Genomic DNA, 143,115 nt, shown 5'->3' with positions numbered 1-143,115 from the left:
TCCCTCTCCCACTCCCCCTGCCTGTGTTCCCTTTCTCTGTCTCTCTCTGTCAAATAAATAAATAAAATCTTTAAAAAAAAAAAAAGAGTATTGAAGAATAAAAAGAATGGTCCATGAGATGCCTGATGAGCCAACATTAAAGTCACCAGAATAAGAAGACAAGGAAGGTCCTGGGAGATTAGGGGCAGAGACTCCAAGAGGATCGGATGCTCACGACACAACCTGAAAAGTCTGCTGCATTATGAATTCACATAGCTGGAGGTTAAGAGAGTTGGCTCTGGAGCCAGAACACTCGGCACAAATTCTGCCCGTACCAAGTGAGTTGATACTGGACAAATTACTTAGCTGTTCCCATCTCAATTTCCTCGTCTGAAAAACTGAGAGACTCTGAGTTTCTGCCTCACCGACTGTCCTGAAGGTTAAATGAGAAAATGCCTATAAAGTGGTCAGCAGAGTGCCAGCCACTGGAGGATCGTTTGGGAAATTGGGGGCCATCACCCATTATCACTATGGTTACTGCTATATTTGAAAATTAGGAGCAAAGCAGTGACTGTATAAGGAACATTTCCAGTGCTGTGGTACAGAGGAACCCCCTCACAGGGCCTCAAAGCACAGAGAGAATGATGTTACCACTTCCACATGTGAATGGTGGGAATGTGAAAGGGAGCAGCCTTCTTCAGAACTGCTTGGCATTTTTCCAATAAAGCCAACCTGACCTGGAAACATACCAGAATCTATTCCTAACAGAAACCAGTGCTTATCTGCACGAAAACACATAACAAGAATATTCTCAGCAGCATTAAGTTGAAAACAACAGGAATGCCCGCCAAGAGGGGAATGGATAAATGAATGGCAGTTTTTCATACAATGAGATATTACGCTAGATTGAGAGTGAACGAACTCCAACTATATGCAACCACATGAAAAGAATCTCACAGACATAACGATGGTCAAAAGGAGACAAATACAGACCCAGCATATGGTAGGGTTCCATAGTCAAAACAAATTCATGCTGATGGTCTCAAGAGGGATTACCTAGCAGAAGGGGCTTCTGAAGGCATGAGACCCTGATGAGGTGCTGGAAATGTACAGTAGTCCCCTTTATCTGTGAGGGATTTGTTCCAAGACCCCCAGTGGGTCCCTGGAATTGTGGCTAGTACCAATCCTATATATACTCTGTTTTTTATATATACAAACCTATAGTAAAGTTTAATTTATAAATCTGGTACATAAGAGATTAACAGAAGTAACTAATAATAAAATAGAACAATTATAACAAACACTGTAATAAAAGTTACACAAACGTGGTCTCTCTCTCAAAGTATTTTATTATACAGCACTCACCCTTCTTGTGATGCTGTGAGATGATGAAATGCCTACACGATGAGATGAAGTGAGAATGACAGAGGCATGTGACATAGTATTAAGTTACTGGTGACCTTCTAATGATACATCAGAAGGACAATCATCTGCTTCTGGACCGTAACTGACCACGGGTAGCTAAAACCACGGAAAGCAAAACCACAGATAAGGGGGCACCATGGTATATATCAAATATTAACACAGGTGGTGGTTATATGGGCTTTTATGTACACAAAGATTCATCAAGCTGACCTCTTAAGATTTTGCACAACAGAGCATATGAGTTACAACTCATTCAGACAGTGCAAGAAGGGACACCTGGGTGGCTCAGTCAGTTAAGCTCTGCCTTTGACTCAGGTCATGATCTCAGGGTCCTGGGATTGAGTTCCGCATTGGGCTCCTTGCTCAGCTGGGAGCCTGCTTTGCCCTCTGCCTGCTGTTGCCCCTGCTTGTGCTCTCTCTGACAAATAAACTCTTTTTAAAAAATAAATTAATTAAAAAAGTGCAAGAAAATAATAGGAAATGGAAAAATGGAACATAAGATAGACATCTCTTGCAAGAATGAGACAACTTGGGGCGTGTGGGTGGCTCGGTTGGTTAAGTGTCTGCCTTCGGCTCGGGTCATGATCCTCGAGTCCCGGGACTGGGCCCTGCATTGGGCTCCCTGCTCAGTGGGGAGTCTGCTTCTCCCTTTCCCCCTGCTCGTGCTCTCTCTCTCTTTCTCTCTCTCAAAGAAACAAATAAAATCTTAAAAAACAAAAAACAAAAAACAATGAGACAACTTTTCCTAGAAAACGTTATAGAAAAGGTTATACAGGGAAAGCAGTTGATACCAGTGTGAAGACACTGGAGAGCCATGACTTTTTCATTTACTTTCCCCTAGTATGATGCAACGAAGCATATTTTTATGTTGAACAGAAAATGGGTAAAGTTACAGAAAAGGCAGAAAAGCAGTGAAGCAAGAAGCCAGTTCCCTGAAAAGGTGTGATCTGGCCTCTAGTTTGAGAATTTGCCATGGGGACAAGGGGACAAGGCCTCCTCTGGGGGGAGGTGAGAAGGGAGGCCACACATATGAGAGATTCAGATCAATCTGTAACAGTTGGTGATCAAGCAACACAAGCACACAGACGATTTTCGACATGAAAATATGCTAGGACAGCCGTGGCTGGGGGATGTGGTGAAGGTCTAGAACAAGCTCTCAGTGGCTGGGGGAGCCAGTATGGGAGACAGGGCAGATCAGAGGCACATAGGAGATGTGGGGAGACCAGCTATCACCCAGGCAAAAGTTGAAAACCTGGACTTAGGAGTGCAGGGGTCTCAGGGAGGAGGGGAGGTGATGAAGACATTCATGGGAAATGGACAGGATGTCTGAATGTAGGGGTTAGTAGAGATGGAGGTGTTGAGGAGTTATCTGAAGTTGCATCTGGCCTTCTAACACGCATGGGAGGTGGCAGGAGCAGGCAAAACCATGAGCTCCCTCTTAGGCATGTTGAGTGTCTTTTCCACTTTTCCACAGATGTGAGACGAGTGGCAAGGGTGAAGATCTGGAACACACTCCGAGGGGCCGAACAGACACACACTTGGGATGAAAGCCCAAGGGACCACCAGAGGGGAGAGCACGGGTAACTAAAACCACGGAAAGCAAAACCACAGATAAGGGGGCACCATGGTATATATCAAGTATTACAAGGCACTGGTCACCACACCTGACATCCCCAGGGCCTCAGCAACCCAGATTTGGGGAATAGAAGGCAAAATGTTACCTTGAAGGTTAAGCAAACAGGAGGGGTGCAAAGACATGGAGCAAGGGAGTGCTTCTGAGCGTCTGACTGGCACCCGGAGACTGGGTGGATGGAGAAGGTGAGGAAGGGTGGGATGCAGAGGATAGCTTGTTTCCTCGCAGTGCAGAAGGAAATGGGAGATACTATCATTATTCATTAGGACTAATATGATGATCTGAATATCACTAACAGCTTACTTTTGCTGAGCCATTCCCTCACTATGGGTCAGGGCCAGTGTGAGCCAGTTTCATGCACAAGCTGGTACATCCTCAAACAACCCAATGACCTGCGAACAGACTGAGTGTTGCAGACTACATTCACTGAACCATTTGTTCCTCTCCTTGGACACACAGCTCAGCCTCATTTCCCAGCCCCAGGTGCCTAAGTGTGGCCAGATGTCTTGTTAGTGGAATGTGAGGAGAAATAGTGTATGTGGAAGTGGGTATTACACCTTCCTTTCTCCTCCCATTTCCCCTCTGCCAGCTGGAAGATGCCAGGACAACGTGCAAGTCTCATGTTGATGATAGGAGTTACCTGGGTCCCCAAATAACTGCATGGTACACAGCTCCACACTGACCCACATGGTCCTTGGGTGAGAAAAGTACTTTTCATATGCTGAGCCACCAAGATTCTGGAATATGCCTGTTAGAGCAGTTAGATTTTACATTGGCTGAACTAAAGCACAGTGAGATATGCACCTTCCCCAGGGCCACAAGGCTGCTGTGAGTCCCAGCTAGTTTTTAAGCCCAAGCAGCTGGAACCGAGAGCCTGAACTTATTATCTAATAGGTCCCACACCTCCACAGGAGCGCTGGAGATTGTGATAGGGCTGGAGGGGGTGGGCAGAAGGACCACAGGTTAAAAGGCTCCATGGATCCTAAGCCTCTAGAGAGGCCACAGTAATAAAACTTCCACAAATTCCAGTGGCAGTAATCGCTGTGCTGTCTGCAAGATGCCATGACCCTGACCCAGCCAGCTGTTGGCACCTACCTGGGCAGGAGTCAGGGGAGACGCCTCTCTTCAATGTCTGTAACTCTGGGCTGTGATCCAATGGGTAGAACAGCTCTGGTTTGGGCAAAGGACAGCCTGTTCAAGGAGAAAGAAAAAGGATGTGGAAATTGTGGTGAGAAGAAAGAAACCTCTCAATCTAGACTGGGACTTCAGAATTTGGAGAAGGCCTCAGAATGAAGCTGCTCCCATCCATGCAAACAAAATGATATGACCTGGAAACCAATGCATAAAACATCATTATTGGGCCCCAAAGACTGTAGACATTAGGGTTGGCTCCAGAGACAGCACCAATTCCCTTTGATCTCCATCATGTAGAATCCCAACACTGTTCAGACCTATCTCCTGAATGTGCTTTCTAATTAATCCAGTCAGGGGCCTCTACCTCCCTGTGCATCAGCCATACCTGGTGAGCCTGATTGCCACCACAGACTAATTTACATAAAATCTCTGGGGTGAAGCCTAGGCATCAGATTTTAAACACTCCCCAGGTGATGGCACCCCACCTGGTAGGTTAAAAAACCCTGGCTTCCATCATTTCACAAATGGCATCCCTCAGTATCGATAGTCTGAGGAAAGCTCGCTACTCTGAGTAAAGAGAAAGATTTATTCCAGGCAGAAAGACTGGAAGACAAAAACAGGAATAGGACAACAAATAGGAAACAGTGACAAACATGGTAAATATTAATCCCACTATATCAACATCACTTGGAACATCAATGTTTTTCTAAATACTCCAATTATAAGACAGAGGTTGTCAGAGTGGATCAAAAAACAAGACCCGGGGTGCCTGGGTGGCAGTCAGTTAAGCGTCTGACTCTTGGTTTCAGCTCAGGTAGTGAGATTGAGCCCCGTGTCGGGTTCCACATGCTCAGTGCAGAGTCTGCTTGAAATTTTCTCTCCCTCTGCCCCTCCCACTCATGCTTTCCCTCTCTCTAAAATAAATAAATAGGGGCGCCTGGGTGGCTCAGTCGGTTAAGCATCTGCCTTTGGCTCAGGTCATGATCCCAGGGTCCTGGGATCGAGTCCTGCATCAGGCTCCCTGCTCAGCGGGGAGTCTGCTTCTCCCTCTCCCTCTGCCTGATGCTCTGCCTGCCTGTGTGCTCTGTCAAATAAATAAATAAAATCTTAAAAAAAAAAAACAAAAACAAACCCAACTATAGGTTGTCTATAAGAAACCCACTGTAAATATATAAATAAGACACATACATGTTGAAAATAAATGGAGAAAAATACACTAATATGTTAATAAAATATGTTAATATTAATCAAAAGAAAGCAAGCATACCTATGTTATTTCAGACAGAGGAAACTTCAAGGAAAGTTACCAGGGATAAAGAAGGCATTATGTAATGATAAACGGGTTAATTTGCAAAGAAGACATAAAAATCCTTAATCTATGTGTCTGGCAACACAATGTCAAAGTATATGAGGCAAAAACTGATAGAATGACAAGAAGAAATAGATGAATCCACTATCAAAGCTGGAAACCACACTACCCCTCTATCAGAAATGTACAGATCCAACAGGCAGAAAACTAGTAATGACATAGTTGAACTCAACAATACCATCAATTAATTGGATATAACAGACATCTACAGACTACTTCATCTAAAAACAGAATATATGTTCTTCTCAAACTCACATGGAACATTTACCATGATAGATTATATTCTGGGCCATAAAAACACACTTTAACAAATTTTAAAAAGAACAGAAATCACAAAATGTCTGCTCTCAGACAATAAAGTAATTAACTAGAAATTAATAACATAAAGATAATTGGAAAATCCCTAAATAGGTAAAGATTAAACAACACACTTTTATTTATTTATATTTTTATTTTTAAAGATTTTATTTATTTATTTGACAGAGAGAAACACAGTGAGAGAGGGAACATAAGCAGGGGGAGTGGGAGAGGGAGAAGCAGGCTTCCCGCTGAGCAGGGAGCCCGACGTGGGGCTCGATCCCAGGACCCTGGGATCATGACCTGAGCCGAAGGCAGACGCTTAACAACTGAGCCACCCAGGCGCCCCTGAACAATACACTTTTAAATAACACATTGGTCTAAGATGCAATCTCAGGAAAGTAAAAAATATTTTGAACTAAATGAAAACAAAAATACAGGGCACCTGGCTAGCTCAGGTGGAAGAGCATGTGACTCTTGATCTTGGGGTCACGAGTTCAAGCCCCACGCTGGGTGTATAGGTTACTAAAAACTAAAAAAATAAAAAAATAAACTTTCAACAAACTAACTAAAAAACCAAAAATACAACCTAGCGAAATTTATAGGATGAAACAAAGCATGCTTAGCAGGAAATTTATAACAGAATGCTTATTTTTTAAAAGAAAGATCTGAAGTTAATTATATAAATTTCCACCTTAGGCAACTAGAAGAATAAATTAAATGCAAAATAAACACTACAAAAGAAATAAGAATTAGAGCAGGAATCAATGAAATTGAAAACAGAATACAGAGAAAATCAACAAAACCAAAATCTGGTTCTCTAAAATGATCAATAAAATTGATAAGCTTCTAGCCAAGCTAAGAAGAAATGAGAAATGACACAAATTACTAATATCAGAAATAGAACAGAGGACATCACTACAGATCCCATGGACATTACAAGAATATTAACAGAATACTATTAACAATTTTATCTTCACAAATTTGATAACTGAGATGAAAGAACCAATTACTTGAAAGACACAATCTGCTAAAACTCACACAAGAAGAAACAGAAATCTCGGGGCGCCTGGGTGGCTCAGTCGTTAAGCGACTGCCTTCAGCTCAGGTCATGATCCCAGGGTCCTGGGATCAAGCCCCGCATCAGGCTTCCTGCTCCGCGGGAAGCCTGCTTCTTCCTCTCCCACTCCCCCTGCTTGTGCTCCCTCTCTCGCTGTGTCTCTCTCTGTAAAATAAATAAATAAAATCTTTAAAAAAAAAAAAAAAAGAAGAAGAAGAAGAAACAGAAATCTGAATAGGCCTATATCTATTAAGGAAATCGAATCAATAGTTAATAACCTTCCAAAAAAAATAAAGCACCAGGCCCAGATGGGTTAACTGGTGACTTCTACCAAACACTGAAGAAATTATACCAAGTCCCTTCATTCTCTTCCAGAGACAGAAACAGAGGGGTATTTCCTAACTCAATCTGTAAGTTTGAGTTAGGAAATCTGTAACTCTAATATCAAAACCAAACACATTACAGAAAAGTATACACAGTATCTCTCATGAATATAGATGTAAAAATATCCCCCACAAAATATTAACTAATCAAACCCAACAATGTATAAAAAGATTACATACCACAACCAAGTGGGATTTATCCCAGATATACAAACCTGGATAAAAATTTAAAAATCAATTAATATAATCCATCACATCAACAGGCTAAAGAAAAATCACACATTTATATTGATAGCTGCAGAAAAGCATTGATAAAATCCAACATCCATTCATTAAAAAAAAGAAAAAGAACTCTTAGCAAAATGGGAATAGAGGGAAATTTCCTCAGCTTGATAAAGAACATCTACAAAAATACCTACAGCTAACAACCTACTTTAAGGTGAGAAACTTAGAGCTTTCCCACTAAGATCAGGAACAAGGCAGGATGTCCTCGCTAACCATTTTTCAACATTATACTGAAAGCACCAGCTAATGTAATATGGCAAGAAAAAGGTATACAGACTAAGAAGGAAGAAATAAAATTCTTTATCTGTGGATGACATGGTCACCTATGTGGAAAATCCAACAGAATCAACAAAAGACCTCTGGAACTAATAAGCAATTATAGCAAGATTGCAGGATACAAGCTTAATGTACAAAATGCCTTTGTATATACCAGAACTTAACAAGTAGAATTTAAAATTAAAAACACATTACCATTTACATTAGTACTCCCCAAATGAAATACTTAGGTATAAATCTAACAAAATATATATAGGATCTGTATGAGGGAAGCTACACAACTTCAATAAACAAAATCAAAAAAACAAAATAAATGGAACGATATTTCATGTTCATGGATAGGAAGGCTCAATATTGTCAAGATGTCAGTTCTTCCCTATTTGATCTGTAGATTCAATGCAATACCAGTCAAAATCCCAGCAAGTCATTTTGTGGATACCAACAAACTGATTCTCAAGTTTATATGGAGAAACAAAAGATCCTGGTCTCCTAAGCATTACAGTAAAAAGGAAATAGCAAACACTCTTGTATGGGGCCAGCAACCTGAGTCCAAGAAGGCTAAAGCAGTGAGAGGGGGAGGGGGATGTGCGCAGGAGGATTCAATCCTCAAGAAACGGGGGTCAAGAGAAGAGGCAGACTTGGTGATGCTAGACACCATTTCATGAACCACTAAGAACAAAAAGCTGGGAACTGCACTCAGTAATTTGGTCAAATAGAGACACATGCATAAATAGAAAATATCATCTATTCTGGCCAACATTTCACAAAAGAAACCACCAAAAAATGCAGAGGAGAGCTTTTCACAATGAAGATGTGTCTTTTAAATTGAACAGATTGGGGCGCCTGGGTGGCTCAGTCATTAAGTGTCTGCCTTTGGCTCAGGTCATGATCCTAGGGTCCTGGGATCAAGCCCTGCATCGGGCTCCCTGCTCAGCGGGAAGCCTGCTTCTCCCTCTCCCACTCCCCCTGCTTGTGTTCCCTCTCTCGCTGTGTCTCTGTCAAATAAATATATAAAATCTTTAAAAAAAAATAAAAAAAAAATAAATCGAACAGATTAAGCTTTATGAGGGACTCGCTGCAGTGGCCCTATTTTTCTTATTTGCCAAGGATGGCATGCTGGAAGAATTAAACGAGTGAAGAGGAACAGTATCAGCATACAGAAAGAAGTAGAGACAATGACCATGGGGCTTCACACAGCAAGGACTGGGCGGCCACTTCCTGCTGCAAAATAGCTGTGGTAGAAAAAAATCATTGTGAAAAGACAGAGACACAAGCAGACCCACAGAGAGAAGCCAGGACAAAAGCTCCAAAAGCCAGGGATTGTGTTTTTCTAAGTTCCTGTATCAGTCCCTCAAGGGGCCCAGCTGGAATTCCTGCTTTTAGGTTTTGTGAGACACCCCCATTTCCTCCCAACACATCCTTCTCCTTTGGCTGTGACCAAAAGTAAACTATGTGGGGCACCTGGGTGGCTCAGTCTGCCTTCGGCTCAGGTCATGATCCCAGGGTCCTGGGATTGAGGCCCACATCAGGCTCCCTGCTCGGCCAGGAGCCTGCTTCTCCCTCTCCTGCTCCCCCTGCTTGTGTTCCCTCTCTGGCTATCTCTCTCTCTGTGTCAAATAAATAAATAAAATCTTAAAAAAAAAAAAAAATTAAACTATGTTTCTTACTTAACACTCCTTGAGACACGGGAGAGCAGGAAGGAAGAGGAGTCCAGAATATGACTGAAGGAGGGAGGAGGAAAGGAAGGCTATAGATGCCTTCTCAAGCAGCCAGGCCTGAAGCCAAAGAGCAGAGTGAAGGAAGTGACAGGTATCCCACACCGTAGAGTTAGGGAGGCCTTACCCAGAGAGACCAGGAGCCCACAGGTCTCCAGCATCACCTCCTGGTACAGGGTCCTCTGGGCTGGGTCCAGCTGCCCCCACTCCTCCTGGGTAAAAGTCACGGCCACATCATCGAAGGTCACAGGCATCTGAAAAGTCAAACAGAGGCAGTGTGTTGGTCTTGGGGCTATTGATGGGAATCAGAGCCCATTTCTCTCGATGGCAAGGGGGCAGAGTGTCTAAAAACCCCCTGAGGGCTGAGCTCTGTGCTGGACTCAAGGAGGCAGAGATGCTGTTTTGTCCTAATTACAGCAGCAACTCATAAGAGACAGAGCCTCCTATGTGGGAGCCAATGGAGAATGGTGTGAGGGCAGGACCTTCCCGTGCGGACTGTGAGGCACAGAATGGTAAGGGCTTCAAGATGCCCCAGAAATGGGAGAGAGTAACAGAGATAATGAAAACAGTACCAATAATAATTGCAGCAATAGCAGCCAAGACTCACTGATCTTCACTGCATGCCTGACTCATGCTGACCTCCGTCTTGCTAATGTGAATGAAAGTCCCCAGCTCTGAAGTCTAGAATCAACACTTGCCTGCCGTGTGAACTTGGGAGCCTCACTTCATTTCTCTCAGCCTCAATTTCTGGATCAATACAATAATTCTCACTCAGCAGTAATGGTTATGAGAATTAAAGAAAAAAATCTTTGTAAAAGAAACACTGGGGTGACTGGCCACAGCCTGTGAGGTCAGGATCATTATCACGTTTGTGTCAGTCAAGGCCCTGAGGTCCAGGGGACTCTAGTAGCTCACCCACAGTTTACATGTGGTACGAGCAGAAGCAGGATTTGAACTGAGGTCCCTCTGGTCTAGAGCCTAATGGCATAATCTTGACAGTCCATTAGCAAAGGAGTTAATGAAGATGTGAAGCATTTCAGATAAATTTCTCTGCCACACTCATTTCAGCCACCATTGAACATAATTCTGTGGACGTGGGCAGAGGAGTGAATTCATCATCGCCCACCTCACAGGACGATCACCTGAGGTGGTGGCACCTGCTTGGGAAGTGGCAGGGCCTGGATTGGGTCCCGTTGCCTTCTGTTCCTCAGAGACTACTAAGGAGAATCCACCATGAGTCAATGTTCCTTCTTCCTACCTGAGTCTTTCCCCCCATCCCCTTTGGCAACTCTGAGGGAATTCAAACCCCTCCACCTGAGTCTCACCAGCACATATCCCTGAGGAAAGAATACTTCAGGCCCAGAAAACAGAAGTTACTGAGGACAACGCAGGCTGTGGCCATGAGACCAGGCTGTGCCACAGTGTCTGTCATGGCTGAGAGTATGATGGAACACTCAGCAAATGACCACACAGTCTGGCCCTCCTAGGGTAGGTCTCAGCAGATGGGGATGGGGGACCATGGAAATCACACAGGTACTCTGGGGACTCCTTAAACAACCAATCTACCTTTTTTTGTCCACACACTTCCACTTGCTAAAATGCCATATCCCCCGGGCGCCTGGGTGGCTCAGTTGGTTAAGCGACTGCCTTCGGCTCAGGTCATGATCCTGGAGTCCCGGGATCGAGTCCCGCATCGGGCTCCCTGCTCGGCAGGGAGTCTGCTTCTCCCTCTCCCGCTCCCCCCTCTTGTGCTCTTTCTCTCTCTCAAATAAATAAATAAAATCTTTAAAAAATAAATAAATAAATAAAATAAAATGCCATATCCCCACCTCATGCCCAAGGCCTGTAAGGAAGCCTGCCTGGCTTACAAAGTTGACTCCGGGTGTCACCTCCAGGCATCCCTATCTGCTTTTTGTAGAGAAAGCAGTAAAAATACAGGCTGTGGTGGTCAACACATTGGTTGTTTCTGCTACTTAAGAGCTGCAGTGATTTCGGACACTAAATCTCCGAGCCTCAAGGTGTTCTTGTGCAAAACAGAGATAGTAACACAACCCAACTCAGAGGAGCTGAGGATTAAATGAGGTGATACGTTATGCCTGCCTGTCAGCCCACAGCAAGAACCAGTGAAAGCGAGCTATCACGGTCCTTTTGTTACTGTTTTCTCTTTGCTCCCACAACACCCTAGACAAATTCAACCACGAATACTTACTTAATTTCGCCAGATTCCCTACAGAGAAATGCCAGATGATGGGCAAGGAGGGATGGGGCCATTTTAGCCCGAGCTGCTAGGAAACACCTCTCCCAGTGAGCGACACCTGAGCAGAGGCCAGAGGATGTGAGAGAGAGGCCCTGCAAAGTCACAGGGCAGCATCCCAGGCGAAGGCCAGTGCAAGGACAAAGGCTGGGGGATGAAAGAGAACTTGGCATGGTCAGGCGGTGCATCCGGAACGAAGGCAAGGTCAGAGGAGGTCGGCGGGAGAACCGGGTAGGCACCTGCAAGTCATGGCAGCGGGCTGCTCTAAGTGACGCAAGCCCCCGCAAGTAAGCACTTGTCATCCTTTGTGCACTGACTGAACACCTGCCAGGGACCCGCCACAGACGCAGGGCTACGGACAAAGTGACCAGCCAGCGCCACCTGCTGTAAACAAACGACAAGGAGAAAAGGAAATCGAAGGGCGTCTGGCCCTCCAGGCTGCCTGGGAGCCCCTCCGCAGCAGAGCGGAAGCAAGGCTCGGAGCGTCGTCCACTCACCCGCACCGGGCCCATCCACGCCGCCGCCATCATCGGACCCTGTGCACAGAGCAGGACCCGGAGGGGCAGCGGCCGAGGGGCCTGCAGGATTCAGCCGACTGCCACCCTTTCGCTGCCCACAGCGGGGTGACCTCGGCTGACTGTCGCACTCCGAGCCTGAGTTTCCCCAGGGTGAAGTGCGCCCGAGGCCCAGGCGTCGCGTCAGGGCTGCGGGATAGCGAGCCGCGCGCCCGCGGGCGCTCACGTGACACCCCGCTACGGCGGACGAGGGACGCGTGTGAGGCTCGTAAAAAGATACGGAGGTGGGACCTACGGCCCACTCCACCTTCTCCGCTCGGGCCTCCGGAAGGTGGCCTGCCTGCCGCTCAAAGCCCCACTGCCCGGCCGGCGCAGGCGGATGACGCACGCCTCAAAGGGCCCGGAAGCCCCGCCCCCGCCGGCGCGGGCTGCAGGAAATGCCCTGTCTTGGGCAGCCATTGGCCCAGCGCCCGCGCAGACACGCGGAGCACAGCCTTCTGGGTAATGTGGTTTTTTCCTTACCGACACTCGGCCGTGGGGCACTTCCCAAGCGTGTCTTCTCCGGGAGAGTGCGCGAGGTCCAGGGAGCAGCTCAGACCCGCTTCTTCAGAGTGGGATCAAGGGGCGGGGGCGAGGCCGTCCCTCTCATGCCCGGGTAAGTCGAGGCTCAGGAGGCGGGACCCCCGCCCGGCGTCAGGGCACGTGCCAGGTCCCGTAGCCGGATTCTTGGCCCGGCTGGTGACTTCCCCCGTGCGCCTCACCTCCTGGCGATCTTCCTGGAGCGAAGGCGGATGCTCGAGCCGTAAGGCGGCCGCCGAGACCCGCGCGCGGGAAGCCCGCTGCGACGCGGCGCACGCGCACCGCGCGGCCCCTCCTGGGCCTCCTGGGGCCCAGCGCCACGTGCCGCGGGGCCTTGACGCGCGGAGTGGGCCCCGGGAGCCCGAGGAGCGCGGCGCGAGCCCCTGAGTGGGGAGGCGGCCCCTGAGGTGGGGAGGCCGCCCCTGAGCGAGGCTGGGGGAGGCCGGGACTCCAGTGTGGAGCGTGGGCGCTTCGACCTGTGTCTGAGCGCCGGCCGAGGGGTCGTGCCGGCTACGGGAATTCGGGAACTGTTAGCAGACGCTGCTCTCGCAAGTCAACGCAGAGTGAGACTAGGTGGAGAAAGGAATGGACAGGGGCGAACCCTGAGCCAGCCCGGCGCCGAGTAGTTGCAGACAAGAAACCAACAGTCCCGTTAGGAATGCTAACAACCCTTCAAGAATGTATTACACAATTTCTTAGAAGTCACCATCGGCTACTTCTGTGGGTTTGTTTGTTTTTTCTCTCTTAGGCCAAGGTGAGAAAATAAAATGCAGCTTCCAATGAATTGAGCATACATAGTTATTAAAAAAATGGAAACGGTGTGCATTTGACCCTTCTGTCCTGTCACAGTTACTAAACACATCACAAAGGACTAGGCCTCCCCTTTCTTTTCTCCCCATGTGTATAAAATGGGATTCACAACACGCATATTTCTTGTAAGTACTTGTATTTATTCAATTTTTTAAAAAACAAGAATTAATAGTGCTCTCATGTAAATGCGCAGAGGGAGATAAGAGAAATCTTCCTAAAGAATTCCAAGGAATACATAGATACTCTTACTTCAGGTGGTGGAGCTTGAGTCCCTTCATTTGGGTGGACTTAGTATGGAAAGAGAGAAACTGGTAGACATCACCCTTACCACCTGATCAAGGCTAGCGTCATTGGTAATGTCATGTTCACACCACGGACCACAAGTACAACAAAACTATTCTATGATGTCCTTCCCCAAAACACCCAACTTCACTCATAAAAAAGATCAGATAGATGCAAATTGAGGAACATTGTATAAAATACTGGATGAATCCTCATCAAAAGTGTTTGGATCATGAAAAACAAGATATGACAGAGCAATTGTCAGAGATGAGAGAAAACTAAACAGATAAAATGATTAAATGCAACTTGATGGCCTGGAATGGGATTCTGCAACACAAGGACGTTAGTGGGGGGGGGAAATGTAGTAAAAATCCAAATCGTTTGTAAGGTAAACCGTATTATATCAATGTTAATTTCTTAGATTTGACAAATGTAACATATATCTGTAAAATATTAACATGAGGTGAAACTGGGTGGAAGTTACATGGGAACTCTATATTTGCCACTTTACACTAAATCTAAAATTGTTTAAAAATTTAAAAAAATTTTAAAAAGAGCAAGGAGGGACTTCTAGCTTGACAAGATGAGTAGTTATGTGGACTCATTCCCTAGTGAAACTGGTGAAGAAAGTTTTAAAACAAGCAAGCAGGGACACCTGGGTGGCTCAGTCGTTAGGCGTCTGCCTTCGGCGTGGGTCATGATGCCAGGGTCCTGGGATCGAGCCCCGCATCGGGCTCCCTGCTCAGCGGGAGGCCTGCTTCTCCCTCTCCCACTCCCCCTGCTTGTGTTCCCTCTCTCACTGTGTCTCTCTCTGTCAAATAAATAAAATCTTTAAAAAAGAATAAAAAAAAAATAAAACAAGCAAAAACAAAACAAGATTTAATGTCTGTGGAAACGTTCCTAAGGATTTACAACAAATGAATATTTATTCAAGATGATCTATAATTCTGTAAAAACAATGAGTCTGTGGTATTTGAACTGAGACATTCATTCTCCTTCAATGTTCCCAATTCAGCGAGATAGAAAATCCACTATACAGTGGTGCTGATGAGAGCACAAGGATCCCTCACTCCCAACTCCCAGTGGGAGTTACCTTCCCAGGAGGTGCAGGTCTGCACTTCTCATCCTGCTCCCAGCTACTTGTTGCTAAGGTTAAATTCCTGGCCAGTATGGTCCCAGAGGTTTCTTCTTCCACCAAATCACCACTTCTGGGTTGGAGGCTCCACTTGGGCACCATGCTGCTGAGAATACTGGTACACTATCATTTTCACCCCAGCTGAAAGGAAGTATTTCCATACTAGGAGAGGGCAGCTGAAAAGACTTGAAGCTACTTTCCACCCACCCCACTGATCCTTCAGCTCCCAAAATGGGGGTGTCAGAGAGAAGTGGGCCATTGTCCCCACTCCCAGGTCAAGAGCACTGGCTCAGTAATTTTGCTTGGGGGAAGCAGAGAACGTGGGAAGACAAACTTGGGAGTACTTTGCTGGGGGCAGAACAAATAACAAACACCATAGGAACCCAAGAAGCTTGAATATTTTTGGTTCAGGCTGTGGAGCAATTTGCCCCAGAACTTTGTTAAAAGCAATATAATTCTGGAACTCTCCTCAAACCCCATGAGTGGTCTCTTTAGTTCTCTGTAGGTGGAAAAACTCACCAACTCCCAAATTCTCTCTGGCCAGGAACGTGTTAAATGGGTCACGACCCTGGAATTCTGTTACCTGCTTCATGTTCAGTGTCAATTGGTGGGGGGAATCACCCTCTAACAGGTGTCAGCTCCAGTCAGCTCTTCCATTCCTTGTAGAATCTTTCTTGTTCCTCATGGAACCAGGAGCACAAACATATCCTAATCCCAAACAGTGACTGTCACCCAGAGACTGTAGTTCCCCATGGAGTCACATGCTAGTTTTTGGGAGCAGAGACAGGGAACTAGTAGATCATCAACCAACAGTCCTAACAATGGGAGCATCTAGTAGCCTTATGGTAAAATCCACTCAACATTCACTCTACAAGTATTTCCTAGAGCAGCTGAGGGAAGGCAATTTGCAAAGTTCTGTGAAGGATATAGTGTTGAGTCATTCATACCTAGATTGTAGACAAGTGGTCCAAGGTGATGAGACTCCTCATGTCAACCATTCTCTCCTCATAGAGGTCTCTCCATATCTCTCAGTTTTAAAGTAGTCCTCCACCCCAATATCACTCTTCTATTTCTCTTTTGTCACTCATAATGATTTAAAAATATATTTATATTTATTTGATCAATATTTATTGAGTGCCAGTTTTTTGACAGGCACTGCACTAAACAATGGGGACATACATATACCAAAAAAGAATGCATTCCTGTTCTAGAGGATCTTTGATCCTAACAACCAATACTTTAAAAACAAGAACAATGAAAACCCTAAACAACATAAGTTGAAAGGAGGGAGTGCTATGGAGATAGGAAAAATTAGAGCAGATGAGAAACAGTGGGAGAGTAGAATGAAAGCAGTTTTGCAGTACTAAGTAACATGGCTGGGACAAGTCTAATGAGTCATACCAGATTAACCAATTCCTGGGTACATTTTATTTATTTATTTTCCCCTGGGTACATTTTAGAGCATACAGGAAACATTCCAACCTCCTGTTGATGGCCTACAAGGCATTACACAAGGTCTCCATTTATCTCTCCGATTCATCTTGTTCCACTTGAACACCTACAGATGCAGCTCTGGCCACACTAGCCTTCTTGCCCTTCTTCAGGCACCCAGTGCTCTCCCACTTGTTTCCTTTCCTAGGTGTTTTCTGTGTGAAACACTCTTCCCTTAGACAGCCACTGGGTGACTCATCTGAGCACAGATTTTGAGGAGGGGAAATGATTATCATGAAGAAAGTTTATTCTTACAGATCTCTAGACTCAGGATGCAGGGCACATGATGCAGGGCCATGTGAAGATCAGGATGGATTGGGAGGCAAAAGTGGAGGACAAAAAATGGCCCAGAACTTTTGTATTTAACACAGGAAAGGTGAGGCAGGGCATGGGAGACAGCTTAGGATTGGCTATTTTGAATACTATTGGCAGGCTTTAGGAGAGAGGCAGGCCCTATTTGTCTGGTACAAGGACCTGGGATGATCAGCACAGAATATTGTCTCCTGAAGTTGGAAGAGCCAGGAAGAAGGGGGTAGTTCGCATTAGGGTTTTCGGATTGTCTAATTTGCATCTGAAAGGCAAGTCCCCTATCAGTCGTTTCCTATCTCTGAGAACTGGTTATCCCCAGGAACTGGGAGCCTCCCTGCAGTGAGCAAGGCCCCAAGTTCAGAGCATCAAGAATACAGATAAGAGGGGCACCTGGGAGGCTCAGTCGTTAACCATCTGCCTTTGGCTCAGGTCATGATCCCGGGGTCCTGGGATCGAGCCCCCGCATCGGGCTCCCTGTTCAGTGGGAAGCCTGCTTCTCCCTGCCCGACTCCCTCTGCTTGTGCTCCTGCTCTTGCTATTTCTCGGTCAAATAAATAAATAAATAAATAAATAAATCTTAAAAAAAAGAATACGGATAAGAAAATACAGTTAATACACTGTGACATAGGTAGCTATGGCAGGGTTTTAAGTAGAGTGGTGATGCCACTTGATTCATGTCTCAAAAAGATTACTCTGGGTGCTAGATGGAAGTTAGATTATGGAAGGGGCATGAAAGGGGGAAGATCTGTTAGAAAGTTCTGACTGCATTCCAGATGGGTGAGGACGCTGACTTAAGGTAGTGACAGGGGAGGTGGTTTATCACAAAATACAAATAGTTGATCAGAAGGGACAAGTTATCGAATTAGTAGAGAAATACGGATATGAATATAACGGTTTCACAGTATGGATTATTGTTATTTTAACCTACCCATACCCCACACTGCCTCCTTCATATGGTAAGCAGATTTCTGACGATACTGAAGTGCACCTTCCCAGAAATGCTTTCCTACATAGAGATGCTCAGGCCGGTATCACTGTTCTGCTGTCACAGAGCCTAAGCCAAGGGCCAGCACGGTGGACTGTGCAGGAAAGTGCTCATTGAACAGGCTTTGGCTGCTCAACTGCTACGCATCCCAAAGGACTGGCCCCTGACCAGCTCCAGGAAGACAACCTGAGTCCTTGAACATCTGGCCTGGTAAGAGTGACTTTAGGCCTGTATCTGCAGGCCCCGCTGCATCAGTCTGACCAGGTAATTTATGCTAACAGTGTGACTCACAGAGAATGGTGGGTTTTGTATGCCTGAGGCTCTGAGCCACACCGTACGTTTGCCTTCTGCAATCCCACCGAGTATCTACGGTCAGTCACGAAGGTACTATATGCCTCAGGAAGAAACCCTGGACACCGAAGCTTGGGTGACTTTCCCTCATTGGCGACACTTGAACATATTGTCACACATCTTTGCCAAAAGAGTTAAGCAAGCCCCTGTGTGACTGCACTGGGAGGGAACACCTGGAAGCTTGGCTCAGTTTCCCCTGGACTTTTTACCGTGTGCCTTTTTCCTTTGGTGACCTTGACCTGTGTCCTTGAGCTGGCACAGACGGAGTATAACGGCAGTTATCTGAGTCGAGCGAATCCTCCTAGCAACCCATCAAGCAGGAAGGTGGTTTGGGGGAGCAAAGAACCATATGTATACACGGTTATGATCTAGATGGTGTGCTGGTAAAGGTTCCCTGAGGACGTGCCATTTGAGATGAGATGGGAGGGCTAAGCATGCACTAACTAGGCAGTGTGGGGAGGCAAGAGGCCATAGCAGGTGGGAAAGTGAAGGAAAGGGAAACAGCAAATGAAAAAAGAGACCAGAGTTGTGCATGAGAAAAGGAAGTAAATTAGGCACATCCCACACTAGGTAAGGCCCCATGGATGGGCCATGTTAAGGATTTGGTTTTTATCCCAATAGTGAAGGGAAGTCATGAAACATTTGAGGGAAAGGGGGTGGGGGTGAACCCACCATGACCAAATAGGAGCCATATCTCTGGCTTCAGTGTGGAGAATCGACTGGAGGATAAAAGCAGAAGCTGAGGTGTCAGATGATGTTTGGAGGGACCAGGGAGGGGGCAGTGGATTGCACAGCAGCAAGGTCCCACATGGGAAAACTTCACAATGACAACACCTGCTTGACACAGAAATAGAAGAATAAGCAGGGACTTAAAAAAAAAAAGTCATCCAGCAACTAAGAACAAGTCCAGGAAGTATAACCAGGCAGTCTGACTAGAGGGCCCATGCTCTTCCCCTCCCCTCCAAAACCCTCAGTTTGTTTCTCAGAGTCCATAGTCTGTCATGGTTCGTCTCCCCCTCTGATTTCCCCCCCTTCATTTTTCCCTTCCTACTATCTTCTTTTTTTTAACATACAATGTATTATTTGTTTCAGAGGTACAGGTCTGTGATTCATCAGTCTGACACAATTCACAGCACTCACCATAGCACATACCCTCCCCAATGTCTATCACCCAGCCACTCCATCCCTCCCACCCCACCCCCCACTCCAGCAACCCTCAGTTTGTTTCCTGCGATTAAGAATTCCTCATATCAGTGAGATCATGATACTTGTCTTTCTCTGATTGACTTATTTTGCTTAGCATAATACTCTCTATTTCCATCCACATCATTACAAAAGGCAAGATTTTCTGGGTTTTTTTTTTTGATGGCTGCATAATATTCCATTGGATATATATACCACATCTTCTTTATCCATTCTTCTGTTGATGGATATCTTGGCTCTTTCCATAGTTCGGCTATTATGGACATTGCTGCTATAATAATCAGGGTACACGTACCCCTTTGGATCCCTACATTTGTATCTTTGGGGTAAATACACAGTAGTGCAACTGCTGGGTCATAGGGTAGCTCTATTTTCAACTTTTTGAGGAACCTCCATACTGTTTTCCAGAGTGGCTGCACCAGCTTGCATGCCCACCAACACTGTAGGAGCGTTCCCCTTTTCTGCATCCTCACCAACATCTGTCATTTCCTGACTTGTTAATTTTAGCCATTCTGACTGGTGTGAGGTGGTATCTCATTGAGGTTTTGATTTGGATTTCCCTGATGCTGAGTGATGTTGAGCACTTTCTCATGTGTCTGTTGGCCATTTGGATGTCTTCTTTGGAAAAATGTCTGTTCATGTCTTCTGCCCATTTCTTGATTGGATTCTTTGTTCTTTGGGTGTTGAGTTTGATGAGTTCTTTATAGATTTTGGATACTAGCCCTTTATCTGATAGGTCATTTGCAATTATCTTCTCCCATTCTGTCAGTTGTCTTTTGGTTTTGTGGACTGTTTCCTTTGCTGTGCAAACGCTTTCTATCTTGATGAAGTCCCAATAGTTCATTTTTGCCCTTGCTTCCCTTGCCTTTGGCAGTGTTTCTAGGAAGAAGTTGCTGCGGCTGAGGTCGAAGAGGTTGCTGCCTGTGTTCTCCTCAAGGATTTTGATGGATTCCTGTCTCACATTTAGGTCTTTCATCCATTTTGAGTCTATTTTTATATGTGGTGTGAGGAAATGGTCCAGTTTCATTCTTCTGCATGTGGCTGTCCAATTTTCCCAACACCATTTGTTGAAGAGACTGTCTTTTTTCCATTGGACATTCTTTCCTGCTTTGTCGAAGATTAGCTGACCGTAGAGTTGAGGGTCCATTTCTGGGTTCTCTATTCTGTTCTATTGATCTATGTGTCTGTTTTTGTGCCAGTACCATGCTGTCTTGATGATTACAGCTTTGTAATAGAGCTGGAAGTCTGGAATTGTGATGCCACCCATGCTTTTTTCAAGCCCAGCTAGTATCTTTATATATAATCGTCATTCTGAATTCTAGTTCCGACATCTTACTAATGTCTGTATTGATTAGGTCCCTGGCAATTGGTACTGCCTCGTGTTTTCTTTGAGGTGAGTCTTTCCATTTTGTCATTTTGTCCAGAGGAGAATAGATGAATGAGAGAACAAAATGCTAACAGGGTAAACGACCCCAGAAAAATATACACTAAAGAAATCAGAAGAGACCTGAAACCGGGGGGAAATAAAGGGAAAGAAAAAAAAGAATATGATCAAATATGATCAGGCTGGTGAATAGATCATTGCCACACACCAGATTTTGGGCATATTTTGGTCTGTTAGAAGAAACTGCCTCCCAAAATTTTAAAGAAAGGAAAACATATATGTACAAAAATAACGGTAAATATGATGAAGGGATGGAATACGACTGTAAAGATGAAAATTATAAAAGATTCAATAAAAGGAATTGATAAGAAGTTGGTTGAAAAAGAAGAGAAATTAAAGAAAAGCGGGTGGGAGAGAATGTGATCAGGCAGGAGACTAGAACAAAGGCATACACTAGAGATTTAGGGTATATTTCGGTCTGTTAGAAGAAACTGTATCTCAAAATTTTAAAGACAGAATAACTTATATATACGCAAAAAATAAGGTTAACTACAATGAAGGGATAGAATATGACTCTAAAAATGAAAAATAAAAAAGATTTTTAAAAAAGGGATCGATAAGATGTTGGTTGAAAAAGCGAAAAAGAAAAATTAAAAAAAAAAAAAGAAAAATAAAAAAAAGAAAAATAAAAAAATTAACTTTGAAAGACTAAAGAATCATGGGGGAAAAAGCCATGAATTCTATGTGCTGTATTCCCCTAGTGCTGGAGTTCTGCCGTTCTCATTGATCAGTAACTTGGTCTCTTGGTCTTGGCTGGAAGGGGCCTGTTGCAGTGATGCTCAAATGTCTTTGCCCAAGGTGTAATTGCCCAGCCCTTGCCAGGGGCCGGGCTAGGTAATCAGTTCAGTTTTGCTCTCAGTATCTTTTGTTCCCTGTAAGTTTTCCATACAGCTTTGGAGGAGGAGAAAGAAAATGGCGGCCTCCCAATCTCCTCCCTGGAGGAGCTGAGAACTCGGGGTCCCACTCCTCAGTGAGCCCCCAGAGAAAAGCGGTCAATCACTCCTATCTCTCTGGTCTCTGGCCGTACACAGTGCTCACCCGGCCTGTGACCTAGTGTTTCTTTTCTTTTTTTTTTTTTTTAAAGATTTTATTTATTCATTTGAGACACAGAGATACAGAGAGAGAGAGAGAGCATGAGCAGGGAGAGAGGCAGAGGGAGAAGGAGAAGCAGGCTCCCCGCTGAGCCAGGAGCCCGATGCGGGGCTCGATCCCAGGACCCTGGAATCATGACCTGAGCCGAAGGCAGACGCTTAACCATCTGAGCCACCCAGGCGCCCCTGACCGAGTGTTTCTATCTCTGGCACACGACCCCGTTTGGAGTCTCCAAACCCAGCAGATTCCTGCAGTGCGCTTCCGCGCCGCTCCTGGGGGAGGAAGGGCAGTCTCCCCAGATCTGCCGCTTGCTGGGTCCCTGCTTCCAGAAAGTGGTCGCTTTTCTGTTCAGAGAGTTGCTGCTATTCTTTTCTTCGATCTCCTGTTGAGTTTGTAGGTGTTCAGAATGGTTTGATACCTATCTAGCTGAATTCCTGGGACCAGACGAAATTTAGGTCTCCTATTCCTCTGCCATCTTGCTCCTCCTCCTAGAGGGCCCATGCTCTTGACACTCCAGTGCTCTAAGGAAGGCAAAACCCAGTTGCCCATTTACAATTTAGCTCAGACCATTCACTTGTGACACGTGTAACCTACCTGTGAGCAAGCCGATTACAGGTCATTAACCCTCCAAACTCAAGGATGACATCACTGAGCATTTCAGAGGCCTCCCCGCATCGCACAACTGAGACAGGAAAGGCCATCTGTGGGCCAAGTGTGAGGAGAGAGGGAGCTGCGCATACTCCCAGAGGCCAGATTCCCACAGGCCTCCAGCATCAGGTCTCTGTAGAGAGCCCTCCCAGCTGGAGCCCAATGCTCCCACTCCCTCCCAGTCACTCCCTCTGACAGATCCATCAACCTGATGATGCCTGCAACACCACATTCTTTAATCCCAAATTATGCACATATAATGATGCAGAAATTATTATGACAACATATTTAATTTTCTCTTTTTGGAGCCAAAAGCTACATGTTTTAACAGTGGGAACAAAGAGTAAATGAGAACTCACTGACATATGTGCAAAGTAAATAACAGCATTGACCTGGCCATTTTATCTTTGTAGAAATAAAGGCAAAAGAAGGAATATTTGCAAATCAAATCACCTGAAGCCTTATCTATACAGAGGCAAGAGCCTGTCTCACCAGTCTCTGCACTTTGTCACTGGTAAATTAAACCCTACTTTGTAAGAATATCTACTGTGACTTGTTTTAGTTACAATGGTTTACATGTATATAATCCGTGACCTCAAAGCTAGGACTTTTTCACTGCAGCAAACTGTATTTGTTTAATGCTTGTAAAAGATACTTGAATTTACTCAACATTTTAGTACCATTCAAGTCACTGTGAAGAAACAGCTGACATCACAGGCCTGAGACTATTATCCTTTGAGATTCAAAGTTTGCCCTTGGCTAGAGTTTGGGACCTTATATTTCAGGAGATTTCCCATAATTCTCAGAAAAGACAAATGGCTCCGTGTGCCTATTGCTTGTGTCAACAATGTGGCTTATGCTGGTGATCTGCTATCCTTCTGGAGGTCTAGAATTTTGGTTATATTTTAGAGAAACCGTCCCCAATAATAACCCTGTGCATGGAGTTTCTTTCTAAGATTTTCTTTATTTTAGAGAGAGCACAAACTGGGTAAAGGGCAGAGGGAGAAGCAGACTCAAGTGGGGCAAGAGGCAGAGAGAGAGGGAGAAGCAGATTCCCCACTGAGTAGGCAGCCCAATGCGGGGCTCGATCCCGGGACTCCAGGATCATGACCTAAACTGAAAGCAGATGCTTACCTGACTGAGCAACCCAGGTGCCCCATGGCATGGAGTTTCTAATGTGCTTCCGTAGTAGACATTTCACAGATGCTGTCATAACTCATTGATGCAACTTAAGGACGCAGCACTCTTTAAGAACTTTAGTACTTCTGCCTTCTCCCTTGGCTGATTTTGCTTTGTATCCTTTTGCTATAATAAATAAATCACAGCTGTTGAGTATATGCTGAGTCCTTTGAGTCTTCCTAGTAAATCATTAAATCTGGGGTAGTCTTGAGGACTTTCAATACCAACATTCATTATGCAGTCAAATGTTCTACCACTGAGCTATACCCCCACACCTCCACCACCATTCATTATGACTTTTTAAGTCTTAGAGATCTGGCCATAAAAGCCGGTGTGGTTTCTCTCCGAAGTCAGCATATGCTATTTACTGTGCCAACTATATACACAGCTTTGTGTAACCACTCTGTGAGGGACCCAAACATTATAATAAAAATATACTGCTGTGTGTGGCCATTTACTAAGACACACACACATTAAGTGTCTACTAAGGAAAATAAAAAGCTAAAGACAACAGAAGGATACACTGGATGCAGGGATAATGAAAGAAAAATGGGCTGCAAGGTATCCAGCTCGGGCAACAAGACAGAACACAGTGGGATTCACTGAGATGTTTCTCAGGCACCTCAAACGTGATGTGTAAAACCAAATGCCTCCTGTAGCCCTCTTCTACCTCCCTACCATCTGAAACCCAGAGATTTTCTATAAATCCCTACAACATTGTAACAGATTATGCAGCTGTTAAAAAGTTAAGTTTGGTTTATCTCACTCAACCTGAAGGAATGGCCAAGGTGTAGAGTCAAATGAGAAAAGGGGATTATAGCTAAATGAGCATAATTTGATCCATTTTAATAAAAATGATGGTGACCAGGAAGACAGACTTATCCTATGAGAAGGAATATAGGAAAGGACACGGACATGAATCCTGCAGCTACCCTAACTGGCCTCAAATCCCTAATCTCATATTTCTTGGTTAAATGTACATCTCTTGGTAAATCCCTTAGCCTTTCTGTACCTCAGTTTTCTGATCTGTAAAAAACAGGGATAACATCACCTACCACAGGCATGTTGCAAAGGTTAAGAGTTGATGTGTGTAAAACATTCAAAACAATGACTGAAACATGGTAACATACCATGTCTGCTTGCTCTCATTATTACTGTGGGTGCATCCTCATGGTGATGGCCATGACCACATGACACATGCAGACAGGCTCAGTATGTATGAATACTGATAAGGTGTGGAAGGATGACCAGAGAGAAACATTCAACCTGGAGACAAGAATTTGGGGAACTCTGTACATCACTGAGCATAAAATACCTTGAGGGGGGGAATTAACTCACTCATGGAACACCTTGCAAGTGAGAAAGCAAGGGCAACATTCTGAGAAGCACCACTGTTTAACAGATGGAAGAAGACACAGATCCTCTGAAGGAGTAGGGCATGAACTCAGAGAAACCAGGAAAGGACCTTCAAGTCAAACAGGTAGGCAGCAGTAAAAAGGTCCAATAACAGACCTGGGGGGGGGGCGGTGGAGAAGGGTGGGAGGACGGTGGAGAAGGGTGGGAGGACAAGAGGGAACTTTGTGAGACTTGCCTGTCAGGTGACAGTGGTGGAGACCACCGTTTAGTTGTCAGTGGGGTGAAGGGTCATGAGGGGGTGGGGACAGACAGTGGACAGAACAGTTAAACAGGGTGTGTCTATGAGAGAAAAGAGAAGGGCACAGCTCACTGGGCATGTGGGGCATAAAGTGCCTGGGGGCGAGACTAGAGACTTGAACACAGGTATAGATTAAGAGGATAGAAGGGGATTAAGAGGGAGAAGTTGAAGACCAAGCAGTGGGGGGTATAAAAGAGGTCCTAGACAAATCAGAGATTGGGGATATGTGTCCAACCACAAAGAGGAAGAGTGATCCTTGAAGAGGAGGGACCTCTTTCTCCTTTGAGGCTACACAGGTATTTACTGTTTTTCAAAAGTTTGCTTATACCACTTTGCTTCTATAAAAGACCTACATTAGTACTTGTTTTCAGTAACCAAAAGATATCTGAGGATTTTCGCTTGTACCAAAATGTACCAGCGTTTGTTTCGTAGCAAGCTGTTACAGAGGCAGTCAACACCCCAAACAGCAAGACTGGAACCACCAAGCTCCTTCCTCAGGAACTACTCAGAATCTCAGCATTGAGCCACCATAGCTTTGAACTGTGTCTGTGAGCATCTGGGTTTTATCTTGATTTATTTTGTGCATCTGTTACCAAGATGTCCTAAAGTATCTAGAAAAGCCTGAGAGAGGTTATTTTTTGAGTCTGGGAATGCTAAAAAATTTTTTTCATATAAATGAATGGTAATTGCTTCTTTGCTTTATGCCATTTCAGCTTAGAAAAGGTTTCACAGAAATGCTCTACTTTCTAATAGCAAGGGGGGGGGGGTTATAGAGAGCTGGGGAATTTTACACAGAAACCTTTCCTGGAGAACAAAACTCTTGACATCCTGCATATCACACTCAGTTCTAATGTCTGTTCTTAGAAATATACAGGATACCAACACAGAAGACTGCAGGCTTTCCATTCCTCCATATAATCCAGGATTTCTATTCCAACATCAAGATAAACCACCAGAATATATGATTTTGGACTACACAGTATTGCCTGTTTTCTTAGAGTCCTTCTTTGGCACTACAAAGCAGGCAGCGAAATAGAAGATGTATAAAGGAAACAAATAGAAATTAAACAACTGAAAAATTCAAAAACCAAAATGAAAACTCACTGGGTGAGTTCAATAGATTAGATATGAGAGAGAAAAGATTCAGTGAGCTCAAAGAGAGATCAATGGAAATAAATCACTCTAAGCAACAAAGAGAAAACAGATTGGGGTACTGGGCGGGAGTGGGAGTCCAAGGACCCTCCGGGACAAGACTGGAAGATCTACCACTCACGTTATTGGAGTCCTGAAAGAGAGGAGAAACCATGGGGCTGAAAAAATAATTGAAGATATCTAAAAATCTTCCAAATTGGCAAAGGGCATACACCAACAAATTCAAAAAGCTAAGCAAACACCAAACAGGATAAACCCCCCAAATTTCATGCCAGGTTGTATCATAATCAAACTTTTGAACTCTATATACAATAAAAAAACCACACTGAAAACAGCCTGACAGAAAGATGAATTACAGATAGAAAAAAAGTGGATTAAATGGCAGACTTCTCATCTGAAACCAAGGAGAATAGAAGGAAATGACATGCTTTTCAAGTACTAAAGGAAAGAACTGCTGACCCCAAATAATATATCCCACAAAAAGATTCTACTAGAATGAAGGAGACTTACATTTTTAGATAAAGGAAAACAAAAACATCTGTTACTAGAAGACCTTCCCCATAAGAAAGACTACAGAGGATCCCTGACTTAGAATGGTTTTAGGATTTTTCTTGACCTTACGATACTGTGAAAGTGATATACATTCAGCAGAAACCGTACTTCAAAATCTGAATTTTGGTTTTTCCCTCAGACTAGCAATATGGAGTGTGGTACTCCCTTGTGAGGCCAGAGGCAGCACATCTCCCAGTCAGCCCCGCAATCACAAGGGTAAACTACTGATACTCTACAGTGTACTATGTTGCCAGCATTTTTGGATATTGCGTCTTGTGTTTTCCCATCCCATCATGTCTACAAAACACCCATCTGTGTCTCCTGCTTCTGGTGAAAAGAGAAAGTCAATTACTCTTGAGAAGAAACTCAAGATAATTACCTAGCATGAAGGTGGCAAGCTAGTAACGGCCATCACACGTGAGTTAGGACATTCTTAATCAACAATCAACCATATTAATGGTCAGTATTGGTTAAGTCCACTGTCATCATGAAGAAAAGAGATGGGCCAATTGACGACATGGAGAAATTACTTGTCACATAGAAGACCAAATACAGAAGCACATACTGCTTAGCCCACTGACAATCCAGGCTAAGGCAAGAAGTCTTTTCAATATACTAAAAGAGCATGCTGATGATCCTACACATACACAAATGTTTATAGAAAGTCGTAAATGATTCCAGTGCTTCATAAGGCACCATAATTTCCATAATGTGAAGGCTAGCAGTGAGGCAGGAAGTGCCAATACCGAAGGTGCTGAAGCTTTTAAGGAGGAGCTGCATAGGATAATTGTGGATGAGAAATATTTGCCAGAACAAATATTTAATGACAATAAAAGAAGCTTGTTCTGGAAGTGTATGCTGGTGCATTCATACATTTGTCGAGTCCAAGACAGTGCCAGGAGTCAAGGCACTGAAAGACATATAATGCTGATTTGGGGTGGAAATGTTGCAGAGTTCAAATGAGAGCCTTTTCTACTCTACCACTCAGAGAACCCTACAGTATTCAAGAATGTGAGCAAGTATATGCTTCCCATTTATTATCACCATAACAAGAAAACTTGGATGACATTAGCACTGTTTAAAGACTGGTTTTCCAACTGTTTTATTCCACAGGCAAGAGACTACTGTAGGCAAGACAATGTTCTATTCAAGATTCTTCTGGGGGCGCCTGGGTGGCTCAGTCAGTTAAGCGTCTGCCTTAGGCTCAGGTCATGATCCCAGGGTCCTGGGATCGAGCCCCACATCAGACTCTTTGCTTGGCGGGGAGACTGCTTCTCCCTCTGCCTGCCACTACCCCGCTTGTGCTCTGTGTCAAATAAATAAATAAAATCTTAAAAAAAAAAACACTTCTTATCTAATGCTTCAGGGCATCCACAGCATTTCACGGACATGCATCCTGATGTAAAGGTTGTACATTTGCCAGCAAACACAACTACACTCATTCAATCAATGGACGAAGGTGCAACAGCTATGTTCAAAGCATACTATTTATGCCATTTGTGTAGGCTGCTGAAGTGACTGAATCTAGCCAAATGCTCGACGTTTTAGGAAGATTTTTACATTCTAAATGCTCTTCAGAATATCACTATACAATGAGAAGTCAGGTAGCAATGCATGATGGAAGATGTATGTGAACACATTCAGAGGCTTTAACAAAGATTCTGCTGTTGATGAATGTTAAGTAAAAAGAAAGATATTAGTGCTTGGGAAACAGCCAGAATTGGACATTAATGAGGAGGATGTTCCTGACCTTGTTGGCATTGAGGCTGAAAAGCTTTCTATTGAGGAGCTAATCAAACTGGAAGGACAAAGAAATAAAGAAACTGACGCAGAAGAAGTTACACATGAAGCACCAAGAAAGGTCACAGGAAACAGAGGACTCTGCTACTCTATCCGTAATGGCATTTGGATGTCAGAAGAAATGGATGTCAGTCACAAGACATTCACAAGAGCTCATGGGCAGATACAGGATGCTCTTGCTTGCTACAGAAAAATATGGAATGAAAAGAAGAAACAAACTGCACAGTCAAAACTTGGTATCTTCCTAAAGAACCTAAACCATCAACAAGTGTTGCTGCCCTGGTGCCTTCTACCAGCTATTCTTCAGCCTCATCGTAAGAAAGAGAAATTGATGACCTGTCAACTGTAGCATCCCCATTACCCAGCAATTAATTTTAGTTCACCACCTCAAACATTCTTTAGGCCCAGCTATGTATGTTAATGATAAGTACACATACAATCATAGTTTTCCCCTTTAAGTATAATATTCAATAAATTACATGAGCTATTCAAGACTTTACGATAAAATAGGTTTTGTGTTAGATGACTCTGCCCAACAGTAAACTAATGTAAGTGTTCTGAGTATGTTTCACATAGGCTAGGTTAAACTATGGTCAGTAGGTTACTGCACTAAATGCATTTCTGACTACGGTATTTTCAACTTTCAATGGGTTTATCGACATGTAACTCCATCATAAGTGAAGGAAGATCTGTATAGGAGTTTGCAAAAAAGAAAGGAAATGTTAACAGAAAAAAATCTTGAGATTTCAAGAAGAAAGAACAATGGAATGGATAAAAGTAGAGGTAAACAGACTACACTTCTCATGGGTTTTGTAAAAATTGTTTGATAGTTGAAGCAAAAATCATCATCCAATATGATGCTCAGTGTATAAAGAAGAAATACTTAACACAATTATATTAAAGAGTGGGGAATGTAAAGGGACCCAATGAAAGTAAGGTTTCTACATATCAAAGTGCTAAGGTGTTGATACCATAGGCCATGATAAATTATATGTGTATAAAACAATACCTAAAATAACTACTAAAATACAAAGAGATAAACTAAAAAATATCATAGATCAAATGGAATTCTAAAAATTAAAGTAACCCACAGGAAGGCAAAACACAAAATAAAAAACAAAAAACCCCCAAAACAACAGAGGAAAAATAAAACAGGGAACAAAGAAAAACCAAATCATAAACTGGCAAACTTAAGCCCTAACGTATCAGTAATTATTTTAAACTTAAATGGTCTAAATATAGCAATTTAAAAAAGAAATCAGCAAAATGGATAAAAACAAAGCATGACCTGAATATGTGCTATTCCTGGGGACTGCCTTCAAATGTAATGATATACATAAGGTTGAAAATAAAATTATGGAACAATATAAACCAAAAACCGCAAAATATTACCCAAGAAATGCAATAGTGACTATATTAATATCAGTTAAAGTATACCCCAAAGAAAATTTACAGGGGCAAAAAGGGACATTACATAATGATAAGAAAAGTCAACACACCAAGGTGATAGAGCAATCCTAAATGTGTATGCACCTACAACAGAGCTTTGAAATAGTCAAAGCAAAAACTGATAGAACTTAAAAGGAGAAACAGACAATTCCAAATTATACTGCAGGACTTCAAAATCCCTCTCTCAGCTATTGAGAGCAATACTAAACAGAAAATCAGCAAGGATAAAGAAAATCTGAGTAACATCATCTACCAACAGGATCATGGGGACATTTATACAAACTCCATCCAATGACAGTAGAATACACATTCTTTTCAAGCAACCTTATAAACATTCATCAAGATAGACCATATTTTGGGTCACAAAGCAAACCTCAACAAATTTAAACAACCAGATCAAACATAAAACAAGTTAGAAGTCATTAACAAAAAGCATGAAATACTCTCAACACTAGGAAATTAAACAATATACTTCTAAATAATTTATGAATTAGAGAGGAAGTCTTGAATAAAGAAATTTTTAGAACCAAATGAAATGTAATTAAAATGTACTACAACTTGTGAGGAAAGTGCTGTGAGGAAAATTTATAGAACGTAATGCTTACATTAGAAAAGCAAAAAATCTCAAATCAATAATCTAAACATCCATCATAAGAAATTACAGAGGAAAATACCACCAAAGCAGATGGAAGAACAGATATAATAAAGGTCAATACAGATATCAGTGAAATTAGGAACAAAACGGTAACAGAGAAAAAACAGTGGCATAAAGTGCTGCTTCTTTAAAAAGATACAAAAAAATGATCAATATCTAAGAAGATTAACAAAGATAAAAAGAGAGTTGACACATTTCCAATATCAGGAATCTAAGAGGAGATATAAGTACAGATTCTTCCATCATAAACAATGTAATAAAGGAATACTTGAAACAAGTAAGAAAATTTAGATGAAATGGAACAATTCCTAAAAAAGGACAACTATGAAAATTCATCCAATATGAAATAGATATTCTGAACAGTTCTATACATATTAAATAAAATAAATACATAATTAAAAAGCATCTGAAGAAAAAACTCCAGGCATAAATGGTTCACTGGCTACCAAACATTAAAAATAAAACCAATTCTATATACTATTTTCCACATAATAAAAGCATATTCCCAATATATATTGGGAGGCCACTATCACCTAGACACCAAAACCAATGACAGTACGAAACAAACAAAAGGCAAAAAACAAACAAAAACGACTGAAAGAAAGAAAACTATGTATCATTACCACTCATGAAATTAGAGGAAAACTTCCTCAACAACATACTAGGATACTGAATACTGTAATTTAATATATAAAAATAATTATACTCTAAACCAAGTAGGGCTTATTTCAAGAAAACAAAGCTGATTCCACATTCAAAACTCAAATCAATGTAATACATCATATCAACAAGCTAAGAAAAAAACAAGATTATATCAACTGGTAGAGAAAAAGTATGTGATAAAATTCAACACCCATTCATAACAACAACAACAACAACAACAAAACCACAGCAAATCAGGAATATGGGAAACTTTCTAAACTTGATAAGAAACTTCTATAAAGAAAACCTCATACTAACATCATACTTGATGAAAAACTGAATGTTCTCCCCCTAATATCAGAAACCAGACAAGTAGTTACTAATACTGTTCAACATCATATTGGAAATCCTAGCTAGTACAGCAGACAAGAAAATAGTAGGTATACAGATGGTAAGGAAGAAATAAAACTGTCTCTTTTGTAGATGATATTTCTATGTTTTCTAACCCCAAGCATTCTATCAAACAAATAAATGCCTACAGTTCAGCAAGGTTGCAGGATACAAAAATGACATCCAAATTTTAATTACATTTCTGCACACTATCAAAACTTGTGTGGAAACTGAAAGTTTAAAAATCAATGCCATTTATAATAAAAGAAAAAAAAAAACACCTAGATATAAACCTTATAAAAATCATGCAGGACCTATTATTGAAATTTACAAAACAGTGATGAAGTAAAACAAGCAATACTTAAATAAACATAGAGACATACTGTGTTCATAAATTGAAGACTCAACATGGTAAAGATGCCAATTCTCAACAAATTGATCTGACAATTTAACTCAATTTCTACTGAAATTCAATAGTTTTTCATTAAAATAGACAAGCTTCTCCAAAACTTTATGTGGAAATTCAAAGTAATGACTGTTAAACCAGTTTTAAATAAAAAGAATAAAGAGAGAGAAATTATCTTACACAACTAGAAGATTTACCATCTAATTACAGCAATCAAGTAAACCAATAGTACAGGACCAAGAAAAAGTCTAAGTATCAGCTCCTTAAAACCACATGAAGGTTCGTTTTTTTCAAAAAAAATCAAAGCCTTAAACAGTTTTAACTGGTGCAATAAAATGTGCCCATTCATATGTGTATTCTTATCTCCTCAAATATAAAGGTGTTTGATGGCTCCAGCCTTTATATTTCTCACAAAAATTAAGCTCCTTAAGAACAGAGACAATGTTTTAGAACAAAGAAGATGTTCATGAAGTTTCCAAACCTGCCCTCAATTAACTCTCTTGATACTGGACAGTAATGAATATATATACAAGACACATAAAAGTCTAGGTCCTTTACCTCTAAAACAAAACCCTTCTCCTGCCAAGTAAACTAGGGAATTCAACACAAAGTGCCAAAGGCTTGGCAAGGAAGTCTGGAAGAAAATGTGTTTGTGTTTGCAGTTCATTTTCTCTTCTAAGTCTCTCCTTTCTTTAGAAAAAAAAAAAAAAAAAAAAATTTCCTGAGGTAATACTGCAGTGTAAATTAAGGAAAGAGATGTAGCTGGAGATTTTCCTATGTGCATATAACCACTGGGTCTCCCCTGGATGAATTCTCAGATGTAGAATAAGGCTCTAGACTGGGTAAATTTCCAGTCTGACTCCTTAGATGACAAATGATACCCTGCAACAAAAGGGTTTCTCATAGGGAAGGAAACTGAGGGGTTTCTCTTTGGTATGAATGATCAGATTCTGAGTAAGATGTTTCCTCAGTGGTTACATTCAAGAAGTCTTTCCCCAATAGGAGCTCTTGGAGGTTGACTGAGGACTGCCCACTCGGGAAGGGTCTTCCCACTTCTGTTACACTGACAGAGTTTCTCCCAGTATGAATCCTCTGATGCTGAGTGAGGGATGAGCTGCGACTGAAGGCTTTTCCACACTCACTGCACTCATAAGGCTTCTCTCCAGTGTGGATGATAGAGTGTCGAATGAGGTTTGTGCTCCAACAGAAGGTTTTCCCACACTCGACGCATTCATAGGGCTTCTCTCCACTGTGAATCCGTTGGTGCCTTGTGAGCCCTGAACGGCGGTTGAAGGCCTTCCCACACTCCATGCACTCATACGGCTTCTCTCCAGTGTGGATGCTGAAGTGTCGAATGAGGTCTGCACGATTGCTAAAGGCTTTCCCACATTCTTTGCACTCAAAAGGTTTTTCTCCAGTGTGGGCCCTTTTATGCAAGATGAAAGTAGAGCAGTGGGTGAAGGCCTTTCCACACTCGCTACACACATAGGGTTTCTCCCCAGTGTGAATCCTCTGGTGCCTCTTGAGGTATGACCTGTGGTTGAAGGCCTTCCCACACTCTAGGCACTCAAAGGGCTTCTCCCCAGTGTGGATGACGTAGTGGTGAATGAGGGCTGCACTCTCACAGAAGGCTTTCCCACACTCACTGCACTCGTAGGGCTTCTCCCCAGTGTGAGTCTGCTGGTGCCACATGAGGTATGACCTGTGTTTAAATACCTTGCCACACTCAAAGCATTCATAGGGATTCTCGCCACTGTGGATGATGTAGTGACGAATGAAACCTGGCCTATCTCGGAAGGCTTTTCCACATTCTTTGCACACAAAGGGTTTTTCTCCAGTGTGGCTTCTGTTATGCAAGACAAAAGTGGAGCGATGGGTGAAGGCCTTTCCACATTCATTGCACTTATAAGGCTTCTCTCCACTGTGAATCCGCTGGTGCTGTGTAAGGTGTGACTTACGGTTGAAGGCCTTCCCACACTCCATACACTTATAGGGCTTCTCCCCTGTGTGAACCATGTGGTGTTGAAGGAGATAAGTGCTTTTACTAAATGTTTTCCCACACTCGGTACATTCATAGGGCTTCACTCCAGAGTGAATCCTCTCATGTCGAGCAAGGAGGCGTTTCTTGTTAAAAACTTTCCCACATTCATTGCATTTAAAGATATTTTCTTCTTCCTGAATCACAGAATCTTTACCTGACCCACATGAATCATGGTCATGGACAGCACTTCCCAAAGGGACTGGCTCCTCTACAATCCCTGAACACACATTATCAGCTGTCCCTATGTTGCCATGTTCAGAGCTTGATTTCCCAGGGAGTTTCTCCTTCTGGGGATCTATCTCTGGTATCAGGTGTCCTTCTTGCATTTCCAATGACCCATCCTGATCCTTAGTTCGGCCCACCTGGGAGATCCCTGGAACTCCTTGTGTTAGTCGTTCCCGGAAGGAGACTCCCTCAGACAGGGCTGGCTCACTAGCAGTAGATTCTGTGATCTTGGGTTTTCCTTTGTCACCTGAAAGAAATCCAATACACAAAAAGGTCTGTTGGTAATGCCAACATAGAAAAAAATGAGCATTTCAGTGAAATGAAGAGAAAAAAATGAAGATGAAAATAGTGTCTCTGTGTCTTGCTACCTCTGAATTCCTGGACAACAATGTCTTTTATTTCCAAGAGTCCTAGGACTACTGACACCATGAAAGGGAGACCTGGGGGAGTGGTTGGGTTAGAAGACAAAGTGCAGGAGAGGAGACACAGTCAATTCCAGACTGGATATTTATGCAAATAGGTAACTCATTTGGGACCCTGATAGTTCATGCTTAAAAGATGACTGAGGGCAATGCATGACTACATGTAATTAGAGGGCTGGTGCTTTGAGCTGTAAGATAGCAACTAGGCCTCTGGACAGAGTCATGTAGGAAATGACTCAATCAACTGTGCTTATGTAATGACAGTAAATAAAACTCTGAACCCTCAAGCTAGGTGAAATTCCTGGGTTGCCAATACTTCGTACATGTACTGCTATACATCAATGCCAGAAGTGTAACAAGTCCCTGAGGATACGGTAGGGCACGTAAGGAACCCTTCCAAAAACTGTTCCAAAAAACACCTGATGCAGACATATTGGACATGACTTTACAACAACCATGTTAAAGAAGCTCACGGAGCTAAAGTAAGATGTGCAGAAAGTCAAGAAAACTATGTATAAACAAAATGGAAATATCAACAAAAAGCTAGAAACCTAAAAAGAAACCAAAAAGAAAAGTATAACTGAAATGAAAAATTCACTGCAAGGATTCAAAGGAAGATTTCAGTAGGATGAAGAAAGAATCAGCATACTTAAATACAGAAAATGAAAATTATATCCATGGGGGAGGGGGGAGATTTAAGAAAAGTGAACATACCCTAATGGACCTGTGATACACCAGTAGAAGAACCAATATACTCATTGTGGGATTTATCAGAAAGAGAAAGGGTAAAAGAAAATATTTTAACAAGTGGCTGAAAATGTCCCAAATTTGATGGAGACATCAATAATAAATATCCAAAAAGATCAGTGTACTCCAAAAAAGATGAACTAAAATAGATTCACACCAATAAAACTTACAATCAAACTTTTGAAACCCAAAGATAAACAGAGTATCTTGATAGCAAGCTTGAGGCAACCTGTCACAAAAAGAAATTCTCAATAAGATTACGAGCAGAGTTCTCATCAGAAACTTGGGGAGGCCAGAAAACAGTGGGTCAATATATTCGAGGGTAAAAGAAAAAAACTGTCAACCAAGAATCCTATATCTGGCAAAAGTGTCCTTTAAGAGGAATAAATTAAGACAGCTCCATATGTAAAACCCTAAGAAGTCTGTTATCACTAGACCTGCCTTGCAAGAAATTCTCAAGGAAATCCTGCAGGGTGAAATGAAAGGACACTAGACAGTAATTCAAAGCCATACAAAAAAATAAAAAATCTCAATAAAAATAAACACATGAACAATTATAAAAATATTATTTTAACAATGGCTTGTAACTCTACTTTTTGTTTTTTTACATGATTTAGGAGACTAATTAAAAAAAAAAAACTATACTAATCTAAAAGCTAATGTTACTGTAACTTCAGGTTATAACTCCACAGGTAGTTTCTACATAATTCAAAAGACTAATGCATTTAAAAGAGTCATTAGTTTTGGGCGCCTGGATGGCTCAGTTGGTTAAACAACTGCCTTTGGCTCAGGTCATGATCCCAGAGTCCTGGGATTGAGTCCCACATCAGGCTCCCAGCTCAGCGGGGAGGCTGCTTCTCCCTCTGACCCTCTCCCCTCTCATGCGGTTTCTCTCTCTCTCTCACAAATAAATAAATAAATAAATAAAATCTTAAAAAAAAAAAAAAGAGTCATTAGTTTTAAGTCTGAGGGCACACAATAGATAAAAACATACTTTTGTGACATGAACTAAAGGAGTTGAGAACGGAGGTGTAAAGGAGAATTTTTTTGTTATTGAGGGCAGGCTAGTACAAAGTAAGATTAATGCTACAAGTTTAAGATGCTAAATACAATCCCCATGGTAACCACCAAAAAATAGCTATAGAATAACACAAAAATAGACTCAAAATGGTTGAAGGACCTCAATGTGAGACAGGAGTCCATCAAAATCCTTGAGGAGAACACAGGCAGCAACCTCCTTGACCTCAGCCGAAGCAACTTCTTCCTAGAAACACTGCCAAAGGCAAGAGAAGCAAGGGCAAAAATGAACTATTGGGACTTCATCAAGATAGAAAGCGTTTGCACAGCAAAGGAAACAGTCCACAAAACCAAAAGACAACTGACAGAATGGGAGAAGATAATTGCAAATGACCTATCAGATAAAGGGCTAGTATCCAAAATCTATAAAGAACTCATCAAACTCAACACCCAAAGAACAAAGAATCCAATCAAGAAATGGGCAGAAGACATGAACAGACATTTTTCCAAAGAAGACATCCAAATGGCCAACAGACACATGAAAAAGTGCTCAATATCGCTCGGCATCAGGGAAATCCAAATCAAAACCTCAACGAGATACCACCTCACACCAGTCAGAATGGCTAAAATTAACAAGTCAGGAAATGACAGATGTTGGCAGGGATGCGGAGAAAGGGGAACCCTCCTACACTGTTGGTGGGAATGCAAGCTGGTGCAGCCACTCTGGAAAACTGTATGGAGGTTCCTCAAAAAGTTGAAAATAGAGCTACCATATGATCCAGCAATTGCACTACTGGGTATTTACCCCAAAGATACAAAAGTAGGGATCCGAAGGGGTACGTGCACCCCGATGTTTATAGCAGCAATGTCCACAATAGCCAAACTGTGGAAAGAGCCAAGATGTCCATCGACAGATGAATGGATAAAGGAATGAAATCTTGCCATTTGCAACGACATGGATGGAACTGGAGGGTATTATGTTGAGTGAAATAAGTCAAACAGAGAAAGACATGTATCAGATGATCTCACTGATATGAGGAATTCTTAACTGCAGGAAACAAACTGAGGGTTGCTGGAGTGGGGGGTGGGGTGGGAGGGATGGGGTAACTGGGTGATAGACACTGGGGAGGGTATGTGCTCTGGTAAGCGCTGTGAATTGTGCAAGACTGTTGAATCTCAGATCTGTACCTCTGAAACAAATAATGCAATATATGTTAAGAAAAAAAAAAAGAAGAAAAAGAAGGTAGCGGGAGGGGAAGAATGAAGCGGGGGAAATCGGAGGGGTAGACGAACCATGAGAGACGATGGACTCTGAAAAACAAACAGGGTTCTAGAGGGGAGGGGGGTGGGAGGATGGGTTAGCCTGGTGGTGGGTATTGAGGAGGGCACATTCTGCATGGAGCACTGGGTGTTATGCACAAACAATGAATCATGGAACACTTCATCTAAAACTAATGATGTAATGTATGGGGATTAACATAAGAATAAAAAAATAGCTATAGAATATACACAAAAGGAAATGAGAAAGGAATTTAAACATTTCATTACAAAAAGTCAACTAAAGGGCACCAGGGTGGCTCAGTCGGTTAAACATTTGCCTTCAGCTCAGGTCATGATCCCAGGGTCCTGGGATTGAGCCCCAAGTTGGGCTCCCTGCTCAGCAGGGAGTCTCCTTCTCCCTCTGCCCCTTCCCTCTCTCATGCTCTCTCTCAAATAAATAAATAAAATGTTTAAAAGTAAGTGATCTAAAACACAAGAGAAGACAGTAATGTATGAAATGAGAAACAAAAAATCTGTAATGCATATAGAAAGCAAATATCAAAATGATAAGAAGTCTCTCCCTATCAATAACTACATTAAATATCAACGGATTAAACTCTCAAATTAAAAAAACAGAGACTGGCAGAACCCATAAATCACATCATCCAACCATATGCATCTATGAGACTTACTTTAGATCCAAAGACACAAACAGATTAAAAGTGAAAGAAATGAAAAAGATATTCCATGCAAATACTAACCAAAAGAGGCCAGGGGTGGGTATATTAATGTCAAACAAAATAGACTTTAAACCAGAAAAGATTACAAAAGACAAGAACATTATATTTTAATAAAACGTGTAATACAGCAAGAAGCTATAACAATTGTAAACATGTACTTAATGACAGACCACCAAAATACATGAAGCAAAAAGCAGCACAATGTAGGAAGAGAGAGACAATCCTATGGTAATAGATGAAAACTCCCAATACCCCATTCTCAATAATGGATAGCACAACCAGACAAAATATAAGTAAGGAAACAGAGGACTTAACATAATAAACCAACTTGACATTAACAGACATATACAGAATATTCTACCCAACAATAGCATATACATTCTTCTCAAGTGTACATGGAACATTTTCCAGGATAGATCATGTTAGGCCACAAATTAAGTTTCAACGTATTTAAAAAGATACCATATAAAGTATGACTCACTTCTAGTGATAATGAAAACTTAAGCTATTAAAACTTACAAGATGCAATGAAAGCAGCATTAACAGGGAAATTTATAGCTATAAATGCTTATGTTAAATAACAAGAGATCTCAAATCAACAAACTAATGACAACTTAAGGACATAGGAAAAGAACACACTAAAACCATAGTGAGGGGAAGGAGGGAAATAGTAAAGATTAAAAAGAAATGATATAGAGAAGTGGAAAATAGAAAAAGAATGAATGAAACAAAAAGTTGGTTCTTTGAAAAGACTAACAAAATTGGCCAACCTTTAGCTAGATGAACTAAGGAAAAAGGAGACTCAAATGACTAAATCAAACATGGAAGTGGGGACATTACTACCAATTCTGCAGAAATAAAAATAAGATTATAAGAGAGTACTACAAACAACTGTACACCAACAAATTGGGTAACCTAGATAAAATGGACAACTTCCTAGAAACACAAAAGCCATGAAGACTAAATCAGGAAGAAATATAAAATCTGAATAGATCTCTACCTAGTAAGGAGATTGAATTAGAAGTAAAAATATCTCCCAAAAAAGAAAAACCTTGGCCCTGATAGCTACACTTATGAATTCTACCAAAGGTTTTAAAAGAAGAATACCAATCCTCAAACTCTTCCAAAATACTGAAGAGGAGGAAACACTCCTTAAATCATTAAGGCCATTACTACCCTGATAACAAAGCCAAAGACACTAAAAAAACTATAGACTAATGTACCTTATGAACACTGATGTAAAAAATCCTCAACAAAATATCAGCAAATTCTGCAGCATATTAAAAGGATCATACACCATGACCAAGTGAGGTTTACTGCTGTAATGCAAGGGTCATTTGACATACAAAAACTGATAAATGTAATACACCACATTACTAGAATGAAGGGAAAGGCCCACACAATTATCTCAATTGACACTGAAAAAGCCTTTGAAAACTCAACATCCTTTCATGATAAAAACACTCAATGAACTAGGAATAGAAGGAAACTTTCTCAATACAAAAAAAGCCGCATATGGACAACTCAGCAAACATGATATTCAATGGTAAAAGACTGAAAGCTTTTCCTCTAAGATTGAGAACAAGGCAAGAATGTGTGCTATCACCACTTCTATTCAACATAACACTGGAAATTCTAGGCAGAATAATTAGGCAAGAAAGAGAAATAAAAGGCACTGAAATTGGAAAGGAAAACATAATTTTATCTTTGCAGATAATATCATCTTATATGTAGAAAAATATAAAGATGCCATACAAAGTAACTGTTAGAATAATTGAGTTCAACAAAATAGCAGGATACGGGGCGCCTGGCTGGCTAAGTGTCTGCCTTCAGTTCAGGTCATGATCCCAGGATCCTGCTTCTCCCTCTCCCACTCTCCCTGCTTGTGTTCCCTCTCTCGCTGTCTCTCTGTCAAATAAATAAATAAAAAATCTTAAAAAAAAAAATCTGAAAATGAAATTACAAAAACAGGTCCATTCATAACAGCATCAAAAAGAATGAAGTACTTAGGAGTTAAACCTAAAAAACAAGGTAAAAGATGAAGACAACGAAAACTATAAAACATTGCTAAAAGAAATTAAAGATGTAAATAAATGGAAACACATACCATGGTCATGGATTAGAACTCTTAATATTGTTAAGATATTGATACTACCTAAAGTGTTCTACAGATTCAGTGCACTCCCTATCAAAATCCCAAAGACATTTTTTGGAGAAATATAAAAAACCATGGTAACATCCATATGGTATCAGAACGGACCCTGAATAACCAAAACATCTTACTACAAAACTACAGTAATCAAAAAACAAAACAAAACTACAGAAATCAAAATAGTGGGCACTGGCATAAAGACAAGACATATAGACCAAGGTAATATAATCGAGAACCCAGCAATGACCTCTAACATATATCATCAAATCATTTTTGACAAGGGTGCTGAGACCATTCAACGGAGAAAAAGACAGTGTTTACAACAAATGGTGTTGGGAAAACTAGGTATTTACATGACAAAGAATAAAACTGAACCCTTATCTATCTAACATCATATGGAAAAATGAACTCAAATAGGATCAAAGACTCAAATTTAAGACCTAAAATACAAGATTCTTAGAAAACACGGAGCGGAGCGCCTGGGTGGCTCAGACGTTAAGCATCTACCTTCGGCTCAGGTCATGATCCCAGGGTCCTGGGATCGAGCCCCGCACTGGGCTTCCTGCTCAGCGGGAGGCCTGCTTCTCCCTCTCCCAATCCCCCTGCTTGTGTTCCCTCTCTCGCTGTGTCTCTCTCTGTCAAATAAATGAATAAAATCTTTAAAAAAAAAAAAAAGAAAAGAAAACACAGAGCAAAACCTCTATGGCACTGGATTTGGCAATGACTTCTTAGATATGACACCAAAGCCATCAGCAACAAAAGAAAAAATAAATTAGAGTCATAAAAATGAAAAAACTATGCATCAACATACTATCAACAGAACAAGGCAATAACCCCAAGAATGGGAGAACATATTTGCAAATCATGTATCTGACAAGGGATTAATATCCAGAATATATAGAGAACTAAAACTCAACAACAAAAAATCACAATACAGAAATGGGCAAAAGACTTGAATAGACATTTCACCAAAGATGACATACAAATCGTCAATAAGCACAAGGTGTTCAACATCACTAATGATTAGCAAAATGCAAATCAAAACTACAATGAGGTATCCTCTCACATCCATTAGGATGGCTATCAAAAGATCAGAAAATAACAAATACTGGAGGATGTAGAACAGTGGGAACTCTTGTGCACTGTTGGTGGGAATGTAAAATGATATAGTCTCTGTTGAAACAGTATGGCAGCTCCTCAAAAAATTAAAAATGGAATTAAGAGATGATCGAGTAATTTCATTCATTTCTTGTTATATTCCCAAAAGAACTGAAATCAGGTTCTCAAAGATGTTTGTACACCCATGTTCACAGCAATATTATTCCCAATAGGTAAAACATGGAAGCAACCCAAGTGTCCATTGAGGGATGAATGGATAGCAAAGTGGGATATGTGGAATATTAACGATCCTTAAAAAGGAAGGAAATTTTCGGGCGCCTGGGTGGCTCAGTTGGTTAAGCGACTGCCTTCGGCTCAGGTCATGATCCTGGAGTCCCGGGATCGAGTCCCGCATCGGGCTCCCTGCTCGGCAGGGAGTCTGCTTCGTCCTCTGACCCTATCCCCTCTCATGTGTTCTCTCTCTCTCAAATAAATAAATAAAATCTTTAAAAAAAAAAAAAAAAAGGAAGGAAATTTTGACACATGCTACCACATGGATAAACCTTGAGGACACTATGCTAAGTGAAACAAGCCAGTCATAAAGACACACACACAAATACTGCATCATTCCACTAATATGAAGTACTTAGAATAGTCAAAATCATAGACACAGAAAGTAAAATTGCGGTTGCCAGGGCCTGGGGCAGAGAGATGGGGGGGTTACTGTGTAACAGGTAGAGAGTTTCAATCTTACACAATGAAGAGCTTTGGAGATGGATGGTGATGATAGGTGCATGGCATTATGAATGTATTTAATATCACTCAACTGTACACTTAAAAATGGATAAAAGGTTAAGTTTTATGCTATGAATATTTTAACACACACAAAAAATAACAGAAGGAATATACAAAGAATCCCTGCAAATCAAAAAGAAAATGCAAACCAGTTAAGAGAAAAACAGGTATTTATCATGAAATGACATTTCAAAGGAGAAAATACAGGCTGACCAATAATCATATGATCAGGTGCTAAAGCTCCTCAACAATGAAGGAAAAGCAAATCAAGACCACGTAAGATACAGTTTTGTGTTCATTTGATTGTCAACGATTGAGGAGCCTTAGAGTATCAAGTATTGGGCAAAGTATAGGTCGAAGGAACCTCCACGCTTTCCTGGGGAAAATGTAAATTGGTACATGTCCTTCAACACAATGGCAATTATCCAGTAAACTTGGAAGCTTGCATAGCCTATAAACCAACAATTTCACTCCAAGAAACACCAAAGACACCGTGACCATGTGCAAGATGACTGATACAGGACTGCTCCTGGCAGCACCACGTATCAGTCAAAACGTGTGAATAACTGAATGTACACAGAGTGGATGAATACGATGTGAGACAGGAATTTATTGATTTTCTTCAACTGAAGGAATTTGAGCCTATTTTTATGTTGAGTAGAGAAAGGAAGACGTTATATTACACAACAGAATATGAATGAAGACAACATTTTCCTGAAAAGGTGTGCTCTAGACTCTGGTTCAGGAACTGGCTAGGGCCAGGGGCAAGACCTCTCTCGCTAGGTCTTGGAAGGGGAAGCTGCAGACACCGGAGCCTGAGAGAGTGCGGTAGGGTCGAGGATCAAGCGATGGAGGAGGCGGACTTTACTTTCAACGCAAAGACCCGCTGACACCTCAGGGGTCATATGCTGAGACATCCACAGCTGGGGAAGTGGTAACCACCCGAACAAAGTCTGAGCTCCTGGGGTAGCTCATGCAGGATACAGAGCTGACTAGAGGCACCAGCAGATGCAGAGGCCGGTTAGGAGACTAGTAGCGTCCCCCAGAGAAAAGATGATGGGAGCGTGCACGGAGCGTGGGGATGGGTCTGAGGAAGGTGGTGCAAGTGATGGGATTCAGGAGATGTACAAGATGTGCAATGCACAGGACTGGGGCATGGCCGGATGTGGGGACTGAGGACCTTTAGCACCTGACTATATGATTATTGGTCAGTCTGTATTTTCTCCTTTGAAATGTCATTTCATGATAAATATCTATTTTTCTCTTAACTGGTTTGCATTTTCTTTTTGATTTGCAGGGATTCTTTGTATATTCCTTCTGTTATTTTTTTTGTGTGTGTTATGAAGTGTGGAGGTGTGAGGAGGTGTGGAGGTGTTAGGAGGTTAGGAGGTGTGAGGAATTCTCTGAGGCTGTACTCAGTCTCTAACCTGCTTGGGTGGCAGGACCATTCACTGTAACTTGGGAGGTGGAAGGAGTGAGCAACATTCTGGGTCTCTTGCCAGGCATGCTGACTTCGGGTCAAAGGGCTCCATGGCTTCCAAACCCCCAGAGAAGCCAGAACAAGAAGCTTCCCCAGGGAACCGGGGCCAGTGGTCTCCTCCTGGTCTTGAGCCTGCAGGGTCTCCCACCTGCCCACATCTTGGCTCCTACCTGGATAGGTGATTTGAGACAGGTCTCTCTTCACTGTCCATAGCTCTTGCCCGTGCTCCAGCTGGTAGATCAGCTCAGGTCTAGGAACAGGACACCCTGTTCACAGAAAAAGAAAGAAGACACTAGGATTTTTGTGAAAAAAATAAAATCCTTCAATCTAGTCTGTAAACAGGATCTTGGAATAAAACTGCTCCCATCCACACAAAATACTAACATGCAAACCCAGAAACGAAAGGCATGCCATACTGCCAGGGAGTTATTTTCCTCACAGTAAGTAAAAAAAAAATATATACAGTCATAAATACCATAATATAAATACAAACTGTAATCATAAATAACCATAATCATAAGGGACTGTGTCAAGCAACTTAAATGCATTGTATCATTTCAAAACTGAAATAAATTACAACTTACACACTTAAAATACTGACTTATTCATTCAAAAGAAGATATTTGTCTTCACTGATCTAGCTCTTTTTCTAGATCCTAAGCACAATTTTGTATTGTTCTTCCTATAGGCCATAGACAAAATGAGGATTCTATCTTAGGATTTCCTCACAGCACCTTCAGCAAGTACATACTGCAATCAGCACCATTTTGTAGAGGAAGAAACCAAGGCTCGGGCAGATAATGTGATCTGCCAAAGAGCAAAGAACTGGTGAATTGCTGAGCCAAAATGGAAACCCAGGTCTAGCTCTCTATGCTGTTTTACCACAAAGCTACACATCATTGTTCCAGAGGTGCTGAGCCCACCATCCATAAGGATGATGAAGATCATGATGAGAGAAACAACAGTGGTGGCAGCGAAATTCTCAGCAGCTAGACTGCACATAACCTGGTCACACCACGCATTGTTCTGAATCCTGTTCATAAGTTACCCATTTATCCTTGCTACAGTCCCAGGAAGTATATACTAAAGTATATATTACCCCAATTTACCAGTGAGCACACCCAGGCAGACAGGTTCGGTAACTTGCCTGTAGCCACAATTTTAAGGAGCAGAGCTAGGACTGAACATCAAGGATCTGGCTCTGGACCTTTGTCTCCTAAACACGACACTAAGGAGGAAACAGCAAACACCCTTGTGTGTGGACAGCAGCCCCAGACCAAGTGGATGGTGGTGGTGAGGTAGGGACATGAGCATGAAGATTCATCCTCAGAGGACAGGGGCCTGGGGAGGGACAGACTTAGGGACTCCAGACTTCAGCATTTCGTAACTACTAAGAAATAATAAAATTGAGAATCCTACACAGTGATATGGTCCCAGACAGACATTTACAGAAACATCAAATACTGTACACTGTCAACAACATTAAACATAAAAAGGATTTTTACTGCAAGGAAAAAAACAAACCAGAGAACAGCTTCATAAAACGAAGTATGTTCTGGGGCGCCCGCGTGGCTAAGCGTTAAGCATCTGCCTTCGGCTCAGGTCACGATCTCAGGGTCCTGGGATCGAGTCCCGAATGGGGCTCCCTGCTCGGCGGGAAGCCTGCTTCTCCCTCTCCCACTCCCCCTGCTTGTTCCCTCTCTTGCTCTCTCTCTGTCAAATAAATAAAATCTTTAAAAAAAATGAAGTATGTTCCATACTGAGTAAATTAAGCTGTATGGGGGACTCACTACAGTGGCTGAGACTTCCTGATTTCCTGAGCACTGGGAGGCCATGGGATTATATGCGCGGAGCAGGAAAAGTGCCTGGGGCAGTGCTCCAAGGACCTGAGCAGGCTGTGACTATTATTAATCACTTTTCCTAAAAGTGACCCACTTTTATTTTTCCTAGATTCCTTCACCAAGGGAATCTGTTATCACTTTAGTAAGTGGAAACCGGAATCACTGGCCTTGATGGCAGGTCACCCAGAAGACACAGCAGTGAAATCAAAATGATCTTAATTCCCAGTGAGTTCCTGCTGCCTACTCAGGGCTGCATGCTCACTCTGTTGAAAGGGGAAATTAGCAACAATTAGGGGGTGAGGTGTTAAGATTCAGCGCTAAACCCAGATATTTCCTCAGCAACAATCAGGAGACAAGAAAGAGCAGAAATAATGCAGTGATGATGTCAGGTGTCCCTTCATGCCAGCTGATGAAGTGTCCATGCGCCCTCTAAAACAGGGTTTCTCAACCACCATACAACTGACATTTAGGTCAAGATAATTCTTTTTAATATATACATATTTTTTAAGATTTGGTTTATTTATTTGACAGAGACAGACACAGCAAGAGAGGGAACACAAGTAGGGGGAGTAGGAGAGGGAGAAGCAGGCTTCCCGCCAAGCAGGGAGCCCGATGGGGGGGCTTGAACCCACGACCCTGGGATCATGACCGGAGCCGAAGGCAGACGCTTAACGACTGAGCCACCTAGGCGCCCCTAGGTCAAGATAATTCTTTGTTGGGAAGACAGGGAGGAAACTGTCCTGGGCATTGTAAGGATGTGTTGGCAGCATTCCAGGTCTCCACACACTAGGTGCCTGTCCCACCTCCATCCCACCTGTGACAACCAAAAATCTCTCCAGACGCTGACCAGTGTCTCCGGGGACGACACCATCGCTGGATGAGAACCACTGGCATAGAGAGTTATAACCAGGATGATGAGACAAGTGAGGGGGTGGGGGAGGGGCCCCCATGAGATCTGCAGGTCAGGACACAGCTGGCGAGGTAGTGATTATGCACAGAAGGGGTGACCGTGTGAGAGGCTGAAATGCCCAAGAACACTCCCCAGGCAGACGCAACAGCAAGCAGAGGCCCGAGGCAGGGCTGCGCGTGGGGAACTCACTAGAAGCCCTGCACAGCCAGAGCACAGTGAGCTCAGGGAAAGCACTGACGGTGACGGATGAGGTCAGCAGGAAAAGAGAGTAGACTTTTTATTTTGAAACACTTTGTTATGAAATCTTTAATCTAGCCAACTTTTCTAATTTTGCTTTTTCTCTTCTCACTGACAGACATAATTCCAGTTCTCTAAGAACAGGCATGTCTCATCCTAAGCTCTGGATTTATAGCCCTCCTTTCCCTCAAATTGAATGGCATCGTGGTCGTTCTCCTCAAGCAGAGAAACATCTAAGCTGGTGTTTCTCAACCGTGGCACTCTGGACGCTGCAGGCGGGATAGTCCTTCATTGAGGACGGCGGTCTTGTCCATCGAAGGATGTTTACGGCATCTTTGGACTCCAACCACTAGATGCCAGGACCACCTACACCCAAGGCCAGACAACCCAAAGTGGCTGCAAACACTGCCAAATGTCTCCTGGGGGTACAAATCCCAACTGCTGAGAAGTATTACTCTAACCCCTCTCTTGTACTGGCAGAGGATGTTGGCCCTTGAAACAAGTGATAATCTCGGAGGCACACAGACACAAAGGAGCCCCATAACCGAGATCATGCCGTTTGGGACAATACCTGTTGGCACTGAAGGCAAAGGCCTCCCGGGGGCCTGCCTGCCTCACTCTCTTCTTGGAGAACATCCCATCACTCACAGCCCTGCTGAGGACACTTGAGCCAATCAGGCTCACGCAGTCAGCTCCCTCTCTGGAATGTGAAATAAGAACCTCGGATGGAGGCCAGTCTGCGCTGGGCACTGGGTGAGAGGTCCAGAGAAGTACTGGCTCGGGTGGCCATTCCTGCCCCAAGGACACCCACACAGCCCAGCAGCACACAGAGAAAGAGGAACAACATAAACACGCAAAGACGCGGAGACCAGGAATCGGGGGGCCAGAGAGAGCAGGGCCAGGTGGCCAGTCCTGTCACAAGCTGATGAGGCAGAAAAAAACCTTTCTGCATACAGTGACATGAGCAGAGAGAGCCAGAGAGAGAAGCCGGGACAAGAGACCAGAAGCCAGGGTATAATCGTGGTGGTTGCCAGTTCCTCTATCAGTCCCTCACAGGACCCAGCTGGAAACCCTCCCTCTGGGTCTGCAGAACAGCCGCCTTTCCTTCCATTACTTTCCAGGAGCCAGAGAGGAACTGTTTCTTGCCCAGACAGACACAGGAGAGCAGGCCCAAAGAGATGAGTCTAGAAAATGACTGAAGCTGCAGGCGGGCGGGGGGGGGGGGGGGGGGGGTTCCAGAGGCCTTCTTGACCAGCCAGGCCTGGAGCCAGAGGGTGCTCTGACAAGAAGGTGGCAGGTCCCCCCATGGTGGAGTGCGGAGGACTCACCCAGAGACACCAGAAGGCCACAGTTTTCCAGCATCACCTCCTGGTACAGGCTCCTCTGGGCCAGGTCCAGCTGCCCCCACTCCTCCTGGGTAAAAGTCACGGCCACATCATCGAAGGTCACAGATATCTGGAAAGTCAAACAGAGGTAGCAGCGTTGGCCTTGCGGCTGTTGGATATGATCAGAGCTCATCCCTACATCCCTGGTAAAGATGCAGAGTGACCACGGCTCGAATCACCAAGCACCTCCTGAGGGCCAAGCTCTGTGCTAGGCTCAAGGGGCAGGTGGGCAATGCTTCGGATGCGCTACGGTAGCGTAAGGGAGAAGCTCCCTCCGTGGGAGCCACCGCAAGGTCACACAGGACGATGGAAATGACGCGAGGACTGGGAGACGCAGACAGCAAGGGCTCTAGGACGTCGGAGGAATGAGTGAGTATGATAATACCAGCATCAGTAATAACAGCAGTACCTGAGCCTCACTGGTCCTGCTAGCTGCCTGCCCCATGCTGAGGGCTTCACATCCTGGTGAGAGGGACTGTAAGGCCCCAGTTCTTAAGTCATCTTAAGTTTCCACTAATGTTGTCTTTTGACTTAAAAAAACACTTCATACGGAGTTTGCCTTGTTAACGTTACTCCCTTCACCATATTCTATGGTTTCCTCAATGTGAAATGTCCAACACATGCAGGACCAAACCCACTAATTAAATATAAGTAACTCAGCTACTCCACTCTCCGACAGACAGCCCCACTACTGCAGATCTGTCATTTAAATGCTCCAAGTCACTGGCTCATGGTTTTTCATGTGCACTTGCAGTGCCCACATCTCTGTGCTTTCTAGCTTTGTCCCCTCTATCAGGGCTCTCAAGTTAGTATTTCAATTAAACACCTGGAAATTCCTAATAAACCAACTGGTTCATACATAGGAACCCTGCAACATTACTCAGTTCTGGTGCTGGATAAACTCACATCACCAGGCACATTTTGGGCAGATAGATAACCACAGAAAAGTCAACTAGGGCCTCCACATTGGCCACCAGGTGATAGATGTCTAAATTATGAAAACTCTCTGACATGTACTCACCTAGCATCCTATATGATTGGTTAGGGGTGCAGATATAGGTTTTTTCTGATAGGTCTTATGTTGCAAATGGGGGGGAAATTAGGGAGGATCAGTTATTAAGCAAATCCTGGCTATTTGGGGCCGACGCTTAGAGAAGTCACTGTTGAGCTCCCTGGACTGTCACCAGCGCTAGTAATCTGGCTTCCGGCCAAACGGGACAGAGCGGACTGGTTTCCCGGGTTGCTAACCGCAGATACGGGATTAGTTTCCTGGGCAGGTGGCTGCAAGTTTCGGGGCAGAGTTCTACTTTCAAATACGGTCTGCCCATTGTCAGATCATCTGTACACTCAGTCTCTCTCTGTAGAATCTGCTCTAAGACTGGAGATCAAGCAAGCGACAAGCCTTCTCCACGCGTCTTACACAAACACACCTCAAAGAGAAACCGAGCACCTCTCTCGACGTCCAGCCTGCCCAGGAGCCCTCTCCGCAGCAGAGAGGCATCGTCCACTCACCTGCGCAGGGTCCATCCACGCCGCCGCCATCATGGGACCCTGTGCTCAGAGCGGGGCCTGGAGAGGCGGCGACACAGGCGAGTCCCGCGGGCTCGGCCGACGCCACCCCTCCCCTGCTCCGGGGGGGGTGACCTCGCCTGACTTTCGCACTCCCCGGTCACCGGGCGGCTCACGGCTCCTTCAAGGGCGCGGCGGTGAGCGGGGAGCCTTCTTCCAGCTCTTTTTTCCAAGAGCTTCACTGGAGGCGGGTCACAGAACAGCGGCCCCCTCCCCGCAGCTGGCGTGGACGGAACCGTCGCACACGAGTGACGCCCTCCACCGGGAGACCGGAAGCCCCGCCCCCACCTGAGAGGACGCCCGTGCACAGCCTTCTGGGCAATGTAGTTTTTGCTCTACAAACGAGCCGCACAGGAACGTGTTCCGGAGCGGGTCTTCCTCGTCCTAAAAGACTTATCAGGCCCAGAGCTCGCTGTCAGACCCGCCTCTTCACAGCGAACACAACGCGAGGTGGACCGAGGAGAAAGGGCGAGGCCGTCCCTCTCATGCCCCGGTAAGTCGAGGCTCAGGAGGCGGGACCCCCGCCCGGCGTCAGGGCACGTGCCAGGTCCCGTAGCCGGATTCTTGGCCCGGCTGGTGACTTCCCCCGTGCGCCTCACCTCCTGGCGATCTTCCTGGAGCGAAGGCGGATGCTCGAGCCGTAAGGCGGCCGCCGAGACCCGCGCGCGGGAAGCCCGCTGCGACGCGGCGCACGCGCACCGCGCGGCCCCTCCTGGGCCTCCTGGGGCCCAGCGCCACGTGCCGCGGGGCCTTGACGCGCGGAGTGGGCCCCGGGAGCCCGAGGAGCGCGGCGCGAGCCCCTGAGTGGGGAGGCGGCCCCTGAGGTGGGGAGGCCGCCCCTGAGCGAGGCTGGGGGAGGCCGGGACTCCAGTGTGGAGCGTGGGCGCTTCGACCTGTGTCTGAGCGCCGGCCGAGGGGTCGTGCCGGCTACGGGAATTCGGGAACTGTTAGCAGACGCTGCTCTCGCAAGTCAACGCAGAGTGAGACTAGGTGGAGAAAGGAATGGACAGGGGCGAACCCTGAGCCAGCCCGGCGCCGAGTAGTTGCAGACAAGAAACCAACAAAGTCGTGTGAGGAATGCTAACATTCCTTTCAGAATTATATTAGGCAAAATCTTACAAGTCACCGTCAGTGACTTACTTTGTTTTCTTCTCATGACTATGAAAGTGAGAGAATAAAATCTCACTTCTAATGAATTGAGAATACATACGGTTATGGAAATGGAAACAGTATGCAGGAAACGCCAAGAGATTTATTTGATGGAATATTACTCAGCCACGAGGAAGAATGAAATTTTGCCCTTTGTAACGACATGGATGGAGCTGGAGTGTATTATCCTAAGCAAAGTAAGTCGGAGAAAGACAAATACCGTATGATTTCACTCAGATGTGGAATTTAAGAACCAAAACAAACGATCATGGGGGGGAGAAAAAGAGGAAAACTAAGAAACACTATTCACTATAGAGAACAAACTGATGGCTGCCAGAGGAGAGGTGGATGGGGGGATGGGTTCAGTAGGTGATGGGGATTAAGGAGTGCACTTTCGATGAGCATTGGGTTATGTATGGAAGTGTTGAATCGCTATACTGTACACCTGAAACAAATATTACACTGTATGTTAGCTGGAATTTGAATAAAAACTAAAAAAAATTTAATTTTAAAAAGTGGAGAAAAGCATAGTGACTGAATCAAGGATTAAGATGCAGTTAATTTCCTAGAAGAAGATGCTTTTTATGAAAGGAGGTTGTGGAGAAATGTGGCTTAATTAGCACACAAGGGACAGTGTGATCCACCATTGAGCATAGTAATTGGACCAAATTGGAAAAGACATTCTTCTTTTCATATGGGGTTGACACGGTTAAATTAAATGGTTTGAGGGTAGGATGTACGTCAGATATCAAAGTTAAGATTTTTATATTCTGTGTCATGGGCGGCACAATGTCCGGAATCAATGGTGAGGAAAACCATGTAGCTATTGGGGACTTTGAAATCCCTATTGTAAAGCATGTCTGAGAGTTTTCATAATTTAGACATATATCATCTAATAGTCAATGTGGAAGCCCTAGTTGTCTTCTCTCTGCTTACCTACCTCCCCCAAAATGTGCCGGGTGATGTGAGTTTATCCAGCACCCAACTAAGTAATATTGCAGGGTTCCTATGTACAAACCAGTTAGTTTTTAGGAATTTCCAGGTGTTTAATTGAAATATTGATTCGAGAGCACTGATAGGACAAAGCTAGAAAGCACAGAAATATGGGCCCTGGAGGTGCAGATGAAAAACCATGAGCCAATGTCCTGGAGCATTTAAATGATAAATCTGCAATAATGGCGCTGTCCATCGGGAGAGTGGAGTAGCTGAGTTACTTATATTTAATTAGTGGATCTGGTCACATGCAGAGATGTGTCTTGCATGTGCTGAAAATTTCACATTGTGGAAGCCATGTAGAATATGGTGGAGTAACATTAACTCCATATAAAGTATTTTTAAGTTCGGAGACAGTGGTGAAGACAATGCCTGTGATGAGCAGAAAACAGGTTTAAGCTCCCAACTGTGTCTAGATGTTTATTCTGGTGCAGTCAGCTTGTCATGGATGGAGGGAGTAGCTGACACATGCAGCTGTAACAGGATACGGGGAAAAGTTGCAGGAGAGTTCCCTAAATTGCTAAAAGTGGAGGATGTGATTTCAGAAGATGTGATGTTACATTTATTATTAGGGATGACTTATTTGATGCAATCAGAATATGACACACCACGGAGGTGCTAGTGAATTCATTTGAGAATTGAGTGGCATTGATGTGCAGTGAAACATTTTGTCTCAGAGACATGCTGGATGTCAGTATAAAGAGGGTGGACCTCTGGGTTGATCAGAGTCCTGGTTTGCAAATGGCATACTCCTGAAAACGTGGGGAATAGTAAATTGAGTCTAGAAGAAATGTGATAGGTGGTAGGTTGTACACCACCAGGGTGGTCGTCTGCACAAAGTAGTAACTAGTTTTCAAGGTGAGTAGAGTCACCATCCTTGGGGACCAGGAGGGACATCATCTTGGGACACTCTCATAGGAAAGAGTTTCTACAAGAAATAAAGATTCTACCCAGTCACATAACTACATAGTCAAATAACTACAAAGAACCGGTACAAAATGATTCAGCTTTTATTAATTAGCATCTTGCATCTTAGAAGAAACAAAAGACAGGTAAGATGGTAGAGCCAGGGGAGCTCCCTGGACAAAAACAATAAAACAGGTGCAGACAGGGCTCAAGAAGCCATCTGAAAAGACGGAGGCAACACCCTCTGAGAGTGGGCCCGGACCCAGGGGTGCTCCAGGATCTGGGCCAAGGGCAGCCGCTCCGAAGGCTGGTATCTGAGAAGCTTGGAGATCAAGTCCTGGGCCCCCAAAGGTAATGATGGGGGAAACCTTACATCTACCTGATGAGGCCAGAGAAGAAAAAAAGAGAACATGGTTAATTTCTGTGCTGCGTGCTTTCTCCATTCCTTAAGACCCTTCAAAGCACTGTTCTGGATCTTTCTGGACAACCTTTGTGTGCACCCCAGGCTCTGCAGGCCTGGCTCCCTAGTGAGTGCCCAGAGTGTAGCCATCCTACCTTGAGGATGCGTCTGTAGGTCTCATTATGGGAAGGGCTCTCAAAGGGTGGATTTCCCACCAGCAGCTCATAGCACAGGACTCCAATGCACCACAGATCGACCTTCTCATTGTATGTTCTCCTTTCAATCATTTCTGGGGGCAAGTAGTCCAGAGTCCCACACATTGTCTTTCTCCTAGAGGACAGCAGGGAAGAGAGCACTATGCAGAAGCCGAGAACAAGGGTAACCCTCCTTTTCTATATTCCAGTGAGATGGGAGACCCTAAGAAGTCCGAGCAGTCCCCTCCTGAGCATGGGAGTTTGGAAACACTAAGTTTTAATAAGGATCAAGGTTTAGGGAAGGCAAATACTGGAACCCACAAATTCCATATTTTGGAATTATTCATAAAGCTATGTGGCTCATGATCGAGGCTGTTTTCAGAATATTTTGGGCATCAACAGAGATTTTGAAGAAACTGATGGTGCATCAAGAGGGACCAAGTAAAATTCCTGGAGTTATGGAGCAATGATTCTTACTTACATGGAAACTTACTGAGAAAGTTACATGTTAACAGAGATCAAAAGATAAAAGATAAGGTTGAGCCACGTTCTTTCAATCTACAAATGCACATTAAATATATGCATATGAAAAAGGCAGTACTCAAATACAAAACCAAGTTTGTATCTGGGTCTTACACATGGAATGAATTAAATTGGATCATTCCTAAGTGGCACCCAGGGCCCATGCCCCCACCACCACTTTACTTACCTCAGAGATGGGGTGTGCACAGACCAGCCAAAATCTGCAATCTTCACCTCACCCCTGAATCCCAGCAGTAGGTTCTCTGGTTTAATATCCCTGTGAATCACCTTCTTCTCGTGGCAATAGATCAGAGCATCTGCCAATTCCTCCATTATCTGAGTGAGCAAAGAAAAAGCCATCAGGAAACGAAGCACGCCACAATTTCATATGAGATAAAATACTCATGCATTTTGTAGTTGTAGTGGAATCTTTTTATTTCCTTTTATTTCCTGTTTACCGACCCTGTTACTTCCTTAATGGCACCACAATTTTTGGTGGGGGAGGGATTCCTCTCCCCATTTTATGTGGTCTTATAGGATGGATGATAAAGTGGACAGAACCTCCGTTTTGCCTTAGAACAGCAAGTAGCTGGACACAGGACCTATGCTGAGCTAAACAGATGATCTCCCACAGGATTTGACGCCTGAAGAAATGATACAAAAGCAGGAGGAAAATTGCAAGATCACTCATTCTGACAGCAAGCTGACCCAGCGCTTCCGCTGGGATAATTGTTGCTCTGATTCCCCATCTGGAGCCCTCTAGAAATCTCTTGCTTCCTATAAGCCAGTTCCACTCACTTATTCAGTGAACTCCTTCACAGGCCTTCAACATGCTTCTCTGCATAAGGTAGTGGAGTTAGATTGTCTTGCTTACACTAATTATTAATATTCTGGGGTAATTAGGGTATCAAACTGTGAAGTTATGGGCTGTATGTGTCATTATATAAAAGGTATAGGATTCAGAAACAAAAAGAACCTGGACAATAATGACAGCCACAAGCAGTGACCCCCCCCCCACCAGTCCACAATAAACGCATGGGCCTCAGAGCCCCCAGGCCCCGCCTCACCGTGGCTGTGTGCTGTTCATCTAATGTGCGGCTCTTTTGCAGCTCCTTGTAGAGCTCACCCCTTGGAGCATATTCCAGAATCAGGTACACGCGGCGTGCGTCATGGAAATAGTTGTAGAGACGTAGGATATTGGGGTGTCTGTAGAAGAGACGGAGGAAGGGTCAGACTCCTAAGACCCAACTCCGGATGCTGTCACAAGTGCCTGGTCACACAAAGGGCAAATTGTGACGGGACCAGAGTAACAGCAGCCTGATACCGGAGTGTGTGAGAGAACGGGAGCAGGCGTCAGGGTTTTGGTGTCTGAAACAGGGACGATTACGTGGTGCAAGTGGAATGAACTGCAGAAAAAAATCTTCAAGGTGGCCTATCTGAGGGTAGTTCGGGGGGCATGCTGGGCTCAGACGCCAGAGACGGAAGAGAAAGCAGAAGAGTAAGAAGCCAGTGCCGGGTTCTCCAGGCTGTCCTTACTGTAGATGCGCCTGGATTTCAATTTCCCTGCGCAGCTGGTGCTCCAGTCCTTCCTTCTCTATCTGGGACTTGAAGAGGACTTTCAGGGCCACGATGAAATGGCTTTCCTTGAGCCGCGCCAGGTACACATTCCCAAATTTTCCCTTGCCCAGAGGACGCCCGATCTCAAAGTCCTCAATTGTGAGGCGCCGCCTGCGAGGAAAGGAACAAAAGAGCCTCCGTTTGGGAGGCGGGAGGAGGGCAATCGGACTGTGAGTGCGCACCTTCCCCTCACTTAACCCCACCCCTGCCCCTTGCCCTGCTAGGGGCACAGCCAGGCTGTCCGGTCATCGGCGCTCAGCCCGCGAGCCGACACGGAGCACGTGCCGCTTGCTCCTCCCTTCTCTCCCCGCCCCCTTCCCACTCGCCGAGACGGCGCCGGAGACACTCACGCGGGCGGGATGCTGAGCTCCACGTGGCCTGCTGCGGCGACCTGAGACAGACGGAGGTCGGCGCTTCCCCCTGTGCGCCCTCCACCCCCAACAGCGGACACCGGCCCTTCGCAACCTCTTCTCCGGCCCCGGCTCCTCTCGCCTTCAGCGGCGGGCCCAACACCGCCCGACTTCATCACAGCGTTTGGGTGGCCCCCGACAAGCGACGATGGCGACGGGACGGCCCTCCTGGGCCCTTTGGAAATGTCCCGGAAGAGGCGTGAGGTAGGAGATGCTGAGGGTGACGCTCCTCGGGAGCCCCCCGGCCCTCGCCGCCTCGGGAAAGCGCCTGCACTGACGCCCCCGGGACGTTCCCGCGCCGCTCACAGCCTCGGACGCACGGAGACCCAGGCGACCCCGGCACGCCTGCGCCGGGGCCTTCATCCTATCGCCGCCCTCATTGGCTGAGCCAGCAGTTCCTGATCGACTCCCATTGGTTGGAACTTCTGAGCGGGCAGGCAGCGTGCCCAATAGAAGAGGCAGAAATGGGAGCTTCCGCGCACGCTTAGCCAATGAGGTTGCAGGGCGCGGGCACCTGCGGGTCGCTGGGGCGGGGCGGACGCCCGGAGCCGGGGCTTCGGGGAGGAAGGGAACCTCGGGAGGGGCCGGACGAGCGGAGGGCGGCCGAGGGGGCCCGATGCGAACGGGTCTCGCGGAATGAGTGCCTGCAGAAATCCAGGAGCGCGCGACTCCGTTCCTGAGCTGGCGTGGCGCACGTGGGAGTGAACAGGCGCCCGCCGCGGGAAGCCGCCGGGGTGCCCCTGCGAGGTCGGAAGCCGCGTGCGCGCGGCCGTGTCCCGTTTGGGCCGCTCCCCGCTCCCCGCGGTTTCTGCCTCGTCGCCGAACGTCCCGCAGCTCCCGCCCTCCCCACTCCACCCCGCAGCCCCGGGGCCGCCCCCAGCCTGGAACTGCAGGCGCGTCCGGCGCGATGGCGCCTCCGTGTATTTGTTGGACCGGCGGAGAAATGGGTTCATTTGGAAATAACAGAGAACTACAGCGAGGGACAAGGAAGCTACAGCAAAAACCACAGGCTCGTCCTCAAACATAGGAGAGGAACACTCTTATGGAGAAGGAAATTTGGGAGCAGTTGTGAAGCAAAGGCCATGGGAGAAAAGCAACAGGTGAGTCAAGGAGTTTCCCATCGGCTGAGTTTCAGGGGTGGGTAGCCTGCTGCTTGTAGGGAAGGCTACGTACATCTTTTCCCCTTGGGGCCCATCACTGATGATTCTCTCCTGTTGAGGATTCGTCTGCTGGGGTCTGTGATTGACATCCCTAGGCAGCATGTGGGAGCTTAGCCCCACCGCCGGCCTCCTGACTCCATTCTAGTGAAATTCCCTTTTATTTTCACAGACCCTTTCATCAGTTTGCATTTGGGGTCTCAAATAGTAAAATCAATCCACATGTCTATTTGGCAGATACGAAAGTTTCAAAAAGTTTTAAATGGAATTCTTTTACACAGGTAACAATATAAATTGTTGGAGAAACGGAATTTAAAAAGAAAAAAATCTTATCCCAACCCAGAAAACCTCTCCACAAAGATAGAGAAAAAAGTCTTTTTACCAAATAAAGCTTAAACCAGAATTTGGTGCCGTATCACAGATAATCGCTAAGAGATGGCAAAGTCAGAAAGATACCCTTTCATATAGCCAAGCAGATACTGGCTTTCTCAGTGTCTCCCATTACTTTTTTTTTTTTTAAACGGAGGTAGCCTCTTTTTTTTAAGATTTTATTTATTTGACAGAGACAGGGCGAGAGAAGGAACACAAGCACGAGGAGTGGGAGAGGGAGAAGCAGGCTTCCCGCCGAGCAGGGAGCCAGACATGAGGCTGGATCCCAGGACCCTGGGAGCATGACCTGAGCCGAAGGCAGAGGCTTAACGACTGAGCCACCCAGGCGCCCCTCCCATTACATATTTTCAACATGGACAATAATTAGTCCTCAAGTAAGAAAACATGACAGCACCACTTGTTATGCAATTTATCCTAAATTTACCTAGTAATTGGGCTGCCTACCTGCTGCTACATTGGCTTTCTATAAGGGAAAACAAACTTATTACCTGAGGGTAGAAGGTAGTGTTAACCTTAAAAATAAAAGTTATTTTACCAGCAAAAATGGGTTTATTTGGAAATAGCATAGAATTGCAATTAGAGACATGCAAGCTATGGTAAAACCATAGGCAAATTCAACAAAGAGGAAAGTTATTTTATGGAGGAGGAGAAAGTTGGGACGGTTGTTTTGAGCAGAATCCTTTGGAGAAGAGCAACAGTTCAAGGTGATGACAGTTTCTCATTGGCAGAGTCGCAGGGATGGTTGATCTTGTGGGAAATGCAGCGTCCATATTTCCCTGATGGGGCCTATAATTGACAGTTCTTCCTGAGATTGACTTGGAGTGGTGCTGTGTGAGAGGTCTCCCTTCTTGCCTCCCAGCTCTGTTTTATTTTTATTTATTTAATTTAAAAAAATTTTATTTATTTATATGACAGAGGGAGAGAGACAGTGAGAGAGGGAACACAAGCAGGGGGAGTGGGAGAGGGAGAAGCAGGCTTCCCACCGAGCAGGTCCTGGGGTCATGACCTGAGCCGAAGGCAGATGCTTAATGACTGAGCCACCCAGGCGCCCCATCCAGCTCTGTTTTAAATGAGGTTTCCCTTAATTTTCAGTTTTGCGACTTGGAGCAAGGTGCCCCCAAATTAGGCCTCTACTTTACCACAGAAATTGGGAGATAGGGATGCTATCTCCCTTGATGTTTGCATTTCAGAGATAGCTCCTAGGTCTTTTGAGAAAGACATTCCTGGGGTGGGAGAGCACGGGGTGCCTGAGAAAAAGCAAGAAGGCTAGTGTGTCTAGAGCTACAACTGCTGGGGACTGCAGGGGTTCAAGTGGGACGAGAGGAGTTGGATAAATGGAGACATTGTATAGAACCTTGTCAGCCTTTGTAAGGAGGTTGTAATATGCTCCAGAACGTGTTCTAAAATGTACCGGTTATTTGTTTAATCAGATATCGTAAGGCAGCAGACCTGGAAGTGATTGTCATGAAGGAAGTTTATGCTCACAGATCCCCACAAATAAGAGTCAGGGAATGCTACCGATGGGAGATTCTGCATTGTATGAATGGAAATCTTGGTTCTTGGATTCCCCGTGAAAGATTTACGTGGGGATCCACTCTCAGATAGACAGCTAGAAGGAAGGTAGCACGCACAAAGCAGTTATTAAGGACAGTACACTGTCAAGGTGGGAGAGCAGGCAGGCCCAGAGGTGACAACTGCCCTGAGGCTACAGAGATCCATGGAGGGGGTGGACTCTAATGGTGGCTACTTCCAATCATTTGGGGGGACTCCTCCTACTGGTTGGGAGGGGATTTTTGACCTTACTGGTTTGTACCAGAACCCTCTTGGCAACCTTCCCCCATGGGGGAAGAGACAAAACCGCAGTGAAAATTTACTGTAAGGATGCAGAGATGGAAGAGGAGAGCACAGGTTCTGCACCTGTGGCTCTTGGTCTGTCAGCCCTGGGGTGTTGGAAGCCAGTCAGTATGTGTGACCCCAGGCTTCTAATGTGTAACCTATTTATCACCACCCTTATCTCCAGCTCAAGTCTAACTGTCTTATTCTATCAGGCATACCATACAAGGCAGTATGGGGAGGCAGCAGCTATGATGGAGAAAACATGGCCCAGCACATTTATTGTGTATTTTGCAGGAAAGGCAAGGCAAGACAGGTAAACAGTTTAGGATTGACTTGTTTGAATACAATGTAGGGACTTTGGAGCAAACGGATCACTCCCTGTCTGGTACCTGGCCCTGGAGTTTTAGGGTAGAGGAATGCTGCCTCCTGGAGTTTAGGACCAGAGAGAGGTGGTTAGTTTGCATATGAAAAGTGAGGTCCTGAAAGAGTTGTCAACCTAGTCCAGGGAGGGGCAGTGTCTCCCCAGTCAGCAAGGCCCTAGATGCCAGACCACAGAAAACTAAAAATATATAGTTAGTACACTGTGAAATAGACAACTATCCTGGAGGGTTTTGAGCTGAATGGTAATGTAATCTGATTCGTGAATTAAAAGATCAGTCTGGGTATTGCGTGGAAATTGAACTATAGGAGGGGCAAGAAAAGGGAAGATCTGTTAGGCTGTTTTCCAGATGGGTGAGGATGAGGATTTAAATTAAGGTAGTGACAGGGGAGGTGGTTTATCACAAAGTACAAACAGTTGATCAGAAGGGACAAGTTATCGAATTAGTAGAGAAATACGGATATGAATATAACGGTTTCACAGTATGGATTGTTGTTATTTTAACCTACCCATACCCCACACTGCCTCCTTCATATGGTAAGCAGATTTCTGACGATACTGAAGTGCACCTTCCCAGAAATGCTTTCCTACATAGAGATGCTCAGGCAGGTATCACTGTTCTGCTGTCACAGAGCCTAAGCCAAGGGCCAGCACGGTGGACTGTGCAGGAAAGTGCTCATTGAACAGGCTTTGGCTGCTCAACTGCTACGCATCCCAAAGGACTGGCCCCTGACCAGCTCCAGGAAGACAACCTGAGTCCTTGAACATCTGGCCTGGTAAGAGTGACTTTAGGCCTGTATCTGCAGGCCCCGCTGCATCAGTCTGACCAGGTAATTTATACTAACAGTGTGACTCACAGAGAATGGTGGGTTTTGTATGCCTGAGGCTCTGAGCCACACCGTACGTTTGCCTTCTGCGATCCCACCGAGTATCTACGGTCAGTCACGAAGGTACTACATGCCTCAGGAAGAAACCCTGGACACCGAAGCTTGGGTGACTTTCCCTCATTGGCGACACTTGAACATATTGTCACACATCTTTGCCAAAAGAGTTAAGCAAGCCCCTGTGTGACTGCACTGGGAGGGAACACCTGGAAGCTTGGCTCAGTTTCCCCTGGACTTTTTACCGTGTGCCTTTTCCCTTTGGTGACCTTGACCTGTGTCCTTGAGCTGGCACAGACGGAGTATAACGGCAGTTATCTGAGTCGAGCAAATCCTCCTAGCAACCCATCAAGCAGGAAGGTGGTTTTGGGGAGCAAAGAACCGTATGTATACACGGTTATGATCTAGATGGTGTGCTGGTAAAGGTTCCCTGAGGACGTGCCATTTGAGATGAGATGGGAGGGCTAAGCATGCACTAACTAGGCAGTGTGGGGAGGCAAGAGGCCATAGCAGGTGGGAAAGTGAAGGAAAGGGAAACAGCAAATGAAAAAAGAGACCAGAGTTGTGCATGAGAAAAGGAAGTAAATTAGGCACATCCCACACCAGGTAAGGCCCCATGGATGGGCCATGTTAAGGATTTGGTTTTTATCCCAATAGTGAAGGGAAGTCATGAAACATTTGAGGGAAAGGGGGTGGGGGTGAACCCACCATGACCAAATAGGAGCCATATCTCTGGCTTCAGTGTGGAGAATCGACTGGAGGATAAAAGCAGAAGCTGAGGTGTCAGATGATGTTTGGAGGGACCAGGGAGGGGGCAGTGGATTGCACAGCAGCAAGGTCCCACATGGGAAAACTTCACAATGACAACAGCTGCTTGACACAGAAATAGAAGAATAAGCAGGGACTTAAAAAAAAAAAAGTCATCCAGCAACTAAGAACAAGTCCAGGAAGTATAACCAGGCAGTCTGACTAGAGGGCCCATGCTCTTGACACTCCAGTGCTCTAAGGAAGGCAAAACCCAGTTGCCCATTTACAGTTTAGCTCAGACCATTCACTTGTGACACGTGTAACCTACCTGTGAGCAAGCCGATTACAGGTCGTTAACCCTCCAAACTCAAGGATGACATCACTGAGCATTTCAGAGTCCTCCCCGCATCGCACAACTGAGACAGGAAAGGCCATCTGTGGGCCAAGTGTGAGAAGAGAGGGAGCTGCGCATACTCCCAGAGACCAGATTCCCACAGGCCTCCAGCATCAGGTCTCTGTAGAGAGCCCTCCCAGCTGGAGCCCAATGCTCCCACTCCCTCCCAGTCACTCCCTCTGACAGATCCGTCAACCTGATGAAGCCTACAACACACTAATCCCAAGTTAGGTGCACTGAATGATGCACATATTTGGTTTTCTGTTTGTTAAAGCCAGAGGCTAAGAGTATGAACGGTAGGAACAAAGAGATGAGAAATTGCTGACGTGTAGTATAGAAAACACATCAATCTGGCCTTGACACTTTATAGACAAAGGTATTAACAGGGATATTTGCAAGTCAGACCACTTGAAGTCATACACACATGCGCGTAACACACATACATCTATCCGGTGTATATGTACGTATGTGTGTATATAGAGTCCTAAGTGACATGTACACACACACAATCAGTATTTGGAAGAAGTCCTTTCTCACCAGACTTCCCTGTACCTTGTCATTACTAAATTAAATCCTGGCTAATTTCTAAGTTCTACTGTGGCTTAGGGGTTTTTGGGTTAGTGGTTATGCTCATAGAAGCCTCCAAAGTTATGACTCTTAATTGTTGCTGTAGGAGCTGTATTTGCTTTATGTTACAGGAATTTAATCAGCCTTTTAGTACCATTTCAGTCTGTCTAAGGAAATAACAGCAGGCTGGAGAACTCCTATCTTTTGAACTTGCAAGGTTTGCCCTTGGCTGGGGTTTGAGACCTTAGAGGTCAGCAGGTTTTGCCCACACCTGGACATGAGTGTCTCAGTGTGCCCAAGTTTCTGGTATAAACAGCGGGGCTTACATTGAACGCCTACTATCCTTCTGGAAACCTAGAACTTGGTGCGTGCTAGGAGAGTCCCACCCCCCTCCAAAAAACGCCGGGTACCGAGAGTTTCTAGGGAGCTTCCCTAGTAGACTTTTTCAATCATTGTCGTAACTCCTTGATGGAGCTCAAATTAAGCACGTCCTGCTTGACTTCCCTGACACAGGACTCTCCAAGCTTGTCTCTGATGTCTGGCCTTCTTCAGTCCTTGTACCTCCTCCCTTGGCTGAGTTCGCTTTCTATCCTTTTGCTATAATAAATCATAGCCAGTGAGTATGACAAAATGTGGAGTCCTGTGAGTCTTCCTAGTAAATCACTGAAACTGGGGATGATCTTGATGATTCCTGACATAATCATTCATTGTGACTTCTAAACTTTTACCGATCTGGCCCTACAAGCCTGTGCGGATTCTCTTCGAGGTCAACATGTCATATACTGTGCCAACCATGTAAACAGCTTTGTGTGAACACTCTGTGAGGGACCCAAACATTACAATAAAAAACACCCTGCTGTGAGTGGCCATTCACTAAGACACACATATACTGAGTCTCTAAGGGGAGAAAAAGTTAAAATGAACATAATGGGACAATGGCTGGAAGTGGATGATGAAAAATGGCTGCAAAGTGTCTGCCCTGGGCAACAAGGCAGAAGACAGCGACATTCGCTGAGATTTTGGGCACCTCAAACACAACGCCAAAATCCAAATGCATGCCTTAGCCCATCTCTACCTCCCAGCCACCTCACCCCTTGTCTGTACTTTCTGCAGTTGCAACAGATTATGCAGCCGTTAGAGTGAGCTTGGTTTATCCCAACCTAAAGGGATGGTCAAGATTTATTGTCAAATGAGAAATGTAACTTGCAGACAAATGATGGTGATTTGTTCTGAAGGGCCCCACAGACCTGCCCTATGGAAGGCAGTAAAGTGGTAAGGGCATGGATTCCGCAGCCTGCCTTCCTGACCTCCAATCCCAAATCCCCATACTTCCTAATCAATTATGAAACCTTGGACAGATGCTTTGTGCCTTATTTTTCTGATCTGTAAAACAGAGATAACATTACCTACCACATAGAGTTATCAAAAAGATGAGTTGATGTGTGTAAAACATTCAAAACAATGACTGAAACATGGTAACATACCACGTCTGCTTGCTCTCATTATTACTGTGGGTGCATCCTCATGGTGATGGCCATGACCACATGACACATGCAGACAGGCTCAGTATGTATGAATACTGATAAGATGTGGAAGGATGATGAGAGAGAAACATTCAACCTGGAGACAAGAATTTGGGGAACTCTGTACATCACTGAGCATAAAATACCTTAAGGGGGGAATTAACTCACTCATGGAACACCTCACAAGTGAGAAAGGAAGGGCAACAGACATTCTGAGAAGCACCGTTTAATAGATGGAAGAAGACACACATCCTCTGAAGGAGCAGGGCATGAACTCACAGAAACCAGGAAAGGACCTTCAAGTCAAAGAGGTGGGCAGCAGTAAATAGGTCCAATAACAGATTGTGTGTGTCGAGGAGGGGCAGTGCAGAAGGTGGGAGGACAAGAGGGAACTTTGGGAGACTTGCTTAAGTCAGGTGACAGTGGTGGAGACCACTGTTTAGTTGTCAGTGGGGTGAAGGGACATGAGGGGGTGGGGACAGACAGTGGACAAAACAGTTACACAGGGTATGTCTATGACAAAAGAGAAGGGCACAGCTCACTGGGCATGTGGGGCAGAAAGTGCCTGGGGGTGAGACTACAGACTTGAACACTTGTATAGATTAAGAGGATAGAAGGGGATTAAGAGGGAGAAGTTAAAGACCAAGCAGGGAGGGTATACAGGAAAGAGGTCCTAGACAAATTGGGGGTTGGGGGTATGTGTCCAGCCACAGAAGAGTAATCCTTGAAGAGAAGTGACCCCTTCTCTGGGGCTATAACAAGGCTTAGAGAGCTGGGGAACTTTACACACAAATCTCCCCTGAAGACTAGAACCCTGAATAATCTGCAGATCACCTTCAGTTTTAAGACCCATTTTTAGAAATATTTGTGGACAAAAGAACTTCCATTTCTCCAGATACTTTAGGATTTCTATTCCAGCATCAAGATAAACCACCAGAGAATCCTGACTTTGGACTACATAGTTTTGCCTGTTTTATAAGAGTCCTTCTTTGGTATTACAACCTAGGCAAGGAAATAGAAAATGTGAAAAAGAAACAGGGAGAAATTAAAAAAAAAAGAAGCCAAAATGAAAACTCAGTGAATAAGCTCAGCAGGAGAGGAAATGAGAGAAAAGAGAATCAGTGATCACAAAGAAAGATCAATGGAGGGGTGCATGGGTGGCCCAGGTCATGATTCTGGGGTCCTGGGATCAAGGCCCACTTTGCAATGGGGAGCCTGCCTCTCCCTCTCCTGCTCCCCCTGCTTGTGCTCTCATAAATAAATAAAATCTTAAAAAAAAAAAAAATCAATGGAAATTGATCAATCTGAGTAACAGAGAGAAAACAGACTGGATAAACAAAAAATCCGAGAACTCATTTAATTCGAGTCCCTGAAAGAAAAGAAAGAGTAGGGCTGAAAAGCTATTTGAAGACATAATTATTGAAAATCCCCCAAATGTGGCAAAGGACCTGTATCTTCAGATTTAAACAGGTGAACAAACTTAAACAGGAGAACTCCAAAAATTCGATGCCAGGACACATCGTAATCAAACTGATGAATTCTATAGACAAAAACACTTTAAAAGCACTTGACAGAAAGGATGCAGCACAGGCAGGGGAACAATGGTTGAATGGCAGTAGGTTTTTCATCTGAAACCACGGAGAAGACAGGGAAGTAACATGTTCTTCTTGTACTAAAAGAACTGTAAACCCCAAGTCTTTTCTCCCACAAAAACATCTGTCAGGAATGAAAGGGACATAGAAAATCTTTTAGATGAAGGAAAACAAAGTCCTTTGTCAACAGCAGACCCACCCCAGAAGAAAGGCTACAGTAAATTTGCCAAACAGAAGGGAAGTGTTAACAGAAGGCCTAGGACTTCAAGAAGGGAGAAAGGGAGGAGGGAGGCGAGCAGGGAGAAAGAACAATGCAATGGGTAACAGAGGTAAACAGCATACTTTTTGTGCGTTTTGTAAAAAATGTTTTCACAGCCCAGGCACAAATTATAACATCCAAATCGGTGCTCAGTGTATAAAGAGAAAATACTTAGAATAATTATATTTAAAACGGAAAATGTAAAGGAACCTAATGGAATTAAGGTTTCTATACATCAAAGTGCTAAAATGCTGATAATACTAGACTGTGATAACTTATGTATGTATAATACCTAGATACAGAAATTAAGACAACATGCAAAAATATTATAGATATACTAAATGGAATTCTAAGAAATGTTGAAGTAACCCACAGGAGGGAAAAACAACAAAAAAACAACACAAAACAGAAAAGCAAAATAACAAAAACAACCAGAAAACAAGATGAACGATATAAAGGGAACACAAACAAAAAACAAATTAAAAAACGGTACACTTAAGCCCTAACATACCAATAATTATTTTCAATCTAAGTGATGTAAATCTACCACTAAAAAGTTAAGACCCAACTATATGCTGTTACAAGAAACTTACTTCAAATGTAATGATACAGATAAAGTTGAAAATAAAATTATGGAAAAATATAAACCATGCAAACATTAATCAAAATGTGCAGTAGGGGGGGCGCCTGGGTGGCTCAGTCGGTTATTAAGTGTCTGCCTTCAGCTCAGGTCATGATCCCAGAGTCCAAGATCGAGTCCCACGTCAGGCTCCTTGTTCAGCAGGGAGTCTGCTTCTCCCTCTGCCCTTCACCCGGCTTGTGCTTTCTCTCAAATAAATAAAATCTTAAAAAAAAAAAAATGCAGTAGGGACTATATTAATATCACTCAAAGTATGCTTCAAAGGCAAGAAAATGAACAGGGACAAAAAGGGACAGGGACATCACATAATGAAAGGGTCAACACACCAAGATAACATACCAATACTAAATGGGAACGCACCAAACAACAGAACTTTAAAATACCTGAAGCAGAAAATGATAATCTATTTTTTTTTAAGATTTTATTTATTTATTTGAGAGAGCAAGAGAGCACACAAATAGAGTGGCAGGCACAGGGAAGAGGGAGAGGGACAAGCAGGCTCCCTGCTGAGCAGAGAGCCCAATGTGGGGCTCCATCCCAGGACCCTGGGATCACGACCTGAGCTGAAGGCAGATGCTTAACCAACTGAGCCACCAAGGCACCCCAGAAAACGACAGAATTTAAAAGATGAACAGACTGTTATACTTCAGGACAGTTCTACATCAGGACTTCATCATCTCTCTCTCTCTGGAATTGACAGAAATACTAAACAGAAAGTCAGTAAGGATATAGAAAATTTGAATACTACTACCAACCAAGAGGACTGTGCGGACATTTATAGAAACTCCACCCAATGACAGCAGAACAACATTCTTTTCAGGAGGCCTTTTAGAACATCCAATAAAATAGACCGTATCTTGGGTCATAAACACTTCAACAAATTTAAACAGACCAAACTAGAAATCAGTAACAAAAGATAACAAAAGTACTCCAAACACTAGAAAACTAAATCATAATCCATGAACCCATTAAAGTCTCTATAAAGAAATTGAGAAACATTAGAGCTGAATAAACTGTAATGAGAACTTACGGGATGAGGCTGTCACAGTGCTGTGAGAAAACTTTATAGTACTAAATGCTTACATTAGAAAAGAAAAAAGAGCAAAATACAACCAAAGTAGAAGATATAAAGATCAGAACGGAAATTAGTGAAATTATGAAGAGAAAAATCAGTGAAATAAAGTACTGATTTTCCAATATGATCAGAATTGATAAATGCCTAAGAAGATGGACAAAGATAGAAAGAGAGTGGACATATTTCCAAAATCAGGAATCAAATGAGATAGAAGTACAGATTCTGCTCCCATTAAAATAGTAATAAGGAAATAAACAAGTCTATAAACTAATTAGAAAATTTAGATGAAATGAACAATTCCTTGAAAAGGACAAACTTCAAACTATCCAATATATCCAACATCAAAATTATTCTGAATTCAAGAAATTAGAGGAAAACCTCAACAAAATACAATCAAATGGAATGTTTTAATATATATTATATATATATAAAAAATTCATGCTCTGCAACCAAATGGGATTTATTCCAAGGATGCCAGGCTGGTTCAATATTCAAAACTAGTCAATGTAATACATTATATCAACAGGCTATGGAAAAAAAATCAGATGATAACATCAACTGATGGAGGCAAAGCATTTGAAAAACTCTAACACTCATTCATAACAAAAAAAACCTCAGCAAATTAAGAATAGATGGAAAATTTCTAAACTTGATAAGAAAACTTAAAAAACAAAAAACCTTCAGCTAAAATCACACGATGAAAACCTGAACATTTTCCTCCTAATATGAGGAATCAGTCAAGGGCATCCTTTCTTACTACTATTCAACATCAAGTTGGAAGTCTAACTAGTGCAGTGAGATAAAGTAACAGATATACAGATGGGAAAGAAGAAAAAAAACTCTATATGCAGCAGACAGGTCTTTGCAGAAAAGCCTGAGATTTTACCCAAAGAAATGTCTACAAATAATGTGAGTTCACCATGGTTGCAGGATACCAAAATATCACTCCAAAAACAATTATCTTTCTGCATACTACTAAAGATCATATGGAAAAATGAAACTGTAAAAATCAATGCCATTTATGATCATTCCAAAAAAAAACCCCCAAAACCCTAGATACAACTCTTAACAAAAATGTACAGAACCTGTTAGGTTGAAAATTATAAAACAGTAGTGAAATATCAAGAATTACTTAAATAACTGACTTGGCATACCATGTATGGTGTTCATGATGCTGCTTTTCAACAAACAGATCTACAGATTTCAACCAATTCCTATAAAAATGCAAGCAAGATTTCTTTGCATCCTAAGATTTATATGAAATGTCAAAAGAATTAGGAAAGCTAAATCAATTTAAATAAGAATACAGAGGAATCACTTTACCCAATTTTGAGGTTTACCATATAGCTACAGAAATTAAGTAAATAGACCGGATCAAGAACAAGTCTGAAAAAGTCTGTTTGGTGTTTAAAACCAAATAAAGAACAGTTTTCTAAAAATGTAAGCTTTAGAGTCTTAACTGGTACAATAAAATGTGTTCTTACGTGTATATTTATCACTTTAATAACCTGTCCTCAACTGTCTAACCCTCCTGACATTGGACAGCAATGAATGTATATACATGACACATACAGGGTCAAGGCCCACTGCCTCTGAAACATCTCCCTGGCCCCAAGTAAACTAAGGAATCCATGACAAAGTGCTGTAAGCTGGACAGAGAAGTCTCAAAAGTTTTTCATTTCATTTGCTCTTCTACATCTCCAACTTCTTTTTATAAAAATTCCTGAGATAACATTGCAGTGTAAACTAAGGAGAAACATGTAGCTGCGTTCTACTTCATGCACAGTAAACGCTGCTCTCCCCCTCACAGATGAATTCTCAGATGCAGAATAAGGCTCTGGGCTCAGTCAATCTCTAAAATGTGTCTCTACGTGACTACTGATGGTCTGGGATGGAAGATTTTCTCACAGCGTAGATACTTGGGGGGTTTCTCTTTGGTGTGTCCGATCAGATGCCACGGTAGATGTTTTATCTGGCAAAAGGTTTTCTTCAGTGGTTACATTCAAGAAGTCTTTCCCCAAAAGGAGTTCTCGGAGGGTGACTGAGGACTGCCCACTCGTGAAGGGTCTTCCCACTTCTGTTACACTGACAGGGTTTCTCCCAGTATGAATCCTCTGATGCTGAGTGAGGGATGAGCTGCGACTGAAGGCTTTTCCACACTCACTACACTTATAGGGCTTCTCTCCAGTGTGGATAATAGCATGTCGAATGAGGTTTGTGCTCCAGCAAAAGGATTTCCCACACTCCATGCATTCATAGGGCTTCTCTCCACTGTGAATCCGCTGGTGCCTCGTGAGCCCTGACCGACGGTTGAAGGCCTTCCCACACTCTGAGCACTCAAAGGGCTTCTCCCCAGTGTGGATGCTGAAGTGTCGAATGAGGTCTTTCCTAGTGCTAAAGGCTTTCCCACATTCTTTGCACTCAAAAGGTTTTTCTCCAGTGTGGGCCCTTTTATGCAAGATGAAAGTAGAGCAGTGGGTGAAGGCCCGTCCACATTCAGTGCACACAAAAGGCTTCTCCCCAGTGTGAATTCTCTGGTGCCTCTTGAGGTATGACCTGTGGTTGAAGGCCTTCCCACACTCTAGGCACTCAAAGGGCTTCTCCCCAGTGTGGATGACGTAGTGGTGAATGAGGGCTGCACTCTCACAGAAGGCTTTCCCACACTCACTGCACTCGAAGGGCTTCTCCCCAGTGTGAGTCTGCTGGTGCCACACGAGGTATGACTTGTGTTTGAAGACCTTGCCACACTCGAAGCATTCATAGGGATTCTCGCCACTGTGGATGATGTGATGTCGAAGGAATCCTGGCCTGTGTCGAAAGACTTGCCCACATTCTTTGCACACAAAGGATTTCTCTCCAGTGTGCCTCCTCTTATGCAAGACGAAATTGGAGCGGTGCGTGAAGGCCTTCCCACATTCGTTGCACTTATAAGGCTTCTCTCCACTGTGAATCCGCTGGTGCTGTGTAAGGTATGACTTGCGGTTGAAGGCCTTCCCACACTCCATGCACTCGTAGGGCCTCTCCCCCGTGTGGATCATGTGGTGCTGGAGGAGGTGTGTGCTCTTAATAAAGGTTTTCCCACACTCGGTGCATTCATAGGGCTTCACTCCAGAGTGAATCTTTTCATGTCCAGCAAGAAGGTGCTTCTTGTTAAAAGTTTTCCCGCATTCGTTGCACTTAAAGGTATTTTCCTCTTCCTGAATCATGGGATCTTTACCTGATCCACACGAGTCATGGTCACGGGCAGCACCTCCTGAATGGATCAGCTCCTGTGCAACCTGCGAACATATACCATCAGCTGTCCCTAAACCATTATGTTCAGGGCTTGTTTTCTCAGAGAGCTTCTCCCTCTGAGGTTCCAACCCTGGTCTCAAGTGTCCTTCCTGCAGTTCTAATGGCCCACTCTGATCCTTGGTTTGGCCCAGCTGGAAATTCCCTGGGTCTCCCTGTCCTAGTTCCTGGAACAAGGCCCCCTCAGACAGGGCTGGTGCACAAGGGGAAAGTTCTGTAGTCTTGGGTTTTCCCTTGTCACCTGAAAGAAACCCAATACACAAAAAGACCTGTTAGTAATGACAACACAGAAAAAAACAATCAGCATTTCAGTGAAAAAAATGAAGATGAAAACAGTGCCTGTGTCTGTGAGGTTTTATTACCTCTGAATCTCAGGGCTGCATTTTCTTTTTTTTCCCCTGGGCCTTGGACTGTTGACACCTTGAAAGGGAGACCCAGGAGAAGTTATGTGAGGGGACGGAGGTCTGGAATGGAGACTCCACTACAGTTCCATACTAGATGCAGCTGGACAGACTAGTGAGAATGCTGTATGTTTGGTCCCCTCTAAGTGAGGACGTTGCTGTAAGAACACTAGCACTAGGAAAGGGCACCTAATGGAGCCCTGATAGAAGACAGAAAGCGCACAATGCAAAATTAACTTTCCCTAAAAGAAGTTTGGTCTTTGTCCCAGCTCCAAAGAAGTAACCTCTCAACACTATTTAGTTCCAGAGTGAAAGACCTGTCTTTGTCATTCATGGTGGGTGCCTAAGAATGCACCTGATACTTTATGACAACACATAACTTATCATGGGCCCCTAGTTTATACGAAAGAGATGACTCAGGGTAAGGTCTGGCCACATCAGAAAAACCCACCATATAATTAGAAAGCTGAGGCTTTGAGCCACGAGGTATCAGCTGGACCTCTGGAAAGGAAAAAAGGGCTAGAGATGGAGTCCCATGGGCAATGACTCAATCAATCATGCTTATGTAATGAAGGCTCAATAAAAATACTGAGGCTCTGGCCAATTTCCTGGGTTGGCAATATCATGCACCTACTGTCACACAGGATGCCAGGAGGTAACAAGTCACTGAAGACACGGGAGTTTTGTATTTGGAACACCTCTGGCCCCTCTTCTAAGTTGCACCTTTGTCTGTAACAAACATGATTGAAAGTATAGTATAACAGCTTTTAAGAAGTTTTTTGAGTCTTTCTATCAACTCATTGAACCTGAAGGTAGTTCTGGGAAATCTCTGAACTTCCAGTGGTTTCAGATGACTTGGGCAGGCTTGGCAGTCTTAGGAGTTCTGTGTTCTTAGCCTTGAGTTTGCATGGCTGACTGTGTGCAGAAAGAGATCCAAGGGAGTTTTCTAGTAAGAGGTGCCCATGATATGAGTCCTACTGGCATCACAGGAATTACCACAGAAAAAGTACAAAGGGCACAGTAGCCTTAGGAGACAGAATGTACAAAGGGGCCAAGAGCATGAAGATGGTACTGATGAGGATCCAGGGAAAGGTAGGAGAGAAGGAAACAGGATTCCCAAGGTTGTGACAGGGATGACAGTGAGGCCTGCCAGGACAAGGCTCATAAGGCAGGAGGTGAGCAGGACTGGGCTGGACATACTGAGCCTGGTTTGCCCGAGGAGCAGTCTGGTAAAAAGACTCGCAAGATACACATGATCTAGATGAGAAAATGATAATACTGTACTTGAAGACATTAATGGTCAAAAAATTTTCCATATAAATCAGTGGTAATTTAGGGGCGCCTGGGTGGCTCAGTTGGTTAAGCGACTGCCTTCGGCTCAGGTCATGATCCTGGAGTCCCTGGATCGAGTTCCGCATCGGGCTCCCTGTTCGGCGGGGAGTCTGCTTCTCCCTCTGACCCTCCTCCCTCTCATGCTCTCGGTTTCTCATTCTCTCTCTCTCAAATAAATAAAATCTTAATAAATCAATCAATCAATCAATCAATCAATCAATCAATCAGTGGTAATTTCTTCTACACTTTATGCCATTTTGGCTAATGAAAAGTTTCCCAGGAATGCTCTAATTCTGCATAGTGGGGAAGCCTGTATGTCCATCATTACTCAACAAAACCCGGGGGAGGAGGGACTTAATAATATAAAACTGACAATTCTACCCAAGTGAATAAAAAAATTCAGTACAATTCCCTATAAAATGGCAACTGGGTCATCAAGGAACTTCAGAGTCTGATGGTAGGACTTGTAGGGAAGATCAAACAGGCAAGAATAAGGAGAAGGATACCTACCGTCTCAGATAATAGTACTGTGATGGAATTACAGACTCTCAGACACTGTGGTACTGGCATAGAGAGAAGACAAACGGGCAACAGAAAAAGAATAGAGAGCTCAGGAAACACACACACACAAACACACGTAGCTCTGGTGGATGGCAGAGGAGGCAGAACAGCTCAGTGGTAAAAGGAGAGAAAACACAGTACACGGAGCTAGAAAAATTGGTGTCACCCTGGGAATGTAAAAACTATTCCTATCTCACACTACCTTCAAATCCTACCTCAGATCAAGGAGAGTTAAATGTCAAATACCAAGTTTAAACATTTTTAGGATAAAATAAACAAAAATATCTTTTTGATGTTGGGGGATAAAGATTTTAATACAAGACAAAATCATTAATTATATAAGAAAATTACAGGGAGCGCCTGGGTGGCTCAGTTGGTTGAGCAACTGCCTTCGGCTCAGGTCATGATCCTGGAGTCCCTGGATCTAGTCCCGCATCGGGCTCCCTGCTCAGCAGGGAGCCTGCTTCTCCCTCTGACCCTCCCCCCTCTCATGTGCTCTCTCTCTCTCTCATTCTGTCTCAAATAAATAAATAAAATCTTAAAAAAAAAAAAGAAAATTACACTAAAATAAGAACCTTTATTCAGTAAAATATACTTTAAATAAGTGAAAAAACAATATTGAAAAGTAGAAAATTATATCTGCAGCACCTATAATCGATGAAAGGTTAAGTGTAAGGAATGTACAAAGAATCCCTACAAATCAAAAGCAAACGAATTAACAGAAAAATAGGTATTTATCATGAAATGACATTTCAAAAGAGAAAATACAGGTTGACCAATAATCATATGATCAGGTGCTAAAGCTCCTCAGCAATGAAGGAAAAGCAAATCAAGACCACGTAAGATACAGTTTTGTGTTCATTTGATTGTCAACGATTGAGGAGCCTTAGAATATCAAGTATTGGGCAAAGGAGTATCAAGTATAGGTTGAAGGAACCTCCACGCTTTCCTGGGGAAAATGTAAATTGGTACATGTCCTTCAACACAATGGCAATTATCCAGTAAACTTGGAAGCTTGCATAGCCCATAAACCAACAATTTCACTCCAAGAAACACCAAAGACACCGTAACCATGTGCAAGATGATTGATACAGGACTGCTCCTGGCAGCACCATGTATGAGAGTCAAAACATGAATAACTGAATGCACACAGAGTGGATGAATACGATGTGAGACAGGAACTTTTTATTGATTTTCTTCAACTGTAAGAATTTGAGCCTATTTTTATGTTGAGTAGAGAAAGGATGACATTACATTACAAAACAAACAATATGAATGAAGACAACATTTTCCTGAAAAGGTGTGCTCTAGACTCTGGTTCAGGAACTGGCTAGGGCCAGGGGCAAGACCTCTCTCGCTAGGTCTTGGAAGGGGAAGCTGCAGACACCGGAGCCTGAGAGAGTGCGGTAGGGTCGAGGATCAAGCGATGGAGGAGGCGGACTTTACTTTCAACGCAAAGACCCGCTGACACCTCAGGGGTCATATGCTGAGACATCCACAGCTGGGGAAGTGGTAACCACCCGAACAAAGTCTGAGCTCCTGGGGTAGCTCATGCAGGATACAGAGCTGACTAGAGGCACCAGCAGATGCAGAGGCCGGTTAGGAGACTAGTAGCGTCCCCCAGAGAAAAGATGATAGGAGCGTGCACGGAGCGTGGGGACGGGTCTGAGGGAGGTAGTGCAAGTAATGGATTCAGGAGATGTACAAGATGTGCAATGCACAGGACTGGGGCATGGCCGGATATGGGGACTGAGGGAGGTGGAGGTGTGAGGAATTCTCTGAGGCTGTACCCAGTCTCTAACCTGCTTGGGTGGCAGGACCATTCACTGAAACTTGGGAGGTAAAAGGAGTGAGCAACATTCTGGGTCCCCTGCCAGGCACGCTGACTTCGGGTCAAAGGGCTCCGTGGCTTCCAAACCCCAGAGAGGCCAGACAAAAAGCTTCCCCAGGGAACCAGGGCCAGTGGTCTCCTACTGGTCTTGAGCCTGCAGGGTCTCCCACCTGCCCACATCTTGGCTCCTACCTGGATAGGCGCTTTGAGACAGGTCTCTCTTCACCATCCATAGCTCCTGCCCGTGCTCCAGCTGGTAGATCAGCTCAGGTCTAGGAACAGGACACCCTATTCACAGAGAAAGAAAGAAGACACTAGGGTTTCTGTGAAAAGAAAGAAAACCTCTCCATCTAGTCTGGGACTTCAGGATGTGGATATGACCTCAGAATGAAGCTACTCCCATCCACACTAATAAAATACTAACCTGTCACCTGGAAACAGGCACAAACACCACTGCTGGGATCTAAAGACTTTAGACAGTAGTGCTGGCCGTGTAGACAGCACCTATTCCCTTTGGCTTCCAGCACACAGAATCCCAGGGAATATGACCCCCTCCTTCCAGAAAGTGTTTCCTAATCAATCCAAGTGAGTCTCAACCGTGCGTGCATCAACACCTCCTGGGATGTCGGGTTCACATCCAATGGAAACGAAATCTCTGTAGGTGAGGCCTGGATATCCGTAGATTTTAAAACCTCTCCAGATGATTCCGGCATCAAAGGAAGGTTGAAAAACCAGTCTCTACCAACCTGCAAGTGGCATTCCTCAATCACCAATAGTTAGAGGTACGCAACTTTAGAAAGCTCTATTCCAGGATGGCTGAATGAGGGGATCTGCTGCTCCTGTTGTCTGGCGGCATCCCGGGACTTTTGTGAGGGAGCCTGCCTAAAAGACCTAGACCACAGAGAGGAAGTAAAGAAACACACAGCTGGGTTATCACCCACCCACCTGGGAGTCAGTCCCACCTCTGAGCTTCTTATTACGTGAGATAATAAATTTCCTTCAGGGTGAAGACTGATCTGCTCTGTCATATGTAGCCAAACACAGATGCAGGGTAAAAAGACACAGGACTCTATCGAGAAGTCAAGGGCAGAGGCACCAGGACCCACAGAAGGCTGCTCTGGCAGATCCTGAACAACACCCCAAGATTATCAGTTGTCACTAAGCAAATCCCGCTCGTATCTGCTACACGCTCAGCACAGGGCCCAGTAATGGGGCAGTGGAAAGGGGAGGAAGACTCCCCTTCAGCTCTATGGGGCTTTGGGAAGCTGAAAGCCCAAGAGAAAAAGGAGGGGGGTGCGCTTTAAAACTCATGTACCAAGCAAATACCAGGTCTAGAAAACATAACTCATTCCAAACTATTTATTGATTTAAAATAGTAACAAACCCCTAGATACAGAGGGAGAAAATAAAAGATAACTAAATAAGACACGGTATATAACTAAATCACAGTCTATAATTTGACCCAATTGGAAATGCAAAATTTATATACTAAAAACTTATATAGTAAGTCATATATAATAATTATGCACAGCATAACAAAATTTATGCTCCAAAAAAATTTTATCACCAAAACGTAACACGGCACTGATTGGTTTTTCTGACTCTACAATATAGGTCTGAGTTAACTTTAGAATTTGCTAAAATGCAGCAAATGACAAAACTTCATACATTTAATTAATACTAGGGCTCAAATCATAATGATACCTGGAAATCACACTAAATTTAAATATTACTCTGCCCAAACTTAAAAAGCAGCGAAATAGAGAGGAAAAATACGTATGTCTTACTTTAACTGTAGACTTGCCTATATTTCCCCTATTCATAGTATCCATTGTCCTAAAATGTCCCATTTTGGGCATGGATGCTCACAAATTAACTTGGTAAAATGGGACCCACAAACACCAGTTAAGAAAGTGAACATGGCCCAATGGAAGCTGGAAAAGGGCCTCCAGGGAGTAAAACTTCATATAACAGCTAATCAATAAAGGAATGACTGTCCTACTGCCTCTCCATTTGACAGTCCAGTTGTATCTGTTCTTAACCCTGGGAAAAATAAAGGGCTCCTCCTGGTGGGTTACTACAATCTTAATGCGGTGGTCCATCCATTAGGGTTCCTGCTAAGGACCGAGTGTGTCTGCCCCTAAATGTCATTACTTAGCCCAAATTCCCAATGTGATCACATCTGAAGATAGGGCCTGTAAGGAGGTAATTAAGGTTAAATGAGGTCGCGGGGATGTGGCCCCAATCTGGGAGGACCGGTGTCCTTAAAGAGGAGGATGAAGGGGCCTTTCCGAGCCAGAGGCAGGGCCACGTGAGGACACAGCACGAAGGCAGCAGCCAGGAAGAGCTCATCATCAGAAACCCGTCTGCCGGCACCTCAGGTCTGGGACTTCCAGCCTCCAAATGCCATGAAAATAAAGCTGTTGTTTAAGCCACACAGTCTGGCAGCCAGGGCTGATCCACACAATCCACACACCCAATATCCAATATAAATAAATTAATAACGTTATCGAATCAACAACCGGGCGACGATCTTGGGCTTACAGATCTGGTGGACCGTGTTCTGTTCAGGGCCTGTTTCAACGGCTTCTCTGCCAGCCTGCCTTTATTCTGAAGGTAAACACTTCTTCTTTCCCAGGCTGCCTATGAGGCTGGCTCCACAGCTCGGCTGCTGCAAACAGTCTCTGCACACAAGAGCTTAACTGCACCCACCTTTCTCCAGTAGCACAGGTATGACGGTACATTGACGACAGCCTCGTCCAAGGAAATTCATTCGACACATTCATATGGATACATAAATCCAGTCTTTTAGTCCCATTGTGGGGACAGTTTCAGCTAATACTACTACTTAGTATTATTTGGGGGCTGGTGACTGCATTCCTCATTTATAAATTTTATTTAATCTCACTACTGCTGTTAGTTACAAACCAGCCCAACAAAGGATTCCCTCCAACAAAGACTCTAAGATCTATTCAAAATACTGTTAACAGCACAAGCTCAGCACAGCTCCTGAGGACTCTGTAAGACAGAATGGAACCCCATCTGGGCCCTCTGGCCTAACTCCACTTGTAGGAGGTGGTAGCTTCTCCTGTCCTCAGTCGCATGCCAGATGCTACGGTGCCGGAGGAGGCCAGCCCTCCCCCAGACCCTCTGGCTACCTGGAAAGTCCCTTGAGATTAACAGAGTGAACAGTTATGGGAGTTTGTGGACGATTAGAAAGACACTGCTATCCATCATACACGATGGAGTTCAGTGGAATGTTGCTGCTTTCTATTCCTGAGCCAGAATGTTCTAAATGAAAAATGGGACCTAAGAAACATTACTTGGCCAAACTTCGGGGGGGGGGTATCTTAGCACCAAATGCCCCGATTAACAAATGGCCCCATCTCCACATTCATAATAAAGTGCTGGGCCATTGCCTAAAAATGGTCTGCTTTGCGGTAAAGAACTCTTCAGAACCTCTTGTCTCACAGACACTCCTAAGAGAAGTCAAATCACACATCTCTGCACATACAGCCACAACACAAAGCTCTGCCAGGACATTCCTTATTCCCTTCAGAGTTGCAGGCAATCCTGGTAATAGACACACATTTCACTTCTCAAATGACGCAATGCTACGTACGCTCTGGGAAGAGACATTCAACAGAGCTTTCATGGCCCAGACATGCCCCAAGTCGCTGGTTTAAGTAAAAGACATAATGGTCACTTGAAACTACTCCTTTTAAATTCCAGTGTGACAAATAAACCCCTAAATGGGTCTCTATCTTGCCTTAATAAAAGGCCTCTTGGCCTACTTACACCCCACACTAATACCACTGTTTCAACCAAGCATGGCAAAAACCCCATCAACCTGAGTGGGCACTCATTTGCAAAGGATACCCCAGTCACACACCCAGACAACATCGTCCCAGACCAGCACCTCAACAATGAAGACGACTCCACCCCCTGATGTTAAAACCTTCACCCCAGCAAATGTCCACAGATTGCCTCTCCTAAGACAGAAATTAGACACAGGACCTTTTTTGCTTTCTATTAGGAATTCTATTATGTTCCGGAGGTGACTTTTAAAAAACTTCTAAGGAGGAAGGGTAAGGGTAACGAATCCTGTGAATATAACACTGGAACACTTGGTTCCATCCCTTAACCTCTGTGGAGGCAAGAAGGGCTGGAGATTGAGTCCAGTCACCAACGGCCAGTGATTTCATCAATTATGGCTATGTAATGAAGCTTTCACAAAATCCCTAACTAAAGTCGTTCAGTGAGTTTCCAGGTTGGTTAACACAACGAGGTGCTAGAAGGGTGGCAAGCCTAGAGGGCATGGAAGCTCAGTGTCCTTTCCTACGTACCTTGTTTGCATCTCTTCCATTTAGTGGTTTCTGAATTTAAAACAGGTAATATTAAGTAAGGTGCTTTCCTAAGTTCTGTGAGCCACCCTAGCAAATTATCAACTCTGAGGAAGGGGTCCTATCTCTGATTTACAACCAGTTGATCAGGACAGGTGACAACCTGGACTTGGGACTGGCATCTGAAGTGGATGGGTGGGAGGGCAAGGGGCTGCCCTAGGAGACTGAGCCCTTAACCTGTGGGATCTGTGCTAACTCCAGGTAGTCAGTGTCAGAACTGCATGGTGTGAAAACAAAATTTTAGTATCAGAAGTTGCTGAGTAGAGGAAAAAGTTTTTCTTTTACACACAACTACAACACACACGGGCACGTGTGTACAAGTGTATGCATGCGTATATATACACAAAAATACACACATATAGATATGTAAAATATACAATAGCACCTCCCTGTGTCGTCTGTCACTAAGTCACCTCTATAAATTAAAATCTTTTAAGTACAAATTAATAGAGGGGGAATGCTGTGGGAATTTAAACGAGTGGAGCACGAATAGGCCCGAACAGTCCTGCTTGGTCAGTGCTCAGGGCATCTGTGCTGATGATTATGAACTGCTTTTTAACATGACTCATGTTTGATTTTTCTTACTTTCTTCAAAGAAAGAATCTTGCATCACTCTGGTAAATGGGAAACCTAGAGTCACTTCCTTTGGTAGCAGGTCACCACGAAAACTCAGCAATGAAATCAAAATGATGTTAAGTCCCAGTGACCTCATGCTCCCTACTCAGGGCTATAAACTCAAGGCTACTCCGTTTTAAAGGGAAAAGTACCAACAATTGGAGCGTGGGGGGAATGAAGAAAGTATATTAACATTCAGCACTAAATCCAGACTTGCCATCAAAAACAATCAGAAGGCAGGAAACGATTATGTCAGAGTGTCTCTCAATGTCCGTTGATGAAGTATTCCTAGACTCTCTGAAACAAGGTTTCTCAATCTGGCATAATTACTTGGGTTCATGGGCATGATTATTTAGGTCAAGATAATTCTTTGTTGGGAAGACAGGGAGGAAACTGTCCTGGGCATTGTAAGGATGTGTTGGCAGCATTCCAGGTCTCCACCCACTAGGTGCCTGTCCCACCTCCATCCCACCTGTGACAACCAAAAATCTCTCCAGACGCTGACCAGTGTCTCCGGGGACGACACCATCGCTGGATGAGAACCACTGGCATAGAGAGTTATAACCAGGATGATGAGACAAGTGAGGGGGTGGGGGAGGGGCCCCCATGAGATCTGCGGGTCAGGACACAGCTGGCGAGGTAGTGATTATGCACAGAAGGGGTGACCGTGTGAGAGGCTGAAATGCCCAAGAACACTCCCCAGGCAGACACAACAGCAAGCAGAGGCCCGAGGCAGGGCTGCGCGTGGGGAACTCACTAGAAGCCCTGCACAGCCAGAGCACAGTGAGCTCAGGGAAAGCACTGACGGTGACGGATGAGGTCAGCAGGAAAAGAGAGTAGACTTTTTATTTTGAAACACTTTGTTATGAAATCTTTAATCTAGCCAACTTTTCTAATTTTGCTTTTTCTCTTCTCACTGACAGACATAATTCCAGTTCTCTAAGAACAGGCATGTCGCATCCTAAGCTCTGGATTTATAGCCCTCCTTTCCCTCAAATTGAATGGCATCGTGGTCGTTCTCCTCAAGCAGAGAAACATCTAAGCTGGTGTTTCTCAACCGTGGCACTCTGGACGCTGCAGGCGGGATAGTCCTTCATTGAGGACGGCGGTCTTGTCCATCGAAGGATGTTTACGGCATCTTTGGACTCCAACCACTAGATGCCAGGACCACCTACACCCAAGGCCAGACAACCCAAAGTGGCTGCAAACACTGCCAAATGTCTCCTGGGGGTACAAATCCCAACTGCTGAGAAGTATTACTCTAACCCCTCTCTTGTACTGGCAGAGGATGTTGGCCCTTGAAACAAGTGATAATCTCGGAGGCACACAGACACAAAGGAGCCCCATAACCGAGATCATGCCGTTTGGGACAATACCTGTTGGCACTGAAGGCAAAGGCCTCCCGGGGGCCTGCCTGCCTCACTCTCTTCTTGGAGAACATCCCATCACTCACAGCCCTGCTGAGGACACTTGAGCCAATCAGGCTCACGCAGTCAGCTCCCTCTCTGGAATGTGAAATAAGAACCTCGGATGGAGGCCAGTCTGCGCTGGGCACTGGGTGAGAGGTCCAGAGAAGTACTGGCTCGGGTGGCCATTCCTGCCCCAAGGACACCCACACAGCCCAGCAGCACACAGAGAAAGAGGAACAACATAAACACGCAAAGACGCGGAGACCAGGAATCGGGGGGCCAGAGAGAGCAGGGCCAGGTGGCCAGTCCTGTCACAAGCTGATGAGGCAGAAAAAAACCTTTCTGCATACAGTGACATGAGCAGAGAGAGCCAGAGAGAGAAGCCGGGACAAGAGACCAGAAGCCAGGGTATAATCGTGGTGGTTGCCAGTTCCTCTATCAGTCCCTCACAGGACCCAGCTGGAAACCCTCCCTCTGGGTCTGCAGAACAGCCGCCTTTCCTTCCATTACTTTCCAGGAGCCAGAGAGGAACTGTTTCTTGCCCAGACATACACAGGAGAGCAGGCCCAAAGAGATGAGTCTAGAAAATGACTGAAGCTGCAGGCGGGCGGGGGGGGGGGGGGGGGGTTCCAGAGGCCTTCTTGACCAGCCAGGCCTGGAGCCAGAGGGTGCTCTGACAAGAAGGTGGCAGGTCCCCCCATGGTGGAGTGCGGAGGACTCACCCAGAGACACCAGAAGGCCACAGTTTTCCAGCATCACCTCCTGGTACAGGCTCCTCTGGGCCGGGTCCAGCTGCCCCCACTCCTCCTGGGTAAAAGTCACGGCCACATCATCGAAGGTCACAGATATCTGGAAAGTCAAACAGAGGTAGCAGCGTTGGCCTTGCGGCTGTTGGATGTGATCAGAGCTCATCCCTACATCCCTGGTAAAGATGCAGAGTGACCACGGCTCGAATCACCAAGCACCTCCTGAGGGCCAAGCTCTGTGCTGGGCTCAAGGGGCAGGTGGGCAATGCTTCGGATGCGCTACGGTAGCGTAAGGGAGAAGCTCCCTCCGTGGGAGCCACCGCAAGGTCACACAGGACGATGGAAATGACGCGAGGACTGGGAGACGCAGACAGCAAGGGCTCTAGGACGTCGGAGGAATGAGTGAGTATGATAATACCAGCATCAGTAACAACAGCAGTACCTGAGCCTCACTGGTCCTGCTAGCTGCCTGCCCCATGCTGAGGGCTTCACATCCTGGTGAGAGGGACTGTAAGGCCCCAGTTCTTAAGTCAGTCTCCTGTGGCTTGCATCCAAACTCTTGAAACCCGACACTTGCCAGCTGTGTTACCTTGAAGACATCACTTCATTTCTCTGAGCCTCGGGTTCTGGATCAATACAATAATAGTTCCCACTTCACCAGTAACAGTTGTGCGATTTAAACAGAAATTACTCAGTGCTCAGTGTGCTTTGGGATTTTCACTGCTTCTTCCACAGCCCATGACATCTCATCACCTTCGTGGCATAGTCAACGAAAGGCTAAGGGAGCTCCACCAATTCATGCAAAGTCTCGCGTTTTACAAACCAGAAGCCAGATTTTAAGACAGATTACCCTAACACAGTGTTGAAAAGAGTAAACTGGACATTCCTCCATAATCAGAGTAACTGCAAGTAAGGAGGCTATGAAGCATTTACCCCCGTTTTTGCTGTTAAATACACTTCCATGCACCCGAACAGGGACCGAGGGGCGGTGCCCTCATCACTAACCACACAGGAACGGCCCACTGATGGGGTGGCACCTCCTCGGGTAAATGGCAGGGCCCGGTTTGTTCCCCACGGGCCTCCCAGGCGAGGGGGAGATGCCACAATGAACCATACGCCCCTTTTTCCTTCCTGAGCTCTGACAGCCTTTTTCCCGAGGCCAGGATACCCCAGGACCAGGGAGCGCAAACAGCTACAGGTAACACAGGCCCTGGCCACCAAGTGTCTGGCTGAGGGCTGGTGGCGCATCCCGCAAACGACCACAGGATCCCGCCCTCCAAAGGCACTCGGCAGCCGGGAGGAGCCACAGCAACCTCACAGGCCCTCGTGGGCCTCCCTAAACCACCAACGCACTTGGCTTTTGTCCACGCACCTCGTCTGAAAAGCTCTCCCGCCTCCGCCCGGTGCCCAAGGTCACCTGTTGGAGGAGGACGGGGGGCAGCGCGGGCCAACCCAGGGCATGGCGGGGGGTGGAGCTCGCCGTAAGAACGACGGGGGTCCCGGCGGAAGCATCATTCGTGCCTTCTGCACCTGGCGGGACCGGGGGTCAACCAGGTGGCGCGCCAGGCCGGACGCCCCCACACACAACCGCAGACACACGCCCAGCGGACGTCGGGGCGGCCGGCCCTGCCGGGCCCGTGTGCTCCCTCACAGAGAAGCCGCAACCCCCAAACCAACGTCCACTGACCTGGGCCTGGCCGGTCGGCGGCGCCGCCATCGCGGGGCCCCGCGGGTGAGCGAGGCGGGGAGCGGCGGGCACCGCGCAGCCCGCTGGCCACACCTCTGCTCTGCGCGCCCCGACGACCTCGGCGGGCAGCGGCAGGCCGGCCGCAGCGTCCCCCGAGTGAGAGGCACACGCCTCGGGGCGCCGCCCTCGGCGACTGCGGGGATGAGCGCGGCCGCAGAGGCCGCGGCTCAGCGGGCGGCCGGCGGCGCACACCCGCCGCAGGGGGCCACGGCCCGTACGAAACGCGACCGTGAGCTCTTTCCTCCCTCCCGGCTCGCTCCCCACCAAAGGGCCAAGGTGCGGCGCCGGCCCAGCCCCCGGCAAGGCCCCGCCGTCCCAGGGCCAGCGGCGGCGGCTAATGGCGACGGCAGGGGAACACCCGGAAGTCCCGCCCACGCACGTAGCCAGGGAACGCCCCTTTCCGGGGCTGTCCGTGGCCAGCGCCGCCCCCGATGCCTTCTGGGTACTGTGGTTTTGCGCCTCGGTGTCCGACCGCGCGAGGCGGGGCTTGGGCAGGAGCGCTCCCCCGAGAGGAGGGCGCACGAGCGACCGGGCAACCCCTCTGCTTCTTCGGATTCGAGAGGAGCGAGGGACAGGGGCGAGGGCCTTCCTTCTGTACCTGGGGAAACTGAGGCTCGGGAGGCAGGGACGGTCGTCAGCGTGGGGGCATATGCCAAGGCACAGAACTCGCCCTTGACCCGAGGCTGGCCTGTTGACTTCCCCTTCTGGGTACCGCCTCCCCCGAGCCTCTTCTCTGGGAGCAGACAAAACAGTAGTTTAAAGACCGACAGCTGGGGCGCCTGGGTGGCTCGGTCGGTTGAGCGACTGCCTGCGGCTGGGGTCATGATCCTGGAGTCCCGGGATCGAGTCCCGCGTCGGGCTCCCTGCTCCTTGGGAGCCTGCTTCTCCCTCTGACCCTCCCCCCTCTCATGTGCTCTCTCTCTCTCAAATAAATAAATGAAAATCTTTAAAAAAAAAAAAAAAAAAAAACAAGGGCGCCTGGGTGGCTCAGTCGGTTGGGACTGCCTTCGGCTCAGGTCATGATCCTGGAGTCCCGGGATCGAGTCCCGCATCGGGCTCCCTGCTCCTTGGGAGCCTGCTTCTCCCTCTGACCCTCCCCACTCTCATGCTCTATCTCATTCTCTCTCTCAAATAAATAAATAAAATCTTTAAAAAAAGAAAAAAACAACCAAAAACAAAACCAAAAAACCCGACACCAGAAGTCCGCTTTCACAAATTGCACACTCTCTTGGGCCTTATTTGGTCCAGGCCTTTTTCATAAAATGAATGAATTTCTGAGTCATGTAACTGGCCCAGATTACCAAAAAATGGATTTGCCATTCTGTGAAGTGGGGAGGAGCAAATAGAGGAAGTTTAGAGGGAAACTCAGGACTCCGGTTTTGGACGTTGTCGATTTGAAATGTCTATGAGACCACAAGCATGTGTTAGGGAGGCATTTCAACCAATGACTGAACATTGGAAGAGAGTTCAGCCTTGATAAAATAAAGGAAATTTTCAACTTTCCGTGTTTGTGGGCCCTGCTTTTTGGGCTCTCAGGGAAGCTATACTTTAGCATTTACCAAAGTCAAAATGACTTGGCAAAACATCAAAGCATGGGCTCTATTTCTGCCCCAAGCACACACTGCACATCTGCTTTGTTGAAAAAAATAACCGAAAAGGAACATTCTAAACATAAAGAAAAGAAAAGAAAAAAAAAATCCCTCCTTGGTTCCCATTAGATTAAAGTCATACAGTTTTGCACATACTAAAAACATAAGACAAAGTCTGTAACTTTCTGGAATGCCCTTGGTCATGATGATTTGTAACTCCATGTAAAAACAAAAATATAACACTGAGGGGCACCTGGGTGGCTCAGTCGTTAAGCGTCTGCCTTCGGCTCAGGTCATGATCCCAGGGTCCTGGGATCGAGCCCCGCATCGGGCTCCCTGCTCTGCGGGAAGCCTGCTTCTCCCTCTCTCGCTCCCCCTGCTTGTGTTCCCTCTCTCGCTGTGTGTCTCTCTCTCAAGTAAATAAATAAAATCTTTAAAATATATATATATATATAACACTGAACCAAATGTTCCTTCCCCAGACCACTCTCTTCTTTGTGAGTGTATACTGGTCAGCTGTCCTAACTTGAGCTTAAATAAAACTCTCTCTTTAAAATTTTAAAAAAGGTTTGTTCATTTTGTGTGGACCCTTCACCTATATTTCAAATCATGATACTAGGTAAGACCATCAGAGGAATGAGTGTAGACTGGAGAAGAGAATGGATGGAGCATGAATCCTGGACCAACTTGGCTTTGTTAACTGGTTGATGTCAAGAAACCAACAAACTCCCATTATGGATTCTAATGTCCAATCAGAGGTACATTAAGCAATCTTAGAAGTCACCACTGGTGATTTTTTTTTTCATAACTGTGGAGCTGAGAGAATCAAATGCATCTTTGATGATTTGAGGATGCATACAGATTGAGAACCGGAATCAGGGAGTATAGAAATGCCCTTGAGTTAATATTTCTAAGATGTGAGAGAGTCATAGTGACAAGTTATTAATTAGGTCAAGGAATGAAGACTATATCAAGAGTTCTGCTGAGAACTAGTAAGATATATGTTTTATAAATATTTACATGTATACATCTTTTATAACTATATGGTGTATATATGTGTATTGCATATACATATGTAGGTACAATATGTATATGAGATTTATTTCAAGAAATTCACTTATATGATTGTGGGGCATGGCAAGTTTTACTCTATCCATAGGGTAGAGGGTAGGCTAGTGGGCTGGAAAGTTTCCAGACAAAGCTAATGCTGCAGTCTTGACACTGAATTTCTTCCTCTGGCAACTCTTACTTAAACCTTTAAGATCTTTTCACCGATTGGATAAGGCCCGCCCACATTACCAAAATAAAATCCTTTGCTTAAAGCCAACCAATTGTAGATGTTGAACATATCTATAAAATACCTTCACAGCAACACTAAATTAGAGTTTGATCCAATAACTGGCTAGTATAGCCTAGCTAAGTTTACACATAAAACTAGCCATCATATTCTACCTCTTGTCAACTTGGCACCCACATACATCTCCTTAAACCATACTTAATTTCCAAATAAAAACAGTAAAAAAAAGTAATACTTCTGCCTAACTAGATCAAATCTAGTATTGGCCCATTGCTAGGATGGACCATACTACATGTAATGGACTTTATATGATGAATGCAATATGATCTGAATGAATCTATTGACCTAATGTTAAATTCTCTGACATTAGAAATTATCCTCTGGTTATGTAAGATAATATCCTTGTTCTCAGAAAATACGAACAAAGGGGCGCCTGGGTGGCTCAGTTGGTTAAACGACTGCCTTCGGCTCAGGTCATGATCCTGGAGTCCCTGGATCGAGTCCCGCATCGGGCTCCCTGCTTGGCAGGGAGTCTGCTTCTCCCTCTCCCACTCCCCATTTGTGTTCCCTCTCTCGCTGTGTCTTTCTCTGTCAAATAAATAAATAAAATCTTTAAAAAAAAAAAAAAGAAAATACGAACAAATATGAGACATGAAGTATGAAGCTCTTAAATGTTTCAGAAAAATATAAATTGATGGATAGCAGGAGGGAAAAAGGATGAGTGATAGAGCAAATGTGACAAAAGTGTAACACAAATACGCTAGGAGGAAACATTGTTATCACCAGAGATGAGGAGTCAAAACCAAAAAAAACAAACAAAACAAAAAACCCATACAAACAGACCTTGTTAAGATAACTTTTGGGGCACCTGGGTGGCTCAGTTGGTTAAGTGTCTGCCTTTGGCTCAGGTCATGATCCCAGGGTCCTGGGATGCAGCCCCACGTTGGGCTCCCTGCTCAGCAGAAGGCCTGCTTCTCTCTCTCCCTCTGCTGCTCCCTCTGCTTGTGCTCTCTCTCTCTCTCACTCAAATAAATAAATAAAATCTTTTTTTTTAAAGATAACTTTTATCTTCCTTTAGTCTCCCCATTTATTTTAGCTACTTTTGAAAAATTGCCTCTCTTTGTTCAACTTAATATATAAGCACTTAGGTTTTGTTACTTCTTTGGGTCTTCGTTTCCTAATGAAGCCTTGTGTATCAGGTAAAACTTACATTAAATAAATTTATAAGCTTCTCTCCTGTTAATTTTTTTTTTAAGATTTTATTTATTTATCTGACAGAGAGAGACACAGCGAGAGAGGGAACACAAGCAGGGGGAGTGGGAGAGGGAGAAGCAGGCTTCCCACTGAGCAGGAAGCCTGATGCGGGGCTCCATCCCAGGACTCTGGGATCATGACCTGAGCCGAAGGCAGACGCTTAACAACTGAGCCACCCAGGCACCCCTGTTAATATGTTTTATGTCAATTTAATTCTCAGGCCCATCCAGAGATCCTAAGAAGGTAGAGGTAAAATTTTGCCTCTTCTGCGTAAGCCATGAGCCACCCAGGCATCCTGATATGTGTACTTTCAACATTTATATTATACTTCAATAAAAAGTTAAAATATTGGCTGGGGCACCCGGGTGGCTCAGTCCATTAAGCGACTGCCTTTGGCTCAGGTCATGATCCTGGGGTCCTGGGATAGAGCCCCGCATTGGGCTCCCTGCTCAGCGGGAGTCTGGTTCTCCCTATCCCTCTGCCCCTACCCCTGGGCTTGTGCTCTCTCTCTCATTCACCTTCTCTCAAATGAATAAATAAAATCTTAAAAAAAAAAAAGTTAAAATATTGGCAAGGAGGCATTCTATGAAAAATGCAAGAAAAAATCCTTGCTGTAAGTGGCAATAAGAGTTTATCCTTTTAATACAGCCTCAGGGACATAGAATTTGATTAATCATAATCACTGATTTATGATACATTGTCATTATTGTTTTTGTTCTTTTACAACTCATTTCACTTTGTAAAATTTAATATATATGTAATGATCACCTGTGAATTTACCACCCAAATCATAACTAGAACATTATCAATTATTTATATCAAATATACCTGAGAGATAACCACTGTCATAAATTTTGTGTAGATTACTTATTTATTTTTTAAAATTATATATCTGTATGTGCCTAGATAAAGTTTGGTTCTACTTGATTTTGAACGATAAAAATGGAATGTCTTATGATATGTCATTATCTTGCTTTTTAACTCAACATTATGTTACCCTGATTCCTCTATTTGTTTTCATGGCTGTATGATTTCCTATCATATGAATATATCACCATGTTCTATGATAAAGTCCACTTTCAAGGGGCACTTGGGTTGTTTGCAGATTTTTTGCTGTTAAGAACAGTCCTGCAGCGGCGTCTGGGTGGCTCGGTCCGTTAAGTGGCTGCCTTCGGCTCAGGTCTTGATCCCAGGGTCCTGGGATAGAGCCCCAAATCAGGCTCCCTGCTCAGTGGGGAGTCTGCTTCTCACTCTCCCTCTGCCCCTCCCCCCAACTCGTGTGCGCACTTTCTCTCTCAAATAAATAAATACAATCTCAAAAAAAAAAAAAAAAGAGGGTGCCTGGGTGGCTCAGTCATTAAGCGTCTGCCTTCGGCTTGGGTCATGATCCCAGGGTCCTGGGATCGAGTCCCGCATTGGGCTCCCTGCTCTGTGGGAATCCTGCTTCTCCCTCTCCCACTCCCCCTGCTTGTGTTCCCTCTCTCACTGTCTCTCTCTCTGTCAAATAAATAAATAAAATCTTTAAAAAATATACGTGATGGTGAAAATTCCATGTTTCATGGTGATGCTTTGTAAAATGTGTTTTTAAAAATACGTTCAAATTGACTATTTAGGCAGTGATGCTTTTCAAAAGGCAATCAAAAAGGTTCAGTAATTTTTCCAAAGTCATACAGAACTTAAGTATAATATATGTCTGGGTCCAGGATCTATATTTATACCACTTTACTATATTGTCTATCTGGTGTTGCAAATATTTTTCCATATTTGTAAAATATTTTATTTTTATCTTTAAATTCTAAGGATTTAAAAAAATTTTACTACTGATGTGAATAGAATCACATGTGAATCTATTTTTATGTGATATATTGTGAGCTAATTTTTTTTTAAGATCTATTTGAGAGAGAATATGCCAGCATGATGGGGGTTGGGGGGTAGAGGGAGAGGGAGAGAGAGAGAGGGAGAGAAGCAGACTCCCCACTGAGAGCAGAGCCCAGTGACACAGGGCTTGATCTCACCACCCTGAGATCATGACCTGAGCTGAAATCAAGAGTCGGACACTCAACTGACTGAGCCACCTAGGAGCGCCTATTGTGAGCTAGTTTTATAAGAAAACTATTAATATTATAGAAATATATATTACTGTAAGAAAGATTAATATTATATATATATATTTATTGATAGGAAGGGTGTTCAATATGTTGATACATGAAAAATAGCTTAGCAAACTGTTTATACATATCTGGTGAGAACTACAGAACTCTCAGCAAATAATGATTCTGTCCAAACCTCTGCATCAAGAGATTTGGCCAAACTCTTTGCTTAGTTTCTTTTTTTTTTTTTTAAAGATTTTATTTATTTATTTGAGAGAGAGAGAATGAGAGACAGAGAGCATGAGAGGGAGGAGGGTCAGAGGGAGAAGCAGACTCCCTGCCGAGCAGGGAGCCCGGGACTCGATCCCGGGACTCCAGGATCATGACCTGAGCCGAAGGCAGTCGCTTAACCAACTGAGCCACCCAGGCGCCCTCTTTGCTTAGTTTCTTGTAGCTTAGGGATGCGTCCTCAGCATGACCCCAGATCCCCCTTAAAATGCCTGCTTGACAAAACTCAATATTGCTAGAACTTACTAGCCAACACCTTAGGTAGGCCCCTAACTTCCCTTTCTTAGAGCATGTACTAAAAAGGACTTATAATTGTGAATTCTTCCTCTGTCCCTTTGAGATGTGTATGTATCTCCTACAATTCTGGGGTGTCTTTCTCAAGGATCTGAAAGCCATTTCTTTGAAATGTCATCTTCAGGAATATAGGGTCTCTGTCTTCCACTCTCTGGGAGGACAGAATTCTAACTTCGATAACTATTAGCTATCAGACACAGCTGGCCTGATGGACTTTTGTAATTTTTTACTTCCCTGCTCTACTTGAGCCCTGCTTGCTCCTCCCCACTCTGCCTGGCCCCTGTCATCCCAAGATCCAATTACTCTCGTTGCATTTAGGTTTCCCAATTGAGTGTCTGCAGTTCCCACTGTAAGGTGTGGCCTACAGAGAAGAACGATCACAGTGCTCTTCAAGGAAACTGGGGCTTCTCTCACAAATTTATTTCTCCAAGTATTGGTGAAAAGTTGATCTTCCAGACCCTCTGTCTAGTGTGGGTAAAGAGGTCCTAAATGAAAAATACACTCTCCTTAGCCTTTGAATCCCTTTCTCTCCAGCCAGTAAACCCTGGAAGTTGGGCATTTCCAGTTCTCTCTGGGTGGGCCACCTTTTGGTCCATGGTCCAGCCAACAAAGCAAACAAACTGTTAGAGGGCTTTCTAATTCCTTGAATTGCAGATGCGACTCAGAAGCAATTAGATGTAGAATCTCTGCTTTATGGGCCCATATCAATACATTCTGCATCACACAAATTTATATTTCTTCCACCCTTAGTTTCCATTCCCACACATGTCCCCCAGATATCTGCTTGTGTAATTTAGAAAATTCAAGCAGTTCCTTGGGAGTGTAATGTACCTCCACCTAGGTCACATTTTTAAAAATTATTTTTGTTTTTTATTTTATTTTATTATGTTATGTTAGTCACCATACAGTACATCATTAGTTTTTGATGTAGTGTTCCATGATTCACTGTTTTCGTATAACACCCAGTGCTCCGTGCAATATGTGCCCTCCTTAATACCCATCACCGGGCTAGCCCATCCCCCCACCCCCCTGCCCTCTAAAACCTTCAGTTTGTTTCTCAGAGTCCATAGTCTCTCATGGTTGTCTCCCCCACTGATTTTCTCCCCTTCATTTTCCCCTTCCTTCTCCTAATGTCCTCCATGCTATTCCTTATGTTCCACAAATAAGTGAAACCATATGATAATTGACTTTGTCTGCTTGACTATTTCACTTAGCATAATCTCCTCCAGTCCCATCCATGTTGATGTAAAAGTTGGGTATTCATCCTTTCTGATGGCTGAGTAATATTCCATTGTATATATGGACCACATCTTCTTTATCCATTCATCTGTTGAAGGGCATCTCAGCTCTTTCCACAGTTTGGCTATTGTGGACATTGCTGCTATGAACATTGGGGTGCATATGGCCCTTCTTTTCACTACCCTAGGTCACATTTTGTCACCTTACCTTTAGGAGCCTGCTGACACTTGAGTCTCATTGTTAAGTATAAAAGCAAAGAGGTAGGTCCTGAGGAAGATCAGCATTGTCATTCATGGCAACAGCCTCAGGGAAAGTCATTAACATTTCCTTAGGCAATGCTGTGTTAATTCCCTCAGAGGTGAATACCCCTGGGTGTTGGGAGGCCACTTCCACTAGAAGAGGAAAGACCTCTACCACTGACAAAGACCCATCAGAATTTAGGATCTCAATGACCCATTTTCATTAAGGTCCTCCCACACATCCCCATCCCAACTTATAGGATCCCATTCTTTCCCTATCAATGCCCTCATTTCTTTTTCCTTTTGATTTTTTTTTATTACTCAAAAAAGCTTCATTTTTTAAATTTAGCTTTTTTTTTTTTTAAAGATTTTATTTATTTGACAGAGAGAGACACAGTGAGAGAGGGAACACAGCAGGGGGAGTGGGAAAGGGAGAAGCAGGCCTCCCGTGGAGCAGGGAGCCCAATGTGGGACTCGATCCCAGGACCCTGGGATCATGACCCGAGTGGAAGGCAGACGCCTAATGACTGAACCACCCAGGCGCCCCTTTATTTAGCTTTCTGTTGAAGCTTGCACCTTCAACACTTTCACAATGATTTTCTGTTCCTCGATAAGGAAAGCACACTTGATCCTGTTACGAACACACTTAGCCCACATGGAACCACCATAGGCCCTGCTGATGTGTTTTTTCATTTTAGACAATCTCATAAGGTCTTTAGGTCTCACAGCACGAACTCCTCGAAGTCGGCCTGGGCACACGCCACATGCAGAGTTTGGTAGTTTCCCAACCTTCTTGGTATAAAGGTAAATGATTCTGTTACCAGGGGTTCGGCACAGCCTACTTTTGTTAGAGGCTGTATTGTAGGACAGCTTATGACAGTAGGGCAAACGCTGGACCATTCTGAATGACTATGGATGCCGTCCCCGAACTCAATGCCCTCACTTTAAGAGAAAACAACTGTGAGGTTGCAAGTTCAACTTGTGTTGTAACTCAGCTAATCACAGGATGAGGTTTTGTATTTGATTTTTGGCAATCTATTTATTTATTTTTTAAAGATTTTATTTATTTGAGAGAGAGAGCACATGAGATGGGGGAGGGTCAGAGGGAGAAGCAGACTCCCTGCTGAACAGGGAGCCTGATGCAGGATTGGATCCCGGGACTCCAGGATCATGACCTGAGCCGAAGGCAGTCGCTTAACCAACTGAGCCACCCAGGCGCCCGATTTTTGGCAATTTTAGCCCTGTGTCTCCTACAGGGCACACATGGAAGCTCTTGGGTTATTTATGTGGTGCATGAGATGGGAATTCAAACTCCTGAGCTCCTCCTGTTCTTTTACCACTTTGTTAAGCAACATTAGGAGAAGCCATCCAATATCATTATGTTCCTCGATTTTCCAAAAGTGTTTGAAATATCTTATACAGAATCACTCAGCTCCTTGCTTCCTACCAGTGATTGATTAGGAGCATCCAATGAAGGTATTTTACATTATCTCCATAAACAGTTCACCTGATACACTATCAGTGCTCTGTTTACTACTGGAAATAGAGTCTTTAGTGCACTTTAATCAGATTTGAGAGTAGGTTCCAGAAACCCCAGAACCAATTCAGGAAACCCATCCATAAAATTCTGTTCCTCTAGAACAAATCTTGGGGGCGCCTGGGTGGCTCAGATGGTTAAGCGTCTGCCTTCAGCTCAGGTCATGATCCCAGGGTCCTGGGATCGAGTCCCGCATCGGGCTCTCTGCTCCTTGGGAGCCTGCTTCTCCCTCTGCCTCTCTCTCTGTCTCTGTCTCTCATGAATAAATTAAAAAAATAAAAAAAAAAAGAACAAATCTTGGTACCCAAATCTATGTTAATTAGGGCTCTCCAGAGAAACAAAACAAAAAAACAAGGAGATATATAGAAAGAGATTTATTATGAGGGATTGCTCATATTATTGTGGAGGCTGAGGAGCCTCCTGATCTGCAGTCTGCAAGCTGGAGGCCCAGGAAAGCCTCTGCTATTGTGTTCCAGTCCAAACCTGAAGGCCTGAGAACCAGGGGAACCTACGTCCAAGGACAAGAGAAAATGGATGTCTCTGGCTAGCCTTAGACTATTTACAGACATCTTACAGAAGCTTTCGTGCATTAAAGGGTCCTCAAAGTTGCATATTTGTAAATGACTGTCAAGAAAAATACTCACAGGGGAGCCTGGGTGGCTCAGTCGTTAAGCGTCTGCCTTCGGCTCAGGTCATGATCCCAGGGTCCTGGGATCGAGCCCCGCATCGGGCTCCCTGCTCTGCGGGAAGCCTGCTTCTCCCTCTCCCACTCCCCCTGCTTGTGTTCCTGCTCTCGCTGTGTCTATGTCTGTCAAATAAATAAATAAAAATCTTTAAAAAAAAAAAGAAAAATACTCACAGCTGAGGCTCATGCCCAAGAAGCAGCTTGTAGCTTTCACCCCTCCAGAGAGATTGATTTGACTCTCTTTTTTAAATGGTTTCCTCCACTTACTGGATGGCTAGGGGGCTCCATAAGGGACTCAGCTTCTTTGTGTTAGTTCTAATGGTCATGTCTTTTATGAGCATCATTGCCTTTACGGAGCAATTGTGCTGCCGAAAGTACTGGGCTTCCTTGGTCATCTCGCCAACTACCTTGACTCCTGAATTGCACAGAGGTTGGAAGGAAAAGGAATAGTTGGACCTTTCTAAAGAACCTTGGCATGACAAATGCCAGTTGTTATATGAGAAAGAGATCTGCTCTTTCTCTTGAACAAAACAAGGGACTGAGAATTGCAGAATTCTTGGCCCACGACTCTGTCCACAGCTCTGTACTGAGAGACCTGACCAAACTCTCACTTGCCTTCTAGCAGCTGAAGGTCAAATCTCTAGCATGAGCCTAGGCCTCCTTAAAATGCCTGCCTGACAAAACTCAGCACTGCTAGGAGAACTTATTAGTCAATACCTGAGATAGGTCCTTAACCTCCCTTTCTTAGACCATCTACTAAAAATGGATTAAAATTGTGAGTCCTTCATCTGTCCCTTTGAGATGTGTATGTACATCCTACAACTCAGGACTCTTTCTCAAGGATCTGAAAGCCATTCCTTTGAAATGATATCTTCAGGAAGGATAGGGATTCTGCCTCCTAGTCTCTGGGCAAGAGGATAGAATCCTAACCTTGACAACAGATAGCTAGCCGATGTGTCTGCTGGTCTAATCACATTGCACTGACCACCTTTGTAGTTTTTCACTTCCCTGCTCTACTTGAGTCCTGCTTAGTCCTCGCCTTACTCCTTTGTTCTCCCTTTAAAACATCCAGTCATCTCTGTGCAAATCAGAATGGAGCTCAGGTGTTGACCCTATTGTTTGTAGTTAGTGAACAAAATGTTTTCACTGCTTTAACTAAAGTCTGGCTTCTTTTATCTTTGACACTGGGTAGGATATATATATATAGAGAGAGAGAGAGAGACTTATTAGATGTTGACTCTGCTCAATTTTGCATATTTTCTTTAATTTTACTCTGAATATATATATTACATATATATATATTACTCTGAAATCTGATTTTTCTTCATCATCTGATGAAACTCAAGAAATATATGTAAAATGTATGAATGAATGACTGTTTATATATTTTGCCCATTTTTCTATTTGGTTATATGTCTTTTTTAAAAAGATTTTAATTATTTATTTGACAGAGAGAGAGCACAAGCAGGGGGGGCAGCAGGCAGAGGGAGAGGGAGAGGCAGACTACCCCCTCAGCAAGGAGCCTGATGCCAGCCTCGATCCCAGGACCCTGGGATCACAACCTGAGCAGAAGGCAGATGCTTAACCAACTGAGCCACCCAGGTGCCCTATTTTGGTTGTATGTCTTATTCTTAATTATTTGTAGGAGATTTTATATATTCCCAATATTATTCACTTTAATTACACAGGTGATACATAATACTGTAGAAAAATCAGAAATTTTGATGAGTTTGAATTGCAAATGGAAAACAAAATAAAGGCAAGGATTCTTTGGAATATACGAGCCAATCAAGATCAAGAACATTCATAAAACAACAGTCCTTTGGAAATTGTTGTCTATCATGTAAAGTAGCTTCTCTAAAATCTGCATTTTGTCCTGGGTCAGATACATTTCTGTTAAAATCATTTATATTTTAGGGGCACCTGGGTGGCTCAGTCAGTTAAGTGTCTGCGTTTGGTTCAGGTCATGATTCCGGAGTCCTGGGATCGAGCCCCGCATCAGGCTTCCTGCTCAGCTGGAAGTCTGCTTCTCTCTCTGCAGCCCCGCCACCCCACCCGCCCCAGCTCGTGCTCTCTCAAATAAATAAAAAAAATCATTTATATTTTATTGGAAATTGGAAGCTCTAATGGAAAACTATTAGAATTTGTTTCTTTTTTTAAGATTTTATTTATTTATTAGAGAGCGCGCGCGCGCACACGCACGAGCTGGGGGAGGGGCAGAGGGAGAAGATGACTCCCCACTGAGCAGAGAGCCCAAAGCCACTTGATCCAACCCTGGGACTCCAGGATCATGACCTGAGCCGAAAGCAGACTCTCAACCGCCTGAATCACCCAGGCACCCCTAAAATTCATTTCAACAGTATCTTATTTTCTTACTTATATTTCATGTTTACTAGTTTCTGAAATTCTAGCATTTCTGTTTCTTCATTATTTTCCTTACATGAGGAAAAGATTATTTAGTTAATTCTGAATTTGATGACAATTCTGCTTTAACAACGTTGATGTTGGATATTTGATCACTTTCGGTAGTTAGAATACATTTTTTCTAGTCGAACTTGCAACTGCTCATAATTTTGATCCATTTTGCACTCATTTTTCTTTTCTTGAACATCGCACTGGTTGGCTTTTTAGATGCCACATATATTTTAAAATTTTTAGTATAAATTTAAAATATATATTTTAAAATAAATACAATGTTTAATTGGAATAAGTATAATAACATAAATATTTAATTTATAATCATTAACAAATCATATAAGTTGTGATGTTTAAACTCAAATAGGAATACATAAAAATATGTATCAGAAATAGAAATTAATAAACACAAACAGCAGAAAATTGTGCTCTAGGTTTCCAGACAAATTTGGTGGAAAAAATAGTGAAAAAGATTTAACATACAGAAGTGAATAACATACAACTTATTACTGTTTTACATGAATATACTGTAAAAGTTTCCTGATAAGTATGTTATTGTCCTGATTAAAAAACTTTCAGGAAAGGTTTAATATTTGATCACATTTTATTTGTTAAAAGTCAAATATCTCATGTGGAGTGCCTGGGTGGCATAGTTGGTTAAGCGACCGACTCTTAGTTTTAGCTCAGGTCAGGATTTCAGGGTCGTGGGTTTGAGCCCCGAGTCGGGCTCTGCACTGAGTGTGAGGTCAGCTTAAGATTCTCTCTCCTTCTGCCCCTCCCCCTCTCTCAAATAAATACATAAATAAATCTTTCTAAAAACAAACAAACCAAAAAAAAATAAAAGTCAAATATCTCAATAAATAAAACTTGCATTACTTATCTAATTCTTTTTTAAAGTATTTTAAAATCACACAAACATATATGTGTAATAAAACAAAGCTTTCCCTTTTACCCTGCAGTACTGTGGATTACAGCTACGAACAATTACAAGAAGTTGTCAACTTCCATCAAGGCTGATCGATGGCCTCGAGAAGAAATTGCAAGGGAGAGACCTTTATGTTCATTGCACATGTAACCTCACCTGCAACTATTCCTGCCAGTGTAGGGTAGGATCTTGTTTTTATTTCCATTTTTTATATCTTATATACATGGACTTTTTGCAATTAATTTTTGTTTTTTTAAGTATTGCATTCAAAGATGATTTATATTGAACACAGAATTTTTTGCACCCCCTTAAATTGCTCCTGAGGTGAAATCTTCACTTTCCACACCCTAATCCTGGCACTAATTAAAAGAACCCTTTTAATTTTCGTTTGTTTTTTGTTTGTTGTTTTCTTTAAATAAGGTCTATGCCCAACGTGGGGCTTGAACTCATGACCCAAGGTCAAGAGTCACATGCTCTACAGACTGAGCCAGCCAGGTACCCCTAACCCCCAATAAGAACTCTTTAAATTTAATAAGAAAAGGTCACCACTTCAAAAGATAAGTGAAGAGCATTAAAAAAGGCAATTTAAAAAATGTATATAGGGTGCCTGGGTGGCTCAGTTGGTTAAGCGACTGCCTTCGGCTCAGGTCATGATCCTGGAGACCCGGGATCGAGTCCCACATTGGGTTCCCTGCTCAGCAGGGAGTCTGCTTCTCCCTCTGACCCTCCCCCCTCTCATGCTCTCTGTCTCTCATTCTCTCTCTCGCAAATAAATAAAATCTTAAAAAAAATGTATATAATAAACATTGATAAAACTGTGTGAATACGGTAGTACTCAGATATGTTCCTGTGATGGTTTAGGTGTGCAGGTTAGTATAAATTATTAAATCTCTATTAATGGAAGAATAGGAGACTTACCTAGCCCTTCCTAGATTAAGAGGGTCTATGGTTCTTTTTTTTTTTAATTTTTTTAAAAAGATTTTATTTATTTATTTGACAGAGAGAGTCACAGCGAGAGCAGGAACACAAGCAGGGGGAGTGGGAGAGGAAGAAGCAAAGAAGCCGGCTTTTCACTGAGCAGGGAGCCCGACACGGGGCTTGATCCCAGGACCCTGGGATCATGACCTGAGCCGAAGGCAGTCACTTAACCGAATGAGCCACCCAGGCACCCCGGGTCTATGGTTCTAAGAAGTGATTCAATTGGTAAAGATAAAACTTCAGAATCACTAAAGATTAAATAAACAGGAGGGGCCATCCAGGCTGATGATATAAAACCACCCTCGAGGCTGATTCCCAGTCTGATCCTTAGACTTCAGAACTCTCTTCCAACATGGCCCAAGACAACTCTCCAAACAGTAAGTTCCCCACACACCTGACTAAAGTTTCCATTTCATTGGTTTGAGGAGGAAATTGGACTAAAAACCTACTGGGCTTGTCAGAAGTTGTGGGAATTCCATTTTTAAACTTTGAAATAAGTGTACTAGGGTTAGGGAAAACCAGTTTCTCTCATGTGAGATGAAAATATGCTGTTTTCTGAGTATTGAGCATTGGGGATTTCAGAAAGATACAGGCATTCAAGAACTAAACAAGATAGATTCTTGCTTCAGAAAGAAGAAAAGGGAGGGAGACACATTTAAAAAAGAAACTATGGGAGGTATGAGAAAGTTCAGAGACCAGAATATCTTTGGAACCAAAGAAGCTTCTAGATTTCTCTCTCCAGACTCAACTTTTCTCCTGAACTTTGGATTTGTCTATCTAACTTGTTTACTTGTCTCTAACCAGCATCTCAAACTCAACGTGTCCCCAACTGGACCCTCCATGTTTCCACCCAAACTCTCCCTCCCTGAGTTTATCCTCACTCAGGACATGCCAGGTGCCCAGGCCAAAAAAATCTAGGAAACATCCTCGACCCATTTTTCTCTTATGACCCACATCTTATCAGGCTGGAGATTTTGTTGGTTTTAACTTTCAAATATTTTAGGAATCTGACCATTTTTTTGGTCCATCCCCACATGGCCCTATGAGGCCCTATATAATCTGCTTTCCAATCCTCCATCTGAGGTCTAGGACCTCACCTGCTTATGCTTTATTTCCTCTTCTGCAGGCTGTCGAACCTTCTTGCTGTCTCTTCAATAGGCCAGGCGGGCTCCCACTGCTAGCCCAAGTTCCCGCAGTATGCCTCTCTAAATGACAACATGGCTCCTTCTCTCATTTGCTTCAAGTCTTTGCTCAAGTCATTTTCTCAGTGAGGTCTTCACTAATTACTTCACTTGAAATTGTGATCTTACCCTGTGCATTCTCTCCTTTCCCTCCTTCCTTCTTTTTTTGCCATGGAAATATTTGCCATCTGACATACTATATATTTCAGTTGTTTGCTTTCTATCTCCTGACTCTCTGTGAGGTCAGGGCTATCTTGTCTGTTTTGTTCACAGTGCCTAGGATAGGGTCTGGCTTTTTAATAGGCAGTCTAGAAATATGTTTTTGAACAATTAAAATCCCCATAATTGCAAGCATCTGGCTTTATCTGATTTTCTAACTTTTGAACTGCAGTTTTCAATTATGATGTCTTTAGTTCCAGCAATTTTTCCCATTGTGTTTTGGCATGTTATTTAAGTAACTCTTTTCTATCTCAGTGTAACATAGGTTTTCTTGTACATAATCTTCCATTTACTGTTACACTTTACATGTCTTTAATTTGGCATTTTAAAATATACTGTATATTGTATGGCTCAACCTCATTTTTCTTCACACAGTAAGCCATTCTCTTTACCCAACACTATCCTTTCCCACTGATTTTGGAGGCTATAGCCATCCCAAGTTCTCACATATAACAGGCTTTCTGCTCCTTGGCTTTCTATTTGGTTCCCTTTGTCTACTTGTCTGTTTCTGCATGAGTACCATAGGAAAAAAATTTCTACTAATCCATTTCAACTGGATAATTAAATCTATCATCATGGGACACCTGGGGGGCTCAGACGGTTAAGCGTCTGCCTTCGGCTCAGGTCATGATCCCGGGGTCCTGGGATCGAGCTCTGCGTTGGGCTCCCTGCTGAGCGGGGAGCCTGCTTCTCCCTCTCCCTCTGACTGCTGCTTCCCCTGCTTGTACACACTCTCTCTGTCAAAAATAAATAAAATCTTCAAAAAAAATCTATTATCTTTATCCTTTTTTTTTTAACAAAATACATAATCTACTTTGTGGGCTTTTATTCTCCCCGTACATTTTAGGTTGCCCTCAAAATCCTGTTTGGTTCTCAGAAAACACAGCCCTAGTCTCATCATAGAAAAATACCAGATAAACTCCAATGAGGTTCTACAAACTATCTGCTCAGGACTCCTCAGAACTGTCCATATCCTGAAAAACCAAGAAAGCCTGAGAAACTGTCAGAGTCAGTGGGAGCCTAAGGAGACATGATGACCCAATGTACTATGGTACCTTGAATAGCATCCTAGAACAGAAAAAGGATATCTGGTAAAAACTTTTTTGGTAAAAAACTTTAAAAATGTGAATAAAGTACGGACTTTATTTTATTTTATTTATTATTATTTTTTAAAGATTGTATTTATTTATTTGACAGAGACACAGCGAGAGAGGGAACACAAGCAGGGGGAGTGGGAGAAGAAGCTGGCTTCCCGCTGAACAGGGAGCCCGATGTGGGGCTTGATCCCAGGACCCTGGGACCATGACCTGAGCCGAAGGCAGACACTCAACGACTGAGCCACCCAGGCACCCCTGGACTTTATTTTTTTTTTAATTTATTTTATTATTTGAGAGAGAGAGAGAAAGAGAGAGAGAGAGAGCATGAGAGGAGAGAGGGTCAAAGGAGAAGCAGACTCCGCCCTGAGCAGGGAGCCCTATGCGGGACTCAGTCCCAGGACTCCAGGATCATGACCTGAGCGAAAGGCAGTCGCTTAACGACTGAGCCACCCAGGCGCCCAAATAAATAAAATCTTAAAAAAAAAAAGATCTTACTCAGCTTTGATCTCTTTGCTTTCCTCCTTCCTTACCTTTCATCTTACTTCTGCTCTTCCTCATCTCTGCCTCCCAGCCCAGCCTCTAACTGTAGTGTCTTAGGAAGCCCTAATCTGCTTCTCTCTTCCCCCACTCCCTAGGGAGCTGGTCTGGGTTAGTTAGAAGTTCTACTACAGCTACTTAAGGGCTTTCCTTTAAGCTTTTTATTGTAAAGGGATTTTTCCTTCTAAGAATGGATAGTCAAGGACCTGTGCACAGAGAATAATGTAAGTGACGGTATAAGATGGGTGGGGTCCTGTGAGAGGTTTTTTTTTTTTTTTTACCTAAGGCCAACCTCAGAGCCAATCACTTTGCCATCAGAAAAATTAATCACAGGGGCGCCTGGCTGGGTGGCTCAGTCGTTAAATGTCTGCCTTCGGCTCAGGTCATGATCCAGGGTCCTGGGATGGAGCCCCAAGTTGGGCTCCCTGCTCAGCGGGGAGCCTGCTTCTCCCTCTCCCTCTGTTGCTCCCCCTGCTCATTTTCTCTCCCACGAGCTCTCAAATAAATAAATAAAAATCTTAAAAAAAAAAAAAAAGAAAAATTCTGTCGCAGACTGTTTGGAGCATGGAGCATGGGCCTTAGACTGGAGAGTCAGGGAAGGACTCTGAGAAGATAATGCTCAAGCTGGAACCTGTCGTAAAGAAGCAAGTTAGTCCATCACCGTGGGAAGAGCATCACAGGAAGAGAGGAACAAATACCAAGCTTGAAATAGGAGGAAGTTGGCCTGGTTGGGGGACAGAAAGAAGTTAGGTGTGGTGGCTGGAGGACACACCTATTTCAGGGTATAAGGCCAAGTAGGTCACTAGGTGATGATGTCAAAGATATAGGTAAGGGCCTGATCAACCTGGTATGATTTAAGAGGAATTGTGGGTGATAGTAAAGTTAACTTTCCCCTTTCAGGGTGACTGGCTGGCTCAGTGGGGTAGAGCAGGTGACTCTGATATCAGTGTTGTGAGTTCAACCCCCATGTTGGGTGTAGACATCACTTTAAAAAAAAATTCAAAATCTAAAAAATAAATAAATAGCTGGGAGATGGGTATTAAGGAGCACACGTGTGGTAATGAGCACTGGGTGTTATACACAAACAATCATGGATCACTACATCGAAAACTAATGATGTACTGTATGGTGATTAACATAACATAATAAAAAATAAAAATAAAAAATAAGTAAATAAAAATACATACATAAAGTTAACCTTCCGCTTTCAGTGAAGTACAATAGACCAGGAGGTCGTAGACCGGTATGCAATTGAAGATTTAGGCTTTTAGGAGGGACATTCAAGGATGAAAAAGAAAAGCATCTTTATAGACTGGGAATCCAAATGAATTCTTTTGCTTAAGGAATGTAATGAGTAGCCATAGTTAAGAGTTTTTACTGGATTTTCTTTTTGCATAAATATGGAGTTGGACTTTCTTGAGAGTGACCTCAGAAATATTGCAAAACTGTATCAGAGACAAAGATTCAACTTGCTCTTTCCTATGAGGTGCCAATCAAAGCAACTCAGTACATTAAAGTCTCCTCTCTTTTTTAATTTTTTTTTAAAGATTTTATTTATTTTTTGACAGAGACACAGCAAAAGAGGGAACACAAGCAGGGGGATTGGGAGAGGGAGAAGCAGGCTTCCCGCTGAGCAGGGAGCCCGATGCGGGGCTCGATCCCAGGACCCTGGGATCATAACCCGAGCCGAAGGCAGAAGCTTAATGACTGAGCCACCCAGGTGCCCCTAAAGTCTCCTCTCTTATGAATACAGCTGTTGTGCTTCCAACTGAACCTCTAGCAACCCTAGTAACTTTTCTTCTCATCTCAGTTCACTAAGTCTAATTTTGTTACAAAATCATATGTTCCAAACAAATGCCCAGCCTTTCCGGATTTGGCTATTTCAAGGTGGTGTCCCATATCTAAAATCACATAATGTGGGGCACCTGGGTGGCTCAGTCGGTTGGACATCTGCCTTCAGCTCAGGTCATGATCCCAGAGTCCTGGGATTGAGCCCCATGTCCGGCTCCCTGCTCAGTGGGGAGCCTGCTTCTCCCTCTTCCTCTGCTGCTCCCCCTGCTTGTGCTCTCTCTCTCTCAAATAAATACATAAAATCTTAAAAAAAAAACACACAAAACACCCTTGTGTGTTTAAGGGCTTTATAACTGTGTCAGAGTTCTTTCCTGTTGGGTTCTGGTGGATTCCAAATGAAAAGAGGAAATCAGAGACTAGCTTGAGCCTGAAGTTTGAAATGTATAAGCTGGCCTATTAAATGCTTCCTCTTTCCTAATCTTTCCAAAGAGACCATAACAATGAATCAGAGACGCAGCCGCACCAAATTCACAGAAGATCAATTGAAAATCCTCATCAAGGCATTTCACCAAAATCCTTACCCAGGTTATGCTACCAAACAAAGACTCGCTTTAGAAATCAACACTGATGAGTCCAGAATCCAGGTAAACTACAAATTCTGTATCTCCAAGATTAAAAGTAGAAAGGGAGGAGAGGAAACCGTTGATCAATCAAGCACATGTTATGAGCCAGTCTGCTAAGGGCTTTATGTGGAGTATCTTTTTTTTTTTTTGGTGGGCAGCAAAGCAAAGTTTATTGAGGGATAGTAAAGTTTATTGAGCAATAGTACAAAGCTCCTGAAGAGGGAGGGGACCAGAGAGGGTTGCCCTGGAGTATCCTGATTGACACCCAGAATGAACTCACAAGGATGTTGCTCTTTGTCTCACTTCACAAATGTGGGTACTGAGGATCAAAGAGGAAGGAAGTGTGTAGGTACTCCTTCAGAGAAGAGGAAATCCTTGAGCTGGTTGTTAAATGCATAACTGCAGCATCTATTTATTAACTTAAAAACATTATTATAGTCATGCTGGGACCAGACTGTGAAGATGCTAAATGCCAATCCTTGACCTAAGACTTAGTCAGATGTGACAGGTATCAGTAACAGTCCTGAGCTTTGATCTAATAAGAATCACACACACCCTTTGAAGAAAGGCAGTGATGAGGTTGAGATGATATAAACATACTTAATTCTCTCATTTTCTTTTCCTCACTTAAGATTTGGTTTCAGAATCGAAGAGCTAGGCACCAGTGCCAGAAAAAATCAGAACCCGATGAGGACTTAGAATCAAGTCAAGACCAAGATCACCCTGAAGAGGAGATTCAAAGTAAATAGTCTACTCCAGTCCTATTCCCCAGCAGAGCCTCTTGGGTATCCAGTGCCTCTCTACGCTGGAGCTAACTACTACTCTGAGTGGGAAAAGAATGTTCTCTCCTTGGACCTCCTGTTCAGGGTCTTCTGGTTCAGGGTTCAGCATGGAACCTGGATATCCTTCCCTGCATGGCTCATGGATCTTCTTTTTTTTTTTTTTTTTTTTTTAAGATTTTGTTTATTCATTTGAGAGAGAGGGAGGGAGAGAGAGAGAGAGCATGAGAGTGGGGTGAGAGCCAGAGGGAGAAGCAGACTCCCTGAAGAGCAAGGAGCCTGATATGGGGCTTGATCCTGAGACTCCGGGGTCATGACCTGAGCCAAAGTCAGATGCTTAACCGACTGAGCCACCTAGGCGCCCCGGTTCATGGCCCTTCTGAGACTCTCCTCTGCTTACATTCTAACCTAACCATATACTGCATCTCCTCTAGAACCTTCTGCCTGGAATAAGCTGCGGCAAGGCCCTCTTAAGGAGAGGCAACGGGTTCCGAATTAGATGGGAGACAGAGTGGGACATGTTTGGGTTCCTTGTTTGAATATGTAAGCTGACCTCGGAAATGTCCCTTGACCCTCAGTCTCACATGTGTCCCAGGTAGAGAAGACAGACGGTGTCGTACCAGCTACACTTCTTCGCAATTACACACCCTCATCGAGGCATTTATGAACAACCCTTATCCTGGCATTGATACCAGAGAGCAACTTGCTAAAGAAATTGGCATTCCAGAGTCAAGAGTCCAAGTAAGTGTTGAAGAATTTGACTGCTCCATCTCCTAGGGATGGAGATGTATGGGAAGGGGAGCCATGTGGACATGACAGGCACATTCCCACTCCAGGGTCTTTCCACAAGCTGTTTGCTTCATCTGGTAGGTTCTAACCCAGGTTCCCCCACAGCCAGCTCTCACTCCCTTTAGTTCTTCTTTGTTGTAGTCAATGTTTTATTTTTTGTCTTTTTTTTCATCTTTTCACTGCATTTATTACTAATATTAAAAATGTTTATGAAAAATTCATTCTCAGTTCTCCTGTGGCTCTCATCCCTCTTGCCCACATACCTGACCCATTTCCTCAGGACCAGTTCAAAACTGAACCTGTCCACTTCCATTTTCACAGAAAACAACCAGTGCAAGGGATGTAGTAGAAGGTTGGAAGAAGGCAACAGTATTATCCAGCTTCCACCCAAAGGCCAGCTGGGTGGAGAGTCACAGAATTCAGACAAAAGGGCTAGTGGCCTCACAGTGACATAGTCTAACGAAAGTGGGCTGGAGAGGAGATAGGGTAGCCCACCAGAGCCTTTAGTGAACACCTCAAAGGCTTGCATCAAACCCGGAAGAAACGATACCAGTAGAAAAATGGGGAGGACCAGGGAGGCAGTCTTCTGGAAAGTTCCACAACTCTCCCATGTTGGGAGGTGTGGAATGTCTAGAGGGCACCAAGAGCCTCACTCATTTTTGGCAGAAAAAACCCTCTAGCATCAGGAAGTCACGAAGATGCCACCCACATTGAGAAAGGCTACAAAGCGATGCACAATTTTCACAAGCACAGCAATCACAGACCAGAGTGGTGGGGATCACCACTGACACAGAAACCACAAAATGCAAGGGCAAGGAGAGTGGCCTTTCAGGGGGAAACTCCACTAGTCATTCGAACTTGAGCCCAGGTCAGATGACCTGGTGAGTACCACAGAGGAGCTGGCAACCCTGGGGTGTCACATAAAGACTCAAAACAAGCAGCTGAAGAAGGGAATGGTGGGAAACCGTGCCAGGGCTCTTAGGAATTGAGGGTAGTACTGGGGACAGGTGCACAAGCAAAAAACACCAAAGAGGTTTCCTGTTCAGCAGTCAGTTGGCGAGGGGGAAGAGGGCCCAGGAGGCAGATGAAGGGAGCAAAGATGGGGTTCTGAAAGCGAGTCTGGAGGCTGGATCAGAAGGAGTGCACACTGCACACCTCTGGTGAAACAACTCTGGACCCCAGGGGAGCAGTCAAGATGGCAAAGGAGTCAGGGGCCCTAAGTTTGTCTCATCCCTCAAATACAACTAGACAGTTATCAAATCATTCTGAACACCTGAGAAATGAGAGTTCTGAGGAAACAAATACTGCGAACTCTACAAGCAGGAAGGCAACCACCTCTTGGAAGGTAGTTGTTTTTGTTGTTTTTCCTTTTTCTTTCTTCTTTTCTGGACAAAATGATGAGGAGAAATTCATCCCACAAGAAAGAATAGGAGGTAGTACTCACAGCCAGGGATTTAATCAATATGGATATAAGTAAGTTGTCCGAATGAGAATTTAAAACAATGATTATAAAGATACTGGCTGGGCTTGAAAAAAGCATAGAAGATACTAGAGAATCCCTTACTGTGGAAACAACTCTGAACCCCAAATAGGGGAGGTGGCAGATGCGGGTGGGTGTCACCGACAGAGGATGGTGGGGGAATAGCTTCACAGTAGCCATCGCAGGGCCACAGGGAAATACATGGCCTTCAGGTCATGGAGGGCTCTTCCCAGCCTGGGTGGGAAGGCAGTCTCACAGAGGAGGTCTGTTGATGCCTCACTGGTAGAAGGCACAGAGGTCCTCATATCAACAGCGGTCCTTTTTGGCTAAGTGTCAGCATATAAGGCAGTTGGATTTGTCTTCCATAACCTAGAGTCCATCCTTGGGCAGGGAGATACTCTTTTTTTTTTTTTTTTAAGATTTTATTTATTTATTTGACAGAGACACAGCGAGAGAGGGAACACAAGCAGGGGGAGTGGGAGAGGGAGAAGCAGGCTTCCCGCTGAGCAGGGAGCCGGATGCGGGACTCGATCCCAGGACCCTGGGACCATGACCTGAGTAGAAGGCAGACACTTAACAACTGAGTCACCCAGGTACCCCAGGGAGATATTCTTGATAAGAGACCAGCTTTTGAGCCAGTGAGAGTTTCTCTGCTCTTCGTGAAAGACTTTGGGACGCCCATGGCCTGGTCTGGGAAGAGGAGCTTCAGCCTCAGTCACCCCTACCAACCACAACCATTTGGGCCACACCAGGGGCCTTGGCCTCCCTGATTTGGGCCTTTGCCCAGGGGAGGAGGTGGGAGACTCAGCGGTGGTAGAATCATTAGTCCCCTTGATTCTGGAGGACCTCTGTAAAGAGCTGACTTGGGGTCATCAGGCTTTCCACTGGCCAGGAGGCTATGTGGTCCAATGGGACTCCATCCTTCTCATCTCGTTTCTTCCCTCCTGCTCTGGCAGTGAGGGCTGCTGCTTCTGCTTCTGCTTCTTCAGCTTCGGCATCGTGGTTGTGGCAATGGCTACAGTGGGATTCGGAGGGCGGTGAGGAAGGGGCCCGTTGGGGTTGTTTCCTGTTTGTTTTCTGAACAGCGCCTGGCACATGACAATAGGAATTTGTTGAAGGAAGGAAGGAAGGAAGATTACATTGAGTACAAGCCAGACATTTGGCTAAAGTCTTTATAGCTATTGTATTTTTCAACCTTTCTAATTATCCCATGGGATTGGAATTATTTTGTCTACTTCAGAGATTTAACATGTAGATCAGAAATGTAGGGTCCTTTTGTAAAAAAAGATTTTACTTGGGAGAGTGCACAAGCAGGGGGAGCAACAGTGCAGAGGGAGAAGCAGGCTCCCTGCTGACTGAAGAGCCTGATGTGGGGCTCAATCCCAGGCCCCTGGGATCATGACCTGAGCCTAAGGCAGACACTTTCTTTTTTTTTTTTAAGATTTTATTTATTTATTTGACAGAGAGAGACACAGCGACAGAGGGAACACAAGCAGAGGGAGTGGGGGGGGAGAAGCAGGCTTCCCGTGGAGTAGGGAGCTCGATGCGGGTCTCGATCCCAGGACCCGGGATCATGACCTGAGCCAAAGGCAAACGCTTAACGACTGAGCCACCCAGGCGCCCCTAAACTGACAATTTCGATGGCGTGATTAAATCACACAAATTTACCTTCTAGACAAATATGAGTGAACAAATGTGTTTGGTATCAACAGGGAAGCCGATGTGTCTGGTCAGAAATAGTTTCACAGAGGAATCGTTGGTCCGAGGCTTGCAAAGCAGGGGGAAATTCCCTGGGGGGAAGACCAGAATAGTGGGGGTTAATAAGGGCAGCATTTGCGGCAGACTGGATCCCTAACAGCAGTCCTGTGGCTTCCAGAAAATTGTAAGTTTGTTTATGGGCTGGTGAACCAAGGTGTCATAAAGATACTTAAGGAAGCCTCAAGTCTGAACCAGCTGTTTGTAGCCAGTTAAGATGGTGGGCACAAAACCCAAATATAAAATCATTCATTATCCTGAGAGCTGTGAAATGGGGCCCATCTCTCATTAATCCCTATATGCTGAGCCGAGCTCAGAGGTCTTGAAGTGGATTACACACTTGGAAAATGGAAAATGCTTGCTAGAAGAGTTTATATTTTATCCTTTGGGTGGTAGAGACATGCTTGAAGAATTAAGGCAGAGGAGAAAGCATGGTACGGTTACAGTTTGAAATAGCTCCTCTTCCCCCAGAGTGAAGAATGGATTTAACAATGGAGACAGGAAATAAGTTTGACAATCAGTGAAAAGTCAAGGCGGCTGAAACGTGGAAATGAGTGTTTAAGAGACAGCACAGACGTAGACTGACAGCATATGCACAGACGGGGTGCGGAGGACAAGGATGGCATGGGGAGGGAAAGAGATGAGACAAACAGGGGAAGATATGGTGGGTTTAGCTTGGATGGCTGGCTGATATTGGTGTTATCCAGCAGGAGGATTGGGTTCTAGAAGAATATAGGGAGTTCCCCCAGGGTTGGAGGTGTCTGTCTGAGATACCTAAGAATGGATATCTAAGAGGCAGCTTTCAAAGACTCCAAAGCTCTGGGGAGGAGAGGATGGGTCCCAGTGAAGGCTGGGAGATTTTATAGAGAAGATGGATATAAATGGCAGACTGACTTTTGAGTAAATGGTTTGGTGTGATTCTAAAAGAGTGTGAGTTGAGAGAGAAGAAAACAGAAGTCAGTGGTGAAATACAAAGCGAATCATGTCCTAATATAGCCATTCCATATTCTTTGGGCTAGTTTTCTCCTTAGAATTCAAAGCTGAATATATTTTTCCTTAAGATAAAGATATGGATAGGTGCAGAAATGAGAAATCTCTGAATAACTTTGTCAACAGGGGACTAATTCTTGTAGATATCACAAGCATGGCAGATGGAGAAAGGGATTTATGATTTGGGTGTAGACGCCATATCCAGGGCGATATATGTGCAGGTCTTCCAAAACCAGCATTCGTCTGCAGAGTGGTCTATTCCTTCAGGAAGGACATGAAAGTTTCAGTAACATAATGTGGCTTTTCCAAAGCCTGGTTTTTGAACTCTAGACCTGTGCTTTATTCTCCTCCTCTGTGAAAACCAAAAGTAGCAGCTGTGGAATGTGAATGTGTGTGTGTGTAATATATAAGTCTATGTATTTTTCTAAAGTTATATTATTATTATAAACTATGTATGCATATATTTAACATGTGTCTAACGTGCATATATGTGTGTAATTTATGGGCAGAGGCTAGGGGTAGCAATCAAGTATATATTGTGGGATGAAAAATATTTTCCTAGACAGATATACTCTCCTAGGTCATGGAAGAAAAATAGACATTTTTGAGTGGAAGGAAAAAAGATGGGAAAGGAATTCCAGGTAAAGGGAAGAGCTTCAATGTAGGCATGTTAGGGAAAACCCAGCAATGGTAATGAGGGGATCATGGGGAGTTGAGGATATGAAACCCATCATGAAGGTACTAGGTGTGTGGTTCAGAATTTTGGGCTTTATCTCCAGACCCAACAGACTTTCCTAGATGTCATATGGAATGTCAGTGATTTTGAAATTAAGCCTAAAACAAATCATCTTACTCTTCCTTCTGCCTTATGAAAAAAGCAATGGTGAAGTTTTCATGACATCACTTGTTTTAATTAATTATCAATGTTTTACCTACTTAGATTTGGTTTCAAAATCGGAGATCCAGATTCCATGTCCAGAGAAAAAGAGAACCTGATGATCAAGACTCAGAACAGAGACAAGACCAGGAACAGGATCTCTGAATGAGAGAGTTCAAGGTAATCACCCTGTTATTCTCATTTTGGCTCACAAGCAGAGCCTCCTGACTGTCCAGTCCTTCCACATGGTGGAGTCAACTCCAACTATCTCTTGGGAAGTAGAAGATATTCCTACTCAAGTGTCTTCTCAGGTTCCATGGAGTAAGGGGGTTGGTTATAGTCTCTGAAGGCTCTTCCCAAGTCAGGGGTCCCCCCAAGGAATTCCACCAGCCACTTTTCCAGCCGGAGTCCAGATGCCCCAGTAGAATGTGCATTTTGTTCACTGATGATGTCTTCTCAGTGCCTGGTACATAGTAAACAATCAGTAAATTTTGTGGAAGGTATGGTTGACTTAATGGAATAATCAATCCTTAGGTGTGTTCTGCCAGGGGCCGCCTAGTGCATGGCTTTCCCAGGAGGTAGTAAGTTCCATGTTGGGCTAGAAAGGTGGGAGCTGAGTTTTGTTTTTTTTTTTTAAGATTTTATTTATTTATTTGAGAGAGAGAGAATGAGAGACAGAGAGCAGGAGAGGGAGGAGGGTCAGAGGGAGAAGCAGACTTCCTGCCGAGCAGGGAGCCCGATGTGGGACTCAATCCCAGGACTCCAGGATCATGACCTGAGCCGAAGGCAGTCGCTTAACCAACTGAGCCACCCAGGTGCCCAAGGTGGGAGCTGAGTTTATTTTCATGTTTGAGTGTATAAACTGGCTTCTTCCACTCCCCCATAGGCATAGAAACTACACAAAATGACACCAATCTCACTCTCAGCTGTCTTATTTCTCCAGAGCAAATGCAGGGTGGCCAGAGAGACATTCAGTATATTTTATGTCTTCAGCCTGGGCTCTAGATCTCTCTCACTCTTCTTGGGAATATGTCGTTCTAAACATACCTTCAGCTTTTCCAGAAGCTGAGCCTGCTGGAGATGGTAAACAGAACTTCAGGAGCCAGAGGCAGATATATATGGCACCACATAGCCCTACCGACTAATCGTAGACCCAGAGTTCAGCAGATCTTGAAAATCAATGAAAATAAACTTATCAATAGCATTTTTCAGTCATCATAGTAATTTGTGCTTTTCAGTAAGAAACATTTATTTGGTCTTCATCCCCATTTCTGGCACAGAGCTTCTAAAACCTTTGGAATTTCCAGTGATTAGAGAAATTAGAGTTCTTCCTCCCTGAACTTCAGGAAGGGGGGAGGGGCTGGAGGTTGAATCATTTGCTGATGGCCAATGATTTATTATTTTTTATCTTAATTCCAGTATGGTTAACATACAGTGTTATATTAGTGTCAGGTGTACAATATAGGGTTTCAACAATTCTATACACTATTCAGTGCTCATCATGGTAAATACTCATAATCACCCTCACCTATTTCCCCCATTCCCTCCACCTCCCTTCTGGTAACCATCAGTCTGTTCTCTATAGCTAAGAGTCTGTTTTTTTTGTTTCTCTTTTTTCCTTTGTTCATTTGTTTTCTTTCTTAAATTCCATATATGAGTGAAATCATATGGTATTTGTCTTTCTCTGACTAGTATATTTTAACATGTGGCTTTTTAAAAAGTTTTTTAAAAGATTTATTTATTTGAGAGAGAGAGAGAGAGCGCGCGCACTCTCCCAAGCACTCGAGTCGGGGGAGGGACAGAGGAAGAGACTCTTTCAAGCAGACTCCCTGCAGAGCTCAGAGCCTGACACGGGGCTCAATCCCACGACCCACGAGATCATGACTTGAGCTGAAACCAAGTCGGCTGCTTAACCGACTGAGCCACCCAGGTGCTCCCTCTTTTTAAAAAGTTTTTATTTTTATTTTTTAGTAATCTCTACCCCCAACATGGGGCTCAAACTCACAACCCCACCATCAGAGTTACATGTTCTACTGACTGAGCCAGCCAGGCACCCCTTGATTTATTTCACTTTGCATGATACTCTCTAGATCCATCCATGTTGTTGCAAATGGCAAGATGTCATTCTTTTTTATGGCTGAGTAATATTCCATTATATATATGTATATATATATAATTCCATTATATATAGTCTTTTATATTTATATTTATTATTTATATTTATTACATATATTCCATCTATATAGAATATATATATTCTATCATATATATATCATATATATTTATAAAGTATATATACGTATATATACTTTATCCATTCATCAATGGACGGACACTTGGAATGCTTCCATAATTTGGCTGTTTTAAATAATGGTGCGATAAACATAGGGGTGTATATATCTTTTCAAGTTAGTGTTTTCCTATTCTTTGAGTAAATGCTCAGTAGTAGAATTACTGGGTCATATGGTAATTTTATTCTTAGGAACTACATTTTCTAAGGAGTTCTCTTCTATAGTAGCATGTACTATCATGTGAAAAAAAAAGTTAACACACTGCCAATTTTCCTAAGAAGAAAAAGGATTTTTAAATATTTGGTAAAATATACATAACATAAAATCTGTTGCCATTTTAATAATTTTTAAGTGTACAATTGAGAGCATTAAGTACATTCACACTGTTGAGAAAGTGTGACCACTGTTTCCAGAACTTTTTCTTTAAAAAAAAAAAAAGATTTTTTAAAATTTTTTGACAGAGAGAGAGAGGGAGAGTGCACAAAGAGAGGGAGCAGCATGCAGAGGGAGAAGCAGGGTCCCTGCTGACCAAGGAGCCTGACGCAGGACTAGATTCCAGGACCCTGGGATCATGACCTGAGCCAAAGGCAGATGCTTAACTGACTGAGCCACCCAGTTGCCCCTATATTTGACGTTTCTAAGTGACCTATTCCTTGACTTGCTTGTTTTATAAATAATCTTTCTGTGACTTTCTGGAGACCCACTCAGGGACTGCATTCTTTAGGCAGTATTTTCTTTTTTTTTTTTTTTAAGATTTTATTTATTTATTTGACAGAGAGAGACACGGCGAGAGAGGGAACACAAGCGGGGGAATGGGAGAGAGAGAAGCAGGCTTCCCGCCGAGCAGGGAGCCTGATGTGGGACTCGATCCCAGGACCCTGGGATCACGACCTGAGCCGAAGGCAGACGCTTAACGACTGAGCCACCCAGGCGCCCTAAGCAGTATTTTCTTTTTAAATAATTAAGTGTAATTGTAGTAAAATAAATAGAACATAATATGTACTATTACAACCAGTGTAGAGTTCCGTGGTATTAATTACATGTATGTTTTTCAACCAGCACCACCATCCAACTCCATAATTGTTTTCCCCTTGCAAAACTAAAGCTCTATACTGCAAAACGATAACTTCCCATCCCCCTCGCCTCAACCTGCGGTAACCACCATTCAACTTTCTTTCTCTATGAATCTGACTATTCTAGGTATCTCCTATAAGTGGAATCATACAATATTTGACCTTGTGTCTGACTTTTTTCCGATAGCATTATGCCTTCAAGGCTTACCCATCCTATGGTGTGTGTCAAATTTGTATTCCTTTCTAAGGCTGAATAATATTCCATTATATGCATATACCACATTTGGTTTATTCATTTATTCATTGATGGACACTTAGGTTGCTTCCATCTTTGGGCTATTGTGAATAATGATGCTATAAACATGGGGGTACAAATATCTGTTTCTTTTTTTAAAGATTTTATTTATTTATTTGCGAGAGAATGAGAGACAGAGAGCATGAGAGGGAGGAGGGTCAGAGGGAGAAGCAGACTCCCTGCCAAGCAGGGAGCCCGATGCGAGACTCGATCCCAGGACTCCAGGATCATGACCTGAGCCCAAGGCAGTCGCTTAACCAACTGAGCCACCCAGGCGCCCACAAATATCTGTTTCAATCTCTGTTTTCAATTCTCTGGGTTATATATCCAGAAGTGAATTGCTGGACCATATGATGAAGAATTTTTAAAGTAAACAGATATTATGAAGCAGATATTTTATTATTTTTAAAAAACATTTTATTTTTTAATTTATTTTTATTTTTTTAAAGATTTTATTTTTATTCATTAGAGACAGAGAGAGGCAGAGGGAGAAGCAGGCTCCCAAGGAGCAGGGAGCCCGATGCGGGGCTCGATCCCAGGACCCTGAGATCATGACCTGAGCCGAAGGCAGACGCTTAACCATCTGAGCCACCCAGGCGCCCATAAAAAACATTTTATTTTTTTAAACTAGGTGCCACACCCAACATGACCTCGAACTCATGACCCCAAGATCAAGAGTCACATCTCTACTGACTGAGCTAGCCTGGTGCCCCTGAAGCAGATATTTTAAAAAGTAAAATATCTGGTCAAATAGGGATTTCTACAAGGAGTGTGGTAATTTTAAATATGCTAAAATTTCAAACCCAGTTAATAAAGTTACATTCCAAAAAAATTAAACGTTAAAAAAACTATATTATGTAATAGATGGAAAACTATTTAATTGACGTATACCCATACACACACACACGAAGATATCTGTGACATATATACTTTATTTTAAATAAGTTCATATTCTAGGTCAATACTATCCAATAGAAATTCCTGTGTTGCTGGAAATACTCTTTACTGGTGCTGTCTAATAGCCACAAGCTGCAGCTGACCACTAAGTAGGACAAATAATGGCTAGTGTGGCAAGAGGAACTGCATTTTTAATTTATTTTAATTTTTTAAAGCTTTATTTATTTATTTGAGAGAGAGGGAACACAATTCCCTCTCTGTGGGAGGGGCAGAGGGAAATGGAGAAAGAATCTCAAGCAGACTCTGCACCAAGCACAGAGCCCCAACGTGGGGCTTGATCTCACGACACTGAGATCAGGACCTGAGCTGAAACCAAGAGTTGGACACTTAACCAAATGCGCCACCCAGATGCCCCATAATTTATTTTACTTTAAATGTATATAGTCACTATGGGAAGCAAACTGAGGGTTGTTGGAGGGGGGAAGTAGGGGGGATGGGGTGACTGGGGGATGGGCATTAAGGAGGGCACTTAATGTAATGAGCACTGGGTGTTATATGCAAATGATGATTCACTAAACTCTACCTCTGAAACTAATAATACACCATGTGTTAATTAATTGAATTTAAATTTAAAAAAATAAAGGCAAAAAAATGTGTATAGGCATGTGGCTAGCGGTTACCCCATTGAACAGCGCAGATCTAGAAAGCATTTTGTGAACTATTCTTTTTTTTTTTTTAAGATTTTTTATTTATTTATTTGAGACAGAGAGAATGAGAGACAGAGAGCATGAGAGGGAGGAGGGTCAGAGGGAGAAGCAGACTCCCCGCCGAGCAGGGAGCCCGATGCGGGACTCGATGCGGGACTCGATCCCGGGACTCCAGGATCATGACCTGAGCCGAAGGCAGTCGCTTAACCAACTGAGCCACCCAGGCGCCCGCATTGTGTGAACTATTTAATTCAACATTACATTGGCAGCATCTTTCCAATTTTATAAATGCGCTCCTCGAACACTGGTACCTCTTTGATGGCATTAGTAGGTTAGAAAGTATATGTAAAACTATATCTTAATCACAGCAAAACTGAAACAGTGCCCCATGAGTTAATGAAGTTAAAACTAGCAGAAAATTATAAATAAAATCTTTAAAAAAAGACTAGCAGAAAATTTTAATCTTGTTTTTTAGACAACTGTTTCCCAATAGCTATTGGGCCTTTTCAGACCCCACTAACAAACCCACTAGCTGTCTCTGCAGAAGCCTGGACTCAAGGTCAACTGATACAGTCCCAGCCCATGAACAAGGAAGGCCCTGCATTTCTTAATCAAGAAAATGAGCCCAAGACCCCATCCAGCTTATACCAGCAGCCCTAAATTGCTTCCCCTTGTCCTGACATCAGGGACTGCGTTTTGCTTTGTTCTGGTGTTGTCTTTACCCCCAAATGAACATGGGATGTATGTTACATATAGGTTTGCTCATTATGCACACTCCGTCTTTACTCATGAAGAGTCATGCTCCCCCACTCTCTTCATCAATATGCATGTAGCCTCAACTCCTTTGATTATAAAAAACTTGTTCTCTCCCCCTTCCGGAAGGCGGGTTTGGAGCTCTCCCTCCCACGTCCTTGTCTCCTCATCTGGCTGCCTCTTGAATAAACCCTTTCCCTGCTGCACACCTGTTGTCTCAGTGATTGGCTTTGCTGCACGTCAGGCAGACGGACTTGGGTTCAGTTACAGAACCAAAACAATAAGGATAAATTTTAAGAGAATGTACATGACCCAAATGAAGAAACCTAAAATACTGCACTAAAGTACCTAAAAAGAAGATGTGAATATTAGTAACAGCGGGCTGGCATCGAACCCAGAAGTCAGAAAAAGAACTAAATAAAGCGAAAGTGTAATAAATACTTAATGAAGATAAAGTAACCTGGGTGGTTTTGGAGCAAGGTCTCCTTAAAATAACCGAGTCACAAAATGTTCCTGGTGAGGTGATATTTTGAGCCAACATTGACAGGAGAATGCATGAACTGCGTGAGAATCTAGAGGAAAAGATTTCAAGGCAGTAAGTTCAAGAGTACTGAGGTGAGAGAGGAGCAAAACGTCCAAGGACCAGAAGAGACTGTATGATAGGGATGCTATTTAGGAAGGAAGTGCTCGGGGCGGGGGGGGGGGGGGGGGGGGGGGGTGTAGGGGGGGGGGAGGGGCAGCTTTCTAAAAGAAAGGGGAAACCATGAGCCATTGAAAGGTTTCTAATCGGCTTTAGGTTTAAAAGGGCATGGATCTGGAGAATAAAAAGTCAATCAATAAGTGTCGGGGGGCTCGTGAAAGAGAAGTGGGCTGTGTATTAGGGATCACACCAGTCCTGGACACTACAGGGTTAAGATTTGAATGTGGATTTTCCCGTCCACCTCGTTTGCTATGAAACCCCTGAGTCTGTCCGTGGGACAGCAACTTCTGAGACAGAGATAATAATGAATGTATACAATTACTCTGTGCCGGGTGCCCTTCTGAGTTCTTTCCATGTCTTAGACCAGTTAATCCTCACTACATGGTCGCTTCCTTCATTATGACTATGGCAGATGAGGCAGTTGAGGCCTGGAGTGATAATGTCATTTGTTGGTGGTCCGACAGCTAGCACAAGGTGGATCAGAGGCGGGGCCCCCGAGTGCGCTTGCTTTACCACCGGCTACCCGGCTTCCCACAGCCTCCTGGAGATTTTCAGAGTAGGTCGCCTTCAGTTCAGAGGAGTGCTCAGCGCTGGAGGGATATCAGTTTGAGGGCCATGAGCTGACATATGGCTTGGTAAGGAGATGCAGTGCAAGTTCTTCCATCATAATTCTAAAGTGTTAGGTTATACGTGCTTTCAAATTATTTTTATTTAAGAAAGATGCTTTTTAAAGATTATTTATTTGAGAAAGCAAGCAGGGGGAGGGGCAGAGGGAGAAGAAGAGAATCTCAAGCAGACTCCTGCTGAGTACGGAGCCTGATGCAGGGCTTGATCTCATGACCCTGAGGTCATGACCTGAGCGAAAATCAAGAGTCAGATGCTTAACCGACTAAACCACCCAGGAACCCCTAAGAAAAATACTTTATCACTGGAGTCCAGTTCTGCAGTTTGAGAACAATTATCTACAGTTTGAGACATTGTGGTTACTTTCTGGGACTGGATTGGAATTAGCAGAGGTATTTTCAAGTGAATTTCCACACAGACAGTAAACCAACATGTGATGCTTCTGCATGGCGGGGAACCAGCTCAACGTTCACCAGTTTTACCATTCAAACTACTCTGAAATTCCTATTCTTGCCATGTGGAGATAACAACGATGCTGTCAAATTAGGTCTCGGGACTCTAAACTCCAGGTTGGAATATGTCTGCAGGCTCAATCACCATTTATTTTTCAAACCATTAAGTCTTAACAAACCCTCTCCACTAACACTAAACCCACACCCTGACGCTTTTGAAGGGTGATAAAGCGACTTCCCCACAGCAATTCTCACCTTTGCCACAGTTAGGGGGAAAATGACGTCATTCCTTTCATTTCACCCCTCAAATCAGGGCTGATTGGTAGAATCAATTCACGGGCACCTGGGTGACTCAATTGGTTAAGTGTGTGCCTTCGGCTCAGGTCATGATCCCAGGGTCCCGGGATCGAGCGCCACATTGGGCTTCTTGCTCAGCCGGGAGCCTGCTTCTCCCTCTCCCTCTGCTGCTCCCCCTGCTTGTGCTCTCTCTTTCTCTGTCAAATAAATAAATAAAATATTTTTTTAAAAAAGAGTAGAATCAGTTCATTTTTTAGAAAGACAATTTAAAAAAAAGTTTTAGATTCATAGCAAAATTGAGAGGAAAATATAGAAAGTTCCCAGCTGGCATGCCATTTTTAGTTCAAAAAAAAAAAAAAGTAAAGAAAGTTCCCATACACCCCCCCACCTCATCCCCCCCTCCACAACCTTCCTCCGTTATCAACATCCCTCACCAGAGTGGTACATTTGTGCAACTGATGAATCTACATTGACCCATCATTATCATCTGAAGACTATTGCTTATGTTAGCGTTTGCCCTTGGTGTTGTATGTCCTCTGGGCTTGAGCCAGAGGGTTTGGACCAACGGTATCCACCACTGTAGCATCATAGTGGGTATTTTCACTGCCCCCAAAGTCGTATTTATCCCTCCCCTCTACAGTAAGGTTATTCTACAAATAACCATCTTCAGATATGTTTGAGGGAATATCAAGTCGCTTGTAGCCTATCTCATAAAGTCTGGTGTAATCTTTCAGGATTCAGTTGGACACTTAGTTTTGGAAAGTTGCTATGTCTATAGGCAGAGTTTACATAACAAGCATTTAAATTCAAGACCCAGACAAGGGTGGGACCTAATTGGCATATTGGTTTCATTTTGAGATGAAATGTATGGGTGAAGGGCACTCCTTGTTCTTCTTCTGTGGACCCAATTTTACCCCAAGGTCGTCATCTGCTCTCTTCCACTCTTTCTCTTGCTTAAATTCAAATAATGTGTTTCAGTTTGTAAGTTATTTTCAACCAGAAGCAAAGAATGTTGATGAAGATGGAAAGTTATTTTTAACGTTCATTTTTACACCAAAGTTGACATAATGTTGAGGAGGTTAAAAAAATACAACTTCTTGTAAGAGATTTTCTTGTTGCTGTTTTAGTTTATTTCATGGCACCTTCGATTATTTGGATAAAGACTGATGTTTTTCTTTTTTCACTGTATCACTTTATTGTTTTCACTGTATCAATTTAAAATGAAGGATTTTTTACTTTCATAGGATTTAAAATATTTTTGTTGGAAAGTGGACAGATTTTTCAAAATATTTCTAAAATTACAATTTTTATGGGCGTTTATTAGGTTTTGGGGAAATGGTGGGTGAGGAGGTCTGATAGGACTAATTTAAGTGGGGTTTAGTCCTTCCGATAGGATGTAAGTGTTGTGGGTTTTTTTTCCCGGACTGGATTATTGTGTGGGATGAGCTAGGGAGGGGGCTGATTAAATTTATTTTGATCCTTAATTTAGCTTTTCAGAATATATGTCTTTTCATTTCCAATCCACCCAAGGAGACAAAAAGACCACAGGCATTGGGAAACAACTTGCCAACTTATACCAGATTCCATTGGAGGTAGGTTGTTGGGTTTTTTTCTTTGAAGGTCAAATGTTTTAGATTTGTAGGGTTGAATTGTAAACTTTTCATATTAGAGTGTAATGCTGCCAGGACACCCCAGATCGTTGTCATGCTTTTGAGTCTTCAGCATCACTGCTCCATGGTTACTTTTCTGACCTTATTATTTTCCATTCTCAGCTTTCTTTGCTGTGTCTTAGCCGATACCATCTCTGCTTCATGGTCTTGGCAGGTTCATTTCAAAGGTGCAGTTGAACTTCTGTTTCTTTTATTCTCAGTTCATCTTTATTTTATAAATTGACATCACATCTGTACCCATGTAGATTCACCTTACTCCCTTCAATATTTAGCCTATCAATTTTGTATTTTTTTTCCTGGAGACATCCCTCCTGGGCCCTTGTGCCCCTGTGGACTCCTTGCTGTCAAAACTTGTACACAGCCAATGTCCTGGAGTCTCCCCTTGGCTCATCTCTTCTGTTTGCTGTGTTGGCGTGGACTAGAAGAATTGTGGGTTTGTGCTGAAGAGAGAAATTATCGCTTTGTACACGGTCAACAGCAAGAGAAAACGGAAGGAAAAAACTTTGAAGCCTAGAACTGAGATTCTGGTCTTGAATGTTTTCACAGTTAATGGAAGCCAGATGTGGGAACCAGTAAGTAAAAAATATCGTTAGGAGTGTGGCAAGTTGTGTGGGGCAAAAGAAGAGTATATGTCCATCAAAGACAGTGTGTCAAAGAGTTTCATTTCATAGCATACTGGTGGGAAGAGTCACAAGTGATGAATTCTGATTTCCATTTCAGGAGGTGATGGGGAGATGCAAACCAAATAGAGATGCACCAAGAAAATAAGGACAGGATTTTGAATCAAGCGAACTTCATCTATGATAAAATACCTACTAAGCAGAAAGGCTATGGATATGAAGCTTTTACAAACATATTCTATCTCGGGGCACCTGGGTGGCTCAGTCGTTAAGCATCTGCCTTCAGCTCAGGTCATGATTAAGGGTCCTGGGATCAAGCCCCATGTCGGGCTCCCTGCTCAGCAGGGAGCCTTTTTCTCCCTCCCCCTCTGCAGCTCCCCCTGCTTGTGCTCTCTCCCGCGCGAGTGCACTCTCTTTCTCAAATAAACAAAATCTTAAAAAAAAAATTTCATCTCAGCTCAAACATTATTCTATCAAGACAAAAACTCCATGAGCATGTCTTAAGTGGAAGGAGTTTGAAATATAGCTTAGATTTACTTAACTAGAAGAAAGAACCTTTATGAATTTAATGGAGATGAAAAAAATTACTCTGTTATAGTTAATTTCAAATGAAGTGTGAGAAAATCCACACAGGTAAGAAAACCTATGAATATGGTGAATGAAGCCGTGTTCAGTCTGAAGTTACACCTGACTGGATACCAGAAAGGATATTCTGGAGAGAAACTGTATGGATATAACAGGTGTGGGAAAGCCTTTACTGATCAATCACTCATCCCTCATGAAACACACAAGGTCTCACATAGGTGAGAGACACTATTAATGTGGATTCTGCCAGAAAGCCTTTCGAAGAAAAGCACGCCTCATTATACACCAGAGAATTCACCCTGGTGAAAAACCCTGTAAATGTAATGAATGTGGGAAGCTATCCAGAAGGTGGAATTTTGTTATGTATGCCAACAGACTAAGACATCATTATTTCATACAATCTTCAAATCATCAAAATACTTGGGCAAGAAGAATTATGAAACTTGTCCTCTTTTCTAAATTTGCATCAGTTAGGACTCCTGGTGTTGGAAATGACAGAATATTAAAACCAACTTCAGCAGCAAAATAAAGTTTAGTGGTGCGTATCAATGAAAAGTCCAGTATAGCTCCTGGAAAGGAAGAGATAATATTCGGTGATTGAATGATTACTTAGAAAACCAAAGGGAAACACAACAAAAATGAACAGTGTCTTCACTGCTGGACAGAAGCAAAACTGACAGTAAATATATCATTGTGTTGGGTTCAAATAATGTTAGAAATAAGTAAATAAGGATCTGAAGAAAAAGTGGCTTGCTAAAAATGTTATAGAGATGATGGTGGGGGGAACCCCCATCATTTTAAGAGAAACTGGTTTCTAGGAAATATCACTGAAATTAAAGTCTGATTCTTTACCTGGTTTTTTTTTTTTTTAAAGATTTTATTTATTTATTTGACAGAGAGAGACACAGCGAGAGAGGGAACACAAGCAGGGGGAGTGGGAGAGGGGGAAGTAGGCTTCCCGCCGAGCAGGGAGCCCGATGTGGGACTCGATCCCAGGACCCTGGGACCATGACCTGAGCCAAAGGCAGACGCTTAACGACTGAGCCACCCAAGTGCCCCAGCTTTATTTTTTCAAATAAGTGTGGAAATATTTTAATAAGTATGTATCGTTTTTATTTTTAAGAAATACATGTTTTTATTTTTAAGAAATTTACCTTTTTTTTTTCAAATAAGTGTGGAAACATTTATTTTTTTTTAAAGATTTTAATTATTTATTTGACAGAGACACAGCGAGAGAGGGAACACAAGCAGGGGGAGTGGGAGAGGGAGAAGCAGGCTTCCCGCCGAGCAGGGAGCCCGATGCGGGACTCGATCCCAGGACCCCGGGATCATGACCTGAGCTGAAGGCAGTCGCTTAACCAACTGAGCCACCCAGGCGTCTCACCAGGCTCTGTTGTAAGCACTTTACATGTTTCAGCTCATGGAATCCTCACTAGCGCTATGAGGTAAAGATGAAAAATGATCCCCACATCAGATATAAGAAAACTGAGGCATGAGGAAGTTGTAAATTTGCCCCAGGGCACAGTTAGCAAACTGCAAAGCTTGGATTGAAATCCAGGCAATAGGACTCCCGAGCTATGCTCTGAACAATGAAGAAATGCACGCTTGCTGGCCTGGCCACTGTGTACAATTGTGAAGTTTGTGTATTGCATGAAAACTCCTGCCCAGGACAGAAGGAGGAGCTGAAATCCAACCCACTGTCTGCTCCCCATGCATGGTCACTGCTCTCTGCTCAACCTGTCTCAAGGAATGGATGCCTTTTTCTTCCCACAGAGGTGTCATCCATAAGCCAGGCCATGTATCTATGGGTCTGTCTGACCAAAGGTACTTTTCCCTAATTTGCACACATTCATTCTAAACCCCAGCAGCTCTGGACACATGGTTTTGGGGCTCTGGACACACTGGTTCCCCAGGAAGCAGGGCTTTTCCATATCTTGCCCCAAATCCTACCTTGGCTCCCAGACTGATTTTTTTTTTCTTTTCATCTTGGAGGTTCCAGGGTTCCTAGGCCTAAATATTTTCCAAGTAGCCCAGACTTGCAACAGTGGTGACAACCCAGAAAGAATGCATCTTTCAGTGGTCCAGCCTCCACTGCCCATCGCCGTTGGGCCACCGTTCACTGCTCAAATGCAGACAGAGAGACAAAAGAAGAATAAAATTGGGTTCTCGTGGGGAAGACAAGATTTGCACATACTTAATAAAATATTTCCCAATATCAGTATACATAAAATAGCTTTCGGCAATTTTCCACTCTATCCTCTCTATCTGTGAAGAGAGAGATTTGAAGCTGAAATACCCCTCAGTAGCCAGGGAGCTGTGGTATTTGAGCACATAATATACGTGTATACATTTCATGTGCTCAAATGCCATGCCTCTCTGGATATTTGAGTAGCACCTCCATTTCAACAATCCGATATTTACTGTATCATTCTGTGGAACCTGCCTCTCCTGTTTCCTCGTTCCTTCAGTGGGTTGTGAAACCAGGTATCTGGGAGCACGATCATGGATACCTCCTTCTCTCGCATCTCCCATAAACAACTGATGGCCCATCCTGCTATTCTATCACCTTAGAATGCACTACTCATCCAGAGTACCACGTCCTTCGTTCAGTATCTCAAAAGCGATCTCAGACTGGCTTAAAAAATAACAGGAATCCATGGATGTACATAACGGAGATGGCCAGAGGGAGGGCTGATGTGTGGGAATCAGGTGAGGCTCTATCCAGCACCTTAAACAATGTTGACAGTAATCCAGTTTCTCTATTTCTGTTCATGCTACTTCGACTGTGTTGACCTGATCCTCAGCTTCTACCTGGTGGTCTCCCGGTTGCTCCAGCCTCTGTCTTTTGGGCAGCAACCCACCATACCACACCAAATTATCTTGGGGACAAGAGAGCAAGCATCTTTTTTTCCAGAAACCCTAGCAAATGTCTCCAGTGTGCTCATTGGCTCTGCCTGAGATATGTACCAACCTCAGGACCATTCACTGCGGTTGAACTGGAGATGGGGTTCACTGACTAGACTCCAGAACATTCTTAGAGTGAGTGTAGGGTCAATTCTACCCAAACAGCATGGGTTGAAATGGAGGGGGGGTTCCTAATGGAAATCCCATGCAATCTCCTATCCTCCTTGAACTGGTCGGTAATCCAGTGGCTCCATTTTCAAAATATCTAGAATCTTCTCAACACTGCTATCCTGATCGGAACAACCATTTTCTCTCCCTTGGATTTTACAGAAATGTCACTGCATCCACCTTTGCCCCCCACAGACTCAGAACAATTGCCAGAAACTGGAAACAAACCCAGTGCCAATTACCTGGTGAATGGATAAATAAATTGTGGTATCAATAAAATACTACTGAGCAAAAACAAACAACAACAAAAAAGGAATGAACTACTGTTACTCACAGGAACATGAATGAACCTCAAAATCATTATGATGCATAAAAAAAGTCAGACACACAAATATATGTATCATATAATTGCACTAGATAGTAGTTTAGAAGACGCAAGTGAATCTATAGCGACCAAAAGCAGATCAGCAGTTTTCTGGAGAGGGGGTTGCCAGAGGGCATGTTGGGGAGATTAGAAAGGCACACGCAGAGACTTCTGGGGATGACGGATAGGTTCACTGTCTTGATGGTGGTGGTGGGGCAGGTATACATTTATTACAAAGCGCCAAATAGTTCATTTTAAGTATGTCTTGTCTATTGTAGGTCAACTTTATATCAATAACATTGCAAAAAAAAAATCAGAAAATCTAAGAAACAAATATAAGACAAACATCAATAGGGATAAAAGCAGCAATCGAGGAAATCAGAAGATAGAAAAGAAGAGGCATTGATATGCAAATATCAGAGGCTGAACTTTGAAAATAGTCCAACGGTTTGCAGATCTAACTAGGAAGAAAAGACAGAACACACACATTATCAGAGTCTTGAATTATCAAGAAGTAGCCACATATACAGATCAGGTTTCAAGGGTAAAAAGATTGTAGATGCTAATTTATAGTAATACATCTGAAAACCTCAGATGAGTGATTTTCTAGGAAAGGCTGAGCAGAGTTCTTTGGGTAAACTTTAAAAATATTCGAGGGGCGCCTGGGTGGCTCAGTCGTGAAGCGTCTGCCTTCACCTCAGGTCATGATCCCAGGGTCCTGGGATCGAGCCCCACATCAGGCTCCCTGCTCAGCGGGGAGTCTGCTTCTCCCTCTCCCACTCCCCCTGCTTGTGTTCCCTCTCTTGCTGTGTCCCTCTGTCAAAGAAATAAATAAAATCTTTTAAAAAATATATTTGAGAAACATATAGTTAATAGGGATGTTCCAGAGCATTAAAATAGTGGAAGATTAGTTCTGATACCGATAACACTCCTAGTGCATACCCTATGCAGGGAAATACCCGCAAGGTCCCATACTCTCCATCGTACCCCAAGCCAGGGATATGATGGTCCAGCCTTAACCTTGACTTCTCCCACACTTCCTACTTCCTGACTGCCAGAAAGTCCTGCTTATTCTCCCTCAAAGCACCTCTTGTCCATCACTCCCTCTGGCTTCCCATTGCCAGGTTCCAGTAGTCTCTTGCGAAGACCTTTGAAGTGGATTCTGTTGGATCACTAGCGGTGCCTGGTTAATCATACCTCATTCCCCTCGCATTCAGAAATAGATTAATGCCTCCCTCGAAGCCACTAGGGTATAAAGTCCATGGGAGGGCGCCTGGGTGGCCCAGTCAGTTAAGCCTCTGCTTTCGGCTCAGGTCATGATCCCAGCATCCTGGGATCGAACCCCATGTCCGGCTCTCTGCTCAATGGGGAAGCAGGTGCTTCTCCTTCTCCTTCTGCCAGTCCTCCTTCCTCCCCCTCATACTCTCTGGCTCTCTCTATTTCAAATAAATAAATAAAATCTTAAAAACAAATAAAGTCCATGGGACTTTGTCTTATGCATGGGTGTATCCTGAGACTACAAAACTGTCCTGGGCACATATTAGATGCCCAGTAGTTATTTGTTGTGTAGACGAATGAATGAGCAAACGAATGGATGCAAACCGTAAACCTCATGTTAACACATTGTCTGTGAGCCCAGCAGTGTTTATAGACGTCACGATATCACTTGGTTTCTCTCATTCCCTAGTGGCAACAGGAAGCACAGCCTGTGTGTGTCCGCATGCTCACAGATACACTTTCTTATGCACATAAGGCAACAGTATAAAGAACCACAAGATTTCCTCCAGGCATACCGTGGATCAGCTCACTTAAACGAGCTGGTTTCCATTTCTTACACAAATTAAGGGCTGGGACTGATTGTGCAGCTCCACCGTTATACAAACCGCCGGGAATAATACTACTATGTCGCGCTTACGTTTGTCTAGAGATTAAATGAAGACTCACCGAATGACCTCATAAGGCACAGAATAATGCCTGGCAGAGCGGAATCATTGAATAAATGTTTATTATCATCATTACCATTATGCTCGCTCTGAACTCTCTCTTGGCTCTGAAATACTAGAACTTTGAGCACAATTTTACTAATTAACATATTATGGAGGACATTATTTGCTGAATCTTCATCATCCATTGCTTGACATATGCAGGACCTAGTTCATTTTCCCAACACGAGAGGTAATTTTAAGGCTATATATGGACATGCCATATAGCATTATTAAATCATACTAATTGCATCAAAAACGAAGCTCAACTTGGTGTCAATATGTTGTTAAAATGTCTAATAATTACCCACTTCCCTTTTAAGGACAGTGCTGAAGGAAAATGGGCCCTTTCTGGTAATCTTATACAGTTAAATTCTGATAGCATGCCCCCCTTCCTCTTCCTCTCCCTTTGTCCCCCCCTTCCACCCTTTCTTTTTGGCTGTTGTATTTCTCACAGATGCTTCCAGTTCCCCACTGAAAGTGATGCATTGCTAGTTTTTTTAAAAATGCCTATGTTTGGGACGCCTGGGTGGCTCAGTCGGTTGGGCGACTGCCTTCGGCTCAGGTCATGATCCCAGGGTCCTGGGATGGAGCCCCGCATCGGGGTCCCTGCTCAGCCGGGAGCCTGCTTCTCCCTCTCCCTCTGCTACTCCCTCCCTCCTGCTCACTCTCTGTCTCTCTCAAATCCTGGGTGGCTCAGTCGGTTAAGCGCGTGCCTTGGGCTCAGGTCGTGATCCTGGGGCCCTGGGATGGAGCCCCGCATCGGGGTCCCTGCTCAGCCGGGAGCCTGCTTCTCCCTCTCCCTCTGCTACTCCCACCCTCCTGTTCACTCTCTGTCTCTCTCAAATCCTGGGTGGCTCAGTCGGTTAAGCGCGTGCCTTGGGCTCAGGTCGTGATCCTGGGGCCCTGGGATGGAGCCCCGCATCGGGGTCCCTGCTCAGCCGGGAGCCTGCTTCTCCCTCTCCCTCTGCTACTCCCTCTCTCCTGCTCACTCTCTGTCTCTCTCAAATCCTGGGTGGCTCAGTCGGTTAAGCGCGTGCCTTGGGTTCAGGTCGTGATCCTGGGGCCCTGGGATGGAGCCCCGCATCGGGGTCCCTGCTCAGCCGGGAGCCTGCTTCTCCCTCTCCCTCTGCTACTCCCACCCTCCTGCTCACTCACTGTCTCTCTCAAATCCTGGGTGGCTCAGTCGGTTAAGCGCGTGCCTTGGGCTCAGGTCGTGATCCTGGGGCCCTGGGATGGAGCCCCGCATCGGGGTCCCTGCTCAGCCGGGAGCCTGCTTCTCCCTCTCCCTCTGCTACTCCCACCCTCCTGCTCACTCACTGTCTCTCTCAAATCCTGGGTGGCTCAGTCGGTTAAGCGCGTGCCTTGGGCTCAGGTCGTGATCCTGGGGCCCTGGGATGGAGCCCCGCATCGGGGTCCCTGCTCAGCCGGGAGCCTGCTTCTCCCTCTCCCTCTGCTACTCCCTCCCTCCTGCTCACTCTCTGTCTCTCTCAAATCCTGGGTGGCTCAGTCGGTTAAGCGCGTGCCTTGGGCTCAGGTCGTGATCCTGGGGCCCTGGGATGGAGCCCCGCATCGGGGTCCCTGCTCAGCCGGGAGCCTGCTTCTCCCTCTCCCTCTGCTACTCCCTCCCTCCTGCTCACTCTCTGTCTCTCTCAAATCCTGGGTGGCTCAGCCGGTTAAGCGCGTGCCTTGGGTTCAGGTCGTGATCCTGGGGCCCTGGGATGGAGCCCCGCATCGGGGTCCCTGCTCAGCCGGGAGCCTGCTTCTCCCTCTCCCTCTGCTACTCCCACCCTCCTGCTCACTCTCTGTCTCTCTCAAATCCTGGGTGGCTCAGTCGGTTGGGCGACTGCCTTCGGCCCAGGTCATGATCCCACGGTCCCGGGATCGAGTCCCACATCGGGCTCCTTGCTCAGCTGGGAGCCTGCTTCTCCCTCTCTCTCCCTCTGCTTGTGCTCTCTCTGAATAAAATAAAATGCCTATGCTTGCAAATGCATTTAAACGTACTTAAAGAGGGACGCCTGACTCGCTCAATGGAACAAGCGACGCTCGACCCTGTGATTTCGAGCCCCACATTGGGTGTAGAGATTACTTAAAAATAAAATCTTTGAAAATAAGTAAATCAGGGGGAGCCTGGGTGGTTCGGTCAGTTAAGCTTCAGGCTCATGATTTCGGCTCAGGTCATGTTCTCAGGGTCGTGAGACGCAGCCCAGCTGCGGGGTCCATGCTGGGGCACGGGGCCTATCTACGATTCTCTCTCCCTCTAAACCGCCCCCTCCCCCACCCCGTGTTCTCGCTTGCTCTCTCTAAAAAAATAAAAATACACAAACAAATCAGCCTATTTCAAGAAAAATTGTTAATGCGGACAACCCTATAATGGCGATCCTGGAGTGTCTAGCCGGCGGGGGTTCTTGTTTTCACCCGGGAAGAAAGCCTTAAAAAGGCACCCCGCCACCCCCGTCTAATTTCTGCAGGGCGCCGACCACTTTATTACTTGGCTTCCAGCACCATCTAGTGGTCGTGCGCGGCAACGGCCACAGAATTGACAGGCGCAGGCTCGCTGGTGCAAGGCGAGGTCGTACAGCCAGAGGAGGCCTTCTGTGTCCCCAGGAGCGCAGAATCATGGTTCCCTCACGGGCCGCACGTACCTTAAGGCTTCGCACAATGCACACGTCCCGACGGGCTCTTAACTCCATATGCTGATGGATTTAACATGTCCCTGCCACATGAAATAAATCTTTATTAGAAAAAAGAGGAAGAGACTCTGAAGAACAAACTGAGGGTCCTGGAGGGGAGGGGGGTGGGAGGATGGGTTGGCCTGGTGGTGGGTATTAAAGAGGGCACGTTCTGCATGGAGCACTGGGTGTTATGCACAAACAATGAATCATGGAACACTTCATCTAGAACTAATGATGTGACGTATGGGGATTAACGTAAGAATAAAAAAATGAAAAAGAGGAAGAAGCAAAACAAAACAAAACAAAAGACAGAGAGACGGAAATCTTGATTATTTAGAGCAGGGACTCTCCAGGCAAGGTTCCCAGACCTCCCAAACCAGAAACCCTAGAGGTAGGGCCCAGCACTGTTTACACAAGCCCCCCATTCACGCCTTCCCCTACCACCCCGGTGGGATTGTGATGCAGGCTCAAGTCCGAGTTCAACCATTCAGAGCAGTGATTCTCAAGCAGAGGTGGTTTTTTATTTTATTTTAGATTTTATTTATTTGAGAGAGCACAAATCGGGGGAGAGACGGGGGCGGGGGAGGGAGAAGCAGGCTGCCCGCTGAGCAGGGAGCCCCACGGGGTCCATCCCAGGACCCCGGGATCATGACCTGAGCCCAAGGCACACGCTTAACCGACTGAGCCACCCAGGATTTGAGAGAGACAGAGAGTGAGCAGGAGGGTGAGAGTAGCAGGGGGAGAGGGAGAAGCAGGTTCCCGGCTGAGCAGGGACCCCGATGCGGGGCTCCATCCCAGGGCCCCGGGATCATGACCTGAGCCCAAGGCACGCGCTTAACCGACTGAGCCACCCAGGCGCCCCTAGTATTATTTTTTTTAAGTAATCTCTACACCCAACCTGGAGCTCCAACTTACAGCCCCGAGACCGAGTCACATGCTCCACCTACTGAGCCAGCCAGGTGCCCCAAATTATAGTAATTTTTTTCAAATTTATCATTTAAAAAAATCAAGGGCACTCCATAACCACAATTTAGGGGAATGCAGGTAAATGATGGGGAGGAAGCCAAGGTGGTAACATCCACATCTGTGCAAACTCAGGATTGACCCTTAAAGGGACCAAAGAACGTGCCTCTGTTTTCCTTGCCCGTAAAATGCCAAGTATGATGGTGTCTGCCTGGTAGAAAACATAAGTGAGCAAGATGATTTATGATTGTGATAAATGCCCGGGAGAATAGGTAACAATGCAGTAAGAGAGGGAGTGCCTGGGGGAGGTTACTCTATGTGGGGTATTCCTGGAAGGCTCCTCCGAGGAGGTGATGTTTGTTGCGGAGGCCTGAGTGATGAAAGGGAATAAGGTCTGTGAAAACCCGGGGCAAGCACCTGAGTCATGGAAGAGTACCCCATCCCGAGCTATAGGAGTAAATTCGGTGGGTCTAATTCACTCATGGAGGTCCCGTTCTCCTTGCTGATGATTGCGTTAGGGCTGGTTAGGTGACAGAGATCTGGGCAGTGGGACGTGAGACGGTGTCTGCCGAGAGGTCTCTGGAGGACGTTCTCCTCACTCCTAAAATGGTGACACTAGAAATGTTTCCCTTTGAGACTCCAGGTGTTTCTGCAGCTGGAGAGGGGTCTTGAGACCACAGCTGCCATTGTGCTCCCTGCCTGAGCATGAAGATCTGAGGTCTGTGGGATGCTTGCAGTTCACAGAGATCACATTTCTCAGACCCCTGCATCTGCTCCTTCTGGGGCTTTCTGCTACAAAGAGAGAGACAGAGGGAGAGAGACAGAGAATATGAGGAGGCAGAAGATAGTTCCTGGGTTTTTTCCTTTCCCCCTTGGGCTGAGGAGCGTTGGTGGAGGGGAAAGAGAAAATAAAGAGAAAATCAGAAAGAGAAAAATAATTTGAAGAAAGAAACAGGGGGGGGCAGGGCAGGGGATGCGCTAATTTGACCTCATCTACACATATTGAGGCATCTCATCCTCTGTGCACGCCTGCAAAAAATGACAACGTGTGTATCACAGTATATCAAATTCATTTTAATCATTTCAGAGAATCACCACCAGAATAATATTATCCATTTCCTTCATGAATATTTATTTTGTTTTTAAAATTGGTGGTTTTATTTGAGTAACTGTGTGTGTGTTGTGAGAAAGCATAAACTCTACTCTCTGAGGAATTTCAAGTACACAATACAGTATTGTTAACTACAGTAATTATAGGGGCCAAGGGCAGGCTGCCCCCAAATGTGCCATTTTGGCATATTGATTATTTTAAATTAAAAGTTTCTTAAGAAACAGCCAGTGCAAAAAACAAAGACAAACAAAACCCCCCACAACACCTAAAGCACTCTGAGCCCCCCTCTGGCTCCAGAAAACAGGAAATAAATCTCTCACGTCAAAGGGACCCTCCCTGTACCAGGAGGTAGAGAGATGTCCTTATCACCAGAGCTAGCAGATTTAGAGCCAGAAGTCTGTATAAACAACCCCTATCACTCTCCACTAATTTACTACCCTTGGCCCAAATTCTGTTTAGAATTCTTCACTAATTGAAGCTCCCAAATAAACATTTGTTTCTCCTGTCAATTCCTCACAGATTTATTGTCACTTTGTCTAAAAAGTATGAAAACTGCTTGTCTTGGTCATTTCTTGGCATCTCAGTTTCGTTACTGGGCCTCCTCCGTGTGCACATAATTAAACGTTGGTTTGGTTTTGTTTTGGTTTTTTTCCTCCTGTCAGTCTGGCTCATGTTAATTTAATTCTTAAACCAGCTGGAAGGAGCTTGAAAGGTAGAAAAAACTTTCCTGCCCAATATCACCACGCTGTCCTTTAGGTCCCCAGAACTTATTCGTCTTATGGGACCAACGTCCCATTTCCCCCACCTGCCTGCCCCTGGTAACCACCCTGCTGCTCTGTTTCTGTGAATTTGACTCTCTCTTCTTCTTCTTCTTCTTTTTTTTTTCTTTTAAAGATTCCCCATAAGTGAGATCATGTGGTATTTGTCTTTCTCTGCCTGACGTATCTCAGCATGACGCCCTCAAGATCCACCCACGTTGTTGCAAATGGCAGGACTTCTCTCTTTCTCGTGGCTGAGTAATATCCTAGCACATACTTTATTTTCAGTCATATAAATAATTATACTTTCAGCCACTGGCACTTACAGCTGTGCTGACTAGAACATGGGATTTCTTTAGGCATCCGCAGAAGGCCACAAAGCCATTCTATTTTTTGTGTGTGTGCTGGTGTAAGCACTCTTAAGTTTCTGTTTTAATTTGGGCAAAAACGTACCTGATAGACTTCTTGGGGCCACTGGAGGCTTAAGCCCTTGCTCAGCCCTTCCTTTCCCAGCCACACTGGTCTGGTGTCTGCAACGGGCAGAGGGAGAGGGAGAAGCAGGCTGAAACTTGGCATGTGATCTTTCCTCTCCAAGGCCCAGGCTCCTCTTCCAGAACACGAATCATAACCATTCTTGGATCATATGGTTGGCGTGAGCATGAAGCAAATCATCCTATAAAATGCTTGGCACCAGATCTGATTCCTTTTAGCCTGTTTCTCAAAGTGGGGCCCAGAGACCACGTGCCTCAGAGCGCCTGGCTGGAGGGGCTTGTTAAAAATGTGGGATCCTGGGGTCCCTGAAACTAAGGAAGCAGAACCTTTCGACTTCAGTTCACTCTCTACGATATCACCTGCTTCATTTTCTTCAGAGCCTGCACGTGTCCATATCCAAAATGATTTTTAAAAGTGGGTTCATCTGCTAATGATCTGTCCTCCTGCCCTATAGTGTGAGCTCCCTCTGGGCAACGACACAGCCAACCTTGTTCCCAGGGTGTCCCTGACCTAGAGCGGGTCTTGGGGAGGAGCAAATCTTCAAGGTTTTTTTTTTTTTTTTTTTAAGATTTTATTTATTTATTTTTGCAAGAGCGAGAGAGTGCACGAGAGCAAGAGAGAAAGAGCATGAGCAGGGGGGAGGGGTAGAGGGAGAAGTAGGCTCCCCACTGAGCAGGGAGCCCCATGCGGGTCCCGATCCCAGGACCCTGAGATCATGAGCTGAGCCAAAGGCAGACACTTAACCGACTGAGCCACCCAGGTGCCCTCTTAATGTATTCTTGTTGAAAGGATAATGGTGCCAAAAACCTATTTTGAGCAGCTCCTGGGTGGCTCAATTGGTTAAGCGTCCTACTCTTGGTTTCAGTTCAAGTCATGATCTCAGGTCTTGAGATCAAGCCCCACGTGGGGCTCTGTGCATCGTACGGGGTCTATTTGAGATTCTTTCCCCCTCCCTCTCCCTCTGCTCCTCCCCCTGCTCATGCTTCCTCTTTCTAAAATAAATAAATACATAAATAAAATCTCTAAAAACAAAAAACCCATTTTGAGAAAGGGCAGATCTCTGGAATGCCAAAGTCAAAGCGGGGGCGGTGGGGGGCATGGAAAGGTTGGAGAACTGCAGCAGAGCAAAGAGAAAGGCAGCCTCAGCTGGGATGGAGCTCTCCAGTGAGAGAATGCTTCCATGCAAACCTGAAGAGGGGCCACTCATCTGTGGGGTGAGCTCACAGATTCTCAGTTACTTCTTCTTTTTTTTTTTTTAGATTTTATTTATTTATTTTGACAGAGAGAGACACAGAGAGAGAGGAAACACAAGCAGGGGGAGTGGGAGAGGGAGAAGCAGGCTTCCCGCCGAGCAGGGAGCCCGATGCGGGGCTCGATCCCAGGACCCTGGGATCATGACCTGAGCCGAAGGCAGACGCTTAACGACTGAGCCACCCAGGCGCCCCTCTCAGTTACTTCTGAGGGACAGGGCAGGAACTCCATCTCAGAAGGCCCAGGTTGGCAGCGCGTGGACATAACTGCCTCCTCCCCACCCCTTGATTCAGTTCCTTTGGGTTAAGAAGTTGCATATGGATGCAAAAAAGCTCACCAGTGATTGAGGTCAATTGTCAAAAGATGGCGCTGCTAGAATATTGTCTAAAACTTCCTCATTTGGGGAAAAGAGTGTCCCACTGATCTGGAAAATGAAGAATGTTGTTGCTCCAGACTTATTTCAATCCATTGTTTTTCAAAGAGGGAACTACCTCCCCAGAGGGGCAAGAGGTGAATTTCGAGAAGGGGAAGGCAAGGGAGCAAATTCCACCAACGCCCATGTGGGGTGATGCGAACCCAGCAACAGGGCTCGGGAGCTGGGTTTACAACTGTCTCCACCACATCGTGATGTGTGTCCTTGCCCAGATGCCCTCCTGCCCCTGAGCTTCAGTTTCATCATTGATAATTTCATTCAAAAACTATTTGTCAAGCCAGTCACTGCCAGGCAGAATTTCTGTCCTCAGAGAGTGTACGTTAAAATGGGGCAACAGACGATGAATATGATGACGAGGGTGTTAATGTCGAATGCTAAGGAGTGTCCAGGAAGACCCCTGGAGTTGAATACAATGGTTCATTTTTGAAATGCAGGAGAAGGCACAGTAGAAACTGGGTAAGAGGGTGTTGGGAACAACCTATCCTAGAATTTGGATTTGATTTAGGGGATTCTGAGGAAGAGTCTAAGGAAGGGAGGCTTTGTTCTAGATTGGATGTGACTGTCAGAAATGGAGGGTGATGCTATGACTAAGTATCTTTCTGTGTCTTGGGCAATGTTCATGTCTGGGTTCAGACGTGATTACGGAGCGGGTGTGTTTTGTCCTGATCCGTCATGATGAGAGAGTGGCCTCTTCCAAGGTCGATGTTCTGGAGGACAATTGTTGAGGGCTGATGTGTAACAGAACACCACGGCTAGGCTTCCCGTTCTCATGACGTGCCAGGCCATCTCCTCCTGGAGATCAGGGGCTGCTTTTCTCTTCCTCAGGAGCAATTAATGCAAAGCAGAGAAGGGGGAGATGGAACGCAGGGTGGGGGTGACACTTCCAGTAGGGAGTCTAGAGAAGACATCCCGAGGAGGTGAGTGAAGACACGTCGCCATGCTGTTTTCCCGATAGAAGAACAGGAGTAGAGGCATGGAATCACGCCTGCCCTGCCGGAGGTCTGTGTGGCTGAAGAGAGGCCAGAGGAAAGACAGCTGATGTGGGAAAGCAAAGAACACAGAGGTCTCAGTCTTCAGCGCAGCAACCTTTACTCTGAGCAAGATGGGAACCATGGGAGGACTTTAATCAGGAAGGACAGCCTCCAATTTACATTTAGGATAATTAGGATTATGACGCCATGTTGAGACTAGACTCAGCGCAAGGATAGAGGCTGGGAGAACGGCTTGGGCGTGGTGGGCTCTTGCAGTCATTCCGTGGAGAGCTGTTGGTGGCATGGACCAGGGCAGTTGTTGAATTTTTGGATACAGTTTTGAATGAGGATCGGCCCTGATCTTCTGATTGGCTATGAGATATGAGAGGAGTCAAGGATCCTCCTGGATTCTGGGGCCTGGGCAACTGGAGGAATGAGATGCCTTTATGGGAACCAGCTGGCTGGGTGGGTGAGGATGGATGTCAGTGGCTTAGATTGGGATTTGTTATTCTGAGATGCCTTTTGGACCTCCAATAGTGGGATGTCAAAAATGCCCGTAGATATATGGGTCTGGGATAAGGTTGCCAGATGCAATGCAGGACGCCCACTTAAGTTTGAATTTCAGATAAACAACAAATAACTGTTTCATGTGTGTCTCAAAGAAAATACCTACTTACACTTAAAAACAATTATTAGTGGAGTGCCTGGCTGGCTCAGTCAGTAGAGCAGGAGACTCTTGATCTTGGGGTCGGGAGCTCAAGCCCCTTGTTGGGCCTAGAGCTTACTTTATAAATAAATAAATAAATAAATAAATAAATAAATAAATAAATAAATAAATAAAATAAAAACAATTATTAGTTTTGCAGGGGGAACAGAGAAATTTCCCATATAGAAAAAAGTCCCAAATAATTTATGTTGATTGTCTGCCCTCAAGTAGGTGGAGCATAACTCTTTACTCTTTTTTTTTTTTTTTTAAGATTTTATTTATTTATTTGACAGAGAGAGAGGGAACACAAACAGGGGGAGTGGGAGAGGGAGAAGCAGGCTTCCTGCAGAGCAGGGAGCCCGATGCGGGGCTCGATCCCAGGAGCCCGGGATTACGACCTGAGCCGAAGGCAGACGCTTAAGGACTGAGCCACCCAGGCACCCAACTCTTTACTCTTTAGGAATACAATGGTTCATTTTTGAAATGCAGGAGAAGGCACAGTAGAAACTGGGTAAGAGGGTGTTGGGAACAACCTATCCTAGAATTTGGATTTGCTTTAGGGGATTCTGAGGAAGAGTCTAAGGAAGGGAAGCTTTGTTCTAGATTGGATGTGATGGTCAGAAATGGAGGAAATTGCCGTACCTGGTAATTTCCTTCTAAAGAGGAAGTATGGAAAGGGAGAGAAAAGAGTAACTTTATGGGAAAGAAACTTGACAAACACTACCTCATCCAGGTAGCCAAGCCATGAGCCACATCAACAGTATGTACTCTTGATATGGTGTGATAAAAAATGGCACTTTCCTTTCTGGGGTTTTCTTCCCCAAAACCCATAACCCTAGTCCAATCATGAGAAAAACATCAAATAGTCCCAGTTGAGGGACTTTCTACAAAATACCTTTCCAGTCCTCAAAACTGTCAAGGTCATCAAATACAGGGAAAGTTTAAGAAGGTGCCACAGCCAAAGGGAGCCTGAGGAGACATAAGAATTAAAAATGTGGTGAGGCGCCTGGGTGGCCCAGTCCGTTGGGCCTCTTGGTTTAGGCTCAGGTCTGGATCTCAGGGTCCTGGGATGGAGTCCCACACTGGGTTCCTTGCTCAGTGGGGAACTTGCTTCTCCCTCACCTGCCTCTCCCCCTGCTTGTGCTCTCTCCCTGGAAAATAAATAAAATCTTAAAAAAAAAAAAATAGGTGGATAGATCTTTAAAAAATAAATAAATAAAAATAAACCCCTTTAAAAATGTGATGCCATGTCCTGGCTGGGATCCCAGAACAGTTAAAGAACATTAGGTAAAAATGAAGGAAATCTGAATAAAGGTATGGACTTCAGTTAAACAACAATGTCTTGATAGTTCATTAATTGTGACAAACCTTGCTAATGTAAGTTGCGAATAATAGAGGAAACCAGGTGCAGGGTCTAGGGGATATCTCCGTGTACCTTTGCAACTTTTCTCCAAATCTAAATCTCTTCTAAAGCAAAACTGTTATTAAAAATCACTTGTTTGTCTGAAATTCATATTAAACCGGGCGTCCAGTATTTTTATTTGCGAACTCTGACAATCCCGCTCTGTGCTCTCTAACCCAGATATGCATTCTGGCGCCATCGGCATGTTTGTGATAAAAGCCAGAGCCTGCAAGAAATCACCAGGGGAGTGAGTGTGATGAAGGAGCATGGTGTGGGGCGGGGGGTGGAGACACCACTAGTGGGGTGTTCGGGGTGTTCGCTTTGGGGGCAAAATGGTTGGTGGCACTCACACTCTGTGACTGCTATGTCTCTCCGTGCCTCAGTTTCCTTGTTTGTTAGAGTGGAGATTAGACTCGCACGTGCCCGCCCCTGGGGCTCCTTGGGAGGGGAAGTGAGTTGACTTGGATAAAGCGTTTGTCATCGCATCAGGTGTAGATCCCAAACCCTGGGAGTTAACTTCCACCTGAATTTATCAGTCCAGTCTTCCTTATGGATATGCCTCTACCCATGCCCATGTAGACAGGTACTGAGGGAAATATAAAATATATGTTGACGTTTAAAAAAAGAGGGTACACATTAGGTTAACACGAAACGTTCCATTCTTTCTGTGTTGGGGAAATTGATTCCACAAGAGCACCATTGAGCACTTTATTTTGTGCCAGACACTATGGTAAACACTTCTAGATAAATAAAGCCCACAGATTATAAAATTCAATGTTGTCAGTTCCTAAAATTTGGATGAAGACTGGTGGAGGATCAAATCCAGGGGTAATTTGCTAAACAAGGGGGTATTCAGACACATGTGATTTTAAACAGATGTCTCCAGAATGCTGTCCACACTGTTTTGTGTCTAAGAGAAACCTTCCCCATCCTTGATTACACGGGATGCATATAATTCTTGGAGTCCAGCCTGGTCTTTAGCTCAGTGGAAAATTCTATTGATGATTGTCATCTGGCGGTGGGAGACATGGTAAACTCCTCCCTGAGCATGAGCTCTCAGTGCTTTTTTTTTTTTTTTTTAAGATTTTATTTATTTATTTGTGAGAGAGAATGAGAGATAGAGAGCATGAGAGGGAGGAGGGTCAGAGGGAGAAGCAGACTCCCCGCCGAGCAGGGAGCCCGATGCGGGACTCGATCCCGGGACTCCAGGATCATGACCTGAGCCGAAGGCAGTCGCTTAACCGACTGAGCCACCCAGGCGCCCGAGCTCTCAGTGCTTTTATTCTTCTCACATTGTCTCTCACTAAGGTCCCTCTGATTCTCTCCCCGTTCCCACTGCCCCCAGTCTCCCCACACCCTCGGATGACAACAGTAGCTACCTCCATCTCTCCCTCCTGCGTTTCAGGCTGGCCTGCCTTGGCCAGAGACACTGCGATCCACCAAGTTCTTCAGGATGAAGCCCCAGAAGAAATACGCCATCAAAAAAAAAAAAAAAAAAAAAAGAAAAAGAAAAAGAAATACGCCATTTGTGCCCTTCTCTGGGATCCCTGCGGCCAAGCCACTGCAAGTCCCACTGAGTCAGCGTCGTCATCCCCCAATGCCTGTGAACTTCTCTAATGTACTGTGAATGTGTTTCTTGTCCCTAGACCAGATCGCCTCAGGACTGGGAACCAGGCTGGCGCCTTGCTTCGGGCCTCCCAACTGGGCCGCTTTGGCATCAGTCAGTCTTTTTTGGTCCCTTCGAGACCATTCATTTGGGCATCATCCTATTGCTGCAGCAACAGAAATCTGTATTTTTGCCCTGTCCGAGGTGTCCTTAGAGTGGAAAATGTCAGGCCTATCTCATCATACACAGACACGTAAAAGTTCTAAACAAATTTTGCCACACGATACCCGACAATATTAAAAGGATAACACATCATGGCCTGGCTGACTTCTCAGAAATGAAAGAAAGAGAAAGGACTTTGATACATCCATCATCCTCTCTTGGAATCACCCACACAGGGCCTGAAGCTCTGCTTCTGGGGAGTCCTGCTGTCGTAGACCATGCAGCCTGTTACATCGGAATACCACCCAGTGGGTGGCTTATGAACAACAGAAATTTCTTTCTCACAGTCTGAGGCTGGAAGTCCAAGATCAAGGTGCCGGCAGATTTGGTGTCTGGTGAGGGCCCGCGTCCTGGTTCACAGATGGCAATCTTCCTGCTATCACCTCACGTGACGGAAGGGGGCAAGGAGGCTCTCTGGGAGCTCTCTGGTTTTTCTCTTGAGGTATAATGGACATATAACGTTTTATTACTTTCAGATGTACAGTGTAAGGATTTGATATTTTTGTGTATTGTGAAATGATCACAACCATACGTCTCGTTAACATCTGTCACCACACTCACGATTTTTCTTTTCTTGTGATGAGAACGTTTAAGATCTACTCTTTTAGCGAGTCCCCTCCCTTCTTAGGAGCTTTGTGCTGTCACTTTGCTATCACTCAATAAACCCTGCTTGGCACCTGGGTGGCTCAGTCGGTGAAGCGTCTGCCTTCGGCTCGGGTCTTGATCCCAGGGTCCTGGGATGGAGCCCCGCATCGGGCTCCCTGCTCCGCGGGAAGCCTGCTTCTCCCTCTCCCTCTGCCTGCCACTCTGCATGCTTGTGCTTTCTCTCTCTGTATCTATCAAATAAATAAATAAAATCCTAAAAAAAAAAATCTACTCTTTCAGCAACTTTCAAATATGCAATGTGGTATTATTTTTTTTTTATTTTTTATTTTTTTAAAGATTTTATTTATTTATTTGACAGAGAGAGACACAGCGAGAGAGGGAACACAAGCGGGGGGAGTGGGAGAGGGAGAAGTAGACTCCCCGCTGAGCAGGGAGCCCGATGCGGGGCTCCATCCCAGGACCCTGGGATCATGACCTGAGCCGAAGGCAGACGCTTAATGACTGAGCCACCCAGGCGCCCCTCAAGTCAGTGTTTTACTTGGTAAACATGTCTGAGACCATGCATCCCTAGCTGCTAAGCACCATGGCGGACAGGGCTAGAAAGGTAACAGCTTTATTTTGAGCAGGGGGCAAAGACAAGGCAGCACTTTATAGCTACATTGTAACTAGATCCTGCATGCAATGTAGTATTATTAACTATAGTCACCATGTGGGGTCTCTTATCAGGGCACCGATCCCATTCATGAGGGCTCCTCACAACCTAATTACCTCCCAAATGCTCCACCTCCAAACTGGGGATTAGCTTTCAACGTATGAATTTTGGACGGATACAGCATCCAGTCTATCCCATCAACCTAGGACATCACCCATGTCCACCAGCTACCCCGTGCCTCCCCCATGCAGTAAGAGAGATAGCCTATACGTAGATGTCTTTTTATATATTATTATATTACACGTTTTATGTATTATTTATGACATATGTTCTATGTATTGCAATATAATACATTGTATTGCATTATACATATATATGTTCCTTTCCCCCTTTTTTTCCACAACGGTAGCCACCCTTCCATTATTACACAACTTGCTTTCACTTCACTGTGCATTTTGCTCTTTCAGTCCCTAAAGGACATCCTTAGAATTCTTTTTTTTTTGGACTTTTTTTTTTTTTTTTAAGATTTTATTTATTTGACAGAGAGAGAGGAACACAAGCAGGGGGAGTGGAAGAGGGAGAAGCAGGCTTAGATTTTATTTATTTATTTGACAGAGAGAGACACAGCGAGAGCGGGAACACATGCAGGGGGAGTGGGAGAGGGAGAAGCAGGGTGAGCGGGAGAGGGAGAAGCAGGCTTCCCGCGGAGCAGGGAGCGATGTGGGACTCGATCCCAGGACGCTGGGACCATGACCTGAGCCGAAGGCAGACGCTTAACGACTGAGCCACCCAGGCGCCCCATCCTTAAAATTCTACACAGCTGAATTGAATCCCATTGAATGCGTTCATTAGAATTTAGCCAGCCCCTTCTTGAAGAATATTGAGTTTGTTTCCAATAGTGTGTTATTACAAAGCTATGGTACAATAAAAACTGGAGTTGGTAGAAATTGAAGTTTGTGTGTGGCCAAGAGGAGGGTTGCCAGCAGGAATAATTAACGTGCCTCAGGGTCTCTGGCCGGCTCGGACTCCCTCATACTCTGTGTATTTCAGAACATTTCTCTGCAGGGCTGTTTGCCATAATCTCTGAACTCTTCATTCTCTGTCCATTCTGCTTAGGATCATGAAAATAAACACTTAAAGTTTATTCTCCCCTCTACGCTGCCATCATTTACTTAGGACCATGATATTTTAGGGCCCGAATGGCCGGGCTTCTGAAAAAAAAAAAAAAAAAACAACCGGTGAAAATGTTCGTAATCATTAGAAGAAAACACTAGCAGTTTACCCAGTGTCGTGGACAAAAACAAGCAAACATTTGCTCAAGCAGATGTTCAACCCTTTGTCCCTCATGCCATCTACTTCCCTTCTTGAGGCGCGAATTTATTGAGAATTTCTCCAGGCCATCCAAAGTGCCACTGGGAAGCCCCCGTCCCGAGAATTCGAATTGTGATTCATAACAGCAACGTCTCGAAATTAATAGCAATTTCTGAATGCACTGCCAAAAACAATCTCCATTTGCAA

At 44.3% G+C, this 143,115-nt stretch overlaps 6 protein-coding genes, 2 long non-coding RNA genes and 1 other non-coding gene across 17 annotated transcripts in view; 3 read left to right on the top strand and 6 right to left on the bottom strand.

Moving 5' to 3' along the window:
• The window catches only part of LOC123856178 (zinc finger protein 543-like), a 16,920-nt gene extending 4,199 nt beyond the window's left edge, over positions 1 to 12,721 (bottom strand). Inside the window, exons 1-3 of the mRNA XM_045892379.3 lie at positions 12,308 to 12,721; positions 9,684 to 9,810; positions 4,133 to 4,228 (exon numbers count right to left, since the gene is read on the bottom strand). Of these exons, the coding sequence (XP_045748335.1) occupies positions 4,133 to 4,228; positions 9,684 to 9,810; positions 12,308 to 12,340 (256 nt within the window). The 5' untranslated portion in view covers positions 12,341 to 12,721. The remainder of the gene's footprint in view (positions 1 to 4,132; positions 4,229 to 9,683; positions 9,811 to 12,307) is intronic.
• Positions 12,722 to 22,925: 10,204 nt separating this feature from the next.
• On the bottom strand, positions 22,926 to 50,689 carry ZNF805 (zinc finger protein 805). Of its 2 annotated transcripts, none has more exons than XM_064580305.1 (4): positions 50,396 to 50,689; positions 48,827 to 48,953; positions 44,681 to 44,776; positions 22,926 to 35,046 (listed from the first exon to the last, which is right to left on the bottom strand). In XM_064580305.1, the coding sequence occupies exons 1-4, from the start codon at positions 50,426 to 50,428 to the stop codon at positions 33,434 to 33,436; spliced, it is 1,869 nt and encodes a 622-aa protein (XP_064436375.1). In that variant the 5' UTR covers positions 50,429 to 50,689; the 3' UTR covers positions 22,926 to 33,433. The 2 variants fall into 2 exon arrangements, with proteins under 2 accessions (XP_064436375.1, XP_064436374.1); XM_064580304.1 differs by lacking the exon at positions 50,396 to 50,689 and adding an exon at positions 49,293 to 49,503.
• A 38-nt stretch (positions 50,690 to 50,727) lies between these two features.
• LOC135362784 (uncharacterized) lies at positions 50,728 to 82,205 on the top strand. The gene is made up of 2 exons (XR_010407984.1): positions 50,728 to 50,945; positions 81,441 to 82,205. It is a non-coding gene; the product is annotated as an uncharacterized LOC135362784 (long non-coding RNA).
• AURKC (aurora kinase C) lies at positions 53,709 to 56,759 on the bottom strand. The gene is made up of 6 exons (XM_045871141.3): positions 56,584 to 56,759; positions 56,153 to 56,344; positions 55,684 to 55,822; positions 54,804 to 54,952; positions 54,056 to 54,230; positions 53,709 to 53,879 (listed from the first exon to the last, which is right to left on the bottom strand). The coding sequence occupies exons 1-6, from the start codon at positions 56,757 to 56,759 to the stop codon at positions 53,709 to 53,711; spliced, it is 1,002 nt and encodes a 333-aa protein (XP_045727097.1).
• Positions 57,266 to 69,158, top strand: LOC135362783 (uncharacterized). Its single transcript, XR_010407983.1, has 2 exons — positions 57,266 to 57,743; positions 61,038 to 69,158. It is a non-coding gene; the product is annotated as an uncharacterized LOC135362783 (long non-coding RNA).
• LOC123856192 (zinc finger protein 264-like) lies at positions 67,413 to 84,525 on the bottom strand. 8 transcript variants are annotated; one of them, XM_064580298.1, is made up of 5 exons: positions 84,360 to 84,485; positions 83,115 to 83,298; positions 82,649 to 82,775; positions 75,692 to 75,787; positions 67,413 to 71,615 (listed from the first exon to the last, which is right to left on the bottom strand). In XM_064580298.1, the coding sequence occupies exons 2-5, from the start codon at positions 83,148 to 83,150 to the stop codon at positions 69,988 to 69,990; spliced, it is 1,887 nt and encodes a 628-aa protein (XP_064436368.1). In that variant the 5' UTR covers positions 83,151 to 83,298; positions 84,360 to 84,485; the 3' UTR covers positions 67,413 to 69,987. The 8 variants fall into 8 exon arrangements, with proteins under 8 accessions (XP_064436368.1, XP_064436367.1, XP_064436369.1 ...); XM_064580297.1 differs by lacking the exon at positions 84,360 to 84,485 and adding an exon at positions 84,045 to 84,340; XM_064580299.1 differs by lacking the exon at positions 83,115 to 83,298 and having other exon boundaries at positions 84,360 to 84,525.
• An 8,736-nt stretch (positions 84,526 to 93,261) lies between these two features.
• LOC123855124 (large ribosomal subunit protein eL34-like) lies at positions 93,262 to 93,609 on the bottom strand. The gene has a single exon (XM_045890491.2). It carries the CDS (start codon positions 93,607 to 93,609, stop codon positions 93,262 to 93,264), a length of 348 nt encoding a protein of 115 aa, XP_045746447.2.
• A 10,965-nt stretch (positions 93,610 to 104,574) lies between these two features.
• Positions 104,575 to 111,532, top strand: DUXA (double homeobox A). Its single transcript, XM_045890489.2, has 4 exons — positions 104,575 to 104,718; positions 105,330 to 105,438; positions 106,072 to 106,217; positions 111,431 to 111,532. Exons 1-4 carry the CDS (start codon positions 104,575 to 104,577, stop codon positions 111,530 to 111,532), a joined length of 501 nt encoding a protein of 166 aa, XP_045746445.2.
• Positions 111,533 to 141,492: 29,960 nt separating this feature from the next.
• Positions 141,493 to 141,623, bottom strand: LOC123856308 (small nucleolar RNA SNORA63). Its single transcript, XR_006793707.1, has one exon. It is a non-coding gene; the product is annotated as a small nucleolar RNA SNORA63 (small nucleolar RNA).
• Between the last annotated feature and the right edge of the window lie 1,492 nt (positions 141,624 to 143,115).

This window comes from Mirounga angustirostris, unplaced genomic scaffold (assembly GCF_029215605.1).
Source record: "Mirounga angustirostris isolate CCGP_5_RB_7025 unplaced genomic scaffold, mMirAng1.0.hap1 SCAF_16, whole genome shotgun sequence".
NCBI classification, from domain to species: Eukaryota; Metazoa; Chordata; class Mammalia; order Carnivora; family Phocidae; genus Mirounga; species Mirounga angustirostris.
The sequence above is the reverse complement of the archived record's forward strand: the minus strand, read 5'-3'. Positions and strand labels throughout refer to the sequence as shown.

Bases quoted from the DNA above. Each gene is read 5' to 3' on its own strand.
- ZNF805 (XM_064580304.1), bottom strand. From the start codon at position 49,328: ATGGGGCAGGCAGCTAGCAGGACCAGTGAGGCTCAG. The intron at 48,954-49,292 runs GTACTGCTGTTA...TTGACTTTCCAG, and splicing joins GCAGGACCAGTGAGGCTCAG to ATATCTGTGACCTTCGATGA. The intron at 44,777-48,826 runs GTGAGTCCTCCG...TTCTGTGAACAG, and splicing joins TGGCCTTCTGGTGTCTCTGG to GGTGTCCTGTTCCTAGACCT.
- AURKC (XM_045871141.3), bottom strand. From the start codon at position 56,759: ATGAAGTCGGGCGGTGTTGGGCCCGCCGCTGAAGGCGAGAGGAGCCGG. The intron at 56,345-56,583 runs GTGAGTGTCTCC...CTTTCCTCGCAG, and splicing joins GAGCTCAGCATCCCGCCCGC to GCGGCGCCTCACAATTGAGG. The intron at 55,823-56,152 runs GTAAGGACAGCC...TCTCTTCTACAG, and splicing joins GAAATCCAGGCGCATCTACA to ACACCCCAATATCCTACGTC.
- LOC123855124 (XM_045890491.2), bottom strand. From the start codon at position 93,609: ATGGTCCAGCGTTTGCCCTACTGTCATAAGCTGTCCTACAATACAGCC.
- LOC123856192 (XM_064580295.1), bottom strand. From the start codon at position 82,838: ATGAGCTCTGATCACATCCAACAGCCGCAAGGCCAACGCTGCTACCTC. The intron at 75,788-82,648 runs GTGAGTCCTCCG...CTCTGTGAATAG, and splicing joins TGGCCTTCTGGTGTCTCTGG to GGTGTCCTGTTCCTAGACCT. The intron at 71,616-75,691 runs GTAGGAGCCAAG...GGTTTCTTTCAG, and splicing joins GTCTCAAAGCGCCTATCCAG to GTGACAAGGGAAAACCCAAG.
- DUXA (XM_045890489.2), top strand. From the start codon at position 104,575: ATGAATCAGAGACGCAGCCGCACCAAATTCACAGAAGATCAATTGAAA. The intron at 104,719-105,329 runs GTAAACTACAAA...TCCTCACTTAAG, and splicing joins CTGATGAGTCCAGAATCCAG to ATTTGGTTTCAGAATCGAAG. The intron at 106,218-111,430 runs GTAAGTGTTGAA...TTACCTACTTAG, and splicing joins TTCCAGAGTCAAGAGTCCAA to ATTTGGTTTCAAAATCGGAG.